This window comes from Haliaeetus leucocephalus, unplaced genomic scaffold (genome assembly GCF_000737465.1).
Source record: "Haliaeetus leucocephalus isolate CR32 unplaced genomic scaffold, Haliaeetus_leucocephalus-4.0 Scaffold577, whole genome shotgun sequence".
Classification (NCBI taxonomy): domain Eukaryota; kingdom Metazoa; phylum Chordata; class Aves; order Accipitriformes; family Accipitridae; genus Haliaeetus; species Haliaeetus leucocephalus.
Window position 1 is genome coordinate 3,974,748 of NW_010973013.1, and position 144,179 is coordinate 4,118,926.

The 144,179-nt window shown below is 41.6% G+C and overlaps 1 protein-coding gene across 1 annotated transcript; it reads right to left on the reverse strand.

The window, feature by feature from the left end:
* Positions 1-27,491: 27,491 nt before the first annotated feature.
* On the reverse strand, positions 27,492-108,228 carry FSHR (follicle stimulating hormone receptor). Its single transcript, XM_010577777.1, has 10 exons — positions 108,012-108,228; positions 76,522-76,593; positions 53,449-53,523; positions 52,983-53,057; positions 46,784-46,855; positions 43,922-43,999; positions 40,405-40,473; positions 40,215-40,289; positions 35,137-35,322; positions 27,492-29,062 (listed from the first exon to the last, which is right to left on the reverse strand). The coding sequence occupies exons 1-10, from the start codon at positions 108,194-108,196 to the stop codon at positions 27,835-27,837; spliced, it is 2,115 nt and encodes a 704-aa protein (XP_010576079.1). The 5' UTR covers positions 108,197-108,228; the 3' UTR covers positions 27,492-27,834.
* Between the last annotated feature and the right edge of the window lie 35,951 nt (positions 108,229-144,179).

Below are 144,179 nucleotides of genomic sequence, written 5' to 3' on the forward strand. Positions count from 1 at the left end.
CAGCTGGAACTGGAACTCTGCTCTATACCTACACGAAGTAAAAAAATCTCTGCAGAAGACAATATCAAGTCCAAATGAGACCGGTAAGCACCTCACACCTAATCACAAAAACAGTGTTTAGTGGAAAATGCCCCTCTCACAGCAGGACTGGTAAACGATGTGAAAACAGTGAAGCAGGGCAGGAGTCGCAGATACAGCTTTTCAAAAACCCCATTTCTGGTCAAGGCATTGAGGCACTGTGTGCTCAGGCCTCTCCTTGGGAGTTTGCATGAGGCTGAGCCTGAAAAGCAGTGATATGGCTCTTGGTCCACATCTGCATGAGAGGTAGAAATTGAACTGAAGGTGTGAAGACACAGGAAAATTCATAGCATGCCTGGATGCTCTCACTCAGGAGTTTTAAGTGGCTGTAGATCTCTGTAGTTTATGCCTTGGAGAATTAAATTATAGTGAATTAAAGCCTATGCTGCACAAACTCAGGTGATTCATGTTGGGAAGATTTAACCGATTAGCAGTCTGTTCCTTCCTCTAGCTGGAGACTTCTTCCAGCAGGGTCATAACTTGGCCTGCCTTCATCCTCCGCAGTGCTGCAGTTATCACTCTGTCTTACTAATTGCTTGCACAATCAATTGCAGTTTGGATTAACTCTCGAGGTGATGAACTGTGGCACTAGGAATTAGACCTTCCCTATCTCCTGCGCTCTTGCTTTGGTAATAGGAATAAGCAGGGAGGACAGGCAGGTGGAAAAGGCAGTGTCCTCTGTCACGCCAGCTAAATCTTGCAAAGCCTATGTGTTAGGACCCTGAAGCCATCTGAGCATCTTCTTGCAGACTGAATGTGCTTTGAATTACGTGCATCGCCTCCTGCCTGCAGCAGGTTTGCCTCGATCTTCCTGCGCATGTCTGTCTGTAAACAGACCCCTAAAAAGGGGCTTCTGCCCTCCGAGGCGAACAGGAGGGGGTGGATGGCTGACCGCTCCTGGCACCTAGGGTTACCCCAGGAACAGTCATGTGGGAACGAAAAGGCACTTCTGCTGTTTGCCTCGTTACGTTGCCTGGTTTTCTTGCTGCAGGCATAAGCTTGAGACTGCTGCTATAGGCAGGGATGCTGAGTGACAAAAGGTCTGTATTACCCACTTCAAGAAAAAATATGCCAGCGTGAGGTAGGCGTAGAAGGAGCTGAACCCCATAGGGATGTAAGTTCAGAAGTGGCTGAGCACTGTGTGTTGGAGGAAATGAAATAAAAGGGAAGAAGGGCATGAATAGACTTGTATGTGATGATCCGGAGTGGCTCCCCTGCCTGCAGTGGCAGGAGGAGGGGATGCTGTGGCTGCGGTCCCTTTCTGTGCCTGCTGAGGTTGCGCGTGGAGGGACCTGAGCTGGCCACGGCGGGAGGGCTGAGTGGCAGAAGGCAGGACAGCTATCCACCTCTTCTGCAGGTCAGGAACGGAAAAGCGACAGACTGAAAAGCAAAAAGCAACCATCCCGGCCACAAGCCTGCCCTGAGTTAATTCTTATTTGAATTATTAGTTCCAAAGCAACCCCTCCCTTTTTAATGCAACACTTTCCTGTGATGGAGAATTCAATATACCCTTGGTAAATCGGCCCAGTGATTAAGTACAAACATTGTTTAAAAACTGCCCTGGGTTTTGAGTCTCATTTTTTCTACCTTCAGGTTCCAGCCATTTGATCTTTGATGTGTTTGACTGCTAGGTCACGGACTGAGATCTGCTCAAGTTCTTTTTCCCCAGGTAGGAATTTTTAGGACCTATCCAAGTAACCCCTCAGACCTGATGGGATAAACAGCTTGAGCCCCTGGAATTGGTTGTTCTTAAATGTGCTTTCAAATCCCCCAATCATTCTCAGGAAATTTCTTGGAATCTTTTCTAAGTTTTCAGGGTTTTTTTTGAGTGACAGATGCAGCATTTCCATCACAGATGGGTAAGTCTCATATGCAGAGAAAATCTGAACTCCCTACTTCCATCAATACCCTTTAATTATGCACCTAATGACTACATTTGTCCAGGGCCACAGTGCTGTACTAAGAACTCACACTGAACTGATTATCTGCAAATCTGTCCTGCTGAAGATAATGTTTGTTTACTGTAGAGAGCCAGGGGAAGATTTATCCTGCTGCTGCCTTAAAATGCAAATACCTTTTCTAGGTGGCTCTGCTAAAACCTGCAAGATGCCATTTCCCTCAGTCAGAGAGCCAGGCTCTCTAGCCCAGCTCATATTCTGCAGCGACTTGCTCATGTTTTACCATGTGAAGACAAGGAGGCTGTTTTTTGCAAGTATGACATGTCCCACACTTGGTCTGTGGACACAAAAAAGAATTTAAAGAGACTCTTAAGTGCCAAGGGAACAGAGGGAGACACAACACAGCAACTGGCACCACTCTCACTTGATTTCCCACAATGGCTTTGTTACCAGGACTTGATGCACTTGTCAAATTTCCTCTCCCTTGCAGAAAAAAATGAGAAAAGTTGACAACAATACATTCCTGAGGGCTGCACACCCAGAGCTAATCTCTACAGCTCATCCCAAGGCTGCGCAGAACCGCCTGAGGAACACCAGTCTGTGAAAGCAAAATAGCCAGCACGCAGTTTATTTATAACAGCAGCGAGACCCAGCGGAGCAGTGCTTGGGGGAGGGTAGAGCTCTCCGTGTGGGTTTGTATATTAGAGGATGAATATTTAGTCTTTCAGGCCTCTGTTGATGCTGCAAGTTCGCATCATGATAAGGTGGCTGGCCCATAACCTGAAGGTATGAGGGGAGCGGCAGGTTGTATCCTGGTGGTCATAATGCCTAATATCCTAGGGAAATGAGGTGATTAATGGGGCTGGAGGCACTTCGTACGTGCTACAGCAGTGAATTGCAGAAATGGTAGTCAGCAAAACCAGCATGGTTAATAATTTCTGTGTAATGGGTGTGTATGTCACCATGCTGTATGGACATACAGAAGAGCTTTCTGCAGTGAATGTATTTGGGAGGAGGAGGGGACCTCTGGGCTTAAGCATCACCGAACGTAGACTGGAGTCAGGAAGATACAGGAGGAAGTGCATTTAAGAAGGATTTTGGGCATCATTCTCCGCACCGTTACTTTTAAGTGTCTCTTAAGTGAGAGAGGGAGCATTTTATAGCTGCGTGTGTTGGCACGGCGGAGCTGAGGGTGACAGCACACCGGAGGGGGTGACGGGGGGTGCACGGAGCGAGAGGGCTGGAAGGAGTTACCTGACTAAAGTGACCCCAAAGATTTTAAACCAGCATACAAATGAGAGTGAATTGAGAGACACTAACACTGCACATTTGCTCTAGTCATATTACTTAAACTCAAGGTTACAGCAACGTAAAGAACCAAAGCACCGAGGTACTTACTTAAAGAAAAGTAATTCTTTAACAGCCTTTCTACCAACACAAGAAGCTCAGGCAATAAACAAGAGGAATTACACATTCCCATTTGTGGAAAGAAATTGGATATCATCAGGAGCAGTGAGAGCTGCTTGGCAGACCACGACAGCTGGAGTGCCCAAATACTGGCCAGAGCCTCTGCAGGAACATTAAATTGGGCTGCAGGGCTGTATTTGTATTTTGAGTGCTTGTGGTAGGCTGCGAGGAGGTGTCCTCTGCATCAAAGAAGCCATTTGTACCCCAGGGCGATTTATTTCTAAAAGGCTAAGAGCTCTTACATGCTGATGGTCACTGGGCTACATACAGAAGGGCTGGGAGGTGGTGGCTGAATGGAGGAGAAAGAGTGAGGACGAAAGACCTTTGTAGGTCACCAGGAGCATCCCCTTATAATCTAAGTGAGGTAAGCAGAGGGACTAAGCAGACGAGGTCAAATTTTGGAGCACATGTACATTCTTTCACTCACACCATAACCTTAGAGTTCTAAAAATGGTAGGTAGTTTTCCGAGAACAAAAGAAAAACCGGTTTTACGTTATCATTAAGAAAACCCTGTATTAGATATTATTCTGCTGGATAAGGCGACTTGGTTACTTCAGAAGAAAGGAAAAAGCTTTGTTGAAATGTGAGTGATCAAACCCAATTGCATTTGCTGATCCTAACTGGAAGACAGATGTATCCAGCAATCATCTCTCTACCTTGCTTCCTCTCTGCTCTAAAAAGGGATAATTCTCAAAAGACAAAATCATAATGAGAAAAATTGAAACACCAGAGTACAAACGATAATAGAAAACTCTTCAAGAAAGGTTTATTAAACTTCAAGCCCCTGGAATTCAGCAATCGGGGAATAAAAACAGGCTACAACCTGCTGCAGATTAGAAGTGAGAGTATCGATTATATGTGAAACCAAATACATTTATACAGGTTCATGCACGTTCCCATATAGTAAATTGGAATGTGAGGCTCTTAAATTTAACAAAAAAAATTCAGAAAACTGATAAAAGAGGCTAAAGACAGTGCTGAACAGCCTAAACCTCTTCATTTTAAAGGGATTCCTTAAATGTATAAGGAACAGATGAAACCTTAGCATTGGAACATGGAGAGTCATAGAAAAGGATGATAAAATTATCAGTCTTGATACAAAAACCTAGAATTTTTCTCATAATGGTGCCGTTGGAGCCATGATAGTTTAAAGATTTAGGTAAAGTGAATTCTTCAGGAAGTGATAACATCTTTTATTAGACTTGCTATCAGTGTGATCAAAACTACCCATTAGTCTAATAAAGATACTACCTCTCCCCAAAGCTTTGCCTCAGAATTGTTCAATAATTGTTTGTTCTGTGGTCAGAAAGAAGCAGAATGATGGTTTTGTGTCTTAGCATGGTTACAAACACTTTGTCTTCTGTTCTTAATTAGGGAGGATGTTAAACAGCAACTATTGAAGTTAAACATTTAAAAATCTCAGGACTACAGTGCTTGTATCCAGAAGCATTGAAAGGATTGCCTGAGGAGATTTATGAACTGCTTGCACTAATTTCTAGCAAGTCTTGGAGCATGAGGGCTGAGGGATGCCAGAGCTAATATTATGCCACAATTTAAAAGGGTAAATTGAATGACCTAGCAAATTATAGACCAATTAATCTAGCAACTCTCTGGAGCAGGCATCATGTAAAAATAGAAGAGGATCCATAAGTAATGAATTAAAAATAATAGCAGAAATATTGCTGTAGGTTTATGAAACATCAGTTTGCTCAGCTTAATGATGTCAACACAGTATATTTTGATTTCTGAAAAATAATTGAAATCTGCCATCTTGATGAAAATATTGGCAATCTGCAAATATCGTGGTGGGCCCTTACTTGGTGGATCATATGCCAATTAATCTGCTAAATTGTAAAATGTAACTGTGAATGGAATACTGTTATCCAAAGGCGGATATGTCTGTTGGCTCTCCGCAAGAACTCATTCCAGTACTGGTTTAGCACTTTAGCAACTACCAATCTAGTACTATTCAGCAATTTTATGAATGATTTGGAATAATCAACGTCTGTAGAGCTTGCGGTGGTGGTGAAACTGGTGGAACGGTCGATAATATTGGAGGGAAGGCCAGCAGGCATGCGAGGCGATGTGTCTAGGGAGGCAGCGTGACGGGCGTCTCATTAACAGCGTTGCATCTTCCGATGCCGTAACGCAGAGATCTGCTCAGGGCTTGTAGTGGAAGGCGCGTTGAACGTGTGTGTTGGCCGGGCTGTTGAGGCAGAGGAGGTGGATGCAGTGCTTAGATGCAGAGGGTTGAGGCTGTCAGGAGCGGACGGGGATATGGCAGTAGCTCTCTGCGGAGCAGCAGCGATGTGGTTAACGCCGCACTGCACCCGGTCCTCACATCCCGACTGTGAAGCACTGAGAAGTTGGTGAGGGTTCAGAGAAGAGTGACTAGATTATGTGCAAGTCTGAAAACATGCCCTGAAGATAGTAAACCTGCAGTGCAAGTGAGCTTCTAACCAGAAGGGCCCAATCATTCACTGTGCAGACAGCTTTAACTGCCATATTAAACTTTTTTAAAAAGAGAGTTTACAGGTTTTTTTACTAGGCTGTGTCTAGTTTGTCCAAGGTAAAGAGGCAAATTGTTCATTGTATATGTCTATGTAGAAGAGAAGATGCTGGTAAAAGCCAGCCCTGTAATGCAACAGGAAAAAAAGAGTAAGAACAGAGTTGGGAGAGATATTCAGGATGGACATAAATACATAAATGCATGATTTTCTTTCCTTTTTTTTAAAAAAATAGAGAAATAATCACCCATGCAGGCATTTTATGTTGGGGTCACTACACTGCTTAGACTTTTAACCACGCTTAGTTATGTTTCCAGAGGATTCACTGCAAGTGCAATAAAGCTGTAAGTTGTAGCATACTCAGATGATGCTGAGGGATGTTGTCTGTGCCACGCAGACACCACTCAGAATTGCCTTCCTGGCCTTAAAATCTCAGAAGTGAGGAATGTCTCACTGGTTTAAATGAGCAGGGGCTTCAGCCTGAAGAGGTTAGTAAGCTCAGTTGGCAAAATGGTGGGAATCTGCTGGAAGGCTTGGGTTTAAGGGCAGTTTAGGGTGTCTGTACCGTGAAAGGCTAGGCTCTTCTGACAAAGCCGTTCATTTGTACTGCTGCTTACACTGACAGAATCACATTAATTGCTTTTTTTTTCCTTCTCCAGAATTTTAATGAACCTGTACAGATTTAACTTTGCCATTATGGGAAGGTGGTTCTTTCTTATGAACACAAGTGCTCAGCTTGGAAATCTCAAACCACCTTTACAATCTCCATCCCTGCAATAAAAGTCTCTGGATGGCAAAAACTGCAGAACACCCGTCTAGCTTTTATGAAATCAAACCCTTAGGCAAAACTCATTAAAAAAAAAAAAAAAAGGCAGTTGGAAAAGAATGATTTTATTTTAAAGTACTTTGTGTTTTGCTGTGTATTAAAATATATTTTGCTTTAATCTATTCCTATATTTGCAAGCAGGGTCTAAAAGGAGATAATATCATGCAAGGAGTGCAGTGACCCGATACATTTACTATTACCATATACTTGTAGAAGCCAAATGAAACAAGAGTGTTTTCAATTCCATGTAAATAAATATGTATTTTAATAACAGTTAATGTCAGTTCATAAAAGGAAGCACACTAGGAGAGTTCTTTAAGAGAAGATTACACTCTCGGTGCAAAATCCTTTCCTAGAAAGTGATTGAAAAGAAATATGAACTTACAAAATATCATCTCCAACACAGAAAAGTCTCAGTTCCATTTTGTTCTTTCTCCCTTAGGAAAGTGGAAAGGCATTATTAAGGCATATCAATCAATTTTGGTAGCACCTTTATTGCCTAATATCACTGTGTACATACTGATAATTTCTCCGCATATTGTTTACACAGTACATCTTACCAGTCCCTGCTTCCTCCACGTAGAAGTTATCACAAAGAAGTGCATGTCTTGAATAATGCATGTGCACAAAGCGCTCGGTGATACTTTGACATTATCCACCACCGGCAGAATCCGCAAGAAAGGTAAAGAAGAGAAGGTCCCTTTCGCTCGGGTAGTATAACCCCGTAACATTAGTCATAGTCAGTACTCCTCATTGGCTTTCCCTTCAAATTGTACAAGTATCTTTCAGGTGAAATGTGTCATGCAGTGGTGCACGAAGAAAAAACTACGGGTGTAACTAGAAATTAAAAACCCTGTACTTTATCACAAATCTGCTGTCAGGCTCTGGGTTTGGCCAGAGTTCAGTACTATTGGGATCTTGGGTCTCATGTCCACTCATCACAGACATAGAGTCAAGGTGGAAGCTATGAGTGGTTGTCCCAGCATCTCCTCTGTCTCTTACATATCCTTTAGCTCTTATGTCTCCTTCATCTCTTACATTTATTGCTTACTTTTAGCCTGAAATAGCACGTAGTGAGTCAATGCTGCCATACAAGAAGGTGGGACTGCAAGGAACCAGCTTTGTCTTCACGACCGGTCCCTCCCCATCACAGACCACCATGTTTTAGGCACTTTATTATAAAGAACCACTGAAAAATTCTTGCATGCGCTGTTCCTTTCCTCACCAGCTACAAAAAAAAACGTGGTAAAAGACCAAAACCTCCAAATACAGCATGCCACAGGACAGCTGAGGGCATTTCCAGTGTCCCAGGACTTGTAAAAGTGAGGTTTTAGTTGGAGAAAACTCGCAGACTGTCACGAAGTAGGCAACAGAAAAAGATGGAATGCAAAGAAACTGAAAACAGTCAGCCGGGAAACAATGATTATTGCAAATTGATCTGGAGAGAAACGGTTTCGACTCCAAACCAGATGATGAGTTTAACCCTGAACAAATGAAGGGAACACACCAGCTGAGCACCTGGGGTGGTTTAATATCACTGAGCGCACACTATACTATCTCCTGTGGCCAAGCTCTTCTGCTTCAGAAGAAGGCGGAAAAAGCCCAGCCCTTCAGAAGCCATGTTACGTATGTATAAGGAGGAAGAAAAAAGCAAAAGAACCCCCCCCATTGCCTGTCCTAGTACTCTCAGAGATTTGAGGCACGCCTAAGTGCAGAATAAATAAAGTGTGAGCAAGCACTATTAACAAGCAAGCTCCGATCAACTCCCTGCCCTGCAGGTATTGACGAATTGGAGGTCTCAGGACTGGTACAGCAATCCTATCTTTTAATCCCTTCTTTATACACTCCCTTCCATAAATTTATCATCCTAAATTTAAACCAATGGGAAGTCCAAGCTCCCACTATCTTCTATGTAGGCTGTTTCACAGTTTCATTTTTTGGTTAATCAGAACCAGTTTTCCAATTTCCAGTCTAAATTTGTCCGTGGTTCACTTGTATCTATTTGATTTTGTATCAGTATTATTCTTAACTTAAGCAGTTATTCTGTCCTTGATATGCAGTTTCAAATCCATTTATAAATAGTCATGATAATGGTGATGTCACCAAGAAAACTCTATGTTCAAAAAATAGAATTGGGACAGCCCACATCTTCTGGCAATGAGCAGTAACCGATGACTGACTGCAACTGTGACTAGTTCTGGAACTTACATTTTTTTGGCTAGTACTGCTGAAACACTCAAGCCACCTCACAATAGACCTCTTTCAAGTTACAAGTGAGAAGATATAAATGGGGCCAAAATTACCATTTCAGAGACCTGGACTCTCTTAGTACACGCAATGTAGTATCTGCATTAGCATTTTTGAGCAGAACCAGAGTGAGTTTTGAAATGAGTTTCCCGATCAACCCTCCCTCCTTACTCTACTTTTGGTTCCCACTGTGGAGTATTCTTAGACCTCATGGCCTTTTCAGATCAAACACGCACCTAACATAATCTGTCTGTGAATGTGGGTTCAGCTCTATGCGACCAAACTAGAAATAAATAAAAAGCAAGGGCTGTCCATGTGGGTGTTGTGAACCACACGCAAGTATCGTGGCAGATATCCCTCCCTCCAGCTCCCCTCCTCCTGGGCTGTGCTACAGGATAAGCCTTAGATGACCACGGCAAGGGATTTCGAGGATCTGTGCCCCACATTGGCCATCTGTAAGACAGGGCTAACGCGTGGTTTTTCTTGAGATGCTTGTTAGAATTATCGGTGACTTGTGCTGCGTGCTTACAACAGTGATCACAGCAATTTTCATAACCTCTTCCTTTTTGTGGCACCAGAAATTTCCCATTGCTGTTAATTAGTAACCAACTGAGCAAAGGAAGGGGGAAAAAAAAACACCTGGCAATGAATTTACTGAAAAACTATGGTTTTGAAGAACTAAAATCAATTAAACGTTTGGTTTGAATTTATTAACTGTTTTTGAAATGAAAGGTTTTGTTTCGGTATTTTATATTATTTTTTAAAATTTCCACAAGTTGTTATTTTTCGTTTAAAATTAATACAGATTTTGTTTTAAAATATAAGACCTGATTACATAACAGAAAACTATATCCAAAGCATTTGATTTTTAGGTCAAATATGACTTTTTTTACTTCATCCAGAATATATATTTTCTAGAGTTTATCATTTTTCAGGTAAAAGTGTAAATATTCTTACCTGACCTGAAACAAATTGCTTTTAAGTTTTCAGATCAATCACAAAATTGAGAAGGGAAAAAAAAAAAAAAAAAAAATCCATTCCTTCCCAAGCTATCCAAGAAAACACTGAAAACAAGCAAAATAAACTGAGCGGGATTACTTTTAGCAGAAAAATCCTTGCATAACCTCGATATTCAGCACAAGCCTCCTGTGGTTACACTACATCACTGGAGTGCGGCTTTGAATCCTAGATTTGAATCCTGTCTGCTTTGCCTCTGAGCTGGCAGAGCATCTCTGCTTGAGACTACGAGATATGCAGGCTCGGGGAAAGAAGGGTTTGCAGCTTAATGCAACTCTGGCTTGGGTGAGTATCTGTCCTTACAGGGCAGTCACCATAAACAACCAGGTCTCATACGCAGATGTGCTGAATGTATTCACACATTTAAAGCATTCCTCTTAGACTCAGTTAACAACGTTAATGAACCTTTTTAGCACAGTTTGACAACAGTTCGGATTTAAGCAGTTTTCTTTTTTTTTTTCTTTCTCTCTTCCTGTGTTGTGAAGCAAAGACAAATATATCAGAAATTTTTTTCTTTTTATAATTGTGGCTTGAAATAATTAAATTCAGTACCTCCCTTCTACCCAGCAGTGAGAAAGACTTTCCATCAGACTCAAAGGCATGTGAAACTCAACTGGATTCTGGTTCCTGACCAGCTCTGGCAGGATTTTCTTTGAGATCTATTAGAGACTGCAAATCTTCAGCAGAAATTGCAAATAGAATAATTTAGCTGCCTCCAGAGCAGCACAAATTCCTGGTGTCAGGATCTCATTGATTTGTTTCAAGATCATTAATAAAAGCCACATGGCAAGTATTCTGGGCCTTCATTTGTCTGAGCTCACATGCAGGAGTTGGTAGAAATAGTCTCGATGCCAGTCCCTGTTAGATATTTGTTATGTACCAGATTCTTTATTTCCTTGTGGTTTTTAGACCCGCAGTGAGCTGAATGTAGAAGGCTGCCCAGGTCTGTAAACTACAGTTCCCTAACCTGCCTACAGGAATGGACACACTGATTAACTGTAGGGATACAATTAATTAATACAAGATTCAAGGCCATAGAGCATCTGTTCCAATAAAGACAGGCCAGTCACTTCAGAAAAGCGATAATGCAATGTGTAACAATATTTTCAAAACAGACTAGTTTTTCCTGTGACCCTCCAATTAAACAGATGATAAAGAAGAAAGTTTTTTCAAAATCGACCGGGCTCAGTTTACCTGGAGGGAACAGTGCTGGGTGGAGCTGGACGGCTCTCGCTGCAATACTGCTTTGTGCCTGCATTAGTTATTTTTGTCCTCATCCTTGAGGCAACAAAACAACTGAGTAGCCTTGAGCTAGCCCTGAGAAGAATATAGTCTTCTAGCAACCTGGAAAGCACTATGTGCATACCTAATGGAGAACTGGATTGTTTTGTCCTGATTTACGCTGTGATTTAGGCGATGAGTTGCATAGTTTTGTTCCTTTGTGGGGTTAAGATTAACCCCCTACTCTGATCATGCTGCTAGTGTCATACTCTGTATGTTCGTATGATAAATAATATATATCACGAAAGCTTCAATGATAGACGATGTGAGGTAGGATGTCCTTTATTTTCAAGACTTCATTACTCTTACAAGGTCAGTGATGGGAAGGAAATATTAAGGAATAAAATCACATATGTTAAGCGCACATGAACAAAGCACACTTTATGCTGCAGATATTCCTTTTCTTATTATTTAACAAAATTCAGGCACTCCCGTTGGAAGGAGTCTCCAGTCCACTGTAGGAAATGGAGCAAACGGCAGTAATTCCATTTTGCATCCAGATTTTCCTATTACACACACACACACACACAAGTTCATTCTTCAGCAAACATCCATGCTCAATTAACAGTGCTTTAAAGAAGAAATAAATATTTTGCAGGGCAGAGCCTCTGCTCACAGTTCTGCAGACGATAGCTACAACTCTGATGGGAGCAACCAGCCCGTGGAGAGCCCCTTCTTCCCCAGAGACTGACTTCTCCCTTCTGCAGTCATATTTTGCTGCTGCTGGCAATCTGGCAGCACATTTTTCTTGGAGCCTCGTGGTTCATTGTTGTGGATCTGGTGTGTTTGGCAGAAGAAAACTATTCCCCTGGCACCTTTCCTTTCTGGGTGTCAAAATGCAGTGAAGGGTTGTGTAATTTGCTTTGCAGTGTATCTCCCTTTTGGAACACGTTATTACGTTTAAACTAGCAGTGTGGTGGGTGTTTGGGGTTCATGCTGAGCAGAATGCTTGCATACATTCCCTCCCTGAGATTTCACACAAATATGACAACCTTTCCAAGAATAGCTCCGGGAACATGGTGGTGTTTAAAGTTTCATTTTGCGGGGGTTTTGCTGCTGCTGGTTTAATTTTCAGACTTTTCTCAAATTTTTCAAAGAAAGCATCTCTTCATATCATTATCATTCATAAATAAAGTGTGACCATGCTAGGCTAATATATGACACTTTTAAATTCTTGGTCTTTCACTAGATAACGGTGGTATAGCTAGCAATTCAGAAATGCTATTGCTTTGATTAATACTTTTTTGAAATATAAACTTGTTTTCTTATTAAAGACGATTTAATACCAATTTCTCAGTGTAGTCACCATACAGTGCCTGATATCATTAAATCAGTCACAGGTAAATCTTCAGTGGGCACCACCACTGCAGCCCTTTTAAAGTGTCTGTACGCAAAACTCGTAACCTGGGCATCGACTTTTGTCCAAGGACGTACGGAAAATACTTATTTCCTTGGTCCTCCCAAGGCAACTCTAAGATCATCTTCCTCATGAAGAGGAAGTTAAGCTGTGGAGAATTTTGTTAGAGACACTGAGAACATCAGAGAGCCAGCCCCTATACAGGAGTTGTTGTCCCAGTATATCAGACTTGACTTCCCAGTGTACATCATTGTCTTTTTATTGATATACTTAGTCTTTTGGCTTATAAATGAAAAAAATCTGGAAATGCATAACAAACCCCCTTGAAAGTTTACTGGAAATCTTTACCAATGCACGGAGAGAGAAGTGAACGTGCATCTATTATAAGGATGGAAATAAATTAATCTGTTTTTCCTTCTAGGTGAAATGCTTATTTGAGGAGGGGAAAGAGCAACAAAATGACATATTTGCAGCAGTAGGTGACAGAAGATATATCAAGACAAATGTCTGCCTTTTTGTTGTGAGCGATTCTCTTCTGTCAGAATCCTGTAAGGATTCACTGCTGTGCGCAGCACTGTCTCCAACTTCTCACCTGGTATTAAATGCCATGCTAACTCCTGTCAGCTTCAACAGCACGGACAGTAGAAATGAAATCTGGGGATTTTTTTACATAGCACAGGAGAAACTACAGCCCCAGTCACGGTCAGTGATCTGACTTAGCCTGGTTATGGCTTTTTTTTTCCCCTATGCACCTTTCAGATGCTGTTGACATGCAGAAAGCAGCAAATGCTGATCACTATGCTTGTACGTGGGATAACTTCAGTATCACCTATCTGTGCTGAGGTCCATTCGATGGTCCAGCAGGGCTGGCAGTGGGTCATGGCCAGCCACGTGAGCATCCCCTGAGGTCCCCTCTCACCCTCCCGTGTCAAACTTGAATGTGCCCTGGGGGGAGCCTCACAGTCCTCTGCTCTCCTCAGACCTCCTGGAGATGCTGGGCACCTTGATGCTTTTATGCAGATGGGACACGACGTCTCCATCACGCTGAACTCCTGGCAGTTGTGCAAATTTCTGTGCTACAAGGTGTGATTGCTGCCTTGGCAGCAGAGGAGGTGGAGGCACCACAAAACTTCGCTCGCGCACCCCATCCTCTCTTGAACGAGCTATGTCCCATGGGTAGGGAGCAGAGGAACAACATGGACAAAGTTACAGGCACTGGGGTGGAAGGAGCCCCCTTCTCCCATCCCCACCTGCCAGCACCCTTGCAGATAAGTTTTCTGCCGTTGTCCTTAAGGAAGGAGTTACTTCTCAGTATAGGCATGATGTAATGCGCCTTTTTCCACTTCAGAAAGAAAACAGGCATTACAGTCTGTACTTTAATAATATCTATGCAGTTAAATAACTCACTCTGCAGCTGTGTGTGGGAGCATGTTGCAATGTCAGTCTCGGAGTATCTCATTTTTCAGGCGCAGCGGAGCTGAGGAGGAGATTCCCTGGCACAGGACTGACCTTGGATGGGGGAAGCAGCCAAGAGGCAGCGCCGTGCCGGAGGCTGCTCTGCCCGCCGTTTGCCATCTGGGAGCAATGGCCGAGCCAGGCAAAACCTCGCCCCCCGCAAAAGCATATTGTGAACGGCGGCAGAGCTGAGCATCGTGGCCCTGGCTCCCTGCGATGGCCCTGTCGCATGCGACTCATTCCTCTCTCCTTGGCCAGAAGCTGCAGCAGGAGGGAGGTGCTGTCACCTGCAGTTTGTGCCCTCTGCGGGGCGTTTTGGACATCTCCCAGTAACGAAGGGGGTTGCATCATGGTGGAAGGTGCCTCTTTCCACTACCTTGCAAGCCTGAGGTGCACGAGACATGGGCTGGAACCAGCATCTCTCTGGGTAATGGGCATCACCGATAAAGCAAAATTTCCCTGGATGTTCATCAGCTTGAAACACTCTCATTAGCGGCAGTGGCACGTTTTCCATATGGCAGGGCATGGGTGAGCTGCCCATGCACCCTGATGTTTCCATGCATGTTGAACATGCCCTTTGGGGTGCTGCTCACCCACCTCTTTGGGACTGTGCACCTCTGCCCTTTATGCACGGATTGCCCCAAGAGCCTGACATTGCCGCGGGGCATGTCAGTCATTTGTACGTCAGCTTTCCTGGCCGCAAGCTCTGCTGTATTCCCATAGGCAAAACATCTGATTTTTGAGACCATTCAAAAGTTTTCAGTCACTCAGAAACTTCTGTCAGCTCCTGCTGCTCAGCCCTGGTTTTCATGTCCTTCTCCGAGCCCAAGCCGCCAGCATAAAAGCCTATTGTATTGTCACAAAGCAAGACCAGAATTTATTAGTATTTTTATTATTTTGCTAGCACAAAGTGACTGCTGTGAAAGCCCATCACGATAAATTCCTCTGGGAAACGATGGCCCGAACCTGATCAAAGACGTTAGGGAAGCAGAGCGGTGAGCGAGCGCTTCCAGCTGGTGCACGTGTGCCAGGAGTGCCGGCATCCCTGAGGACTGATGTGGAGGAGAACAAGAGGTGCCCAGCAGTGTCCTGACAGCAGCCAGTACACACACATAGGTGTTACTATGGAAAAGGTTTTTTTGTTCTGGTTTTTTTTTTTTTTTTAATGCTGTACCCAAAAGCTTTGCAAGGTCAGAAGTTCTCTGGCATAGTAAGCACATTTTCCTGATGTGTGAAAGCATGGGATTTGCTAATCCATAGTATTTTTTCCAGTTGAACTGGTTAGTAAACAAAAACCTCCTTGAAGGTTCATGCTACTTTACTTTCCAAAAAGGAAAAATAAATCAGAGGTCGAAAAGGATCTCTGGCCTGAGCAGCTGCGTAACCAACTAGGTTTTACGTCACAACAATTTCTAATGTGTCAGGACCTTAAACCTCTGCCGAAAAATTTATACCTTTTGTCCAAAATGGCTCACAGGTCAAGAGAAGCTTGACCGAACTTACAGCGTGTATGTTGCAATGTGAAGACTATTGCTCTCTAAACTGAAAGTAACAAGTCAGTCCTGTGGTTTTTTGTTGTTTTTTTTTTAGTACTATGTGCACATTTTTGTTATGCTATGCTAAAATCTCACATTCTTCTACTAGATAAACCACAATAAGCTATGGGAGGAATAATTTTGGTCTAAGGGAGGAAGTTTGGAGGAAGAGGACAACAGTTTCTTCACCCTCAGTCGTGGCAAGAGAAAGGGTTAACCGAGCTGTCCAGAAAAAACTTGGTGAGGCTGCAGGCATGAAAAAGGAGAAAGCAATACTCACTGCTCCGAGAAGAAAGCCTGAAGTCCATTCCTGGCAGATGCATGGGTCAAGTCTAGAAAGCAGAGCAATCAGGTTATAAATAATGTTGAAAGATATGACAGAAACAGCTATTGAGCAGCAGTGGTAGCTAAAGCCATCCCATTCATATGCTAAGCACTGGATGCTGTAGAAATCCAGGAGAGCTGCTTTCTACTTTAAGAGGCAAGAGAAGCTTCTGAATTATTAATATGGATAGGTTGAGACTGGATATTCTATGCAACTGCATGTTAATCCCATTAAAGGGAATGGCTAGGAAACCGTGATAAAGCATCACAAGTACAAAAATAGCAGGTGGTCACAAAACCCTGGTGCAGGGAGAGCGTGGGTACGTTGCACAAGCTTGCCCTGTCCTCCGGCCCCACCAAACCCAGTTGGGAAGAGCTGGTGAGCAGCGGGGACGGCCCACGGCCAGGTCCCCATCTGCGGATGCTGTGCCCTTCCTCTCTGCCTGCAGGGCTTACCAGGCGGAGAGAAAAAATATGTGCAAAGAGCTAGGGAACGTGAAAAGGGGAAAAAAATGCACGTTCACAGCAATTGCCCAACAATTGGCATTTCTGCTTTCTGGAGCGGCTGCTCGGTGCTAGGAACTTGGCTGGGCCGCCTGTGGAGCGTGGGGTGAATGCATCCCCCTAGCCTGATTTTCGTGGCCGGAGGCTGCTTAGCAGTGCTTTTTTATCTGGCAGGGCTATTAAAGCACAGCAGCTTTCTTTACTCTGCTTTTGCTCATATTAACTGGTAAATGACTGCCAGTGTCCTGTAAATAATGTGACAATCAGTTTTCATAATTGCAAGCATCTCTACCTGTCCATCTCAGTCTACCTAAACCTAGCTCTTCTGAAGGGTTTGGTCTCTGGTTGCAAAAGTCCACCCCAAATCAGGACACAAATGCTCTCAGGAATCTTTTGGGCTTGGCCAAGGCTTCTCCTTCCATTTCTTCTTCGAAATCTCTCAAAAAAATTGTCCCACCCATCAGCCTCTTGACCAAGCTCAGGCTTCCTGCCTTGAGCCCCTCAAATCTCCCCTCTAAGCTGTTTGTGTGCTTGAGGAGTGCAGAATATTCCCATCAGAAGTGAAACATCTAGGTTGGTTCAAAGAAATGTAACAGGGAGGGAAAGGGCAGAAACAGAAAAGCACTTAAGCAAAAAGAGAGAAAGGCAACATGTATGCCCTGGGAGGTGGCGGAGAAAAACACAGAAGTGGATTGCAAAGGAGAAATGTGGTGCAGGTTGGTGAATAAGGAAGGAGGCACGACAAGAAGGAGCTGTAACGATAGCAGAGCCGTAGGCACTGCAAGTGCCGCCTGATCCTTGCAACTAGCTGGACTGGGTGCTTTCTCCTGCTCTGAACAAGTGGATGCTTTAGCTTTTAAAATGCTGCACATAGCAAATAGGTAAGCTTGGGGTGGGGGGAAGCAGAGGGTCTAGCTCTCCCACTCCCCAGAAAGCCAGGGTGAGCTCTTGAGTATCTGTCAGGCTCAACTTGCTCCTGCAGAGCCCACAGATCACCCTGTTGAGTCATTAATGGTGTTCAAGCACCATCTCATTTTTGTGTCCTGGCTCTTAACAGGTAGCAAGAGCAATGCAGTAGCAAAGTACAACGTGTTTATTTCCCCAGCTCCATCCTTGCTCATCATACACACTTGCACAAAAAAAAATTTGCATTAGAAGGCAGGACCTGCGTGAAATGGAGAGGAGGGCAGGGACTCCCCAGCCCGCTGTCTGCTCTCCATGCAGCCCCCACTATCTGTTTTGCTTTAACGCCCATGCAGTAGGTGGGACAATATACGCTCAATTATTTTTACATGTTTTTCTCTGCAAGTTACTCTGATGCGGCGCATGATCAAAAGCAATTCTACAAAAGCACTGAGGGCTTGCTCTCGTTTTGCAGCACCTACCACGTTGCCTGGGGAAAGCATGCCTTGCATATACATGTGTATGTCAGGCCATGCAGCTCCAATGACCTCCAAGGAGTGAAGAAGAGGCTTGAGTCAGTCCACAGACACTGCCGTGATTGTTGATTTTGACATTATCGCCCAGGGAGCAGCAAAAGATGGGGTCCTGGCATGCCTGTCGTCATGCAGACACAAGGTGGGAAGAGTTTAGTCTGCCGCTAGTGGAGATGTTGGGATGCTGCGCAGGCATGGGAAGACCGTGAAAGTGGCAAATGGGACGCTCATTGCAGACAGGCTTTCTGGTGGTAGGGAGGACTTGGTTAGACATGGATTGGTTCAGTGAAAACTGAAGGAAAAGTTGGAGATAAAACCTGGAGGTGATGAGGCAGTGAGACTTGCATTCAGCAGTGGTAAAAGTGGTGCTTGGTGATGAAACAAGGTGTGGTTTTTTTGTTTGGGGTTTTTTTTTTTTTTTTGTGTGTGTGTGTGTAAATTGATTGGGCTGTAATTCATCAGGGGAGCTCATTTGGTTTGTTTCTAGGTAAGAATACATATAAATCCCTGCCAGAAGCAATGGCCAGCCCAGCTGCTTGGCTCTTGAGAGGACAGAAGGTTTTGTGGACTCTCTCCTGCCCTCTCGCCGCCTTCCAGCCCTTCGACCACCCTCTGCAGAGGGGAGGGTGTTTGCTTGGAGAGGCTGGGAGCTGAGACACCCAACTTCGACACACTTTCCCTTTGCCCAGGCTTTCTTCCCTCTGTTTTTTTCCATGCAGCTAGAGCAGACAGGAGCTCAGGTGCTCCTCTAACCTATTTGCCTCCTTTCTGGGACTTTCAACTCAAAAAAGACTGTGCGGATCCCAGGTAATAGGCAGGAGTCGCCTATCTTTCAGAGAAGAATTTTACCATGCTTTTTTTTTTTTTTTTTTTTAAAATAACATGTTGCTCTGGTGCTATTTCATGATGCAGAGTCTCAGAGCCAAAAGGACACATAAACAAATGTGTGTTAGGAGTGGCTGGGGGCGATGGGGCAGGCTTGGGCAATTTTTCATAGGTGAAAGATAAGCATTCCCTCCTCAACATGCAATTCGCTGCAGTGCAGAGGGCCAGCACAAAACTTACACATCATGTCAGCCCCACTTTAAAGGACATTTATTGTGGAAACAGTCCTTGTGCTGGTTCTCTGAACAGGGTTGAACATTAGTCTTGGTGCAGGGCATTGCTTGCAGGAGGCCCAGCTTTGAAAAATTAAACATTGGGTTTTTTTATGAGCCTCCTCAGTGCAAGTCTTTTCACTCCCCTCATAAGAATTATTTGTATAGTCTTATTTTAAGTAAGAGGAACTTAATTCTCCCTGTCTTCCGCCTCCCTCCTTCCTCAACACTGTTTCTGCAGAGTTTGCCAACATTAAAAAAGGGATAAAGCCTTTGAAAGCCTCACGAGGACTCTCTCCTCAGCCACCTCTTTGCTGGCTGAAGAGCACAGGACGTGGAAGATTTTGCCCCAATACCATCTGGTTTCTGGGTGCAGCCTTAAGAAAATCGTTCTACTTCTGACATATGGCAAAAGCTCCCGTTAAGTGCATCTTGTTTTCCTGGACGCTATTCCTCCCTCTCTCCCTTCCTCCCTCCCTCATTTGTGATTCTCCTCACTCTGGTAGCAGTGAGTGCTTCTCCAGGCTTACCCCTCAAAAGCCTTTTTATTCTTGTGGTCTTTTGGGAGGGGGAGAAAACCATGAGGGTAAGAAGGGCACCGCTGGGGACTAGCCTTTGCATAAGCAAGTATGAATTAAAATAGGGCAGATGATCATCTTGCCTCATGCAAAACTATAACCCTTTCCCCTAAACAGTTTTCTGAGTCTAAAGGGATGCTAAAGCCTCAGGTCTTCAAAGGAGGTCTCCCCGTGAATGTCAATGAATCCTGGCTACCTAATTCCTTAGGTCCCTCTAAAGATCTCTGCCTACGTTCTTCACTATTGTCTACACGCAACTGTTAACTGGAGCTTTGCAAGAGCGAGGAAAGTGTGGCGATATTGCACTAACTCCATGAGCAAAGGAAGCGTGCTTTATGCAAGCAGGCTCAGCTCGCTCACAGCCTTAGGCATCGCCATCTGTGTCTGCTAGGCAAGACGACGCCAGACAGAGCACTGGTGTTGTCTCTCACCTTTTGAAAAAGTAACACGGGATCTTTAATTATGAAAGAAGTAGCCAGAAGCCACTTGGGCTATGATTCACTTGGGACCCTGTGCAGAAAGAAAATAAATGTATTTGTTAATGAATTATTCGTGAAGAGGAAAGAAACTAAAGGATTCCTGGATGGTTATTTTCCAGAAATTAGGTCAGACCTAATTAGTTGCATAATTAGTTGCCTGATTACCTAACTAGTTAACTGTTAGTGACCTTTTTTAGTTTGTGATGACAAATGCATACATGCATTTTCACGGAAGAGGTCTCATGGTGCTTTACAGACTGCAGCTCTGACACCCTGAGTTCTGGGACATGGCTTAGCAACGGTGATCCTGCCCCACGATACTGTATGTGATGCACAGAGGTTTACCTAACGCAACGAGGAGAGAGACCAAACTGTAATTACAGATGTTGTGATTTGGCTGCCCTTCAAGTGCCCTTTGAGGTCTTTGAGCAACGATGAGGCTGTTCTGAACACAGGTCGCCTGTTTCTTCCCCAATTTCACATGACTTCACAGATGGCCCTCCTCATGGACAAAAGCAGATCTGCTGGCACTGGTGAACATCAAAACAGGACTAGCACCTACAATCAGGGCAGTCAAAATGGGAGGTCTCTTCCGAGATCTGAGAATGACCTGATTAACACAGGCGCACGAGGGACAGCAAAACCGAGACCAAAGGCACTACCGAGTTGGTGCCTTCATTAATGGTAAGCTGTAGGACAGGCGCTAAAGCTGAGCACTCGTTACAACGGTGTTAAATGCGTGGAAAAATATTCTGTAGGCAGAGTGTTACCATGAGGTAAACAACACCTTTATGTGAAAAAATAGAATACCGACGCCTCGAAAGCTTTTTCAGTGACTAAAGCGTTTCAGTTGCGACTCTGGCGGAATCACGCGAAAAGATGCCACCATCCATGGGACGAAGGAAAACTGACACTAAAAGCGGTGGCGTGGGCAGCGGTGGTCGTTGAAGGAAGAGGGAACAAGTAGTCCAGGAGAAAGGTAACGCTGGGTAGCAGAAGAAGCTGAAGTTGCTGGACCACCCCCCCCGCCAGCTTGGTTAATTTAACATGGTTGAAAATGCACTTCCATAGATATGCCACCTCTAAAAAAAAGTCTAGTTCAACTCAACTTTTGCCTGGTCCAGAAAAGTTAGCTTTGCTGAGAAACAGAGCATATTACCATGGGTACAGCACTGAGCAAAACACTGTTTCCAGTGTTCTTGCTAACTCAGTATTCTGGCACGGCCTCATGCCAGATGATAGACAGACACAGAGACCCCAGGGTAGAATGAATCTTGTCTTAGTGCAGACCTTGGTGCAGGAATGAAACAAAAAGAAAGGCTTTGGGCTTTTCCTTGATGTGCATTCAGGCAGTTCTTGGAGCATGTGGGGATCATTTAAAAGCTTCCCTAATTTGGCTGTGTTTTTCTAACTTTTGATGTCCCCACTTTATCCAGACTGTGTTTCCTTCCCTCCTCCTGCCCCAGCCTTCCCTGAGGGCACTTAGGGATGCCTTATGCCACCACAGCATCTGTGGGACAAGGCAAAGATGCAGCTGGCAATGTGGGTAAGGAAAACTCTGAATCATCTATGTAAAAATAAAGTTTTTTTCCCCCAACAAGGTCCAGGGAATGTGCAGAAGGCAGGGAGAGGGATCTGTGCATTTCACCCTGATTTATTGAAGTCGGCTGGCTCCAACAGTGACTGTTTTGAAGCAGAATGTTTTAAGCTTGGGAAAGGGCCAGTTATCCTCACAACAGTCACTCAAACAAATAACCAAAATGGGAGATAGGAACTAGAAGGCAGCGTGCATCCCAGTACACGGAGAGCAACGAGCAGACTTCTGATCTTCCAACTGCTGATTTCTGAAGAAATATTTCTAAGGGACATGGATTCTGTTCATACACGAAAAAAGCAGGGCACTTCTAAGCACAGGCAGCACGAACCATCATCATGCAAAGGACCAAGATGGGCTAAAGCTGAAGCAAAGAAGAGGCAAGAGTACAGACTTCCAAGGGGCACATGCCTGTCAATACAGCACAGGCAGAAAAAGAAGAAGAAACTGGGAGCATTTAAAGCTAATTAGGCATTTAGGCATTGAAGCTCACAAGCAATACACAGAATTGCAACGCAAAGGTGACTGGTGATGGTGCAGTGTGGAGCCTGGATGGCCCCTAAGGGAGCTGCTATCCCTTTTTCCGGAGACAGCATATACATGCTATTTATATCAATCTTCTGCTTTTTTTCTTTAACACAGTTCTTTAACAATGAAATAAAAACTTGTGAACTTGAACTTCATTTTAAGTTTATTTCTCCACAGGATTTTCCCATGCAAATTTCTATCACTTGTTCCCTGGGAACTATATCTCAGCCAAAATAGCCCCTTTACTGCAGAATTTTAGCACTGGATATTTGGATGACTCAACAGAAAAGCCCATATTGCTCAATCCTGCCCTGCAATCTTCCACCCACTCATAAATACAGCGCATTCCCATCTGTGCACTGCTCTCATTGTGATCTTGCTAATTTTTCCTGTTCTTTTTTGGTGTGGGTACAACTTGGTGCAGTTGTCCAGGTTTGGTAACAAAGATCCAGGTAACACATGGCAAAGCCTGCATGAGACAGGAAAAAGAAAATACAATATTTTAGTTACAACAAGATTAAAAGTGAAGCATTCATCAGATGCATTGGACCTGGAAACATATTTTTGTCTCACCCAGCATCATTTCTCCTGGAAAACCAATGCTTTACAAAAGGTTTTGAATGAACTTGGGGAGGTGGAGGGCAAAGGGTCCTCTGCAGTTCCTTAATGCTTGAAATCCATTCCTGAGTACTTTCATCCCTAATTAAAGGTCACCTACTGGTTTGAGAACAACTGTTAATGAAGACTTTAATTATCCAGATGACAGCTATAAAATCCTACTCCTGTGCTTGAATATTTTAAAGCAACAAGGCCCAGATTTTCAAATATGTGCTTGTAACCAAGTACTTAGACCAAAAACTCACTCTGAAGAAGATTGTGTATGTGCACTTCACATTTGCATACACAATGAGAGATTACACATGCCCATATTAAAGATGCAAATCTGTGAGGAGGTTTGTACGTGCTTACTTGACCGTTTGAACCAGACCCACCTTTCTTTTCTGTTCTTTCATTCAGGGAGGGGGAGGGATGGTTAAATTATTCCTTGAGGATAAATCATTTTGCATTATTAACTCTTCTTAACAATAAAGCTGCATAAATTAACTGTAAGATTATCTGCTGTGTCCTCAGTGGAATGATTAGGAGGGAATCTACAGGAAAGAAATGTGGTCAAATGATTTGAAGACTTGCTAAATGGGATGCAAAGCCTCATCGTGCATTCTTAACAAGCTGAAACATAGACCTGCCTTCTAATGAGCAAACCCTGCTTGGCATATCTGTGCCACCCCCAGAGCAATGCTGTAAAGAAAATGGCTTATGGCTCATTTTCTCTACTGAGTCGGGCTTTTTTGCTTTTATCGATGCTTTTGACCAGCCGCTCCCATTACCTTTACCTGTGGTGGCAATTTTTGTGCTGCAGCCTTTATTCTGCCAAGCCAAAGTGGCCCCATTTCTCACTTACCACCACAAGACCAGATACGTGTTTCTCGGGGAGGTCGGGTATAGGTTCCGCACAAGGTACGTGCCTGAAGGAATGATGCTTCTATCAGGCAGACAAAGAAGTTTTTTATTGTGTCCTCACTGCCAGCACAGTCTCTTTATGTCACCATAAGGGCAAAGACAGTCATAACTCTTTAACTGGGCATTTTCTGGGGCTTGGTGGAGACTGAAATGCAAGGGCCACTGTCCTGGGTTCAGCTGGGACAGAGTTAATTTTCACAAGAAGCTGACCCAAACTAGCCAAGGGCATATTCAATACCATATGATGTCATGCTCAGTACATAGACTGGGAGAGCTGGCCAAGGGGGAAGGAGGGATTGCAGCTCGGGAACAGGCTGAGCATCGGGTTCCTGCTGGTGAGCAATTGCATTGTGCATCACTTGCTTTATATATTCTTTTATTAGTATTATTGTTATTATTATTTCTTCTCTCCTTGTGTTGTCCTGTTAAACTGTCCTTATCTCAACCCACAAGTTTTTACCTTTTTCTTCCAATTTTCGTCCCCACCCCAGCGGGATGGGGAGGAGTGAGTGAGCGGCCACGTGGTGCTGAGTTGCCGGCTGGGGTTAAACCATGACAACCACATAAGGGTAGGGAGGAAAACCAGAAGGTATTACAATATTGTTGACCGTCAGATGGTTTTTGGAGCGAGCTAGCAATGGGCTCCAAGTTAGAACAACTCTAAGGTTTTTCCTGTGAGTCAGAGCTAGGCTTTGACTCGGTTTCCTTGTTACCTGTGTGTGGCTTGTCTCTCGTGCACACACGTGTGCACACACAGACACACACTTACTTGTCTGAACAGAAGACTCAAGAAAGCAGAGCTCCAAGCCCTGGCTATAAAAAAGAGGGAAAGAAAATTAGAGTGCATCGCATAAAAAGGGCCTTTTATATATATTAAAAAGGAGGAAAAACACCTGTCAAAGTTCTGTCAATGGTTTATATCTTGTTTCATAAGAAATGGGAATTAATAGAAGAGATTGGTTAAAACCAAAACAGGTCAGTGCTACTAAGTTATCGGTTTAAGAGGTTTCAGACATACCTTTCTGTGCTTTGTTAGCTCTCCAGGAGGCTACAGGAGGGTTTTCTTTGCAGAGTCTCTCATCAGCTGAGTTTCATCCGTAGGTCACAGTGACCCGACTGTGGAGGCTGTGCCGCATAAATGGAGCTCTCCAGATAAGCAATAACATTTATTGCATACTTTGTCAGCATATCTCTGGCCATACACTTGTTCTCAAGGTACTTTGTTTTGATATTGGTTTTATTAAAATAGATTTCAGAAAGGAAAATGTAAAATAGTTTAAAGATTACACACATAAACATGTTGTTCAGTGCTGAGAAAATCCACACCGAACACCAGCAGCCTTTTTTTTTACATTACAAGCATGAATAAAATGTATCTTGCGGTTTTTTTTCTGACACTGCTTTCTTCAAAGAAAAAAATACTGCTTTAAAAAATTGCTATAAACGGACCAATGTCTGACAAAGGGAAAGATACAGGTCCTATAACGCCCCTCACAATTTGGAAGACGCTTAAAATTAAAAACTAAGGAATAGTGAAAGCCAAGGAGATCTGAGGACTACAAGAAGGAGGTCTTTGTCTTGGCAACCACACAGTCAGCCTCCCAGCTTTGGAGCTGCTGCCACAGCCTGAGCTGCTACCGGAGCTCCTGCGCACCAGCGTGGGTAGGATGACACATGTCTCAAGCATTTCTGTGCTGTCCTCCTGCTAGGGACGAGGCAAGGTGCCGGTTGTGCAGGCTCTATTTGCTCTTCAAGTATCATCCATCCCTTGTCTCCTCTGGAGGAAGAGCCACGGGCTAGATGGCTTCATCCCTTGGCCCCTGGTCGGACACTGGCTACAACACACAACCCTGCAAGGTCTCTCCTCAGGGGTGTTTATTTGTAAAGCATATTTAACTGCGTCCTGATTCTGAAAATGTCTGGGCAACGGTTTCGCATGAAGTAGATGAGTTGTACCAAGCTCACGTGCCTGACGTAGCTGTGAGAGGATTTACAAGACCGGCTTCCAGACTGCGCCTCTGCTTTCTTGAACTGCCAGGTCTCAGCCTATTGCCTCTGCAAATGGTCAGGGCCCAGGCAAGAAAGTGTGACACACTACAAGGATTTGCCCTATTTAGCAAGAAAAATGGGCTAGTGTTTGCCAAAGAACACCCCTCATTTTTGGCCCAAGAATGGATTCAGGGGCCTTTCTTCAACGCAACTAGAATATTTGTCATTTTGGAACATCGTCATTCAGACACTTCCATCAGGATGGATTTTAATGGCTGCGCACTGGTATACTGTATATGACATAAAGCATTTGTGAAGAAATAATTCCTCTGAGTAGTCAGAAGAGCTTCCCAGAGATGGACTGTTTCTCCTGTTTTGCTCTCTGATTCTTTTTTCTGGATCTTGGAGGGAGTGTGACTTGTGTTAAGTAATGAAATTTCCCCTGCCAAAATGACACTATCTTTGATCACCCCTGTTTTACGTACCAGGGAGCTGATACTTCCTTCCCTGGCTAGGACTGAATGAATAATCATCTCCTGTAGTTATTCACATCAGGTTCAGATGCTGAAATGTGAAGCTGATGACAGGGGAAATTATGGATAGAAGCATCAAGAATTGTTACTGAAATTTTAGGAGTTGTAGGCAGGAAATATTCGAAGATCATCACATTTAACCATGAAGACTCCAAAGATTTATAATCTCACGGGGAAAAACTGTGAATTGTCTGTGAGGTGGGAATGAAGCCTGGACTCCTATCCTGGTGTTTTCTTTATGTCCACATACCCACACATAGACACAAAACCAGCATGAGAAAACCCTACCGAAGCCTAAATCTTTGGTGCGATTGGGAATGATTAACCCTCAAAAGTTTGGTATTTAAATAATGTAAAAAGTCTGTATGTTCTTTGAGACATTATTCAAAAACTCTGTAAAATCAGGAAAACTTGATTAAGACCTTTGTCTTTTTTGTTATTTCAAAATATGCAACATATGGTTTCTTTCAGGCCTTTCAATCTGGACCATCATCTGATAATGTGCACATAAAGGATTTTTTTTTTTTTAGAAGAGAAAGGGAAAGAGAACTTTTAGGATTTCACAAAAACTTTTGTACCGGTTTTCAAATCTGAAAATTTCAAATCTGAAATCTCCATTTCATATCTGGATCCGCCAGCCCTTACATAGTCCAGACAATGCAACGGACTAGTACTGCCCTAATGACAAACCTGCCTCAGGTATTGTGTTGGAGCAGCCTGTTGGCCTATCTTGCCATACCCAAGAGCACCAGCCACACATAAATGATTTCAACCCAACTTTGTGAGACCAACGCGAGAAAACATCCTCCTTATTATGAAGGGTTTCTCCTGCTCTTGTTCTTGCTCTTTCTCACCTTGAAAACAACCCCCAAACCAAACCAAACTCCTCGATCCAAACGCAAATGAAATCTGGTTCCTTGAGCCTGCCAGTCTAAATCAACAAGTATCCTACCCAAAGTGACACTTTTGTGCCGAGTAAGGCAGGTCCATGCAGTGTGGACAGCAAACAGCGTAGCTGGAGATACCTCCTGCCCCTCTGCTGTGGTGAACAGAAATGGAAACAACGCAAGATATTCTCATTCCTAGTAAGTCTATGCTGAAGGAGGACTGTAAGTTGGCCTTCTGTCTTCTTTAACTGCAGGAGATATGATTAATGAAAAGAACTAATTATCTGTCATTGTTATAACATGCTTCACAGATAAAAAAATTAATGCTACATATTTTTTTCTTTCAACTGTGTATAACCACTACTTCATTCTCAGTAAGCAGCTAACATCTTGCCAGAATGAAGAGAATCTCTGCCTGTATGGTGGGAGATACCAGTTTATAATCTCATTTATTTCTTGAGACAATTCTACAAGGACACTTTAGCATATACTGAAGTTTTGTTCTTTGTCCTTCAAGAACTGATGAAGATGATGTGTCATCTCTGACAGTTGTTCATTGAACAAAAATAGCAAAGTGGAAATAATTTTTTTTTTCCCCTAAAAAATAAGTTTACATGCTATGCTGAAGTCATTATTCAAATTCACAGTTGAAAGTGATTATCACACTGCCTCAGACACAAATTCATGCAAGCATTTCAGTTCAAGTGATTCATAGGAACCAATGAATAAATAGTCCCATCACTGTTTTTTGAAGCAGAAGGGCAATGGCCATTTCTCGTGTGGAAATTATGAGCAGACGAGGAGGTCTCTGTTCTGTAAATCTGGGCTTGCATTTCGCAGCAACCAAACTTGCTCAACAGAATGAAGAAATCCCTGCGGAAAGTCTTGGTGAAAATGGCATAGAGGAAAGGGTTAGCACAGGAATTGATGGGGTAAAACAAAACCAGAAGGATCTTGGATTTGGACACCGTGATGAGAGGAACCTTGAGTGAGGCTGATATTGCAAAAAAAGATATTGGTGCCATGCAGAGGAAGTCCGTGAAGATCAGTATGGCCATGCGCTTGGCGATCTTGGTGTCACTGTTTGAAGAAATGACATTAGGGTTTCTCACAGTAAAGTAGATGCAGATGTAGCAGGCACATATGATCACAAATGCAAGTACATTCAACACTAAAAGAAATATAACATAAGCCTGAGAAAACGGTGTTTCTATATCCATGGGCAAACAGATGCTGACCTTCATGTAGCTGCTGACTCCAAATATGGGAAGAAGTGCCACTGTGAAAGCAAACACCCAGCCAAAAATCATTATAATCACAGCGTGACGGAATCGAACCTTGCGGTCCAGTTGCATGGCATAGGTGATGGTGTGCCACCTTTCCAGAGTTATCGCAGTCAACGTGTAGACTGAGAGCTCACTTGCAAACACTGTAAAAAATCCTGCAGCATTGCATCCTGCCCCAGTCTGCCAGTCTATGGCGTAGTTGTAATACTGGCTTTTGGTCTGGATATCTACAGATGCAATAAACAACAGGTAGATACCTATGCAGAGGTCTGCAAATGCAAGATTGCACATTAGAAAACGAGGTACGGTGAATTTGTATTGACTGCTTATTAAAATAACGAGGACAACAATGTTCCCAGTGATAGCTAAAATGTTGATAAACCATATCAGGACTCTCAGAATGTTGTATCCCATGATATCTTCACATGGATTGAAAGCATCGGGTTTAGGTGAGCATGCTACATTAACTACTTCATTGCATAAACCATAGTCAAATTCATTCTCTGCTGGGTCAAATCCTATGCCGTAGTTGGAAATATAATCTTCGGCTGCAGATCGTCTATATATCTTATCGCCAGGCTGCTCATCAAGGTCTTGCTTCACCTGAGATATGCTACATATCGGATGTAATTCGGTGCTGAAATCATAAAAAGAGTAGAGTTGGAAACTAGGAGACACAGCATGAGGCATACAACAAATAGGAAATCATTGAGTTTCCACTAAGAGCTCGGTTTTTCTGGTTAGCTGATTATTCAGACTACCCCAGAGCTTGAAATTAATAGGGTGACTGATCCCTATTTATAAAATATTACATGAAAGTGAAAATTATTTGGAAACATCATAAAATGTAATGGAAAGGAAAGCCTGATGTTTGCTTTACTAACACTTATGACAATTATCCGCCTGGACAGGCTCATTCTGTAAGAAGCCACCCTTATTTCAACCAAATTTCTCACGTCATAACCTGTCATTGATAAGCTAATTCTTACACTGGGGAAACACGTGATGATAAATTCCTACATAAGACTGAACTTTGAAGAATGGGTCAATTCAGCTGTGCCCATAAGGAGTCTGTATAATCACAGCAACACTACTGTGATTTAGTATTAGTATCCATTAGATCCATTGGTATTACTCTTGAATTCCCTTTTTCCTGAAGGTTTTGGCAGTCAGTGTGCCATATTCAGTCTTGTAAATCCTTCAGGGCACAGAACAACTCCAGTCTCTGCCATTTGTTTTCAGTATCCTGTATCATATTGGTATCTGGCCATTAACACAAATAAATAGCATAAATAAGTTCATGCAGGCTTCCAGATAATCTCTAGAAGCCAGGTACCAACACAGATATAACCACAAGACATGGTATAATATTTTGATTAAAAACTGCTTTTTCAAAGAAGGTGGTTTAGAAACCAAGAAAAGTGAAGCCAAGCCAAGCCACACCAAACCAACATTTCTATAGAAACAGTAGTTGCTTTTGTTTCTGCCAGAAAGTCTTTTTTAAACATTTTGAGAATTTTCAGGATAAAAGGTAAATAAAGGAAAAGAGTTTCAAGAAAAAATGACTTTGAAGGTAAAACTAGTATTTTTTGACAGTTTTGTGTTTGGCTTTATTTCCTAAAGTACTAACTCCATGCCTGTCTTCTCCCTGCCTAGACCAATGGAAGAAACAAATGTTTTGGCTGAGATGATAAAAAGATGATCACCTCCATCAAGCTAAGAAATATCAAGGCATATCAACAGGAAATAAAGGGTCAGACTTTAATAATTGCTTCTCCTAGGCCACCTTTGAAGTTTGCTGCCCAGAAACTTGCATCCACAGTTTTGCATAAAATGGATCCAGACCTAATCTGGATTAGTGAATAAACCAGTGGAAAATGTGTTGCAAAACCAACACATTTCAGCTCTGCCCACTTTCGTCTACAGCCTAGACAGCAATTTAGGTGTATAATTTCTAGGATAGGATACCAGCTTATCTTCCACCCTGACTTGCAGTACAGTTGAAAGAAGAGCTTTCTAGGCAAGTTAGGTTGAAATTTTAAAACAATTGGTAGCAGCTTAAAAGGGAGAATTCTTTTTTGTAACCTAATTTTACCCTTTGACTTTGTGCACTCACTACATTTTCCAAAAATGGAGTTTAAAAGGTTTGCAAGAAAGGAAAACTAATGAAGGCCGAGTACCAGAAGGTGAGGGACATTTCCTATGAGGTTCTGAACATCCTTTACTATTATCAATATTTTTTATCTTGCCTGTCAACTGAGGCAGAAAACTGATTTTCTGTGAGGTCAAATATGCACTATGGAGGTCACAACAGCAATAACAAGGCATTACATTTTGCTCCCCTGTGTTCTACTCGCATAAGGATGAGTGAGGGGTCCAGCGTATTGATCCATATATCAACAGTTCTCTAGCTGAAAGGGATTATATGCTTCCAAGGAGCAATAACGGGAAAGAAAGTCCCTCAGTTTTTAGTGCAACAGGCACTTGAGGGCACTGAAAGCTACTTCAGTTGGTGGTTCTTTGTAAAAGAACTGAGGGAAATGTTTTTATCCAATCATTTCTCATCTATGAGTTAAAAATAAACCTTTTTCCTAAATTATGGAGGCACTGCCTGGAGCTAAATCTATCCCCTGACAAGACTGCTATGTAAGGCTAACTAAATATTTCTGATTATTACAATTTATTCATTCCTGAATTATTTTGCACCCGGCGGTCCTAAATAAAACCAAGGTCCCGCGGTGTTAGCTGCTCTGTTTGCTCCGAGGATGGGTGGCGAGGAGTCTCCCGGCCGGTTACCCGTACCGTGAGCAGGTAAGATGGGCAGTTGCAAACTCCCGAGGGAAAGAAGAGCCGTCCTGTGGTACTGACTGCTTACCGGTTCTTTGCCCTGGGATATTTGCCCTTCGGGCTGTACAGTGCATTCAGAGCAACAAGGTGCTAAAACAGTTTTTGGCAAGGGATGGGTCCTTGCTTCCTTTTGAGATGGTAGGTATCGTAACACAGGTCATTTATTCAGTCTATTTGTAACACTCTGTTACTGTTTAATGTAGCTTTGCCCATGTAAACCCTCTGAAAAACAAGCTAGAGAAAGAACAACTTAAAGAATAACATTAAAACTGGCAGAGTGCTCCGACAAAAGTAGACAAAAATTACTACCTTTGTACAAGCGGTTATTTTATGCACTCTGTCTGGATCCGGTGACAGCAGGATCTTGTGCGCTGAGAAACACGCTTGGCAGAATAAACAGTCCCGACCTAGGTTCTGCATTAAGCCCTGTCTCAAACCAATCATCCTCATTGAAAAGTGACATCAAGTGAGTTGTGAGCAACTGATATTATGTTCTCATGAGACGAGGCCCAAACACAACTCCTGACGCTGCCATGCTTTTTAAAGTAGGATTTCAGGTGACAGCTCCTCCAAAGAATAATGATCAAGTGTAAGGACAGAGTCATATCAATGTCATTCTTTTAGGCAGAAGGGGATCTTTATGTCAAAGAAAGCCAAAAACTTGCTGAAGTTCATTATAGTCTATGTCAAGTTGAGGATTTTAACATCCAGTCTCTGCGCTATCCGCACTTCAAGGATATTATTTTCCAGTCACAGAAAAATGTGAGGGGAGTTCAACATACTTGCACTGGGCTTTTCCTAAGAGAGTGATTTACCTTCTGTTAGGCCAGCATCACAATAGTCCAGTATGATAAATCTACAGGTTAATATTTATCATATAATCCTTCTTGGAATGGCAAAAAAAAAAATCGAAATTGCCTGCATTTTAATTTGTGTCTCTGTCTGGCGGAGCTGTGCTTGATGCGACATCCTCCAAAATTTAGAAAGCACTGCTGCTGTAGCAGGTTAAAGCTTTTTGTTATCACAACAGAGCCTGTTCACTGGTGCAGTCAGATTTGGGAGAGGTGATCAAGCATGATCCACTACGGCAAATTATTTTATCTAAGGTTCTTGAGTGCTGCAAAAGTCTCAAAGAGGGGAAATCTTGCACAATCGGGGCAGCTGGAAAGGGGCCACACATCCCTGTCTTAATTCCTTCCCAGATTTTCCACATGAACACCAAATGCTGCCATGATCCTTAGAAATGCACCTCTGGGGGTGACGAGGCATCCTTTTTATCCTCCCTGGACTACCTGGAGATATTCTGAGACCCAAACGGCCATGGGAGAACGACCGTCTCCTGTGAAGGTGCACGGCGAGTCGGGTGACATCGCGGTTCTCACCACGACAAGTAACGCCCGCTGCACTGAACCGAGCACAGCTCTCCCCAGAGAAATAATACATGTTGTGTAATCAAGCACTGCAAACTATTAATAACTCTTAAACAACCTAAGCAGTCTTCAGTGCACACGCAGCTTGTGCCAGCTGTCAGGAAAACTGCTTTGAAATGAAAGCGGGTGTAGCTACTGTATGTGTGACTAATCTCTGCTGAAGCGTAGGGTAATACCTTCAGTATTCAAACTGAAATAAAATTCATCCATTTTCTCACTTTAAGCTGGAGAGAGGATATCAGTCTCCCACCAATTTCAGTACAAGACACAGGACTGTATGAAAGAAATTACCGTTTTTAATTACGTTTTAAAGCAGTTAACAGGAAGGGTTGATCTAAATAATTGGTTCTAATAATTTTGCATTTATGCTTAATATTTTGTAAAAGATACATCTGGTAACTATTAAAGACATATATAAACACATTCAACTTTGTTCTGTTGACCAGGGTGATACATGCACATTCACTGAAGTAATCATATATCATAAAGAAGAGCATCTCCAACTTGCATACTATTTCTTACCATTGCATGACACCTGATACTAAAGAGGACTGTGAAGTTGTGACCAGTCTTGCTCCAGAAGCAACCCCACCGCCATGTGATGCTCCAGCCCAGCTCGCTGGCCACCCGCACTTGCGTTACGTGAGCTCCGCACAGTTTGTTGGCATTTCTTTGCAAAATTACACTTGCCCAGGCTGTGGGAAAGGTTGTCTCTGTCCTCCTTGGCTTCTTACCTGCCAGGGCAGAGGCTTCCAAAAGTGAGGCTATACTAAGGGGGAAGTGAGTGCTGTTGGCTTCAATTCCCTGGGGCGAGCATGACGTGGATGTTATTTAAAGCCCAAGTGAGAGGGACTAGATACTGAGAGCTCACCACAAGGTTAGGGCCATTTCCTCCTGTAGCTTTTCTTCAATAGTAACTCTTACTTTGTTTTTGAAAAGTCCAGTTGCCTAATTTAAGGTATGGATTCTGGGATTTGGGTCCTAATTTGGCCCAAGCAACCAAGATTCAAAAATATGGATCACAGTGATATCAAGGTCCCTTTGCAGATTCAGGACTAAAGACGCTTCCATTGGACTCATTGGCAAATACCACTTTGCCTCCAGTGCTGGAAGGACCGGACGCATTTCTACTTAGCAAGCTACCAAGCACTCTGGCTGCATAAGCCTGCGGAAGTATGTGAAGATGTCTCCTGCTGATAAACCATCCTAATGAGAAGCCTAGCATTTTGGATCAAAAATGGGCAATAGCGGATGGATTCTGTCGGATACTTCCCTTATCACTGCAGTCTCTACCACCAGACTTGCGCTCCTTATACAGACAGTTTTGCAAACACATGTAGGTGATATTTATTAGCTATCGGCACAAGCAAGATCAGATATCTTTCATTGCCTGGTAACAATACAATGCTTAAAGTAAAAAAAATTACTATTATAAGTATTAAAATAGAAGCTACTACTAGTTTATGCTTACTCAGCATGGTTTTACTTTTCTTTGAAGTTTTAGGCAACTTCTGAAGACAATGTCTTGAATTATAATAACGATCTACAATTTTTTTTTTCTGCCATGGCAAGTTCCAAGCCTTTGAGGACATCCAGTAAAGGAAGAACTTCGGACAATAACAGGGGTTTCCGTAGGTACCAGTTCCTCATGTTTTCCGGTGGCACAAATTCAGAAGGTTCATTAGTTAACGTGTACATTTAAAGTCTATCTGAGCATCTGAAAATACTTAATGGGCATCATTGATACCTGAAGTCTCGCTGCAACTTGCTAATGGAAAATTAAAACAAGCATGGAAAATTACTTTGGGAGTCTAAAAAGACACCCCACCCTCCCACTCCCCCTCTGTTGATTTGGGTGAGAGGGGTCTGCTGTAGGTTAACCATTTCAGAAATCATGTCCAAAAACGTTGTTTATGTAGACTCAAGAGACAACGTATCTGTGGTGCTTGGTTGGACAGTGTTCCAACATCAGTGTAGCTTTCTGAGACAAGAACTTAAGATCACTCAGCAGTCCCATTACCTTCCTGAATCGACGGCCAAGTATTGACCAGCTTCTCTGCAAACACAGCTTTCCCTCCAGCTACCTCCCGAAAAGTTACCAAACTTTTCCCATTGAATGTCTTCAGCGTGGCTCCAGGCTCATCCAGGACAGCAGGTCCTGGTGGAAGATGGACCTGACAGGTGGGGGCTAGAGCTGCAGCTGGGGAAAACGCTGATGCTAACACAGCTATCAAAATTTATTACTCCCCTGTAATAGAGAGGCAGTGCACTGTATAGCATGCATAAACCTGTATGTATTGTGTATTTATTTATTTCTATCCATTTACTTACCTGCACTGGAGACACCTTTTCTATCCAGATTTTGAGGAAGTTTATTTAATTCACTATGAACTGCTGAGAAGCACCAAAAAGTAAAACAAATGAAATCACTTACTTTTGTCTTTTCCAGTTTGTAAACGCACAGCAATGGCTAGGGTAGGTGAAATTTGCCTCAATCAAAGACCTAAATTTGCTTAAATCAGGAAGCTTTTTTAAATTGTATGTAGACCTTGCTCTTAGCTTCTTAATGAGTTCTAATCCATGGCTTGGCAGGAAGCTGATTCTTGTCCTTGAAATATCCCTTTAAGAAAACATATGGAAATCTCAGTAAAAAGCAAATTTACTTCTGCTCGACAGTGGATATGTGTTTTAGACTGTCCTATTCAATCTCAGAGTAGTGTCTGAAAAGAGATCAGCTGGAAATCTACACTGAAAAGAGGATCCAGGGATAAATTAGGTGTTCCTCCAGGAAACTTGAGCTAATATCCATTGCAAACAAAAATCAAGTGATGTTAGCTTGGTCTGAGAAAAAAGAAAAAAAAAATAATCCCATAACCCTCTGGGTAAGCATTAACAGGGACATAAACCATTAGCGCCATATGATACTGGGTTTAGTAAATACCCAATAAATGCAACAATCATCCCAGAATACTGTTACAGGATAAAAAAGGCTGATGAACTCATAACAGAAGTTTGCTACATGAACATTACATCATGGGAAGGCTACTGCGGAAAAGGGAATAAACACAAAGAGAGAAGCTCACATGAGGGTACAGATGTGAGGAAAGGTTGGGGATATCAGGTTTTGTACTCATTAGGAAGAAAAAGAGATTAAAGACAGACAGGGGTGATGCGTTTCAAACTGTGAGGAACGAAACTAACAAAACATTTCCAGAGGTTTAAAAAACAAAGAGAGCACAGACCGAAGCGAAGAAAGGGGCAAGATTACAGGAGGTTAGGAGAGATGTATTTGTGTGGAAGGCAATTAACCGTGTGGGACAGGCTATCGAAGGCGAAGATGGAAGCAGCAGCTATAAATGTATTAAAGAAAGCATTAGCGGGGCTTTTAAAGGAAATACATTGTGCAAACACTAAATCTTGACTTGTGCCATGCAGGTGGGGAAAGGGAAGGAGGACCAAGGGTGCTCCATCTCCAGGCTAAGCGACACTCGGGAACACATCCCCATGGCACTAGCGTGTAACAGCTCGGGCAAAATGTCCCCCCATTTTCTTCACTAAGGCACAAACTGTGTCCCTCAGCTCCTGACAGCAGGAGAGCACACTCTTCTCTCTTAAGAGCAACAGTAAAAATGAAGTGCACAAAATTACCCTGTCCTCCCTTAGCCCCTGGGCTCTTATGGATTGAGACTGATCCAGGATGCAGTGCTGGCTGAGGCTGCTCTGCTCTTTATTCTCTGACAAAAGAAAGGAATTTTCCCTAATCAAGGAATTGGACTGACAATGTTCGTAATTTTCTCCATGCCCCCTCCAAGGTACAGTTTCCAATTCATCCATAACAGTATGATGTCAGGACAACATGTTATTTGATCTCTACTACCCAATATGCACAAATTGTTTTTATTATCGTATTAATGCAGCAGAGTGAGGCCACGTGAGGGGGAGACCAGGTTTTAGCAGCGTGTAATAAAGTTTAGACAGCTGCTATGTACCATACGCACATTTGCACCTCTGTTTTCCATTCTAAGAAACAAAATTAATACCAGGAACTGGCTGTTTGAACTCAAGGTCTTTAGCTTAGGGTGGCCAAGCCTAACAAATTCATAGGCAGCTAATAAAGCAGTTAGTAAAATCGGCAGTGGGTAAAGATGCTCTTTGTGTCCACGCTGTGCCCCCCAGCTGAGGCTTTTCATCCAGGTTCTGGAGGAATGTACCACCGTCAGCAACTGGACTGTGAACGGTGGCAGCAGAGGAGCAAACGCAGACCCCAGTCCGCTACCATGACTGCTACTGGGAGGGCAAGACAGACCAGTAGAGTCAGAAACTTCTGCAGGTCAGGGTGAGAGAAGCCACGCTGTGGTCCTGAGGTCCTTCGGGGCCTGACCCTTTTCTCGCAGGAGCTAAAAGCAGCAGCTGACGAGAAATTTTAGGCTATCGATTTCTGACTTAGACCCTCGAAGAGGTAATTAGGTTGCAACGAGCAACCTCGATTGTTTCGTGGACAGACTATTGCCCTTAGTATGCTGCCTAATGAAAACCGTCACCTAGAGTATGTGCTCATGACTCAACAACTAAACAGCAGTTTGCAGCCTAAATCCACAGACAGCAGCACTCATGGCATCATTAAGAGCCTGTGAAACTTCACAAGGGCTCATAATTCTGAACAAGAGCATGGAAAATGTTTTCTGGGGCTTGTTAGCTAAAAACCTTTACCGAGTCCAAACCGTTATTACACTGGGTGGAAATAACAAGTAATATGAATATCACCTAGACTTAAAAATAGCTAAAATGTTACCCGATCTCTGGGCTTCTCTAAATAATTTCATAAATACTAAATATTTTTCCATGAAAATAGTTTCTTCTTCTTTTAAATTTTTTTCTTTTTGTGCTCATTATTGTACATAAACAGAAGAGAGTTAGGGAAAGTGCTTTGCATATTCCTATGTGGGGTTTGTTGGTGTGTCTGTTACAGATAGTTATCAATACACCACTAACAAGTAAACACAGACATTGTGCGTGTGTTTTAGTATCTTACTCCACTGAGTCACCACACACAGACCTCAGTGCAGAGATTCTTTGGGATGTTGATCTCTAGTTAGAGGCTTGATAAATTAAATAACCATGATGAACAAGACAATAAAGTGGCTGTAGGAAATCAAACCAGAAAGCATCGGTGACTGCAATACGTGTTCTTGTATTATTACTACTTGGCTGCTAGTCATCAACTTTGACAGCAGCCAGTGCAGGAGGAGCAAAATGAATCTGACTTCTCTTCCAATCACTTCCCTTTCCCACTGGGAGTCTCTGTTGGATTAGCAAAAACACTGACCAGCTGATGAGGTTTGAAAGGCACGTACAGAAATAGCAAGAAACGGCTGGTGGAGCAGGGATCAGAGAGGTGTAGACTGATCGGTGAGAACATTTTTTTCCGTGCTTGTATCTAAACTGATCTCTGGCTGTACTTCAGGGACTCAGCTGTTGAGCTGGGGATCTACTGGAGCTCTCCCGTGGCCCCCGTAATGTGAGTTTCCCACTGAAGACAAATTTCAAGGATAGGATGGACCACATCAGAGTCAGGATTTAGCCAGAGAACTCCTAAGGACTTCAGTAAAAGTTGGTGTAAGCCACTACAGCTTTGGGAGCACCAGAAAATGGTTAAATGAAACAACAAGGCTGAAAATTGAAGCTATGAAACTCCAAGTTGGAAATACAGTGTATTTCTATATAGAAGGAGTATGTATAGGTGTGGGGGAGTAATTAGCCATTTGATTTACTTGCCTACTGTCAGTGCTGAAATCCTTTAACTCAAAACTTGATGTCTTTCCAAAAGAGATATTCTAATTCAGTTAAGAGCAGTAAGCCTGAGAGAGGAATTGATTCATGAAACTGTGTAGCCTGTAAAAGGGCTGAGATTGGTGCTTTCTGACATTACTATTTGTGTTTCTTTCACATTATTTTGATATGATGAGTTATAAAATAGAAGTTGGTATTAATTGATCGTAGAACACTGGTTCAGGGACATCAAGCATTAAAACATCCTGACATTCATTCTAATAAAACATCACAGTCTGCAACACAGATTTGATTGCAACAACGCTATTTGTCCCAGCAAAGAAATGATTATGGATCAATCATTTCCACAAGTGAAAACGCATTCCTGGTGTACACTACAGTGACAGATGAGTAAGAAGACTCTTCTTTCATGATCTCAGTCAGGGTAAAAAGGTAATTTCCCATCCATAGAGTAGTGGATGTATTGGTAATGGAACAGAAAACTTCTTACACAAATAACTTGGTGTTAGAAATTGAACAATCAAATGAATCTGAACTACAGCCAAATCAATTTGATAAACCTCCAGAATATGATTGTATCAGCTACAACTTGCAGAGAAAATGCATTTACTTTTTGCTACAGAAAACAATGCTTTTCCAAAGAGACGGCTATGATATTACTGCTGAAAAGATGCTCCACGGACAGTCTTTTCCAAAGAAGGAAGACGCTTTGAGGGAGTGACGGCAGTGAAGCAGAATGCAGTAGCCCATACGATAGCTCTTTATATCATAAGTGCACTGACCACCACAACGTGGAAAAAAGGCCTTCAGAAGAGCTCTGAGCTGAACTTAAGATTAACCAGACATTTTTCTCCCTCTTTTTTAGATTTCTAACCATTCTGACCTCTGTGTAAAATCTTCCAACAGCTCCAGTGACCCCTTTTCACCCTTTCTGGGTGACTCCTAGTTGTCTCCAGACATGCAGCATAGATGGGAAGACAGAAAGGCTCTGATGAATTGGTGAGACAAAAAAAAAAAAAAGACTCCCATGTCTCTGTTGCAGCTCTTATGTGTTGTGGCTTGTGCTCAGAAGTGCAAGCAGTTGTGCACACTCACAGGCATTTTCAGACCCATGGCAAACCGTGGCTTGAGGTAATGGAGACTGAGATCCATGAGCATCCTACTGCTGAATTGTCTACTGCTGGGATCTTGCTTTCCAGCTTATCGCCCACCAAAGACATCCTGCTGTAACTGTGTGAGCTATATCTCATCCCTATCTCTACAGGGGATGGGACAATCCATATCCCTGTAGGGCAGGGATTTTATCTTCAGAAATGCAGGGGCAGATCTTCAGTGGTAAGCAATTCAGATTTAAGCACCGAGGACCCACTCACCTATTCTCGATTTTGCTCAAACAAAAAGATAACAACATTTTTCTCTGGAAAAAAACAAAGCAGAACTACTTTCTTACACAGCTTAATCAACTGTGGAGAGGAATCTGGATCTAAATCCCTGGATCCAAACACTCCCAAAAACTTGAGGACAAAGTGAAAACATGGATCTAGACTGAAAATTCAGTTATGGCTCCCAGTTTGTTTTTTTTTTTATATTCAGAACTACACTTCCAGTTCCGAACTCCAAGATTTGTGAGATGTTGAAATCCAGACTGGCATTCATATGTTGTTCTCTTGTTCTTTTCTAGGGAGTTAATAATGAGAAAAATAATATCTGAGTATTACTTACAAAACAACGGGCCCATTGGCTCCTTGGAAGACCTCATTTGGCAATTTTTCTAGGTTGTGATTATCACTTAGATTTCTGAAAAACACAACAATATTTATGCTAAAACAATCTGAGATTAAAAAAATAGCTTGCAGCAGTTACTACCTTCTAATGATTGCTTTTCAGAATAGTAAACAATGGAAATAGTTACAGCTCATCCAGGTAGGTTCCATTAAACGCATGGTTCTCAATTTCCCGAATCCCATTTTTATTCAGCCATCTGCAACAGAGGAAAAAAAAAAAAAAAGAGTTGTGTTCTTATTCATGCTTCATAACTGAAATGTATGTAATTCAAATCAGTACAAAGGGATCTCAAACAAATAAAATTATTAAATGGATATTCAAATGGTGAAACTAGCTGGTGAGATCCCAATAGTTGGAGGAAAGCTTTGGAAAGTGCAGACATGAATAGGGCAGATAAGCGCTACTGTCAGAGACGATAGCTAAAGTAAGTTTCTGAGGCAAGGGCAGAGCTGATGAAGATGCTGGCGCTGCTCAAGGCTGCAGCGGAGTCAGTGAGGCTGTTCCAGGCTAATGCCAGGAGGGGTGAGACCAGGATCTTTCCTGCTGGTGCTGTCAGTGTCACTTAGTTTTACTTTTTTCAAGACGCTTTTGAAACCCTGGGCCATGGCTTAACCTGTACCAGTTTTTAGGAAAAAAGACCACCGTCTGCAGTGCTCCTACGTCCTCTGTGGGGCAGGCGGAGGAGGGAGGCTGACCGTCACCGGGGGGGCTGGTGGTGGTGCCAAACCGCCCGGGAAGCAGCTGGATTCCTCCTACATCTTCTGCCTCGACCGATTACGTTCCCTGTCTGCTCTGCTGCCCCAGTCCCACCTCCTCGGGTTCCCTCCTCCGAGAGGAGACACAGGTAGTGAACCTGGGAATCAAAGCTCCTGGGGCTTTCCGCCAAGTTTTTACTGTAGTGCATTAACTAATTAACGTTTAACGTCCTTCCCTCTCTTCCCTTCACGGTCCTAAAAATTTACATTTGGGTCAGTTATATTTATCATCTTTACGGTGCAATCCTTCATCTTGCTTTAAACGTCACTTTGCAACTCACGCCCTCTCCAACAGGCAATGACAGGTCTGATTGATGGCAAAAATGGCCTGATTTAATTAAACTGTCAGCAAACCTGGACGTTTGGTTTCTAATTCACACTGAAAGCTGAGCATGCAAGTGACCCTCTTATCTAAGGTCTGAGGTGGTGAGCTAAGGTCAGCATGAAAATCAGTTATGGGTCTGGCTGAAAGGATTACCCTTTTGACCGTGACAGGCAGACGTACACAGCTCCGTGTCTATAATGTCTGTCAGGTCGGATCAGGAGAACTGTCACCGTCCCCTTCACTTGCAAGCGCTATTAGACATGAGTGAGCAGGCACAGAGGAGAGACGTGTCCCTGCTTATAGCACGTAAAACATTTATTATGTTACATTGATCTTATCCATTCGTAGCTGCCAGGCTGATATAGATGCTTTTAATCACAGTATTAGCACTTACTGCGTTCTCTCACCGAACATGATGCTAACGCAATGAGATACTAAGGTCGTAAAATCAGAGTCACTGTTGCCATACAGTGTGGACTGGATGTGTATCACTCCTGTCACCTGGCTAATTGCATTCAAGTAGTAAAAAGAGAAAAAAAAAAAAATTACCTAAATCCCAAGACCTCATTATACTACATATGGACAAGTTTCTGCTGAGAAAAATTCTTCCCTCACTTCAACCAGCATCCTTACTGACTCCACTAACTCTTACATTAGCAACAAGTGACAATGGAGGCAGAGATCCAGAGCTTGGACATATGGGCTTTTACTCAGCATTTCATGGCTATAGTGGTATTTTTAAAACACATTTTAAAATTCACCCGGTGCAGGAGGCCACTGCCCCTGGGGTACTATTTACACCCTATTTCAGGGCAGAAAAGCTCTATCTTAGGCTCTAAGTGGCGTGCAGACCTGGAAGCAAGGTGAATTTCTTCCATAAATTTCTAGCACTTTTTTACCAAATGTATCCACAGTTCCAGTCTGTGCCGAGCCCACGCATAGCATAGGATCAGATGCAATCCAAATTACTGGCTTGAAGCTTGCCACAGCTAAACCTGCTAAAATTGTGTCTCCCTAGAATGTGGGGGTTCAGTGGGTCCTGGGTGTTTTTAATGCCATCTTGACATGCCTGGCTTCACAAAACGATGTTGCTATAACAGTAACGTTCTGTCGCATTGCATAGTGACTTCGGTTTTGTAGAGAAAACCAGCAGGTTAGGGTCTAAAATGAAGTAAGATCATCACAGCACAAGGAAAGCCTCATCAAGGACTCTCAAAGAGCACACGCAGGACCTCTGTCCCAGGGGAGAGCTGCAGCGGAGTCAGGACTTGCACAGCCCTTGCTGCTCCTGCACACACCGGTGGGCGCGGGGAAGCCCGCGGCCATGGGGCTGTTTTGGGAGGCAAGGCAAAGCAGCTGGAAGAGGACATGATCACCCCCCAGGCCAATTTTGCTAGCAAGCAACCAGGCTTAAGTCCTCAGAGAGGGCTATCCTTCGATACCCTGGCAGTAATCATATAAGCGATGGGATGTCCTGGGGAGAGAGGGGAAGCCAATTTCATGCTGCTCAAGTGGCACAGAGAGGTCAAATCACAGTAAAAATCTGGGATTTTTATCTCACTCCTTAGTGGTATTATAGAAACCAATACAGTACTTGTTGCGCAGTGCTCTGAAAATACAAAGTCCCACCTGAGCAGCAAATATTATCATCACAGGAGAAAAGATAAACCAGTGCATTTGGGGTATCATTACTTGAATATATATTTGAGAAACGTGTATGTGTGTTTAAAACTTCAGGGAACTTGCAGATACAGGTTGTGCATAACTGATGGGGAAAAAGGAGAGATAACAGCTAAGTGACTTGTTACTGGCCTCTCTTCAAATATTGATGGTCTGACCTTGCTCCCACCAAAATCAACGTGAGCCCAATCAGTCAATCAGATCTTGCTTGTCTACTTCAGTATGCAAGGTAAACTGCACACACAGTGGGAAATTTTTCCAGTCTGGCCACTGGCTAGGTGAAAGGAAGGCAGCTTGTTAGCAAGCAAACAGTACGTTTTGATATACCAACAGAAAGGATCAAGGAAGCCAAGTAGTTCATTAAAATACATGACTGTTCAAGTCAAATGTAGAGTCATCTAACCGTGCAGCTTGAACTGCATTGTGAACCGGCCTGTATCAATGCATTAACATTGTGTACAAATATACCGCATTTCCACAACATCTACATGTATTTTGCCCGAGTAATAAACATCTTTGAATGATTTGTCTGAATGTAAATATTTATGAGTCACGCCATCCTTTTGAACACAATTTGTATCACGTAGAACTGTTGTTGTAGGTGGAGTATGTTTAACTTTGGCATCAGTAATTACTAAATTTGCTCTGTGCTGTGCCTCTAAAGTAAAGAGCAGGACTAGAATACAACAAAAAACCACAAAAGCATTCATTTTTCATGGCAGGGAAACAGAATGCAGAGATTTCAGGGGTAGGGGAGAAATGTAAAACCTCAAATTGAATTTGGAAGCGTATGAAATAGTGCCCATCCCCTAGTTCCCTTGACCCTCTTCTGGAAAAGAAATGAACTAACAAGGAGAATAATAAATTTGCTATGTCTTACTCACAGAATCACACTTTCAGAACTCAGGCCCGTGAACGAATTTCTTTCAATGGTACGTATATTGATATTGTCTTGAATATCTCTGAAAAATAAAAAACAATAGAAGCTACATCTTTTTGTACCTCTGTGAGCCCTTCAATACGATACGCTATTTCAAACACAGTATTTTTCCTTATGTTCAATGTGAGGAAGTATTAGAAACAGAGGGTAACGACTTAAGTCATTAAGACATTTTGTCTGCAGAGCATAAACGTAAAAAAGGCTGGAGCAAAACATTTCCAACACCCCCATGCTTTCCTCCCAAATAGGCTGAAGCCATTAAAATGCATAAAAGCTCAGGTCTCATAACTCTGAGGCAGACGAAACAGTTCCTCCAGCAAACGTACTACCCAGAAACTGCAAGCTGAGGGGCTGCGAGGCCACCCCTTCTCGCAGCCTCCCAACCAGAAGAAGGAAAAGCCATTAGCCTTTTTGGCCTGATTCAGCAGGGTACCTACCAGCCCACGAGTCATTCCCCTGCTGATGTCAACAGGGCTGCTTATAAGCTTTGTATGTGCTTAAGAACTTAAGACGTGGGACCCCTGTCAATGCAGTTTGTTGAACTGACAAGTAGGCATTTCAGTCTTTCAGCAGTTTCGACTGATGCGGGAAAAGGAATGGCAGATATACGTTCTGTTGCTTGCTCAAAATAGACTGCAAAGTAGTTAAATAGTATTACTCATAATTTAGGCTGGGTATATGGTTGTTTTCATGCTGTTTCTGTTGGAAAGCACGGAATTAAATTAATTATCTGCAAAGCTTGAAATTAAGCGCGGTTCCAAAATTATGCTGACAGTTGAGTACGACCGCAACTCTGCATTAAGTGACACTTACACAGAGGCCTCATTCTGCAAACTGAGGTCAGTAGAGGTAGGAATAGGGAGGGAGCGCAGCACCCACACAAGTGAAGCGTATCCCTCTGCTAAGGACCTGCACGAGCCCTTTATAAACATCAGTGACCCATCAAGACCTATCTTTGGGACTTAAACATTGGCACAACTGAAGCCAACGGGAATTTCCTCACTGACCTCAGTGGGGCCAGGGTTTGAACCAAGGTCTAGTTTGGGACTCAAGCAGTATCAAGGCCTACTTATTCTCACAGGAAGGTGAGGAGTTTCACCTTGAAAAAAAATTAACTCTTGCTCAGCAGGACACAATAAATCAAGTCTAGTTAAGACTGATGATAAACATAAAGCTATACGGGAGGAACGCTCTGCAGCTCTGTATCCGTTGCATTTGCTTGATGGGTTCAGGGAGCCCTGAAGTGCAGTTCTCAGAATTACGTATGTCAAGTGTATTACAGAAATTTATTTCTTATCTTATATGTGTGTATACTATATTCAGGCATCCCCCTCTATGTTTTCTATGCATTTTTATTTATATTAATGGCCACTACTAAGACAATTGCAGGATCAATGCTTCCGCAGCTTGAAATCTTCTAATCAAAGATTTGAACATGCAGAACTTTGCCTGTGCATTAACAGTATATCTTGTCCAAAGGAAGAGAAGAAATAGTTGCTTATCTCCTGGGTTTTCTACTTTCAATTATACTAAGAACTGATTGAAAAAATTCATGTTATGGTCTTTTTCAGTGAAAAAAAATCAAGCTTTTTGTGATATGCATTTTTTTTACAGAAAAAAAAGGTGCTTTTACAGAAAACAAAAAGCTTGCTTTCACACTGTCCTGGTTTCAGCTGGGACAGAGTTAATTTTCTTCCTAGTAGCTGATATAGTGTTGTGTTTTGGATTTAGTATAAGAATGTTGATAACACACTGATGTTTTCAGTTGTTGCTAAGTAGTGTTTAGACTAAGTCAAGGATTTTTCAGCTTCTCATGCCCAGCCAGCGAGAAGGCTGGAGGGGCATAAGAAGTTGGGAGGGGACACAGCCAGGACAGCTGACCCAAACTGGCCGAAGGGATATTCCATACCATGTGACATCACGCCCAGTATATAAACTGGGGGGAGTTGGCCTGGGAGGTTGCTGCTCAGGAACTAACTGGGCATCAGTTGTGACTGGTGAGTAGTTGCATTGAACATCACTTGTTCTGTATACTCCAATTCTTTATTATTACTATTTATTATTATTAACCATTATTTTCTTCCTTTTCTGTCTTATTAAACTGTTTTTATCTCAACCCACAAGTTTTACTTTTTTTTCCATTCTCTCCCCCATCCTACTGGGTGGAGAGTAGTGAGCAAGCAGCTGCGTGGAACTTAGTTGCCAGCTGGGGTTAAACCATGACACGCACAAAATTTTACACAAATATTTTTTTCCCCATTAGGCACTGGAATTTTCCATAGAAAAAAAATATTTCATTCTCTGGACAGTTTTAGTCCCAGTGAAAAAAAGACCATGGTAGAGATATTTCTCTGTTTTTTTTTAATTTTTTTTTCTCTGTGATGTGACCGCCTCTCCACAGAAAACAGCTCCGAGATCAGCAACTCTTCCCATGGAGGCCAGAGAACTGTCACCAGGTGGCAAGAAATTTCCCCTGCCACCAGCCTGGTTTGGATTTCAACTGGTGAAAGGGGAGTAAAAGGCTGTTATCAGTCCTCTGGGCCATCCAGGCACACAATCATAGCACAGTTAAAAGAAGAGCGGTCTGTAAAAGTGCAAGTTATAATGCTTTGTAGAAGGAAGATCTAGAGAGAACTGAGACCTTTAGGGCCACATTATCATCAATGCCTACAAAATTACAACCCAAAACACTACCATGAAGTTAATAAGCGAACACAAGGGGATTCACGTCTTGAAAGGTTTTGTTGGAAGAGGAGAACATTCAAAGAGAGCTTTTAAAAAGTGAAAAGCAGACTTTAAAACTTACAGTAAAACTTTCTGGAAAGAGTGCACCTTATGGAGGGCAGGTAAAAACCGAAGGCCAGTATTTGATATTAACCTAAGGAGGAGAGCACAGATGAAGATTATTTGCTCTGCTCTGGGTACGTAGCAATAATTAACAAGGAAGAAAGAACACTGGGCTTGAAACGGTAGCCACAAAAGGCATAATTTAGCCACAAACAGGGTGTTTGCTCTTATGAAACTTGACATCATAAGGTAAAAAGGTTATTCTCTAAAGCACGAGCTGAATTCTGCCCCACTAAACTCAAGGGAGAAACCCTACCTTGGGTAGTTACACGGTCCCTCCTGATGATCTCAGAAAACTGTCGGTATTAATTTCCCAACCATATTCTAAGAAATCCACTGCGCTGACAGATAATTATTTTCATAGTAGCTCTTTTAAGACAAAAGTATCAACTCACCACAATTTTAACCTTCTACTCAACAGAGAATGCATTAATTTCACTGGAAATAACATTATTTCATGAAAGTAAGAGACAATTAGAACACTTTATTCCCCAGCACTTCCAATAGTGAGGAACTGAACACAGGGAAACATTTCAGCAGTTTGTGTGACTGGAAATGGGCCTGAGCTTCCATATTTAACCACCTCCACGCTCCCACCACGTGGAGCATCACTGGCCCCTACGGTGCGGTTCCTGTCCATGAAACACCATCCCAGAAATACTGACTCTGAAGGACAACCCCGTGCCCACAACCAGCTAGGAAACACGGTCACAGGTATCCACAGAGCTGCCCCACATCTAATTTAAGCAAATTTTGTTATCCAGAGCAGTAGCAAGGGCAGGACAAACATGATATTGCCATGCAGCAGGAGATGGCTGGTGGCTGCTGATGGCTGGAAGGAGGGAGGAAGACCTGGAAGAGGTTGGGCTTTGACCGGCTGGGAGTTTTTCCCAGTCACCAAGATGTCTCATTTTGAGTCTACCTAACAAAGAGAAAATTTGGGTTCTTGAATGTTTAGTTATATCTTTGTATTTTTAATACACGAGATGGTAGAGAAAGTAACCTTTCACTGAGAATACTGGCGCCTCAAGGAGTGTCTTAGTAGTATATAGAAAGTATTTTTTATCCTGGCACTTAAACAGAACAATATTCTTTCATTACTGAATGTAATTTTTTTCTTTTTTTTTTTGCAGATTCATTCCTGAATAGTTGAGTGGTGATGAAAAGCACTGGTTGAGACTGCAAAAAAGTAACAGCATTCATTTGATGTTTATTATGAAACCAGATTATTTCAGGAGAGTTGCAACCTTTCAGGTTTCATAATGTGAACTGAAACTGAACACCTCCATGTGACAACCAAATCCTACATTTGGGCACTCAGGGTGACACGTAAATCCGTAAAATAGTCATTCACTTGCGTAAGCACTGCTCTGAGCTACCTGAGGTGGTATCTGGATATCCTCAGATGTTGAAAAGCCAACTTGTTATCTGTCTCATAACAAAAAACAATGCATTATACGCAGGAAAAAATTGAAGAAGTATAGTGAATATTCAAGAAGCCAATTTAGGAAAGTTGCTGAAATGTCATGACTGTTCCATCTCAGGAGTCAGAGTGGTCTGACATTGCATTAGCTTAAAAATAACAGCTGTCACATGTGACCAAGAAAGCTCTACAAAAATACCTTTGAAAAAGCATTACATATCGTTAAATAGGAAGCATGATTAATGAAGCAGGTGGATTTCACAAGGCCCTTATTATTTAAAGTACTTCTCCACTTCCACTTTGTAAAAGGAGTTAGCCGAAAAAATTAGAAGCAATAGAAGAAGAATGAGTAACTCCCCCCTTACAGTATTTTAAAGGATACTCTCTAAATTATGGGAGATGCACAGGGTTTTAGTTGAAAGCTGCCTTTAATTTTAACTGAGTCATATGCTAAAAATCCATGCAATTGTTTTTAAGAGCCACTCGCTATATACGAATTATGGCATGCATTTCCTTTAGTAGGTAAATGAAGAAGAAAACTGCTGCCAATTAATGTGTGGTTAATGCAGGACAGAGGAGAAGACATGAGAAGCTTTCTTTTCTACAGTAGTTTCTTTCCCAAGAAAATCTCAATCCTCGTGTTGCAGTAATGAAAGATGATGGTATGCTATTCAAACACTGCTCCCAATGGCAACTTACTCCCAACATACCCAAATGCCACACTGGTTAGTAGGTCTTTCACCATACATGTGAGAAATAACGTGTTCAAAGCCTTTGGTGATGCCACAGCCCTGATCTTTCCAATAATCCCAGAGTGTTCAGGGCTCAATTTGTACTGGTGTCAACCAAACAGCATGAGATTAAGAAGAAAGCATCTTTGACAAATCATTATATATTAAAGTAAATCTACAGGTGGCACAAAGCACTGATTGCACAGAGGCACAGAGCGGTGATTGGGAGTAGGAGAGGATGTTCTTTTAATTAATTGCAGAAAAAGAACTAAAAAAATGTTTAGCTAGACTGCAGTCTAGATCTTCCCTCTCTTTTTATTCAACCAGCAAATCTCCAGAGGCCTTTAAGTGGATAATCTTGTTAGGATGTAGATAATCCAATTTACTGAATATCTTTCCTGCAGGACAGTTTTGTCAATATATTTACCATATAACGTATACATCCTAAGTAGCCTCACTTTAAACAAGTGTCCTCTTTAATCTGTGTTACAACTGAGTCCCCGCTTACCATGCATAAACAGCTCAGTAAGAACCTGTTTTTCAGACGGCTGATGGCTGCTTTCCAAAGCATTAATTATCTTTCTGAAAAGGCTTACTGGAGTCAGCACTTAAGAAAACATAGCACCATGATCAGTAGAGGAAAGGAAAAAAAAAAAAAAAAGAAACTAATTCCTGGAAGATTCTGGCTGCTTATATCTAGATATAGCAACATGCCTGCTCTTCTTTACACCAGATTGGTAGGAGCTACTCTGACAAAACTGGGGACGCAGTTTACCTCATCAACTTATTGTGGGTATTTACTAAATTGCAAACCCAAGGTAGGCAGAGATAAATACAACATCACTCAGGAAGCGTTATTTTTGTGTCCCTTAATCACGTTGGTTACTTTATACTGCATATGAGCCTGACTCCAGCAAGAGACTCCTCTGGCTCCTGTGTCCCAGCCTTGCAGGCTAAACCGAGCCTATAATCCACAACACCCACTTCTGGGGCAAAGTCTTTAACTGTGAGGCTGCCATGCAAAAGGAAGGAACGGAGCATCGCTTCTTTTTATTGAAAAGCCAACTCCATGCAAAGGGTCAGTGATCCTGTGGACTTCGCTGCATCTGCAGCAAATAGAGGTTTGGGTTTAGGAAGCATGCCAGGTACGTGCGTGTCAGGTCCTCCAAGAAATAAAATCAGGCAGGTACAAGCAGATGAAAGACTTTGGAGTTGGGCTCTGCTCTCCACAATGCAAACTATTTTGCAGATAAAATGCATGCTTTTGCGACCTAGATTTCCCCTCCTCTCCAGCAATCCAGCTGTATGCCCTCAAAATTGATCTGAAAGGAGTGTTACATTTAAATCTTTCTATTTTAAGCTGAGATTGCTTAATACAGGACGTCGACACATCCACTGTAAAAAAAGAACCAAAGGACACAGATTACACACGAGAACTAATTTTGGAAAGAAAATAGGTTTGAAAAGCCATCACTACATTATTAAACAGACAATGCCACAGCTCTCCCTAATGAGAGCCAGATAAATAATCTTGTACCCATGAAAAGGTCAATAAGTTACCATTTTGAAGCAGTCTGTCTCTTTGGCATATATCCAAGAAGACCAATTAACAATTCTCTTCACTGCTTCTAAAAGACTGGTGAGAAAGTTAAGGTTGCATTTTTCTTTGGAGGTTTAGAGTATTTCAGCATTGCATTTTTTTAGCACTGCATTCTTTTCAGCATTTTTCTCTCCTTATTGTTTTCGCCATACTAGTAATGATGATGCAGGAGACAAAGGCAGGGGGGTGAGTGGGAAATGTATTTGTACCCAAGCTGACAGACATAAAAGCATATGAATGTTCCACAGCTAGTGAAAATCATTGAGTTTCTGGAAAGGCCTCCCCTGGAAAAAAGAGAGACAGCAGGGAACAGTGGAGAGCATCAAAAATGTCAATAAAGCCCTTAATTAATGGGGTACATGATGTGGAGTCAGTAAGAAATGGGATACAGTAGGCTGGGGAATCTCTTCCAGTCCTATGTGCCCACAAGAGACAACACCTTAAAAAGTACACAAAATATACTTTCCTCTGATTTCAGCCAGTGAGTAGAAGTAGCTAAAGAGGAGTGGGGAATGGTCAGTTAGACAAGAAATCCTCTGTATTTTTAACCTGTTCCTTCTATAGGTCATAGTAGAGCTGCTGCAGCTGAATTTTTATACAGGTAGCGTGTCTGAATGTTTGAGCCAATGTGAATGGGAGCGTGGAATGACAAATGTTCAAAAGAGGGAGCGCCCACTAAAGTCAAGAGAAAAACTTCCACTACTTCAGATATTTAAAGTGGGGATTTACTTTTCACTCGTGACCCATAGTTTGTGTGTCCCTCATTTAAAAAATCACTGAAATTAGTGTGCTCATCACTGTGTTCACATTTCTTCTTGTTGTTCGTCAATTTTGTATGAGATAAATGTGCTCCCATTCTTTCTAACCATCTGTACACCTGACAACTGTACTCCCCATAGCACCTTGTTCTGGGGATTTTACATGGGATACACAAATACTGTGTTGTCATTCATAGGTAGCCAGAATTACTCAAAGACAGCAGTCACCACCAAAGCACCCAGCTTGAAAACAAAGGAAAAAGGCATATGATTTCTTCTCATGACCATGCAAATTTAAAGCTTAGTTTCCATACTGCCAAGAGAAAAATCTGTGTTTCGGTTATGGACATAAAGAAGTTAAAGTTTATCAAGTTGCCCGGTGAATTTTATAAAGCAGGTATTGGTAAAAATACTGGGGAGAATGACAATCCTATCACAACTCTAACCACATATTCCAGTTCAAAGAGGGTTTAAACTACAATGGTTTGTGTAGTGCTAAATACACCTTATCTCTTAAAGTCCAAACCTTAAACCTCCAGTCTTAAAGTTCAAATTCAAACCAATGCCTCTTGGCATTTTTGAGCTCAGAACCTGTCAGATGCTAGTGATTTTCAGAGACCTTAAACATTCATTAGCTTCCTGGGAGCTATGCTTATTAGACCACTTACCCGATTTCATCCCATCTTGAAGAAATGTCTAACCAGACAATTAAGCACTTACTCTTATGTACTCAAATGTAGAAATCATGATCAGGCTTCTTGTGTAAGTAAGGAAAACAAGGTTAGGTATACGTGCTCAGGTGGATGGACATACAAAAGTTAAGCTAATATCCTGCTGGGTCTATATGCTATTGTTCAGCGAAGAACACCATGGGAGCTTATTAAGCTATGGCCATTAAAAACAATTACTGTTAAACAGAGTTCATTGGACTTCATTGGGGTTTTATGCAGAGGAGAGATTATTAGTCATGGTAAGCTCACACGCTAAAAGCTGTGAAAATATTTTTGGGTAACAGTTTATTTTAAGGATGGATTCAATTATCACTGAATTTTGATGGCAATCCCATGGGAGCAGATGTGGCAACCACATTGTGCAAGCAGCATTCTTGATGAGGCTGGCTAATGAAATAAAGTTATACCATACACCAATATGTTTGTATTCTAAGGTTTTAATCATCTCACATCAAGCGTTACTGAAAACCATTGCTGTAGCACTGCCATTGCTAAAGACAAGAGAATTTGAGTGCTTAATACCATGTGTATGAAGTATAACAGAAGGCAGAGCCATAGCAAAGACAGATGAGAGAGATTTTGTCCCAAAGCTCTCGGGAAGAATTTCAACTGAAGTTGTTTTTATAGACAGAAAAAAGGCCCAGCTCCTTTTCTCATCACTCAGTTTCAACCTGTTGCTTAGAAAGGCTCAAGGATCTTATGTGTGTGAATACTCCGTGGAGGATATTATCTTCAGCTTTTCCGAGGACTGTGTGCAGGCCTGGGGATGAAAATGTGGATTGACAATGTGCAACAAGCAGGGGGAGAGAGGGCATTGTACTGTCTTATTACCAAGGTGCTCAGCACAGGTTGGACAGAAACACATCCGCATCGTTCAAAATGACTATAGTACTTGCAAAGAGCAAAAGATCTTACAAATATCTGAGGCTCGGAAGGTGTTGGAAGGCATCTTGATCAATGTACACAAGGTTGTTGGCCTTCTCAATTCTTCTGCAAAGAGAAAATGAAACATCAGAGGAAATATATCAATGTATTGGTCTTAAAATATCTGTGGTTGCCTCGTGATGTAGTCGTACTGTACGCTGAGATTTCTTTTTGACAGCAGAAGATCTGCACAATTTCAAAGAGCAGCCTACCACAGACCGGCAGACCCCACTACCTTTTGATATCAGCAATGGTTTGAGGATAAGTTTCAGGCTGACCAGGGAAAGAAAGGGACAGTTAGATAAGAAGATCGAAAAGACAAAGGGAGATTTCAAAAGTTCCTTTATCGCTATGAATTCTTCAGAGCTTACCTGAACCAAACTGCAACACCTTTGATATTTGCCTATAATGAATCTCTATAATTGTCTCCTTTGAATTTAGATTGCTCATTACTTACATTTCATGTAGTTTGGGAAGGCTGGAAAACACATTTGCTTCTATGACCTCCAAGGCATCATTCTGTGAGATCTCTCTGAAAAACAATTTGAAAGTCAAGATATTTCAAGCCATGGTGAAGCAAAGAATGGACAAGTGAAAAATTCACAACAAACTTCTTCCTAGATTACTGATAAGTTTTAAAAATAAGGTGGATATTGGACAAGAAAACAGACCCCACCAATGAGCTGCCGCCAAGCCAAACATCATCAGGAAGGAACAGACATCTTCTGAGGCTGAAGTTTGTATCTGTAACAGCAGTCTTGTGCCTCCTGCTGTCACCATTCCCTGGTTGTTAGAAGGCAGGGCCCATCCACCATTGGCTATTGGACCTCTGACATCACTAATTACCGATAGAGATTTAATGAAAGCTTTTAACTCGGTGAAGAAAAGAGGGGGTGAAAAGCAACTGATATAGAGAAGACAGCTAAAAAGTTCCTAAGAAATATGGCACGACTTCAGCAGCAGAACATGATGCTGTCTTGACCTGATGTAAATTACAGAGATTAAAATTAAGCCACCAGCAGACACATACTTATTAGCAGGAGCTGGAGACCACAGACATGAAGAAATCTTCCATATCTTGGAGAAAACCCTATTTGATCTTTCCTGTATACAATTAATGTCTACTTCCAGCCACAGAACTGCAGAATAAAAATGGCCAGTTTTCTGTTATCAACACACCAGACTGCATCTCCTTCTGGTCCAGAATATTTTTTATTTTTTTTTTCCTTCCTTAATCTGCAGGATGGCAAAGAGATGGCTCAGGCTCTGGTGTAATTTAGAGCTCAGGAGTTCTTCTGGTGAATCAAGGGGTAATTACTGCAGTGCAACCTGTCCTGATTACATCCCTTATGCTGGCAGTGACCAGGAAAGTTGAGCTATGCCAAAAGACTCCCCACTGCCATTTTTGGAAATGGTGCAAAAATGCTATTTCCCAGGCTGAGGTCAGCTGTAGGAAGTAAAATTTGTAATACAGGTTTAATTCAGTGATAGTGTGATAGCTTATTGGATTTTAATGGCAAGGTAACCGTGCACATCTTTGGAATGAAACCTTGGATAAATGGTCAGATTGAAAACTGGATGGCACTTGTTCCTGGATATCTTATTCTTTTGAAAATTTTTGGTTGCAAATAGACTCGAACAGGCCTGAGGTAAAACAATAGATTGTAATGATAGGTGCAGAATCACAAAAATAATCATAAAAATTATTACAAGTAATATAAAAAGTATTCCACTTCCTTCTGGCTAACAACTGAACCATACCTGACAAATTACCGGCCCATTTAAGACAAACAGAAGCCTTGCGAAAGAAGATAAGTTGCTCATCTGACCTTTTCTGCTTTAAAAAATGCCTCAGTGCTTTGGTATTTTTTATTTTAATAAGAAGCTCTCCCTCCTGTCTCCTCAAGGCTTTTACTGAAGAAACTCAGTTCTCCTCTTCTCTGGGAGCTCTATACTGACTGGAGAACAAGAAAATAAAAGTACATGAGGACTGACAATAGGTGCTTGGTAGGATGCGATAAGAACTCAGTTTGTTTAGCAGGGCTGAATCACCAGCTCACATGTGAACATGTTCCTCTTCATTATTTAGGTTTCAGCAGCAACAAAATGCTTCGACTGAGACTGGGATTCCTTCACACCGTGCAAGGTACACAGCCATTGCAAGGGATGTTTCAAAGACTTTTTATTATCTTCCTGTTTTCTGTAAAAATAATGCATTGTAAGATATACGGTAGAAGAAATCACCTACTATGCTGTATTTATATGACAGTACATTTCACTTGCTTAACTACAGTCGAAAAGATTTAACAACATGGGACATGTCTCAGACTTTTAAAATTCAGTTTGGTATTGCTCGGGCTCTTTTTGGGCAGTCAGCAGTATATTTGCCATTCCCCACAATCTAAAAATGAGTTGTCTAGGAAAAAAAAAAAAATTCACAGAAAAAGCAGAACATTTAATACCAACAAATCCATTTAGCCAGAAGAGATTTCATGCCACTAAACAGCTCAGGGAAAAATGTTGCAGATTTGTTGGCCTTCTACAGGCAAAAAAAAAGTTTATTAAGAAACCACAATACAGTAGTGACCTCACCTGACAGATAGGGCTGTGGAGGCTAATAATTTTTTATGATCCAATCTGCTATCTAACTTATGAACAACTTGGACGATATACCTCTTTTAATGGAATGCTTAAAATGGAATGTTTCTGCATCAGGAGAGTGTTTTGGCTTCCTAAGAGTGGGATGGGTTATGGGCTTTGTTTCAGTTCAAGAAATGGAAGATACAGATCTGATTAAAGCAGGGCACGAGCAGGCCACGACACTTTGGAAGGCTTGGAGAATGCATGGTTAAGGAAGGAATGAAAGAGAGGTAGGAAGATAGGAATCTCTAAACTGTTTTTAAAAGATTAAGTTTTAAAAAGAATTAAATAACACTCATATGAAGGGGGTGTTTCAGAGATTTGGGGAATGACTTGGCTTTCATTCTAATATTCCCATTGACATGTAGAAAGGTGACAGTAATTTTTTTTAACAGGTGAAGAAAATATGTCCATTTAAAATTATTTTTGCTGTCTTCCAGCTCAAGCAAACCACTGCTGCAGCCGTTGTGGTTATGAGACTCTCAAGTAGAGGGAACAAAAGGGAAACTCGCCAGTGGCAGAAGGCAGTAACCCTTCTGGTGTTGGGCTTGGTCCTTTGTGTTCAGGGGATTGGGGGGGGTGAGGGAAAAGGACAAGACCCCCTGTCCCCTGCAATGAATTGTGCATCCTCTGCTACGCTCTCTCCAGGAAGCCCTGTTGGTGATGACCTTAGTCATCCTCGTTCTTCACAGATGAATCCCGGTTTACAGCACTAAAGGGCTGTTTTCTGACAGAAGGCCGTTGCTATTCTTGTCCTTTGGGGTGCCCATATACCTGTTAAGGCTGTCATTCAGGTAAGAAGGATAAATGAAAAAAACCCATTCTGTTTAGGAGATCAGTCACACACTGTGAACAACAGGCAACACTAGTCTGGGTTTTGGGTGCATGATTTGCTTGAACAATTTATTCCTACCTGGCAAAAGAAATGCAGGCCCTGCTCATGGAAAACCCAAAGAACAGTATCTTGAAAACAGGTATCTCTGGCATTAAAAGTACAAACCACTGCTGCTCACATCAAACAGCCAACTCAGCAGACTCAGATCCTCTGAGGAGGAGAGCAAATAATACCTGCAGCAGCAGCTACAAACAGAAAAAGGGGATTGCTGGCTAGTATTTGTGCAAGGGATTTGTCTTACAATATAAATACACACAAACGGATGATTGCTCATAATGCATATCTTATTATATGTCATCACGAGAGAAGACGGGACTGTTATTACGTTGTTTGTTTGTAATGAATGATACTATTAGCTCTACTGCTAGCTATTGCAGGAAATCCAGACGGCAATCTGAGCATCATTTCTGATGCATGCAAGCCTTTGAATAGATGGTATGCGAAACAATCAGGGGCAATTTCTTAAAAAACCCCAGACCTCCGGAACCCCAAACCACCCAGTGGCTGCAAGGTCCTTAGGCATCTGCCTAAGCTTAATTTCCACCGCATGCACAGCTCTATTGAAATCAACAGTGGTCCTCAAAAGCATGAATTGTTTACTCAAGCACAGCCTAAAAGAGGAAAAACTATTCAGCAAAAATGTTTTACAAAGGCACAAAGGATAATTTTTAAAATTTTTCTCCAAACAGAATGTAAGATTTTAAGGTGTGGCAACATCGCACGACTAAGGATTTCTTCTAATTTGCCACTAACGCAGCAAACTGCAATCGTTATTACCAATTCACAAGCAACTGACTGCAGCGTAGCGTTTCCACATGCGATAGCCAGAGCCAGTGACAGTAGGGAGAGAGGCGGAAAACGAAGAGGAGGAGGAGGAAGGTGCTGCCTCCTGGCAGTACGGTCTTAGCTGAGTTTAACCTGCCTGCAAAGCTGCCCTTAGGCAGGGCTGGGGTCCATCCTCACGACATCTGTGACAGAGCCCAGCGTGAAGCATAGGAAGGAAGGATTCCTCTTCAAACCAGCTGCACTCAAAGTGCGACCCATAAAAATCAAGATACATTGAAACGGCCTTTTAAACAATTCTATTAGCAAGGAATTTATAGTTCGTGGCAGTTTCTTTGTAGTCCTCTAAAGAAAAAGTCTCTTAGACTAATCAGAGTCTTACAGCAAAAGCAAGACTGTATTAAACTTGCAAACTAACGGTCTTGCAGCCAAGTGGTCTCGTATTTCAAAATAATGAAAGAATAAAAGACCGGACATTTATATGTCTTTTATGATAAGAATTCCTTTCAGGATGAGAGCAGAGCACACAGCCAGGGATAGTGTCATTTTTGCCCTGCTAGGAAATGTGCCTATTTAAACCAAATGAGTGTGTATGTATGTGTGTATATATACAGATATAGAAGTTTAGCAGAGATGAGTAAGCGGAAACTTGTGTCAAAAGAAGAGCAAAGCATATGCATGGCAGAAGACCCTCTTAAAGGCGGATCACAGCATCAGCCCCTTACGTGGTGCCCAGGGACGTCCCCTCTGGAGAACAAAGATCTTGCAATACCAGCAGCAGGAATGACATAGGGTAACCGGTGCCCAGCTGGTGAGCTTGGCTCTATGATGACCACAGTAAATGTGGGATTTACGGATTTCTGCGTTTCATCTCCCTGCGGTGGACTGGCAGAGGGGGCTGCCCTGTGTGTCGAGGTTTTTCGGGCACTCGTTTGGTGTGTGCGGCGTGCCCACAGACGTGGCACGTGGTGTGAAGGGGGGGTTTCCCTGCTGCCCTCCCCTCTAGTGCTGGGTGCGACCCACTCCCTGCAGCTTTCCTTAAATTCCCTTCCAGAGCAGGTACGCACGCGGGCTATACACTTGATCTGTTCAGCTTATATTTCCTGTGAAACATCATAATTGGGCCTTTTGGCCTTTTATCCTCAGCCTTTGTGGCAGTTTTTTGTGGCATAAATATCTTGTGGATTCCTGTGAACAATATTTTTCACTCTACAGGTACCTGCAATTAGCAGTGATACTGGAGGTATCAGGTGCTGGTTCCCAGAGCAGGTGGCCTCACTGGTCTCTCTGCACTGCAACAAATCAATAGCTTTGTGTTGAATTAAGGGAAAAGGGAAGAAAAAAAAAAAGGCCAAAAATTTTTATCTTTCCCTCCCTTTCTTTAAATATAAATACTCTTTAGAGCAATTTGCCAGGTCATTTTTACTTGGTAGTTTGACGGATGCCACAATTTATGTCAAGCTCAAGAAGGAATTAGCAGTAGTGTGGTGTCACACAGGCAATCCTGCCCAGCATTCACTGGGTGAGCACCCCCGGGAACAGCCTGCGATGTGTTTGAACTGAAAAATTAAACACTTAGGTACCTCTGTCTCTATGTTGTAGATGGAGGAGCTCTTATTTCTTTCAGTCTGATCAAAAACAAGCCAGTCTGAAATCTCCTTTTGAAAACTTCCCTCTAAAGTGACAGCAAAATGCTACTATGTTGATTTAAACAGGTTACAGAAGAAAAGATATTTTTCTTAAAAGTATTAGAGACTTTTGACCTTTTAAAAATAGTTGACACTTGCTCCTGCCACTTTCCTTGTGAACATGAAAAACTTGTCTCCCTACCATGATATATTGAACACCAGGGAGTTACAGGCTAATATATCTTAGCAGTTATTGACATTTCAAAAATAAATTCAAGCACTGACTCTTCTCATAATCTCTTTACTTTGCTGAAGATATACATACACGCTGTACTGACCTAAGTAAGTGGGATACCCATTTAAGCAACTGAGTATTAATAGTGATTTCACACTTAGAGCAAAATAGTGTATACGTAAATCTTTGAAGGAGACTATCAGGAGGCACCAACACTGTGTCTTCCTGCTTTCTCCAAAGGGCATGACACCATATTCTCAAATAAATCAATGCAGGCATGGGAAAAATAAAATGCAAATTTCCACACAGCAGACGGAGGCAAAGGGGATTTTATTTCTATTGGTGCTTTAGCACCATGCCAGCAATCCAGATGAAAGTCTGTTGAGAGTTTGGTTGCATCAAATTAATTGTCCATGTAAGAGTTTTAAATTGGTCTCTCTAATCTGAAAAAGCATGCGATTAGTCTGCAGAATTGGAACTGATAACGACCGGATCCAACAGCAGAAGCCACATCATTATAAGAATTGATTTTATAATCAGTACAGTTTGGGGGGATAGATATCTCCTCATACTCTAGCACTAAGGGGGTGTATTATACTGGTTTTAGTTTACTGCCAGCAAAGCTGGAAATGCGTGAAGCTTTGTAAAGTCAAACAAGCAAGGACTGAGTCTTTGGAGGGAACGGCAGCTTTCCGCAGAAACGCTGGCCTCACGCAGGCAGCCCAGAGGGATGGGGTTTATAATTCGGTGCCCTCCAGCTGCTGGGGCAGATGTACCTACTGCCTCCTGCGTTTGGGCATCACTACTTTTTACCTTTGATTATGACCGCTTGTAGGGAAGGCAGAAAAAAACATCTTTAAAATAGACACCCACCCTAGCAACGGCATTTGTCGGGGACGATGGGCTCCACGCAATCTTGAGACTGCGCTGGGACCTCCTTGTTCAGAGATGCTGACACAAGCCGCGTGCCCACATCGTAACTCCTTCCGTGGAAATGGGCTAGCAGCATTTATTGCCACTTATCTTTTATTACTTCTCTCTTGGCTTTGATAGCCAGTTAATGATGAATAGTTTTATTAAGATGACCTGGGCAGATGAGGAGATTACATTTGGGATAATCACTCAGAAGAGTGGCTGAATGAGGAAAAGGGGAAAATCATTGCTGGGGAAAATCAATAGGCAGACTGTCCTGGACTGGGGGAACATGTGGCTTCCAGGACCCAAAGTCTAGTGACAGCTTTTCCAAACAGACCATCTTGAAACAGATGTTCCCAGACACTTCAACAGACAGTTCTGAAATGCTTTAAGGAAGTACACAGGCACAAGAGGCCTCTGGAGGACAGTTCACTACTAACTCCAATGCATTACAGGAATGGGAAGATCCAGAATAGCAAGTGCCTCAGATATGCACAGTTAAACTTTTTGGCTAGGAGGGAAAATTGTAAAAAATTCCTTCTTACTCCTCAGTTCTGGCATTAAAAATCTTCCCTGGCTTATGAGAGGACTCTGAGTATTCACCAGAGCAAATCATGCAGTATGTTACACCCACTTCAGTGAAAATAAATCTCCATGACTTGACCCATCATGAGAAAAATATTAGCATTGCCTAATGTTAAACACAATTACGAATACAGACATTATCTTACAGCTGCTAACACCATCCACTACATCTTTCAAATGTCCTCCTGAAGGGATTTAGGTTTCTCTTACTGAATGTTACAGTCTCCCTGTGAAATACCTTTCTCCGGCACAGAGTTTTCCTTCCGTCTTCTTTTCTGTTTGGATTCATTCTTCCCTTCCATAAAAACTACTTACCATTTTTGTGGTTTGTGTCTAACTGAGGCCTTGACCCTACCCAAAGTCTTATCCCTGAGTTTTGGCTCCAGGCTCAGCCAAGACCCTACTGCATAAATATTTACATGATTGGGGCCCTCAGATATAACCTACCTGGGAAAAAGATATTCTTTTATGCTTCCAAAGTTAAATCCAAACCTCTACCTTGTAACAAACTGCCAGAGAAAACACAAGCACCAGCAAGAAGCTACTAAGTCAAAAGCTTTACAAAACAAGCGTGCACTGAGGGTTATTTACCTGATTGTGACACTGCGCTATCATAAGCAGAAAAAATTAACATTAAGCCCAAATCTGCAGGTTCTATATCAGAGGATGCAGAGATGACATACTATACAAGCATGGGAATTGCATACAACCCCTAACCCTTTTGCCAAGTTGCCGACGGCAGCAGAGGACCCTGATTCATACATCTAGCGTCTTATCTGAAAAATAACTGAACAGCTTTCACTATGAAACCTTGGAAAATCACATGCTTCCACCTGAATTTCCCAGACACAAATAACCCTCTTCCTCAGCAAACACTGCAAGACTGCATAAAGATAAGAAAATCTCAATAGGGGGAAGGGAATGTGTCATAAAACTTAGGCCAAAATTCAATATATTAATGTTTCTATGTTTGTGTGTATATACACACAATATTCCAATAAAAGCAATAAAAATAACAGACCCATGGCCATAGGATGATGTTTACTCACCCAAATCCTCCAGCAGCAGCCTTTCTGCCCATCTAACCCCATTTACATGGAAGTTGCTGATGTACACCACGAAGGGTCTCTGCCACAACTACGCTGTGTAACTCAGGCTTGTAGAAATGCAGACAAACAAAGGCTTTCTGCTATCGTCTGCTGTTGTAGTGCTCTAACAATAAAGTCGTCAGACTGGACTCAGCCCTTTGATGGGGAGCCCTCAGTACCGATGCCCTCAGAGGAGTCTCCGTAGGCAAAACCCTTGTCCAAATGAAGCAAAACCCTTGAGAACCCAAAGGCAATTCCTGGCCACTGGGGAACAACCTGTTTCTGCTATGTAAGAGCACTTTGATCTCCCTGGGAGCCCTTCTCCTCCCCATTATCCTGGGTCATATCTAACTGGGGGCATAGAAGTTGGAGCTAGAGTAATGCAAACACCCTTATCTGAAGTGGTTCTTCTTCATCAAGGGAAAAGTAGGAGGAATCTTTCTCCCCAGCCACAGTGCTTAAAGAAGGAAGCTGAACAAGAAACGTGGTTTGAATAAAAAAAAAAAAAGATGTTTTCCTTAGAAGTTGCTGTGTCTATTCCTTTGCTGTACTGCATTGCATATACTTATGATGTTTTTCTGCCTGGTTTCCTGTATCAGTGTAAACAAACTGGAACTTACAGTGTTTTCACAGCACATAAGCCTGGCAAAACCTTTTTTGTTTCCAGTAAAACACTTTGAAAAAATATGAGGGTGGGGAAAAAAAAAATCCTGAAGAGATCCCAAACCACAAAAATTACCATTTGGAAAAGTCATGTTGATGAAATACACTTAACAAAAATAAAAAATTAAAATGAAATCCATCATTTCTGATTACTATCATTGCTTTAGTTGAGACTGAAGGAGATTTCAGACTGCAGCAGAAGGCATGGAAATCCATTGGTTTTAATATATTTGATCTGCATTTACATTAACATTCTACATCTTAGAGGAGTGCATATTTTCCTGTAATTTTAAATAAGCATTGTCTCTAGGAAGCACACAGCTCAATACACAAAAGGACACAGAAGTACACAAACTTGAAGGCAATCCCGTGAGAGCAATTTAGTTCTCGGATTTAAAGGAATATTTTGTGTATGTTAAATACTGAATTAAAAACTAAAAGGCAACTGCTATATTGTTTTTTCCATCGGACTGAAAACAAAATATGTATTTTTGGATTATTTTAAGAGGAAAATGAAGAAACAAATATAACAGCTTAAGGAACATGATCAGAGCTCCCTCTGAAAGATGTTCTATCTTGAAGTTACCCAAATCCCTAGGGATTTGGACTGGATCCCTGGACAGGAGTGCATTTTTCTTACATGCAGAAAGGTGCAGCAAACAGAAAGCAACCAGCAGTACCAGCACACACCTCATTCTTCTACACAAAGGTAATAGGGTTTCATTATATTCTGTCTATTAGTCTGAGGATGGCTCTGCCCGATGGCTCTGGTTAAGAGATTCCCCAGGCGAATCCCTTGTGCCCCATGCCTCTCTGGGAGCCTTCAGTGAGGACAGATTAGGCAGCAGATAAGTACAAGGGCTTTTAATTTTTTATTATTTTTTTTCCCTGGGGGCTAAATTACTGGTAACATGAAGTGGGTACTTCAAAATGGCAGGCTCAGGACTTGTCTCTACAGTGGCACCTATTTAACTCGAAGACCACACAAAGCCCCAAACAAGATGTTTCAGTTTCATTTGTAGAGTAATTTTACTCTGATTTAGTTGATCCTAATCAATTTAAATGTACTTCTATCTTTTGGTTTTGGCTTTTTTTTTTTTTTTGCTTTTAAGTGGCACGCACTTCTTAGTAATCAAATTTCTGTATATCTATATATCAAAAATATCTTATTTTCAGTTAAATGAATGCAACTGTGCAAGCATACAAGTCCCAAGAAGCCACAGAGAGAATACTCCATTTATGTATGAGACCTGTTAAAAGAGATTCATGCTATACGGTGGCTGCATTTCTGCTCACTTTTTTCTTTATGTGCTGCTAAAGTCAATTTCAGGACATTCATCCACTGAAGACTGAGAGGAGCAGAGAAACTCACAGTCACTTGGGTATGACCTGAACTCAGTACACTCCTATCTCCCATCCAGTCCTGTGACTCTCCTCGATACATTTTGCCTCATCATTCAAACTGTCCAGAAGGGTAGCAACAGGATGCATGCTCTCATATCCTCCTCCTCCTTAAAGACGTGCAGATGGAGACTCGTTAGGAGAGCTAAGATTTGTGTGTGACCTGACTAGTTAGTAAGGTGCCAAAGGAGAAGAAGAAAGACCCCCATTAAACAGGGAAGAATGCCTTTGATTTTCCTTTGGGTCACATTTAGTCAAAAATAAGGTGAAAAGACTCTATTAGATGTGACTGGCAAAATCTTCCATTTAATCCAACCTTCCCACAGTGCCCACGGTGGAGCGTGGTCACCCACTGACACCCCAGCTCTGCTGCAGAGCCGTTTCAAAGTCTGGCCAAAAGAGACTGCTGCTGAAAACCAGCTGCAGCGGCCTTAGCTTGCAATGAATCACCATCTCCTGAGGGCACAGGCTGAGATCACCATCTCATGGTATGCAAGCAACCTACCCATGGGAAAACAAACCATTCATCACACGCATGCGGACTGGACATGAACAAGTGACCTAGAAATTTGAGGGGTTCCAAGTCCTATTACCCTCTGCCTGAGTCATTCTCCTACCACATGAAGCTTGTTGTGATGTGTTTTTTGTGGGCTATGGGGTGGGGAGGGGGTGGAGAACAACCCAAAGTCTACTTTGTCATTTAGTCCTAAAATTATGAATAACTTACTCAAAAGACAAATAAAAGAACAAAATGACTATGAAAGAAGAAAATGTGGTAGCAAGGGAAAAACTTCCTTGTTGTGTATTGTATCTTCAGTTGAATTCCAGAATAAATCTGAATGAATTATATTTTTTAATTTGTTTAACAATGCTAATAGTCACCATGCACTAGTGGTTTTAGCAGTATTTTCTCTTTATATGTATGACTCAAGAATTACCATAGCAACTTGCTTCCTAATTAGCCTTCAGTTACTAACAATCAATACGATTAGACAAGGTCAGCACTGGAGTAAGCTCTATAGATTTTTAAAAAGGCTACTGAGAGTCAGTAACAGCAAGAAGAGGAGGAGCCGGCTCTTGGACCATCTTCCCAAAAGGATGGGCACTGTTCTGCTATTACTTGCTCTCCTATGAACAAAAGAAGTCGTGGCAAAGGAGAGCTTCGCCACTTAGCAGACTGCAGAAAGCTTTTAACCTGCCAGCGAATTCACAAAATATGGAGAACAGAAGCATCCTTCGATCTGCAGATAAAAAGATGCCTTACTGTCACATTGCTGGGACTGCACACCACCAAAATCAAGAATAAATATGTCATGGATTTTTATCAATGTAGCTACATCTGAAATCAATCTCCCTGTGTGGGAAGGATCCCTGAAATCTGGAATAAGGTGAGACTGGCCAGTTCACAGCAAGATGCTCCCTGGGATTTAAGCCTGTGCAGTGCTTGGCTGAGATCCCATTAGGAAGCCCTCCCTCTAGTGACCTGAGTGATTGCCCATCGCTGACACAATTTCCCCCTCATTTTTACAGCCTGTTTCAGTTGTTAACATGTTATCTCTTACCCTTGAAAGCACAGTGCCTGGCAGCACAGTAGGATGAAAACATAATGTGCTGTTCAGAGGTACTCTGGGTCCTGGGAACACAAAACAGGCTCCTTGGTACTGACAGATGAAAGCTCATGAAAAGCCACTTTACTTGTTAGCATGTTTAAGTCTGCTACCAAGAAACACAGGCAAAACCAAGCTTATTTTTAAATAAACAGCATGGGTTGTCAATTATGCCTAGGCACGCGGCTGTCGCAGTTGAACTGTCATCCATTGACTTCTGTAAAAATGTGCTGCCGCTCGGCGCTCTCTATTCCCCTCCGGAGGTAACTTTTCTGCTGTGGTTGTGCCTTCAGCCTCAGCTCATCCCGGCTCGCAGTGCTGGGTCCCCAAACAGAGGGTAGGGCTCAGGGAACAGAGGAGCCAAGACGTGGCACGTGAGGAAAACGTAATGACAAGACAGTCTGGGTAGTGCCGTACGATGGCACTTCAAGCCATGAGCTTTGAGGCAGTACGTCTTGACCTTCCTCTGCACAAAATGCCCCGAAGAAGAACGAAAGGGTTTTAAGCTCAATAAAGGCAGTTTTTATTAAAATATAAACTAGGGTAATTAACTTCAGAGCTGAAAAACCTTGAAGGATATTGGAAGAGAACTGAGAAGAGGTTATATCCCCCTCTACCCTGACATCCATTGCCTTTGGAGAAGGTTTGGAGTTCTTCAGTGGTTTATTCCAAGTGCCAGTAGGCTCTGCCCAGACCTCTTGCAAAACCCTGTTCATCACCCCCGGGGCTGCTCCCTGCTCCCCAGTGCAGTTTTTGGGTGGCATGTATCCATCTCTGGCTTGAAAACCTCATGCCACTTGTAGTACCTCAAAGCTGCTGCCCTCCAAACATGCCCATTAGCTCACAAAGGGACCCAACCCCCTTTCCCGCAGGGAGCTCTGCTGCTGCCTGTTTTCCTAAAGAGCATTAGCTAATTGGGAACAGAAATAATAAATAAGCAAATGCTTTTCCCCATATCGTGCTTGCCCCTTCTAACAGCACAGATGGGAAAAGCCAAAATCTTAAAAATCCAGCACAAGAAGTCTTAAAAATGTGGAAAATAAAGCTGAAAAACATATCATCATAAAATCTCATTCAAAATAAAAGATAAGATTGGCAAAAGGATTAGACATGTCTAATGAGCACCTTCACTTCATAATTACACTAGAAAGGATAAACACTTCCAGATAGAGATGTAAATCTTTCTGCTCTTGAGCAGACAAGACAGACAGAAGTAAATGATGCTTTCAAAAAACAAAGACTAGTTTAATTCTGTCCCCATGTGAAATTCCGCATTATTTCTTGTTTTAGTAAAGAAACTTCACTGCACAAAGACAACACAGAGAGACCATTCCAGGACTTTGCACTGAGCAGCTCATTATTTATTGGGTGCATTTCTCCTCCTCAGAGCAGAAAGCACCCTATAAGATAGGCAAAATATATTCTCCATCTGGACAAGCTATTCCATAATTATTCCAGAAACATTCTCTTGAACATCCTCCTTCAGCAATTGGCATCAGCAGCTCTCAGGGACGAGGTTCTGAACTGGGAAAGCCACCAGCCTGTCCCTGTCCTCAGCTCCTAATCCTCTGCTGACTGTATTGGAAAATGCACAGACACCAATAGTTTTTCAGCATTCTACATTTCTCTCACAATCATTTGTAATTTCCATCTGTGGTGTTGGCTCCCCAAGCATTCAAAATATTTTCTGGCGTAGTATCTGTCTACCATTCTAAATCCTATCAATTTAAATACTTTCCAGACTACTCTATGTATATATATACACATGCATGTATGCAAGTATATATGTACATATATATTCTACCATGCAATAAGTGTTTTACTCACAAAAGGTACACCACTCTTACTTATTTTTAAAGAATCAAGCACATATATGGGAGTCTTCATCAAGAACAGGTTCCAGCTCAAGAAATCAAAGCAGATATTCACAGTATTTTGCGAGCAAATTGTTCTTGGCTTGGTCACAAACCAAACAATGGGCACAACAAATCTCTGGTTTTACACCTGGGATGAATTGGGGCCAGCAATGTCTTTGATAGAAAAATCAAAATGCAGCTCACTAATAACGATAAAATGCTCAGCTGCCTCTCCACTGAGCAAAGCAGCCACCAAACTAATGATTAAATCCCCATCAATCATTTGGCATAATAGAAATAAAAGCCGTGCAATATAATGTTGTCAGAGAATCAACATGTCCTGCTTAGAAAATAAGTGTCTTGACTTCATCTCAACATTTGTTTTCCATAAATGCTGAGGTTTCTATCAGCATTTGTATAGCAATGGAAAATAATCCTTGATTGCAACATGCCAATTCCACTAACACTATTTCTAAAATAAACAGAAAAGCTAGATAAAATTAATATGGGAAGGTGTTTCTGAAATCAAATTACCATTTCCAATCTGGGCCAGCCTTCCTCTTTCTATCAAACAATATTCAGTAGCGGCAACAATACATATTGAAGAAAATCCCATTTAGAGCAACTCAGGCACAATTTCAAGTAGGTCACACCTTTTGCACCCACTCACTGGTACAGTTACATACACGCACAAGGTTAATAGAAAAAAATCCTATAAAAATCTATTTTCTAATAGCAGCACTTTTTAAAGCAAACCCAGAAACTAGATATATCTGGAAGGAGATGGCATTACGATGGCTCTTGGGATATGCCGTCACCCAAATTCCCACCGACTTGCACCGGCACAGCACCATGGTGCAGCAGGAGCCACGGACTCTCGACCAGCCCGTCTGTCACGCGGAGGAGATGGAGGAGCTACGTGTTTAAGCTGAACAGCCAAGTGAGGTGCAACCACTGTAATTCTGTTCTGAATGCATGTGTTTTCTCTCAGAACTGCTTTGTTATTCAAGTTCACACAAGAATGTAGATTTTTTTTCTTTCTTTTTGGTAGAAAGAAGCCCTTTTATAATAATCCTCTTACCACTCTCTAAAGAAATGTTTCTTGACTTTAATGTATGATGATCTTTAAGGTCCCTTCCAACCCAAGCCATTCTGTGATTCTATGATAATTCTGAGTTCTCATTTCATTTTCTGGTATACATATGTAAGTTTAATAAATGTATCGCTCAGCCAGCTTAAGAATTATTTTATGTTTCTTTGCAAATATGTATTTTTATATTTACAAAGTCACTTAGACTGTCACTGATTCTACTTTGAAAGTACAAGAATCTCATAATAAAATACAATTTGAAACTTTCTTTACTTCAAAATAGAGTGAAGCTCCTGGAAGGAAGAGGTGGAAACTGAAGAAGTGACACATTTTTAGGAAAAATATTTGACTCTGCCAGCAGCCATCTTACATTTTACAACACCAGTTCTGGCCCCTTTTGAAACAAAAAAAATCCACCCAAAAGCACCCGAGATGAATCTCAGAAAGTTGGCCAGTAAGCGGACATATCAGCCTCTTCAGTATGCATAAAGCATATCCTGCAGGACAAAAGAAATATTATAGTATTAGTTCTGCACCATGGGATGACTATCAGTTCTGAGGCTCCTTGCTACCTTTATCAGTTGCAATAATCAGCTTCATGCCCCTGATGCAAGGACCTAGAATAGGCTGCCTTGCCAAACTGAATGATTCAGAAAAACCTAGTATCTCTCTATGAGCAACCACAGAATGCTAAACCTGCAGTCCATCTGGCCCAGTATCTTGCTCTAGAGCTTGGAGGGGAGGCCCAGGAAATGGTGTAAGAGCAGGGCAAGACTACTGAGAAATAATAATTGAGAAAAAAAAATCTTAATTCCTAACATTTTCATTTGGAGAGGTTTTTTTGACCACTGGGCTGAGAATTTTCTTTAAGAACTGTGCATTTCACCCTCAAATCTCATTTTGAATGAATGAGGCTACTTCAGACGCACATTTAGATATGCAAAAGAGCTATCTTAATTTAGCCTGCACTTAATTTTATCTGATTTGTTTGCATAGAGGAAGGCAGAAGAACATTGGATCAAAGTTTCCTCCTAAAGTAGAATGGGAACTCACACAAGCATTTGCCCACATTTCGTCTTTATAAATTCAGGTATTCCGAACAGTATGTCGCTGGGGAGAGGCATTAAAGCATTTAGCGTACATTCAGGCAAGTGGATTTCCGTTTTTTTGCTTTACCTGTCTCTGTGTCTAGACAGCTGTAAAACAGGGACCAGAAATTATGTCCAAGATGATTCTTCCATTAAATACTTCAGTCTCTAATGCTGGCTTCATACCGATATAGTTAGCAAAAAAAGATGCTGCTAACAGTTCATTACCACAAAATTCTTTCTTGCTTAACAAAAGGAAATAATGACAAAATGTATTTTCTTTTTTTCTTCCCTTTCTAAATCTCTTTTATCAAAGAAAGCAAGCATCAAGATACCAAACCACACAGAAAGAATTATGGAATACTTTCTTTCTTGTACTCTAACATGTTTCAATTAAAATATGCAAATATTAGCATGATTTTCTGGGACTTTTTAAACAGAAAAGTTAGCAAATGTTGATATGGACACTATGAATTGATTTTACATTTCCTAGCTTCTTCTGTTAAGGGTTTTTTCTTTATTTGTAATTTTGTTCCGCCCAAGCATTAGGAAAAGATTGAGATCAGGTTATGCATTTACAGAAATATAACAAAGCTGTAATTAAAATCTCTGCTCTTTGACATCAGCAGTGAGTTACTGACATGGATAATAAAATTCTACTTCACTGTTTTGTAATTGTGCAAGGGATGACAACAATAACTGCAAGTGTAAGATCTCTTCCACAGATAAGCTTTGGCAGGGAAAAGCAGAACGCCAGGTGATGATGCAGCAAAAGGTTTATAGATTATAATAAAACCACCTAGTCTTTGTTCATTACTTATTATGTTTAGAACACAAGGCATAGCTTCTACCTTCAGGAAATCAACGGAATTAAGAACACACCAGGCTCCCTACGTGTTCATACCAAACAGTTAAGTTTGCTGTCCAAGGGGTGATATTTGCAAAGGCTGCAGAAGGGTCATCTGAAGCAATAGCCCTCCTTCGAGAAGAAAACGCACCCAAGCCGCTCTGCTGGCGGCCGTAGCGAGAGACAGCGGCAGAAGGCACTGTTCCGACCGGGTCCTCCACCGACGACATGTTACAGAACCCCGGGGAGAAGCTCGCAGAGCTGCTCGCCTTTCCAATCCCATTTGTAGGAACCCGTTTCAAAGGGCAGAGTGTAGCGATGGGCAAACGAAGACTGACGCCCTGGATGCTGTTGGGCTAAGGAACGCGTACAGCACGTGTAGCAGAGGATAAGCTTTCTGACGTGATTTTGCTGCTGAACCTGAAGTGCAAGCAACCCCTCCAGTATAGAAAAGAGACGGTTCGAAACCGTGGATCACCATCAAACATGGACAGTCAGCTGGCATGGGGGCAGCTGGGACGGGCTAGTCTACCCCCAGGAGCTAGGAAGCCTCCAGTGATCGCTCACTGCCTGACCACCAGCCTGTGGTGGCTGGGCAGCCTTTGGTGCCTGCTGACTTGTGCAGGATTAGACCAGGCAGACGGAGGGGAAAGCCCCGTATCATAACAGTGGCCCCATTAAAATATTTATTCTTTGGGATGTCAGCCTGAACTTTGAATTTCTTTGCTTCTACTGGTTACTCACCTTGATGTTTCTGAACTCTAGTCCTCTGTTCCCTGAGAGAAAATGCATATTTAGACTCATTTAAATGCATTAAGTAGCATACTTATTTTCATGCCCTGCCCTTAAGATGCAGAATGTTACACATAACTTCCTATAATGTAAATTAGAATTTAATATCCATGGAGTTGCACCTTGAGAATATACCCTGAAGTATTTATTACCAAAGCATGATCATTACCTGATTCAGCACATATTTTGATACGTAGAATGCACCGTGTCTTCCTTTCACCGTAGGGATGTAAATAAATATTTTTGTAAACATGCACTATTTAACTTATATGTCACAGCAAATCCTCCAAATCTGTATTTTGCTTCTTGCAAAAACATAAATAGCAGATTTATCCAAATGATGCAACAAAAGGTAGAAAGGAACTCCTGCTTAGAACCAATTTCCAAATGTCTTGGTTACACTGAATCCTAACCATTTTCTCAAAATAGCTTTAATGATCTTATTTAATCACAGCCTTTTGCATACCAAATGAGGCAGCACACGATACACTGCGCAAGAAAAGTTGGGGAAGCTGCAGAATACTGACCAGCCGCCTTGGCAGCAGAAGACACAGACTGCTCATCCTTAGGTGATCATGCGATTGCTACCTCCCCGCCTTCCTCTTCCACCTTTCTGGGCCGTATGCTGCCAGGTGTTACAGAATCACATGCTGGGGCTGAAGTAAACTGATTTCAGGAGCATGTGGGATGATGGACATCCCTTAGCCATTTGCTAGCCCAGGCAGCTTTGACGGTTATTGCTGAAGAAGGTCTGGATAGTGAATCTACCAATTTGCCAAGTTGTTAAAACTTGCTAAATAAAACGAAGACTTCCCACTGTGACAAGTTCTCCTGATGAGACTTTTACAGTCTAGCTAAGAACTTTTCTCCTTCCCCACTTGCAGGAAGAGAGATCTGCCTTGATTCAGCAACATACTTTAGCACGTGCCTCAAAATACTCTATTGAATGGCCTCTGCTGTCCTCAAGTATCTCATCTCAGTTTAAATAAAACATTAAAGGTAACTCAGTCTGATGTAATTAAGTCAAAGGGAAGTGTGACCTGCCTTTTAACCTACAGGGGCAAACAGGAGAGATTGTAGCATCATACATCAGGTTAGTTGTTGTATGTGGAATAGGCTGGTGCCCATGTACCTAGGTCACAGGCCAGCAACATTTGTTCATGTGAACCATCAATGGATCAACAGTCCCAGAAAAAAACTCACATAAAAGCTTGAATGCACTGAGTGGTTAAATAAATACATGATTCAGAGCTATTTTCTCTACAAATTCATGAGGAAGCTGTAGGTAGCTGGTGTATATATTCTTGCTGTCTTCCATAGACAGAAGACATCAGTTTCCAGGAGTGCCAACTCTGGCAGATTCCATCAACTCTAAATTTTTAACAGTTTCCAGAGTTTTCAGAGCTCATCAAGGATTTGGCTCTGCAAGCCCTCTTAACCATAGCACGGTTCATGTTCTTAAAATGTCCCTTTGCCAAAATCTGTTAAAGAAATCCCCTTCTTTCATTACTCCAAACTACAAAGCAGGGCCAATAAAGAAGATTTTTCTCTGTGACATCTTCTAGTTCAAGAAATACTTCATCCACATGGCTGAATTTCCTTGAGCCGCACACAGGTTAGATTTGAGAGGGAATGATGAAACAAGGCATTATGTTTTAGCTTAAACCTTCAAAAGAATAAATAACTGATGATGAATTTTCAAGGGCATTGTGCCTCAAGATACAAATGTGAAGCCTATTTGTCTTGCATAGGGTAAGGCAATCAGACCAAACTTCTTATAAATACGATGCCTGAATCAGGCCTCATTAGACCAACATGCACAAGTCTACTTTGCCACCTTGTAGTAACAGGAAGAAACTTAGCAAGAGAAAAAGGGAGGCTTCGATATTGCTTCAGACTGTCTCTCCTCCAAATTAAGCACTTGCAGTGTGGGCTGAAGATGACATAGCAGCTGCAGAGCATGTTGAATTGATTTTGCCAGGTATGTGCCTGCATGGGGCTGCTTTTTAATTTAGTAACTGGAGGGTTAATTAGTTCTGGGAGTGTAAACAGGTTGGTTAAGCAGGAGTCCAGATGAGCTGCCACGTTCCAGTTGGCTAAGACTTAGGAGCAGACTAAATGTGTATCAAGAATAACTAATCTGCTTCCCCGGCCACCTGTTTGCTAAATTAACATGAAGCCAGAGCTGTGCAGAAGTTGGTGAGCTGCTACCAATAAGCTGGTTAGGCTGTTCCTCAGATCTGTGGGTTTCTGAAGTAGTTTTCTATAAGAAAATTTAAGTTGCACCTTTAGTAAGAGAAATCTCAGATAATTAGAGTCTGTCAATTTATTTCATAACTTTAAACATCTTATCTAAGAAGAAAAGAAGATCTTTCTCCTAGAACATGCTTGGGAAAAGTTGTTTCTCTATATGACAGTCTGCAGAATGGGTATTTCATGGTTTTTCAGTAACTGAAAGAATTTAGATGGGTGAGAAGGAAATGACAAGCTAGAAATAGTTCAAATGGGCTCTCATTCTTTCAAAAAACTTAAAAATGGCAAAAGCATTCCAGTGACAATTTTTCCAAATAAAATTCCAGTTTGTGTTTTGCCAAAAAAAAAAAAAAAATTGGATGAAAACCAAAAGATTTTGACTTGGTAACTAAAACTGGAGCTTCCAAGGGAAGGCAGATAAGGTGCTCCATGCCAACATTTCCACATCACACTACTTTTTTGCATTATGAGTCATGGTCACTAGTGTCCATTCTGGAAAGTCCTTGGACAGTCCCACTGGAAAACAAACATCTTTCCTGGGTACGGTGACTGAAGCCTGACTGGAAGTATCTGGAAGTGTTTGACATTTGTGGCAAAATACATCTGTTCAAATCTCTCAGCTGTTCAGGTGTTTAGGAGGAAACTAAAATGCATATAGAAAGCAGGAACACTGAAAAATGTTATTGAAGGATTTTTCTTTGAAAACCAGAAATTTTTGGTCATTGTATTCAAAAGCCTTCATTCACTTTGAACGCAAATACAACAGGGTTAAGATTCTCACGGAGGACTCATCTCTGATTTAACTTGTATTCAACCAGCTCATCCCCAATGGATGATTCCAAAGACCACCATTCCCTGCAACTTCTGGGCTTTAAAACCTCCCCCGGTCTCAGAAACACAGTTAGAAGTGATCTAATATTGATAAAAATCATGTGTACAGGTATGTTGGACTGTATGAGATACTGCTTTTCTTCAGTAACACACTCAGGAAATACTGTCACTCTCTTAATTTTTAGTCTACTTAGTTCTAGGTGAGCACATACATCTACTACATTGAAGTATCTCATTTGTATACATCAGGCTATCCACATTTTACCATATGGAGGTATCACATTATTAATAGCTGTTTTCCTTAAATAGACTACAGTTTGCTTTAATCTTCCTTTCCGTGCATGATCTTGCAAGAGTAAAAAGGCTTTCATACAAAGGCTATGTTTTTATATGCAAATCTATCATTTGATTATACACTTTTTTGTCCCTACATTATCATGAATATTTCTGATGAATGTTTTATGGGCTAGGTTTAGGATTTGTGAGCTATTTCAAATTTTATCTGTTTGCCATATCATCTGCAAATACCGCATCTTTGTTGATGTTGATTGGTCTCATTTACATATTTATCACACTTTTATGCTCAAGGATGTTTTGCTATAAACTGTCTGTCCCCATTTCTCCTCCATGTACTACTAGTACATAGATATATTTTCAAATTGAGCTCATTTCCATATATAATTTTCTTGGTTAACAATAAATCACTACTTAGAGACATCCTAGTCAATGCGATAGCTACCTTCACACATATCTGACATATGGTTTCTGAGTAATTAAAGATAACGGGAGCAGTTTACAATGCACTTCATAGTCCAGATAGCTCAATGATTTTCCATAAGGACTAGGCTAACAGGAACACCGCAGGACTGTCAACCCAAAGCTGATCTTATTCCTAACTGGAATAGGAATCCAGTTTTTTTGGTAACTGGTAACTCCTGGCCACAAAAAATAAGACTTTCTTTTTCTTTTCTCAAGAAAAAGGACCATTTACAGTGGTGTTTGATGGGCTTATGAGGGTCCATAGCCATGAGTGGGGTGCAGCAGCTGGAGGTTTTTTAGTGTGTACCACGTGCCAGTAGAAGACTCCTGAACCTACAGTGATGCCCTGAAATGGATCTTGCACTTCAGAAAAGGCCAGGTGCCATGCGAGCTTTACTACTTGCTACTAACCAGCAGCTCTTCAATCATTCTTGCATGTTCACTGCTTGTTCTTCATCCATCCATCCATCCATCCGTCCGTCCACCCACCCACCATTCTCTATGTTCAAATTCTTTTCCCTGTCCCCTGCCATACCTTCTGGTGTGTTCACCTGCTTGCTAAATCCCTTACTTATGCAAGAGTACAAGAGAAAAGGTTAGAAATGATGCAGAGAAATGTCAGCAATCTATTCCTTTTTAGTTTTGCCATTACACACACAGCACTGAAAAAGGCACTGACTTTAAAGTGCATTTCCCCACTCCCACTCAGACTCCTCTTGGGTCAACAGCCCGTTTGTGACCCTCTCCTGTCAGGGGGCAATTGCTGGGTGTGTTTCTAAACAAAATGCTGTGATTTGCTCATATATGAAATAATTCGGAAAAATGGTATATGTCCCAAAATAGTTCACGTTGGACAGTAACATTTATAATTTCTGGTACTAGCACCAGTTAATCCACAGATTTTCTGTTGCTAAAGAATGGCAGGAAATATATTACTAAGAATTTTTTCTTCTAGTGGTGGAGGGCTGCAAATACATCCACAACAGTATACTAATGAAAATATGATACATCCGTTCGTCAAAGGTGCTCATAATTGTATCTCCAGGCTTATCACTAAAATTCACAGAGATTAGGTGCTTGCACCGTCTATGTGCTAAGATTTTTGGATCTATCACCTGTAAGAAACTTCTCTCACACATCCTGCCAGTTGGCTCTGAACACACACAGAACAATCCTATTTATTCACTAGTGAGAAGAGAATTGGCTGACCTGTTATGAACAGGAGTGCTTTCCTCCCCAATCTTTCCACTGTTTCATTCCAAAATTCCCCAAATAATCAGTTGCCCATGATCTTCTGCTATGGCACTGTATTTATTAAATGCGATGACACTCCATTCTCAACCAACCCTTTGACCAAGGACTGCCCACTTGCTGATATAAAAATGTATTTATGACAACAATGTTTTGGAACATGGTGTTAAAAAAAAAGTTTCTATTTTTTTTAAACAGAAAGATGAAAGTAGATGAAGCTCAGAGATAGGGGCTTGCTCAGAGGCCATAAAAGGAGTTGCAACCAGAAATTGCTGTTTGGAGCAAAATAGTTGTTTCCTCGTAAATATTGACATAATACATACATTTTCTCCAGGTCACCGAGTCCTGCGAAAGCTCCTTTTGGAATGACTCTCATCTTGGTGAGCACAAATCTCCTGAAAATAGAGAAAATGGGGTGATCATTCACTATTCACAACACAAGACTGCTTTGGTAGCCTTGTCAGCACAGGAGAGGCCTTTATCACAGGTACAAGGATAGTCTCCAGGCTGAAGGCTTTGGTGTCTAAACACAGCTGTAATGTTCAAAGGCTTCATGGGACTCCAACTGCCTTCCCGGCCCCAAATTACAGCGGTGTTGGGGTACCTCTGGAGCTCCTCAGGGGAAAAAAGCAACTGTCAGTAGTTACAATTTCCCTGTTTGCTTCAGTAAGAAATGCAGACCCGCTCGCCGCAGCTTTGCCGTGCGCTGGGAGGGGACCGTCTGTCTCATCTCGACCTGTCTTTTGAGAGATGCTCAAGCACAGGATGAAGCAGCCCTCTGGACCCAGACCGGGCTGAGTTGCTTACGCAAGGTTGTAAGGTGGTACGTGCACGCTCATGCAAGATAAGCCTTAACCTGCTGCACAGATAATTTAAGGAGTCAGCTACTATCTCCCATCAGTGCAACTTTAATATCCTTTACTGCTTCTCGCAGTCTCTCTTCTAATTAGTTCATGATGTGCCACAAAACTGGGCCTTTGGAATGTACAACTTGATCACACGTGCACCAAGACAACATTTTAATCATTTTTGGAAGGTCACAGAATATGCTTTATGAAGAAAAAATATTTAAAATGTCATATGAACCTTTTTGTAACCTGGGCTCATCCCCTTTTATCACAATAAACAAAGAGGACTACAAAACTTCTGATGGGCACTCAGCAAATGAAAGGTAGGGTTTCTACTACTCCTTGGAGAAATAAGGTGTTATCTGGGTAGTTGTTTTCTTTCATGCATTTAATCATTCATAGGTAGTGAGTGCAAACAATTGCATATATTAACATGACCTGCTCATCAAGATACATGCTTCACATGATATGCTTATGACTAGATGCCAGGTCAAGAAAGCATAGCTGAGACACGAGAAAGCCCACAGAGTTTTCGTAGAGATTTTCTGCTGAGAATAAAAGTCATATTCAAACTGCCACGTATTAAACACCAAGCAGATAAATAAGCAAGACATCAGATAATATTGGTTGCATTGAGCGACAGTTGTTAAAAAATGGTATTTTTCTTTAAAAAAAATCACTTGTGTTACATATGTGAATATCACCCCGTGATTCAGTTTCTTAGCCTATTTTCCCATGGAAATGGAAATGAATTGTTTTCTGAATTACTATGGATGTCTTCTTTTCAGTGAGCATGCCTCCTGGACTATCCCTCGTTTTTATTGTCTCAGAACTGGTTTTGCATGGCTGCTTGAGATTGCCTTTCAGCTCGCGTCTGTGCTGCCTTTTTGTAACCTCTGCAGGAGGACAGAAATGGGAACTCAGCCTGGTATTACCTGCGGTGTAGTCCTGCAATTTTTAACACAGTACCTCCAAACTAGAGACTTACTTTCTTACCGTTCGCATAAAGTATTCATGCAATCCTCATCTATTTTTTATTTCAGCTGATTAGTTTAGAATTTTCATGGGAGATTATCATGTTTTAATCAAAGTCTTAGGGAAAAAAGTAATATTCTGATAGAATACTACTGTGAAAGATTCCTATTTTTTAATTGTAAGTCTTTAGTAGAATCTACTCCCTCATTTAGATTCCTAAATATGAGTTAATATTTACTTAAGTGGGACAAAGTCAACGCACACCTCACCTAGCTCTAAAGATGTCACTGTGATTACACCAGGAGAGAACTTGGCCCCCCACATTTTTAAACACTGAAATTTATGGTATTCTGAGTCCCGAAAGATGATGAAGTCAATTTGGTATTCCATTATTCTTGTACTATCATTAATGTAAGTCAGAAAGAGCTCCAACACACTGTCACACAAGAATTACAGTATGAGATCATTATGCAAATGTTAGAAGGATTAACGAGCTTCCAGAAAAGGCCTAACCTGGATTAGGCAATTTGTAAAGACCTACTGAAAACACGGCCAGTGTAATGCATGCAAAGCTATGGCTGTGTTTTCAGAGTGCAGCTAGGTACAATGGATCCTTGCAGAACACCCAGCAGGCTTAGTGCTACAAAGCTGAACCATCAGGAAACTCTTTAACTTTGATCTACTTTGAAACCTTTCCTAAACTCTCCTTTATAGAAACGCATGCCTAATTTTGGAGACCTAGAAAGCAGGCTCTGTCTGAAAAGCCACGTATAATTTTTTTTATGGCAATGTTCTAAAATGAATCCTCTCTCTGCAGGCGCAGATCATCAGGACGTTTGCAATTTTTTAATTAAACACTGGCCTATGCCATGCTTCACCACAACAACAATTTACAGCCTGATCCTGAAACTAATTAAAAGAAGGGAACCTCATTCATAGATGAGGTTACCTGTATGAGGAAAGTCACGAGTGCATAGAAGTAAAAATCAAACCTTGAGTTTCTTTGTTGAATACCCTGCTATCCTGTGTTAATAAGGTGCCAGAATTCAGGAGCCACGTGTCTAATGCCCTGGAGCAGTTTAAGTGGAATTGAAGTTTAATAGCCAAAGTCTCACATTCCACTTTAAAAAATTAAGGTTAATTGTCTTTAAACATCTCTGAGTAGGCTAATAAAGTCAGCCTTAATGGTGTAACGAACACTGAAAATTAGAGTCAGCTACCTGTTGAATTATCAACTGTATAATGAATAGGAGTCTATTATAACTAGCCAAATGCTGTACTGTCAATAAATCTCACCAATTAGGCTCCAAGAATCAATCTGTACTTAACTTGAGATACTGGCTGTTCAGTACCAATTCTTTCCAAGGTACACGGGGAAAATAATTGAAAAGCATTTCCTTGGTTTTGTTGCTGGCATTATTTTAGGGTCAAAGAAATGAATACAGCCCACCTTCATTCAAGTATATTTCATGTCAAGACATGTAAACAAAAGCACTCTTTAAAAAAACATGTGCTTATTGGAGAGATGCGGTATTTGGTCCTAAAAAATTATGTTAGCACTTAGGCACCAGCAAGGAAAGCACTGAAAAGCCTGAACACTCAGTGCACGGTGTGGAATTGAAAACCCAGAGCCAGGTGCCCGCCATCAGGCGTGAGAAAGGGTAGGCAGAAAGTTGGGTGATCCAAAAATCTGTACGCAGAGTGAGCCCCCAGGAAACACTAAATCTCATCTCCCAGAGCTTTTAGCTCTGCGTCGGAGCTGCAGGTGTAGCACCGGCCTCAACACACGCAGGGACCCCCCTGGCTCGCAGCAGGCTTTGCCGGGATGGAGGAAGGCATCGCGGTCTCTCGACGCAGCCCTGGCAGCCGAAGCACAGACTCAGGGAATGGGAGGCCTGGCACCAAGTCCCCCCTCAGCCCGAGTGGTGTAAACTCCTGTATTTCATGCCCCAGGAGGATGGTCAGCGGTCAAGGGACCTCTCCCTGCCTAGGCTCAAGCATCGTGCAACCAGGGCTAGGCTCCTGTGCCACCAAAGAGGACAAGGGGGAACTTAACCCTACCATCCTCTCCAGAGGCATTACAGTTGGACTTGATTTCCCCGAGACAAATTAAAAAAAGATAATGACACTTTTTTTAAGTCCAAAGTCCAGTGATGCTAATGTTATTTGGGCTACAGGAGGTCCCAGAAGTCCTAGCAAGGACTCCAGTGTTGGAGCCAGCAGAAACTTAACAAATGAGAGAGCAGAAACAAGCCCAGCGAAGGAAACAAGCCCCAAATGGTAACATGGTTATCCTGCACCATGAGAAGGCAATATACATGGCTGGAAATAGAAGAACGGCAATATTAACTATTGCTATTCCCTACATACAGAAGTATAAGCTAGGTTTAAGTCTGGCCTGTTGGCCCATTGCTTCTATACACGCCTTGATATCCAGGAGAAATTTCTAAATTCTGATCTAAATACATCTGTTGAAAGTGATTCTTGGGAGTTTATTGATAGGAACTGAAGCTGTCTGCTGCAGTTGTATAATCACACTTATACTTTACATATTTATATATATATATGTGTGTGTTATGAATTATAACAGAAATACTTACTTATATATATACATAATATGGCTTAATAGTTAACTGATTTTTACCTACTTCTGTTTTCCTTACCAGTGAGAGTGTTGTCTGTTAAGCAGTAATGTCCTTTTACGTCTGGAAGAACAGATAAGCTTACAGTCAGACTGTATTTCTCTGGACTGAACATGCACAAGTCCCACAGGTTTTTCCATGTTTCATTTTTAAGTGTTTTATATGCCGCTTTATTATAGCATTTTAGTTTGTCTCATGAATGGGTGTGAGTAAATTCTTGTATTACAAAACTACTAAAAACCTGTTGCTAATTAAGGCTAGACCTGTCAGGACTAGGGCAGAACTACCTCCTACTGATTTGTTTATTTATACAGGGATGTCTAAACCTCGTTATTTAAAACAGTGGGGTCTCAGTTAATGTGAAGCCACCGACACAGGTGACTTACACCGCTTTATATCACCGTGAAGAGCAAACAACCCAAATACATCTCATTTCTGTATGGCTGTGTCTAGTATAAGAGAAATATCATAATGCCAACTTAATCTCAAAGCCTCGAGAGGACGATGCAAACAACAGAAATTAGCAGGTACGGGTAAAATGTTCCTGAATAACCCTCTAACATTTCCAGTTATGAAGAGATTGACTGAACTTTTCCTAAAATAGTCTTCTGCAGCTGACGCAGTTCAGGCAGACAGGACATAAGACAGAAAGGGAAAAAAATACCTCCAGAAAAATTAACATTCTTCCATCTAGCCCCACATGAATCCAGTGACAGAAATCAGACCGACCTCATCACGAAGGGATGGAGGACTGGACGTCATTATTCAAGTATCTGGTGCCCAAGGTATGGGTGATTAAAAAGACTTGGTAAATTACAAGTTAAAAAAAAAGTAGACCCAGAGGGGTCATTTCTGCTAAATGTCTCTTGAAAAAAAGTACATAGGAAACACATGAATTGTGCCCACTAAGCAAATCAATGTAAATACAGTGGGTTTGTAAGGTTAGCCATTTATGTGCAAAGTGATGTATTTTGCATATTCATCAAATGAGTTCTCAGACCCTGGGCCGACAAGCTTTTTCTTGAACAACTATGAAGATGCTCTTTGGCTGAAATTCATAAATTCTCCACCAGAACTTACTCCCACACCGCACTGGTGCCCACTCCTCCCAGCCCCCTTCCTTAGCATATCCCCCCCCCCTCCCCCCAGCAATAACCTTTCACAACAAAGGATTGCGCTGATTATCAGAAATTAGACTAGTTAAAAAAAAATAATTTCTGCTTCATAAAGCATGGTTGAATTTAGGTCTTTCAAAACACTTTTTAAAACTCATTTCTCAGATCTATTTAAGTCACACACAGTTAATCAGAAAGTGTGTGCATTGTAGAATTATCTTCCCTGGCTCATGTAAATTGCAAATTCATGATGTTAAAATGAACTATATCAAGCAGATACTATAAACTTTATAATTTAAGGACCAAAGGAAAATAAAATAAAAAGCCAAAAAGATTCGGTGACTGTAATGCTAAATCACCAAATTTGGTTCCAAAGAAATAAATGTGATAGGATTTTGAAGAACATTTTACTTTAATCTCTGAGCTAATAGACTGATGTTATCACCTTCTAATCCTCTGCAGCAATGTGTATTTTGTCAAACAAAGATTTACAGTGAAATTTAATTTACTCTCTGTGATTTTTTTGGGGTTGTTTCTTTGTTTTTGTGTCTAGCTTTGGAGATGTGCTGGAGGTTCCAGCACAAGCAACAGATGAGTCTTTGCTTTACATCAGGAAAAGACAAAACGATGCCATGACCTATTTAGCGTGCTCTGATTAAATGCAAAAATCATCAAAATCCTGTACCCTCTTTTTTTTCCGGTTTTGCTTGATTAGTCAATGCAACAGTGAAGGACTATTTTGCTTCTCATGCTATAATAGGAGACAAATAGATACTGCAGACTGTGTCCCAGATGGTGTAAATCAATTGAGCTGTGTCATTTTGGCCCTAAACATTTGTCCTAATTCTCACTGGAATGAATCATGAGATTCCTCTGAGCTAAATGTGTTTTAATTTAAATTTATGAGGAAGGTTTCTGAGCCCCCAGCTCACTGAAATGGGTTCACATTGCCATACGACTTCACTATGACTAGGGTCTGGTTCTAGTAAACACCTCACTAGGAAGGGGCATATGCAGATATACATGAACATGACAGTATTTTTCCTAATCAGCTGCCTAGGTGGAAGAGCTCTGCAACCTATTAAGGAGTTTGTAGCTGCTTTCAGACATAGCTATGGTTTCCCCTTCCTACCAGCAGGCAGAGAAGAGTCCAAAACTCATAAATCGGATGCTAAAACATCAGGCTTCAAAAACCATCAAGCTAAACGCAAAAAGATCAGGTTTATTTGCTTTCTGGTTTTAAAGTCTTTAGAGTGCATTCATATCATGCTGCAAAGCTATTTTCAACACTCATGAGGCTTTAATTTAAAAACAGAGAAAGATTTATATTAGTTGCCTCAATTCCAGGAGGTGCTGAGGTTGCGACTTCGTAAGGCTGACAGGATCATGAGGAATGGCATTGGCAGTGCCAAAACGCCGCTCCCACCGTCTTACGGGCTCCTCTTTTCGGAGAGCTACCCCATCGTCTTAACGGAAAACCAAAGCCAAGAAGAATATTTTTCCAATAATAACCATTCATGGATTCAGTTCAAAAAGGGGACTCTGATGGCACAGACACGCTTGAATAACGGCGGAAGAACTCTGCAATTCATTTTTTCAGCTGAGACATGATCCAAGCATTTGAGAGTCTGAGAGCCCCTACTTTACACACATGTAAATTGATTTACGAGAGAGAGGCTGTAATCCCTCGCTAATATGCACAATCTGGCTTGAAGCATCTAATCACTGCATTTACCTAATGCGCCTAAATCAGCTGCTCATCCCCTTCAAATGCTTGTGAAAGGACAAGCTATCTCAGCCGTGCAGCTGGTTTATTCCTTTTATGGGATAATAAACGCAGGTAAAGGTGAGTATTCCAAGGAAAACCTAGGCAATGTACATTTTATGGAGAAGACGGAAACCAAAGATCCCTTCCTGAGTTGCAGTCTGTACTGGCCCTGGCTAGGAGAGAGTTAATTTTCTTCATGGCATCTCATAGGGTGCTGTGGTTTAGATTTTTGACCCAAACCATACTGATACATGAACCTTCTAGCTTTCGCTGAACAGTGTTTGCACAGCATCAAGGCTGCCTCTGTTTCTCACTTTGCTGCCCGGGAGGTGGGCTATAGTCTGGGGGGGGGACACGAACGGGCAGGTGACCCGAACTAACGAGGGAGATATTCCGTACCGTGTAACGTCATGCTCAGCAATACAAGGGAAAATCAGTCTTCTGTCTGAAAAACGCAGGATAAATCTGGGAGGGTGCACGTCCTCCTTTTGGGTGTGCTACTTGGGAATCTCTGCAGGTCTGGGAGTGATGTCAGGGGCATCTCTGAGAAAGAAAATACTTTGCTTTGTGTGCTATTAAACAAAGCAATGTACAGACAAAGTAAATACAATTAGAACTGTGATGATAAAGTTATTAGCGATGCCCGTCTGCTTTGCAGGTCTGAATCTAAAAGGCAATATGTGCAGTAGCTTGTGAAAAATCACTCCTTCATCTTTACCAGTGGCCTCCCTTAAAAATCAATTTCCTTTTCTTTTATGAATTAGATTAAAAGGATAATGAATAGTACTGATGGCATTCCTATTCTAAATTTAGTGAATAGTTGCTCGGCGTGATAATGCCACCCAGGCACAAGAAGCTGAAGGGAAGCATTTGAAGATCAGACAGCTGACGTCCTGTTGGCATTTCACTTGTAGAGTGCCCGCAATACCATAACATGGATAACGAAATGCCCGTTTCCCCAGCAGAGCCGTGATGCTTCTCACACAGGCACACAGCAAAGTTGCTGTGGGATTTGTTTTACCCCCTGGACCTTGGTTAGGTCAGCTCATAAGTTGCACACAGTGCCCCTCAGCAGCTAACAGCTGATAAAGAGCGATAAGGAAGGACAGAAAATTGTTGTGAGGGAAAAAAAGAAAAAAAGCATCTAAAAGGTGGCAAAAATGGTCAAGCAAAATGCTTGTAAAACTTACTCACTCTCCCTCCCCCCTGCCTTAGTTTTCCAAACCCATGGTATGTTTAGTCTCAGCACTGATACCCTTTTCATTTCTGCACAAAGCATACGCTGTCCTCAGTAACACTGTACATCCCCCCCCGACGCTGCAGATAGCTTCATTCCGAGGTCACACGTGCAGGCAGTTAAAAATAAAACTCCAAGATGCTTTCAAATACCTCTGCTTGAATAGGGTGGGATGAATCTGGAGATGGGGGATTAAAAAAAAAAAAGGGGGAGGAAAAAAAAAAGGGACCATTGCAAAATTCCCAATCAGAAAAAGAGATGCAACACCAGGACTTTTACTCGATCTGAGATGTTTAATGGTCTATGCTTAGTGCAATTATTTCACCGTACTTAGGCTGGGTTGCTTTACGCTGAGATAAAGCTGGAGAGGAACAGAGTCACGACTATTCAGACCTGTGCGTGTCAGCTCATTTTGCAAAGCGCCTGACAAACAATATTCTTGAAGATTTAGGTGCAAGTCGCAGTAATGCACAAGATATCTAACAAAGACAAATGATATCTGCCCCAAGCAGACTTATTGCAGTGCAACCTCTGACACAAGGACGTTGGTCCCTTCGGTGGATCCGGGCGGCTGCAAATCAAAGGGCAAACTTTGCATCCAGCACCCTTGCAGCAGATAAAGCAGACAGCAAAGCAATGCCGTCTTAGCAGGAAGGATCTCCTCTTTTCTTTAAGCTTGCCGGGAGCATGAGCACAGCAAAGCAAAACTGGAGCTCTGGATTCCTCTACAGTATGTACACACAGAGAAAAAAGGTTTGCTACTGAGCACAAATTGCAACAACAAACAAGTCCTCTTTAGGCCTATGAGCAGAATCACAGTTACCATGTTTGCACCCAGGCAGAGTTTAACTGCTGGGAGTGGGTTACCCACAATAAAGGCCAGCAGTAAGCTTGAAAGCACAGTTAAAATTGCTTCTATTAATGTCAAGGGCATGCTGTGAAAAGTGTTTTGTGTAGGATAAATAACACAAGTGAATGAAGTTATCCAGTCTTGCTTACAGAGAGCCAGAAAATAGCCATTGCTTTATTTTTACAAATAGCTATACTTTTACTAGTATCGATTATCCTGTAAGACATTACACCGCTTTTAGAAGAGCACATCCTCGTTCCTCGCAGCTTACTCACATGGGCCTTTGAGAAATGTACAGCTTGTGATAAATGTGCAACTTCCTTAAAATCTGACCTTGATATCTGCAACCATCTTTATGGTGAGGAGCCATTAAAATTCATTCACTCTGAGCACACTCTCAGTGTTGCATCTATTTATATTAATATCTCTGCATAATTTCCTAACAAAAGGAGCATTGTACAAGTACTGGGTATTTTCTTCTTGCACAAAGAGCGTTGTACTTTGTGTTCTTTCCTGTGGGCAACTTGTCAAGGCAAATAGGGTTATGGAAAATGTCCACAGTCCAACCAAACAGGGGGCTTTTTAGGTATTGTCTTCAAAACTTTCTTCCCCTCTTTTGATTCAGAGCAAGAATAGCCATCCTGCTCACACACAGCCAGTCACTTCAACTCTTCTCCTGTCCCAACAATGTGTCAGAAAAGATCTTAATCCACAGCAGGGAGAGAACAGTGGCTTGTTCATCGGCTGAGGTCACAGCAAAAAGGTGACAAGTGTTCTTTGTGTGTAGTGTTTCTACCTCTAAGACCTCGTGACCTTCTATGTTGTCAGGCCCTCCATACGTGATGCTATTTTTATTGACTGAGACAGATTGTCCAGAGACAAAATTCCTTAAGTTCTGGGTTGGACGCCTTAGTGAAGGTAAAAGAGAAAGAGAAAGCTTTTCTGCAAAACGTCTTGCTGAACCATCGCTTTTTAGCAAAACACCAAATAACTTCCCTCTGTCACTTTATCTTGCTTGAGGAATTTATTAGAAAGAGCTAGTGTGCTTTTTACCTGCTTTCTCATCCATATCCTCATAGGTGCTATACCTACATTGCTTAATGGGACACAGCTGAAATATCACAGAGTATTAATAAAATAGAAAGAAAGAAAGATACTCACTGTTACATTCCTTAATGAGCACACACAGCCTAATAAGTAACAGGGTCCCCACCAAATATTTGGATTAATTTGGATATATCCAAAGGCTTGTTTGAAGGTGTAATGAGATATCTGATACTTCTTGATGCCAGAGCAGTCAGAAACCATTTAAGAAATAGCACTTGGAGACTTGATCGTACTCTTTTTTTCTGCTGGATCTGAGTACGAGCTTTGTAAAAGTAAATATTCTCTCTGCTATCTAATATGTGCTGTATTTTCCAAAGAGCAGCGTGAGTGCCAAACATAGCTAACACAACTGGCAGTCTTTGGAAAAACAGCATCTCCTGAAGAAGGGGTCCTGGATGCAAACGGCATGTACTCCGCTGCTCTCAGGACACCAGCTAGATTTATGTTGACCTAACTATACTGAAATTCAGAAATATGCTGGGCCTAGGCCATATGCTCCCACTTCTCCCCCACTGTGGCGAGTGGAGCATTATCTTCTTTTTACGTGCTGAAGTGCACATTTAAATTTTAAACACTTACATTTTGAAATAACACTAAAAGTGACAAACATGAAAAATCCCCACCTTTTGTTACTCTAGCACCATGCAAAGCAGCAAACCCTCCTGTTCATCCCCTCTGGTCATGCCTTCCTCTAATCTGAGTGTCTCCCCTGACTATTTCCAGGGGGACAGAAGCTGGCTCCTGGAATTGCTGCTGCCTCTGCAAGAGGATGAACCACAGAGCACACTGAGAATGGGAGCACCCATGAGATTAACATGAGTGACAGGCTCCTGCATACGTAAGAGAGCTCGTAGTCCTTGCACTGTAACGCACTATGCACATTTTATTGAAGTCCTATAAACATTCCCATTTACTGCCATTGCTCACCGCTCATTCCCACGTCACTGGTGCTCTTCCTAGCCGCACAGTTTCCATGCCAAGAACTTTTCTCAGCTCATCTGTTGGTGATTGCTGAGGGAAACATTCACAGGGATATGAATTGCAGGTGGATGGACTCTTTCAATTTCTTCCTGCACTCTCCTGAGAGCATCTCTCTTCCCTCACAGTTTTTCTCTGTTATTGAGATCTCTTCCCCATAGACATCACCAATTTGATAGAAAGGGAACAACAAAACAAGGAATCCTTATTACTTCTCCTTTTACTAAAAAAATTAAATAATTATGTTTTCCTGTTATTTTAGTGAGAATTAGCTTGCCCCTGCAAATGCTGAGTTTATCTACCTTCCACTAGCCGTGAATTTACTTTCACATGTTAAAATAATGTTCCGGAATAAATACAGCACGGCAGCTAGTGTATCAGTAGCCTTAAAAATACTAACTGTTCTATTTCGTTTAAGATTGACAGATCTCTTCCCAGTAACACACAGGGCAAAGCTTGCACTGGTGTCAAGTATGGATCTTTAATGCATTTGAAAGTGAGTATTATTGTTTCAGAAAGGTGCCAGCTTGACCACACTGGCAACTGAAACACTAGCTTACGTTCAGAATAGAGATGGGCTTAGTGTTTTCACCTTCAGAGTGCTTCTCGAACGTGAACCCTCTATGGAGCACTTAAAAATAATAAACACGTATGATCCTCTTAAAAAGGGTGACAGAACAGTGACATAGAGATGGGAGAAACTTGACCCGCTCATGGCACAGCTGCAGGTTATGGAAGATCTCTAAGAAAGAGCTGAGCGGTTATGTCTGGGAAAATATATCCTTTGCAACATCTAACCTCACTGGATGAAATCTAGACTTCTGTCCCCTTCCTACGCACCCTTCCATCAGCTGCCTTGAATTGACTGTGTCATCAGCTCTCTAGATGACTGTGATAGGCATCTTCTTGCGTAAAATTAGATAAAACCTGACTGGAAGAAACAAGGACAGATGTAAAACTCATCTGAGTGAAGGAAGGTCGTGAATGGCATCCCACGGAGACCTGCACGGGGCCTGCACACCATAGTCATAAGCGACGTGGAAGTGGAGTGAGGAGCAAGGTGACAAGCATGTATGATGACCAGGGCAGTAAGATAAGAGCTGGGTGAAGATTTGCAAAGCAGAAGTTCAGTCTTCACACAGCACGTAGTTCAACGATGCAACTCCTTGCTACAGGACACTGTGGATGGTAGGCACTCAAGAAAAAATGGATAAATGCATGAAAGCCAAATATATGAAGAGGGTCAACTACCAAAATATCACTCTCTTCAAGATGTCCCTGAGGCAGGCAAAGTTGGAGAGGTACACATCTCTCTGCTGAGACACACATCAGAGCAGCAAACAACCTGCACTGCAGCCAGCCTGGGACAGCTTTACCAAAATGGGGAGACATATCCAGATCAGCACAAGCAAACACCACCTATTTCGGCACTCTTTGAAACAGGTGCTCTATGTCTAGATTGAAGCACTGAAGTATTCGTCAATATTCATGGCTAGTGCAAGTTTTTGTACATTGCAGAAGAAGTGGTTGCTCCTTAGGTTAAAACAATTCAAGGATTAGTCCCCCTCCCTTTGCCAGAAGAATAAAGGGTAAAACTGAACCAGGAGTAATGTTTTCAGTGCCACATTCAGACTTCTATTTCATTGCACAGAATTAGCTCCATGAGACATTTCCAAAAATAAATGCGACAAGAACGCTTCAGCCTTCTTTAATAATAAAAATATTAAAAGAACATTTCAGCTCTCCACAAATTCTTTTGCTAGGTAATTTTGATAATCTTTGTAAAATCAGGGGAAATGCACTGCCACTGCAAAATCTCAGGTTGTCCCTTACTGTCCTCCTCACCCCCACTTTGGAGGGTGGACTATAAAGCAGACTCCGGGCTCATAATACTCTAAATGCTTAAATGTTTTGTGTTACTTGTTTGCTCCACTCTTTTTCTAAAACCTCCCTCCCCCTTCTCTACAGTAAAAAACCAAGTGGTTGACGTAGTCTTTGAATAGAGGGTGTAGTTCTGATCCCTTTCATCTCAAAAAGGGTATAGAAGAGGGCAATAGAAGACATGATATGGATTCCCTAAGAGGAAAAAAACAATTTGGCTGGGACTTCTCAGCATGGAAGGCTTAAAGTGTTGCTAGAGGTCGGCAAAATATCCCAGAGAGGGTGGACGAGGACTGATGCTTTATCAGCTCGTCCATTACAACAACTTAAGAGGTGAGGCCAGAAGCAGCGGGATTCAAAGCAAACAAGAGGACCTGGCTCTTCTCGCAGTGCACATGGACTGCCAGAGCTCCTTCATGCAGCTTGCCTGGGTGCAAGAAGCTGATGGGGGCTCACAGGTAGAACGTACAAATAATCTGAGGAGAGATAAATTAGGGTTACTAAACAAACAACAAGAATTTCAGACAATCCCCTGATCTGGAATTAGTTGGAGGCTGAAGGAGTACTGCGGTAATACATCTTAAATGCTTGCCCTATTCTTACTCTACCTTTAGCAGCTCTTAAGAATCCCTCTTGTACGCAGGATGCTTGATCGGCCTTACCATAGCCATGGCTTATATTGCTGGGAGAGAGCAGGCAAAGGAGGGGCTGCCTTCCTACAGAGGAAAAACTGATCGGCATCTGCCTCTGCGGGGCTGTACTCCTGCCTGGAGGCAAAGCAGGGGATTGTGGAAAGAGGATCTAGCATGCTCTTGGTTGGTGCTGATGGGCCAAATTTGAGCTGCTGACCACTCGCAGAAGATCTTTGCTGGGCTATACAACATGTCTGTGAAGCTTTAGGGCAAGATCACGGCATAAACAAGCTGAGGGGCTTCGCTTTCTTACCAATATCTGAACAGTTGCATGTTTGCTTAAAGGTTGGTTGTAGCAAGTATCCAATCAATACCTATGACTCTCGAGTCAAAACAAAGATATCTTCCTACATAAGGCATTTCTAACCTGCAAAGAAAGATTCAGTAGTACTGACTCCATTCTTCTGTGTCCATATTGATTCTGAAGTAAAGCATAAGGTTTTTAAAAGCAGACAAAGGCTTTGGAGGCTATTACCCTATGCCTGTTTCCTTCATGATGATATCTATGCTTATGTTCTGTCTGATTGATTCCAGCTGATAGTTATGACATATTGCAGAAGAAATCACAGGCTTTAGACTATGAGGATGACCAAGCAGACCTCAGGATAAATTAGGAACAGGCTATGAGGTTTTTTATTGCGGAAAGAATATGTTACAGCAGCAAACATGGAGAGATGCAGTAGAGACAAAATGCAGTCCCTGCACAAGCAGAACACCCAGAGAGCTTTTAACCAGATGAAGAATTTGAAGGCTGAAGGTTTAAACAATTGTGTTAAACTGAGGGAAAGAAGGCTGCAATAGTACCACCACCAGTAAATAAATACCACCAAGTCACTAAATGCTGATCCTTGGCCAGAGACTAAAACCCAGCTTGGTGCTAAAAGGTACCTAGCTCCTTAAGGCTTTTTTTTTAAATCTGTTTTTAATAGCAAGGGCTTTATTTGATTTCTCTAAGTCTGAATAAAGATATTTATTTTTAGAGAACTATCCCCCAGCCCTCAGACAAACCTGTGCTTCCCAGAAAGAAGTAGGGAAGGGATTTCCTCTGCTGGCCCTTAATTCAGGAACACGGTGAGTCCTGTTAACTCCAGTATGGCAAGATGAGTGCATTTAGGCAAATACTGAGATTTCTTTTCTAGCATAAAGGTAGTATTTTGATTTAAGACAACAGAGAACAATACACTGTGGGCCACCATCTGAGCAAAACCTGCACGAATGTGAGCCAGGTAAACTTTACTGAGCTTACTTCATATGTCAGAAAAAGGAATCTAGACCCCCCTGCTCTCACTGGAGGTGTGAAATTAAATGTCTTTTTTCTCAGAGAGAAACAGAGGACAAAAAAAAATGAAACACAGAACAGAACTCTGCTTGAAAACAGAGTGAAAATAAATCAGCAGTGAATGGATTAGCTTCAGATCAGACTGCCCGGAGCAGCCTGATCTGGAACAGCAGAGCACTCAGGGCTTGTGTTTTTTAAATTAGTTTTAATAAATAGAATCAATAGCTCAAATTATGAAGAAGGACAAAAGCACAGATCAAATCGATCAGGGCTGTAGCTTATCGTTATAAGCCAAGGGGTGTCTTCTCTTGTCTGAACGAGATAAGGTGGCACAAGAATCCACTTGCAGCTTTTCAGTATCTCTCCCAGAACAGCTGGACAGAGTTGGATACAGAGCCTGAAAATGCTCCTGGTTATCCAAACACAAACACAGCCTCCTTTTCTTTTTCCTTTCCTCAGAAGAAAAAAAAATTAAAAAATAAAATAAAAAAAAAATTAATAAATAAATCATGAAATAAATCCTTTGTCCTGAAGATAAACGCAGGAATTTACAGGGAGGACAGGACTAAATAGCCAAACAAGCACAAAGTATCCTGCATTATATATGAGATTTAATGCTCAGGTGAAGAGATTCTTAGTCAAATCACTGGAAAAGTACCTTTCCACACATGAGGTTAGGAAGGGGTGTCAGAGAGCGTTCAGGAGTTTTCTGTCCCCCAAACAGTCAGCCAAGGATTATGCACCAGAGGGGAGAGAGGGTCAGGTTTTTGGCAACGAGAGGGAGCATTTACACACAGGCACCTTGTTTTCCTCTTTGTGTTTGTTTTGTTTTGTTTTGTTTTATTTTTCCCAGAGGGACTTCGCTCGAGGGAAGCTGCAGTGTCTCACTCCAAGGTCAGGTCACCGAGGAGCCAAGCAAGAGCGTGCCAACGGCGGGGTCCCCGCTCCGCACGAGGTGCCTTCGCCTGGGCACGCAGCTCTGCACCGGCGCTGCTCCCAGCAAGAGCTGGTCTCCAGATCCCTTGTGACAACGTAAGGGTACAACACGCGGACGCTCCTGCTACGTGACACACCACCTACAAGGGCAGGGAAAAAATGGAGCATCCCGGCTGCCTCCTTACTCAGCGTAATAAGGGAATGACCCTACTTCAGATAAGCTGCTTTTGATTAATAGCGGCCGCCTCATCCAATAAAGCATATTGCAGCTCCAAACAGCTTCCCACGTCGCAGCGGGACCCCAGGTCACCAGCCCAGGGTGTGTATGTGGAGGGCTTGTACTATTCATCACCAGGACGTCACCACAAGGTCCCCTTCTCATCATGGGGGTTCTATCCCAAACACTCCAAGCATCAGCTCTGGAGCGCAAGTGCTGCACAGGAAACCAGAGCACTTTAAAAAACCTTTTTTTCCCCCCTCCAGTGTAACTTTCTTATTGAAACTAAGCCAAATACAAACTACCAGCCCTGAATTTATTTCATCAAATACAGTATAGCCGAAGAGGTTTTTGGCACACCACATGACACCCTAGAGGTGGGAGAACAATGCACGGTGCTGATAACCTCTGCTAACTCCCATTCATCCTCAGGTTGAAAAGCTGGCATCAGTTACATGGGCTTTGTGCCCACATATAGCACATAAGAGTCTTTTTCATTGTTGTGGTTGAATTATAGATAAACAGCAAAAGGGGACTAATAATCTTATAATAATAGAATATATGACAGATGTACTACTGAAAGTCATTCACATGCTCCAGTAATGAGGATGGTTCAAAGCCTATTTGGAATAGCCTTCCATCTTGCTAATAAATATTCAGACACTTTTTAATCTTCAAGGACATAATATCGAACATCTGACAGAAAATTCAGTGTAGATCCATAAGCGGTTTTTATTACATTTCAATCGGAAGTGGATTTTATAATGTTTTATAGCAAGCGGCGCCTTTGCCAGAAGACATAGAACTTTCTTGGCCAAAGTAGTCAGTGGTTAACTGCAAGTACGACAAAATAAACAAAATACCAATTATGATTCAAGTCTAGTGTAAGTTATTTTCTATTCGGAGAGTAAGAATTGATTTTCCCAGCAGTGTCACTTACACTGTAATGATTATTGCACGTAAGACAACTTAAGAAAATGATGGAAAAACAAATTAGATGGGCTGCAGATCATTGGCTTATCTTGACTGCTCACCTTGAAGAGAGGGTTAGGGAAACATAATATACAGTACCGAATGTCAGGGTGCTTGAAATCTCTGCTCTCCTTCCACCTCCCTGATATTTCGTATTAAAATTTCAAAACAGAAATAAACATTTCCAGCAGGGGTAAAGCATGAAGCAGCACATCTTGCCAGTCTAACGACATTTGCTTAATTAAAAACAATGATAACTTGCTGTGACAGAAGATAATTAAAGGGGTATAAATTGTATAAGAACTTGGCTTTGTCTAATGCTCTCATTTTATATCACTTCTATTCATGAGTCATATTAGAAAAACGTTGCCACGGCTCCTTGGCTTTTGTTAGCTGACACTTCAGTACTGATGACCAAGTGCTAAAGCAATGCAATGAAAGACCAGGCCCAATAGTACGGCACTATCTAATGGAAATCAATAAGAATTCTTCCAGTGATTTTTCAACATGTATTGAATAGACCTTTTATTACATGCATAAGCCTGAATAATGGGAACAGAGGTTAACCAATCAGCGATGCAATGATAATCTCTTTATGCGGAGATGATATCATCCCGATCAGAGTTTGTAACAAAAAAATGAATTGGCCTCACATTCTTCTCTGGCGACATCCAAAATCAGCCAATGTACTGTACGTTAAGTGCTGCACGTCTTATCTAGCTGATAGAATTCGCTGCAAGAGGCTTGGTTAACCTTGTTTGGTTTTGCTTTAGGGCCAGCAAAAATGACAGTCAGCATAACCACCGAACCTGAAATGTCATTGCAAAGTTTCACACATACCTTCCAGAATCGTTACGTTTTCCCTCAGATTTATTTCAAAGGTCTGGATCATTACTTTACATTACTCTAATTGCAGCTTCCTTGCAGGATCTCCTTTTTTTTTTTTTTTCCTCTGTTTTGCATAGTAAAAGGTCTCTTAAGTTTTAAAGATGAGTTGGCCTTGCGAAAAAGAAAGAATGCATGAATTTTGTAGTTCATTACTTTGTCGAGAAAATGCTTCACTAATTTATACCCCTTGATCTGTTGGGTTAGATGAAGGGCTTGTTATTTCAGCCCTTTTGATTATTTCATCTCACTAGCCAACCACTTTTTTTTTTTTTTTTAATGTAACATCCATATCTATTCTTGCAAATAGATTGTTCAAAGAGTAGGCATGATAGTGGTCATTTTCTCTCACTTTCTCAGATTAAGGCACGCTTTTGGCAATGAGAAAATGAACGCTTGCTCTGAATTTGACAGTTGTAAAGGATGTTTATTTCCTAGGGCTTTGTTTATAAGACTACAGTGTTTAAAAGATTATTTTATGCTGCTTTTGACAAAAGTTGCAGTTTGTGTAAGTGCTACTGTTATTGTCGTTCACCAAAACAATATTTAGGGCCCCTATACTGAGTTACAGAAGAGCAAATACCAGGCAATGAAAGTATAGAAAGCCACAACCAACATATTGTCTGCCTTTGTGTATGCTTTTTTGATTTTCCTACCTCCTTCACTCAAGGGTAATCCTCTGTAACACACAGATGTTGCAGGTGATTATCCCTTTATCTAGCGGTGAGTATCGCTATTTCAGCATTGAGATAGCAGGGAATGGTTAGTGATCAGTTTGACACCGTTTTTTTTTCCGGAAAGTTTTCCACCATCACCTCTTCAGTAAGATCAACGAGAGAGAACAACATTCAGATGACCATGCAAGCTAAGCATAATTTGGAAGCATGCTGTTAGGCTGGCTAGCAGTGGAAGCATGGTCACTGGGTTCTGTTACAGCAGCTGCTGAAATACAGATACTGATGTTGGGAAAGGACTTTCCAACTACGGGAATTCAACGCCATGGAAACTCCTACACTGATGCTATACTTGATCGTAAGGGTGAAATTTAGACCTCAATATAGTCTAGGTGCACCTTTTTCCTTCTTTGGAGCATTTTAAGAAAAGCAGTTGACATCATATTGAAGATTAAGGCTTCTGGGACTTGTGAGCTTCTAGGATCGAGAGCCAACCTGAATCAGTTGAGTTCAGACTAACAGAACCCCGAGTATTTCTATGCAACGTAGGCTGAAGCCCAAAGCTTTTGTCCATAAAAGTAGCATACTAGTGTAAGGTGTTTTACAGAAATGTATACACTCTTATATGATGAACACTGTAAAGATGTACTCTAGATGGCAAGTCAGGCACTGCTAATAAAAATAGCAGCCTGCTAACCCTTCAAAACAGAGGTTAACAAGCTTTCTGTGGAATGCAGAAAATCTTCAAGGAGACGCAAGCAGGAACTCCTGAAGCACCCCCTGCCTCATTCCCTATTTTAGCTGATAACCACCACTACGTGCATTCAGCCTGGAGGACACTAAAGAGATGAATCTACACCTAGAACCAAGGCCACCTCTTGGCAGCCTGACGTGGAAGGGGGAAAAAAAAAAAAAAAAAAAATTCTTTCAAAGCCGTGAACAAAGAGCCAGTCTCCCCGTTTTCTAGCGCCGCCGGAGAGTTTATTCCAGACAGCGTTCGTGCCTCTGACAGACAAACAAAACGGCAAAGCCCTAGCTGCTGCTGGTGGTCCACAGCCCTGAAGCTACAAGGCTGTCCCCATCAGAGCAGGGCATCGGTACGTCCAAGGGCAAGCCCTCCTCGACGGGCACTTCGTGGAGACTCACACCTCCGTGTCCAGCCCACGCAGTGCTCCTCTAAAGCCCTGCATGGACGTGCTCCAACTTCTAGGGTAAAGTGCTCAAAAACCAACCCAATTTCTGGGGTGTAGGTCCATGTAGTACGCTCAGCTGCACCGATACAACATGACAGTAATATGTACAGAAATGAAGGAAGCCAAAGTAATATTGTTTGCTACATGAATACTGTGTGTGTATATATATATATATAAAAAATCCTGTAGATGCATCATTCATGTATTCGTGAAGGGCTCTAGCTAAGGAGACATATACAGATAGCAGTTAAACTCATAAAGGGGTGAAAACCTGCCAATTAGTGCTCCATTTGCAGCCCTCCTGACCATAACAGAGCCAACAGTTAGCCATAACTGAAATGCTGACAAAAATCTCCACCTCAGCTCTCTTTAAATTACTGACTGTAACACTACTGTGAAATGCTGCTCTTCTAATACAGTGACAGAAACTGATACAAGAAAAGTACAGAAATGAAGAGAGCGGAAAAGGTGATGGTGCAGAGGTACCATGTCAGTAAAAATATATTTGAGGGAAAAAACCCTGAAACTGTATACGCATCACTTGAACGTTAAAAAATAGCAGAGCTATGACTTTGTACTGCCTTATATAGGAGACTCAAAGCAGCAGGCATGCATTTCATGCCGCTGAGCATAAACCCTTCCTGTGATGAGAAATAGTTATTAGAAAGGAATATGAATGTGCAAGGAGTAATTTTTTTTTTTTTTTCTTTGAACAAGGAAATATATTGCCATAGGAGTACAGGCTGGTGAATAAGGTCCTGAAGGGGCTATAGTCCCAGCTAAACGACTGATTTATTACCCTGTACTCTCGGGAAATTGCTTGTCCTTTACAAGCTATAGCTTTGCTGTTTCTGTAATGGATAAAATTATGTTTACATACTTAGCAGGAATGTTGTGAAATCTGTTAATATTTATAGAAAACTTTGTGAGCCCTAAGAAAAATCTCATCATTTCCATATGGCCTATTAAAACAATTAAAATCTCCCCTAATAATTTAAAATAAATTTAAACAGTTGGTTTCCTATTTCATTTGTGCTTTCAACACCCGTTTTATTTTTCCCTGGAGTGGTTTCCTGTCTACCACAACAGCACAAAGTCCTGAATCTGCAAATACGTACAGATGGGTAGTTTCACACCTGCGATTCGTCCCACTGGAAGGCAGCGGAGCTGCTTGGGCAAGCAATTAGGATGTGTACGAATGCCTGCAGAATCAAACCCTAGATTTTCTTGTAGGGTATTCCCTCACAGGGGCCACTAACGCCGATTTCAAAGGACTGAAGAATGAGGTCTGGGCTTCATCTTGCCATGGCAACAATATACTGCAGATAGGAAATTACAGCTCCTGGGATTCGGATACAGTGAGTATTTCCCCAAACCAGTAATTTCACCTAGAGAGAGTTGTTGTTCTGCTGGGGCATTTCTTGTTTTGCTGTCATATTCTGACACAGTCTGTACTTCTTTTATGACTCTCCACTTGCCAAAAAAAGAAAAGCAAAAATTTCCATAGCAGCAGCTCTGTTGGCCAAAGAAAACTTTGGGGACAAGGCAGGGTTTTAGCATCAACCTGCTGTCTTCTCATAGCAGGGGAGTTTATAGCTCCTTTTCTTATACCTTGCTTGTTCAGAAATTCCTGTCTGTCTATAAATATTCCTGTTGGGAGACTGGACTCTGAGGAAAGCCTCTTCAGAATTGATCACTTCCCAGTAGTTAACAAGAAGGAAAAAATGGATTTGGCTGATCTGTGCTCCTTTTCTGCAGCTGTGGACAGACTGGAGACGCCAGAGAAAGCAGCACGGGCAGTGCTTCCACTGCTGGAGACAGGTTTGCTTTCTTACCTCCGCGCATATCCGTGGCTTTCACAGACATGAGTGCTTCCCGTTGAATAGGATGCCCTTCGATAAAGGCTCCTTCCTCGAAAACGCTTATCGGGCTACTGAAGGCAATAGCCTAATATATGTAGATCGCGGGATGGTACAAGAGAAAAAAGAAATCCAAGCTTACCCTGAAGTTAGCACTGAAACCTAAACCTCTCAAAGCCAAGGGTGGGCAAGAGTGTTACACCAGGGATCATTCCTAAGCACGAGGCATAGCACAGAATATGAAACCGTTAAAAGGCTTTCCGAAGGTGTGTAAAAGAAAACCATTATAATCCTTAGCCTGCCCATGTGACAACCCTTTTCAGCGAAGATGACCAACTCCAAATAAATAAGTATCACTTCTTTCCATCCCGTGCTCCTGGTGTTGGGAAAAAGGGACAGACAGATCCAATACACCCTCCTTCTATTGCTGCTCTCTCCCACCTGAGCCTTGGCCACTTCATCAGTTACAGCTACGTACACGTGCTACTGTTTTCTCATCTTCTTTGCCTGGAGTCAAACCAATAGAGGAAGAGGTTAAACACACAGATACCCTGCGCACATGTACGCTATTCCCTTTACTTCTTTGGGTGAGATCTGTTTTTGGGGTAAGGATGAGCAGGAGTTGCTTTGGGAGTATCCCACTGCATCCCACAGTTTTATGTTCAGAATACAAATACAGGACACCAGAAACTCTCCTGAGAAAACAAGCACCACCTTCTTTCCTGGTCTTCACACAGTCAATCCAGCTCTTAACTGCACACTACTATTTCAACTTAAACAAAAATCTGCTGACCAGCATCTGAAAGTATATTCCCTCCTTGCTCCACTCTCAACAAAGGATGAATCAAACATTGAAAACTTGGAAGTTTTCCTCACTGCATATTTATGCATGTAGTGTTTTTTGAAAACCACTGAAGATTCACAGATTTCTTACAAACAAATATTTACAAATTAATTCCAATTAACTGACTGTATTTGGACAAGGATTCATATCAGAAAGTACAGCCTCATGTGCCTTATGGGGAAACTCTATGTCAGTGGAACTGTTACCAGAGCAATGCTCCACAGGCGTTCACAAACCAGGATTTCCAGGCAAATATGCCAAAATGCTGACTAGTAACCACATACGTGAGTAGATAAGAGAGCAGACAGAGGTGAAAGCTTCAGCCCGCAGCTCACCCAGAGGGCACGTGTTTAAAATTGAGGCTGCTTGGTCTATAGCAAGTTCCGAATATGTTACAGTCAAGGATATAGCATTATTTAGCTAGTCCAGGCAAAGACAGAGGCTCAGAAAGCTCAATATACTTATGAAAAACAAAGACTGGTTCATCTGAGTTGGGTTGAAGGCTGTTTGCATTTCATTCAGAAACATAGCTCCCTCTGCATGTAATAGCAGTCTGTAAATTCTCCTCTAGCTAAGCAGGAGCAAATGCGTCTGAGTGGCTTGATAAGGTAATGGGAGATAAGAGGCATCCATACCTTCTAGGCTGAGCTCCTGAAACACCTAAGGATACTTGGAGGAAAACATTAAGCAAAAGCAAACAAATCACAAGCTTTTCTGACCCTAGACCCCCAAAATCAAGGAAGTAAATTTCTGCTTTTACCTGAGTAAAGGCAGAAATTTGGCTCCTTATTACAATGTATGCAAGACAATTAGAAGAAATAATTTTCTATACTCTTATATGAAATCCAGGCTTGACTCTGACCTATAATTTGAAATAAGCTTCATTTTAATGACTTAAATTTCACTGCTAATAAGAGCAGTCCAATCAAACTACAGGCAAAGAGTGTGAAATAATTTACAGGTTTTCTCTGAAAAGGTCAAGGTCTTAAACAAAGAAAAGTGACTTTTCCTACCAAAGTGCTTGCCCCTCGCTGTGTAAAACTAATAGACTGCTATGAAAAATTATACCTGTCTTTTGTGCCCAAAGCATCTTGTTTACCACACACACAGAGTAATTACCAATCAGCTGCTGCCAAAATGAACAACACATGGCTGACAGAGGTCCCCATCGCCAGACAGTGAAAATGAACTTCGTTCTTTCCACTGAAGTTAATGAAGCTATGACAATTTAAATTAGCTGTGAACCTACCCCAATTATCTTTTAGCTTGCCTGCACAAGGACACTCAGGAAAGTTAAGCAGAACTAACTAAAATGCCATCAAGTTAGAGGAGTGAAGCATGTTGAACTTTGCATGGATTTCTTTTGCTCCTCAGTTGGGTGTCTAACGAGTTTGTTTATTTTTCTTTGGTAGATAATTCGGTTTGGCTTTGCAGGACCCCCTCCTGCATACAAACTGCTGGCAGTTAGAGCAGCTATCCCCTTTGGGACATATATTCACTTGGCATCTCTCTTCTGTGCAAGTGTTCTCTCGGTTCTTGTGGCATTCCTCAAAATTCCACTCTTTTCTTTCGCCCTCATTAAGCTCTCCACATACCCAGTATTTTCACTGACCCCCTTGGCATCTGCAAAGGAAACCCTCGAGCTGCACAACAGACTTTCTCCTGCTGCCTTATCAGGTGACACATTTGGTGTGCGATACTATTCCAGAGGAATTGAATTTCAAGCTTTTAAAGACACCTTCCATTGGAGATCTCTTCTCTGTTACACCTCAGAAATGCTGCTGGGAAGATCAAGTATTTGAGAAGCTATTTTCAAATCTGTTTTTATTTATTTATTTATTTATTTATTTATTTTTTTTAATTTCAAGAGGCATGGCCTGGGTTTTGAGGGAGATAATAGGCTTTATTCTTCAGGACTGCAATGCTGATATGACTTTGCTAAGGGCCAGATCCAGAAAATGATTAACTCAAATTCCCAAGCTGTCATTTATAAACCTATTGCATGGACAAATGCAGATACAGAGATTACGGATGAGCCGTCCTGGCTTGGCGGCTCTTACAGTACAGCAGCTTGTACCCTGCTGGGTCAGAGCACGAGGGCACGGGCGTACGTACACCTTTCTGCATCCCCCTCTGTGTAAATACGTTGAGCTCCCTACGTAAGGGATAGGAGGGCAACTCAGCGAAGCTGAGACAGAAACACATAAGCACTTTAATGTCTTTCAAACTCATAAAAGCACCCTTCAAAACTTTTCCCTAGAGCTCTGACTACGCTCTGCTTTCCCAGCTAACGACAGTCACCCTTGAGTATCAATAGGGTTCGCTGTGCTAAAGCGCCTTGGCCTCCCTGGGTGGGATGAGAGATGAAGTTAATACATTTTAATATTAGAAAAGAGGAGACAATGAAGTCTAAAATACAGCATTTTAATTCTGTGCAGTGAAAAGTGATGAGTTGTGAGAAGCTGTGCTAAGGGGAGTAAATGAAGCTAGGAAATCATCCATACTGTTGAAGAGTTTAGCGTGGCACACCATTCAGAGCAAAGGAAATTAACTGCTGCATGACACCAGTGAATGCATGATTCCTCACATCTGTTTTGTGATTCACGTTCTTGTTGGAGAAGTAAAAGATAGACCTCTATCCTACTTTGTAACATCCCCTAGGCTTACCAACTTCTCCATTTTAAGCACATTTTAGTTTAAAACTACTTATTTCTGATCTTACTAGGGCTTTTCTCTCTTGCTGTGCCTCTATGCTAAACCTTGGTATTTACCAGCTCGCATCTCATGAATAACATTACTGTCAAACTCTCCTAGGTTATAATTATATGAAACAAGATTTGAATGGGGAGACACCCAAGATGAAGACACCATATTCGAGACAAGAAAATGTAACACCTACAAATGACTAGTTTAATCTTCCGAACACTTTAGAAAAACATTGATGATAATCTCATTCAATAGGCAAGTTTTGATGCTTTGGAGGAACTGAAGCAGAATATACCTAAAATGTCTAACAGGGAGGCTTTATTTCAGGACGTGGAGCTGACCGGCCCCAGGGATCCATTCTGCCTGGTATCAGATGTGCGGGGATGTGACACGGGCCCTCTGGTTTTGTGTGTGTGCGAGACAGAGGCTGCCAGAAAAGCCACAAGTTGTACATGGGGACAATCTCTGTGGCTGACCCCAGCGAAGAGCATCAGCTGGCACAGACCTTGGTACCCTCTCAATGCTGCATGTGAACAAAATCAAGTCTGGGCTTTCACTGTGTTTCCCTGCAAAAAGCTTAGTGATTGAAGAAGTCGTATATTTGCCATTAAATTTTATGTAAAAGCACTTTCATTTCAAAGATACATTAGATATACATGCACGCATCTATACATCTTCAGACTCGATCATACGTCTCTCATAGATGCATGGAGCTGCAGTCAGGTGAAAGTCACGTCTATGTATTTACTGCCATAGTATCATGAGTAAGCCGGCAGAGAGTACTGTGCTGCAAAACGACTCCTAGTGTGTGCAGCATACCTCCTTGCGTTGAAAAGCTCTGGAAGCTTTGGAAACTGGATGTTTCTGTAGAGATATATGCTTGGTAATTTATACCAGCTGAGGATCTGCCCCGCAGAGTTTATTATCCTTTAGTGTCACTTTCTTCCTGTTCTTTTTTCTCTCTTATGCTCTGCCTATTTCTTTTTATCCTCCCAATGAAAATGTCAAATACAGAATCCAGCATAAGTGTTGGACCACTCCACCGATATACAGCCAGTGATCGTACAGCAACCTCTATAGCTTTCTGCTTCAAAGTATGAACTGATCATAAATGCAGGAAGAGAAGAATGTAGCACTAACTGCAGACTTTTTTCTACCCTAACAGAAGCAAAGCTGGTTTAAATTAAAAAAAAAAAAAAAAAAAAAAGAAAAAGCTTTCAATAGCACGTAACTTTCTCAATATGCTCTGCTGTGAAAATATTCTCATCCCCTTCTGATAATATGTGGGTTTATCGATTAACTATATGATTAACCACCATAACACAGGGACTTGAAAGCTTCATGGGTCTTCATTTTGTTAGCTTACTTTATCCCCTCCACACCCTGTCTTTCTTAGGTTAAGGTCAGTCCACCAGTATAAATACCTGAGCAAGAACTGTAATTATTTGCAGGTTTCAATGTAATTTCAACTTTAAGTGTGAAAGCATTAAAAAAAAAAGATCCTAACTGCAGCTTCTGTCGCAGGGAAGCACATCTGACTCACTCAGTACGTAACACAGAACTCGCTGTTTCAAGGCAGCCACCGTTTTAGTGGTCAGACATCTACTCAGCCTTGACTTGATAGTCCAAAATAAATATCCTTGAGCAACTTGTACAAAAACACCTATGCAGAAAACAAGTAAAAAAATCCCACTGTTTATAGTTTGCAGATGCTTGGAAGAAAATACTCTATATAACATACCTCTAAACTGCACTGACAATGGCTGAACTGGCTAGTGAAGCCAGAGAATGTTTTTTAAAATGCAAAACAACGCATGAGGAAGCCCTAGGCCTTATCTATTTTACCTGCAGTTTCCTCTTAGGTAGCACTTTGACAGATGGGTGCCAAATGACGGACCATCTCTGTCGTCAATTATTTCAGTCATCTCAGTCACTTCTTTCTAAAACTGGCACCACTCTCCCACTGAAGCCTCCGTCGTGCTAAAATGTTAAACAATTCCTTTTAATCAGCTGAGTCACATATCTAAGTTTGCAAGCATTCCTTGAGAAACTTCCATTCTCGAGAGATGTTTCTTATATCGTCTCCATGGTATAGAAACAGTCAGGCAGAAGGAACCGACTGGTCAACACCTACATGCTGCTGTTGGCTGCTGCAGTTGTATGCCAGCTAAGAAGGGCTAAACATCAAGGGAGTAAAGTTTAGGAGCAGGAGAAAATTAGGAAAATAACCCAGTTGGAGGCAGTTTCTCTTTATAACAAATACAACACGACCAAATTTGATTTCCTGATACCTTTTTATCACAGTATCTGTTTCAGGATGCAGGTAAAACATTGATATTAACATTTATCTCACAGAACTCTGCAGGATTGCAAGCAGAATTGGACCAAGTAGCCTTTTTTACCCCCCTTCTTAAGCTGCCTTGTACTGTTGCTTTACTTTGTCAAATAGAGGTATAGTCTACTGCTCAAATGGTTGCACCAAGCTGCTGGGCTAGAGCTCTCTATTTCCCTGGGATACCTAAGAGTGATTTCAAGCACTGCTGAGATGAGAAACCCAAAAGCAAAGAAGGGTGATGTTAGAGAATAAGTGAGCTTTTCCTAGCACTTCAAGTTGTATTCCCAGTTGATATTCATATGTTTCTGCTTAAAGTAGTTTGCTAAATCTTAAGAAGGATCTCTCCTATTCTGAGAACAAGTTATTTTTGTTTGCATTACTTTCTCAAAGCAAGACCTGTAACGGCTAAATGAAGTCTTAGTGAATACTAACAATGGATTACAAGGCTTGACACTGAATTTTAAAACTGCTTTAAACCTTCAAGGAGTAAACTGCCTCGGGTGCCCACTGAGTTGCTCCCCCTCTCTCACTTTGCGAAGCAATTAATAGTTAATAGTTTGACACAGATGAACCTACGTTTCCCATCTGAACTTTTGGCCTCTGGTTTCTCACGGATTACCTCCAGAGTTGTAATTCAGAGCCGTCTACATTTCTCACAGGTGTTTTGGTATCTATTAAAAAAATGCTAAAAATTCTTCTGTCCAACTCCTCTTCCAGGCAAAGATTACAAAGCAAAACAGTTAATAACCACAGTCTCCCCTGCAAACACTCGGAGCATGCCAGCTGCAGAGTGTTTGCAAATCTTCAAGAAGCAACGTGCAAACCAAGCTGTAACTACCCTCTCATGAGATTTTGGCCTGTAAAAGAAAAAGCAGATGTGGCAGCAAGAAGAGTAATGAAAACCCTTGGTTTCTGATCCCTGCTCTGTTTCTGCATGGTAAGTACAAACCAAAATCCCTTACCGTAAGAGGCTGCCAGCCTTCCCCTTTGCAACACCCTTGCTAAAGCAGACGCTAGTCCAACCAGGAGCAAAATCCCGGTTCTCGCACCATGCCCGCAGAGCTCACGTTCACTGTGGAGTGTAAGCTCTCACTGTTGGGAAACCAATCACAAAGAAACCCATCATGGCAGCATGTGACAGTGGCCAACCCACCAAAAAAAAAAAAAAAAAAGAAAAATCAGACATGGCGAAGAGCAGAGATAATGGTTGTCGAGGGCAATATTTTTACCTTTATTCTGAGCTTTCTTACCAAGTAACAGAGCTGGCTGCCACATGCTAATGTCTTGACTTAAGAAACAGCTGTAGTGGAACAGAAACACACAGCAACAGGAGAAGTGCTTGAGGCTTATCAGGCTCCTGTTCTCTCTCCAAAGCTTTCATGGGCATGTTATTCAACACAGGACAAGGTGTAACAGTTTTAAACCGAGAGAAGGTAGATTTAGATTAGATATTAAGAAGAAATTCTTTACCGTGAGGGTGGAACAGGTTGCCCAGAGAGGCTATGGATGCCCCATCCCTGGCAGCGTTCAAGGCCAGGTCGGATGGGGCTTTGAGCAACCTGGTCTAGTGGAAGGTGTCCCTGCCCATGGCAGGGGGGTTGGAACTTTAAGGTCCCTTCCAACCCAAACCATTCTATAATTCTATGATCTAAAAAGCACTAGGGAAGGGCTCTAGGATCACTTAGGAAAGCTATCAAGACCACATAAGAGAAGGTGAAGAGCTCTAAGTGTACTGAAGAAACCCTCCTCCCTTACGTCAAACAAAAATAGACCGCATCCAGCACTCCCAGAATGAGCTCTTAAGTGAAAAAAGTACCTTGCAGGAGCTGTACTTAGCAAGAACTCTCTTCTTGCATCCTGTACAAGGTCCTTAGACACCATAGCCATCTACACTCAAGTTGCTACACTGATTTTAGAACCCTTTTGACTCATTGAGGCTTTTTGAAGAAACATAAAGCAAGCTTTTTCTGTTACCAAGAGTGCATTTGCAACAGCACCTCAAGCAGTAAATTCTATTTCAGTCACCTGAATCACCCCACTGAGCACTCAGTGGAGAGATGCACAGGAAGGCACCTTTCTAGAGTCCCCCTTTGACCTTGAAGGAAAAAAATCTAAGGTTTATCTTAATGCTCTTCAGCTAATGTATCTGGCTTTAGTAACGGTAACATTTGGTATATTCAAAGCAACTCTAAATGGTTTTCATGGACAAATTTTTAAGCCACGCTGAAATTAGTCCCAGAGCTATAGAATTGAACGGGACCAGAATTACCTCCTGAGGAATCAAAAGTAGGTATAAGCGAGAAGAGAGCCAAGAGATTCTAACTCCAATATTTGCCAGAAGAAAGGATTTGTTTGCTGTTTTCAGTCGCACTAACGTTGTAGTCTGCCTGTTTCAGAGAATACACTCTCGTGCTGAGGAACCCGCAAATTAGCATCCTCAACAAACCCTTGAGAAGTTAACAAGGATCTTCTGTGAACAAATCCCATTTTACTAACAGGTGCTTTTTGGTGATATAAAACTCTACTTCTTTGCGGAAATAATTATAAAATGCTTTTGCTTAATCCCTAGAAGGCAGACCTTAACTGTGTAATCTAAAGAAACAATCAAAGCAAAATTAAACAAAATTAGCAGTATATGCCTGGAGCACAGTTCACTCAGGATTTAGATGACCTAAATCACAGATGGATTATTTTTCCCCTCTAGTTGCGAGAATGATTTAAACTTTTACTGACCTTTTGTGGTTAATTCAGACATTTTTCTCAAGTTTTCACCGCAGTCTAGTTATTCAGTGAGCATAACAACTCTTCCTTCTGAACGAAACAAAACTTCTGCCCTAGGAAAACTGTGGGACAGTAACCACGGATATATTGTGGTGTGTAAAATCAAGATAGGGGCATATTTTTGCCAATCAGTGATATATCATTCTTCACTGTATCCTCCCTCCAAACTTGCCACTCTACTTATTAATCAAAGGGTTTATCCAGGGCTACTCCTTTTGTTTTTGCTTCAGGTCGTAATGATGTCAGGCGGCTGTGGGTGTAGGCAAGGGGTGATATAATTTGCTTTAAAAAAAATTAAAACAAAACCAATCGCTTGCACATTTACATACTTGCGTAAGCTTTTTTGCTCGCCTGTGCTACTGACAGAAAACAGCTGTCATACAGTATTGCTCACGTTACTTTATGGAAAACAAAGAGAAGCTTTAAAATAGATAAAACCCTTCCTGGAGTAACGCAGTACGGTATCTTTGCGTTGTTCACTCTCTCCAACTGCAGTTGTGCTTCTCCTCTGATAGAGGAGGATCACTCTCTGAACGTTTATCAGAGTTCTTTCTGTAATGCCTTTGTGATTTCAAAAAGAAAACATTAAGTTGCTTCTTGGCAAACAAGCACAAACCTTTGGAAAGCTCCCTCAGTACAGACACAAACGCTCACCATCAAGTTGTTTGGGGCAGACAAGTTGCACTACACGTTTCGGCAATGCTAAAGCAAGCTGTAAAGAAGGCTTAGACTTTATGCTTCAAATTACTGTCATAGCACCAAGGAAGCTTGTTTAAAATTTAGTCTGCGCTTTGCATTATGAGGTACCATATCTTTCCTTAACAGAGATCTTAAAACGAGCACGAGCAGAGTGACGGAGAGGAGCTTCAAGATGTAATTAAGCAAGTGTCGGAGAAAGGGCTGTGCTTTCCAAACAGCTGGCGTAAGTCTCCCGAGCGACTCTCTACAAACCCGACCCTTGGCTTGCCAAGCAGCCGTTTGTTTTTTTGAGAGCCAGCAGCAAGGCTGCTGCTCGCAACCGTTCCCTCTCCCTACTCACAGTTCGGTGGCGTTGGCGGGGATGTCCCGGGGAACCTGGACCACCTTGCTCTCCTGACAGATGAAGACCCTGCCCACGCAGCGGCAGGCATGGTGCTGGCATCCTGAGCAGCCCACCAGGAAAACCAGCAAACAGGTGAGGACCGGAGACATCTCTGCCTTCCCATCCGTGCCCGTCTCCTTCATCTCAAAGGAAGGAATGCGGGGACCTCCCAGCCCAACTCCCTGAAGGGAGGATCCGCCCCAAAAGCTGGGACGAACCACGTGGCTCTTGAGGGATAACTTCTCAGCAAGTTTTGGTTCATGGCCTCAGACCCTTTATGGCCCTAGAGCAGGGTTGGAGACCAGCAATGCTGACTTACCGTGACAAAAGTATTTTATGTTTAAAGTGGTGTTGAAATCACGGGCCCCAGCTGAACTAACCAGGATGCTTTTAATGCACTGGGTGTCTGCGCTGGGAAAAAGTCCTTCCTTCTCAGCTACGCTGTTTTGCATGTCTTGTTTGGTAAGACCAAGGGACAACAAAACACTTTTACTTTCTACAGCCCAGGCACTTTTGTCCCTGAAGGAGAGGCACTATTTATGCTCCCCTTCATGGATCCAAGAGCCCCTGCTTTTGTGTTGCTCCTAGGCAAAATAAATGTGTTATTTTTTTGTAAGGTATAGAATCTATTTGATAGGTTAAAAGCTATACAGTCCTAAGGCCAGAGCTAAATAACGTGTCTTTATTTTCAACTATGATTAGTCTTCATGCACTTGCTGATTCATCTCCTCTTTTCCTTGGCACCTTTATAGGAACCCAAACAGGAGAAAATGCCACAATCCCGATAGTCCCTGCGGACTGGTAAACTAATTTCATCATCTGGAAAAAACCCAGAAATATACAGAATGACTATTTGTGACACAACAAGAAGAAAACAGCTTCAAGAATATCACCATAAGGCCTGGACGCTGAATCCAATCTTTAAGTCCTTATTTGCTTTGTTTGCTTTTTGACTGAGCTAAAATATTTTTCTTGTTACAAATATTAATGCTTGAGGAAGGTACCTTGTGAACACTTTCCTGTCACTGAGTCATGCTGCACCAGGGTATCATCTGGAAACAGGGTTTGTCTACAAGACAGCCAAAATGAGAATTTTGAGATACATAGGTGGGGGGGTTTGTTGTTTTTTGAGGTTTATTTGTTTGTTTTTCTTTTAAACTGTAAGTAGCTGTTTCAGACACACAGAGCTTTTAAATCACGTGCATTTTAAGTGAGTGCTGGAGCTGGATTGCCATGGGTAATTCTGCTGAACCTGACTCCCATTCAATCCTTCACATTGCTCGGAAGGATTTTAATCTTGTTAAAAGTTAGCTGTTAGGCTGTTTTTCTGTTTTTTTTAAAATTTTTTTTTCTTCTCGCATAATCAAAAAGCATAAGCAAATGTAATGAGACACAAGACAGCATCTTTTCTCTGAAGTGTACTGGCTGAAAGATTCCACCATTCTCACCTTTAAAATAACCCTCAAACTGTAGATGTTTCTGAAGGGAGCTAGTTACAATTTTTAAAACTAATTTAACTAATTCTTTAAGTTACCCTAAGTGTTACCCTAATTTTAGCAGATATCACCAAATAGTTGTTACTTTTTCCCCACTCATTTAAGCCTACTCAAGATGAGAACAGTGATATTTACACAAAAAGTGTAAAAAAAAAAATCATGACAATCTCTTTCTAACAACAGTAGGCTTGTAATGAATTGTAAGAATACTCATTTAGCTGTATGTGTAAAACAGAGTCCATTTTGCTAAGGTGTCTGAATCAGTTTCATGAGAATGACAGTGACTGCCAGAAAAAAAAAATAATTCTAAAACAGTAGTGACTTTTCCCTCATATATCCATATATCTGTCTGTCTATCTAATCTATCTGTATCTCCTTTCCTCTGGAAGATCTTAGACCTACAAGATCTTCTGAAATGAGTACAGATGAAAACTGCAGAAGTCCATCTTACAGTCAAACAAATTCCCATTTAGTAAAAAATTACTGTAGCCCACTGCAAGTTGGACTAACTAGGCACTTCAGGATTTAAACAAATCTAGGAAGACAGTTTTCTGGTTTTGTCTTTTCAGTAGCATGTCTCTAGTTTCTACAGCTGTAGATTGAAAGTAGGCTGACCTGCCACCCCCCCAAAAACCCCAAACCCAAACGGTGAAGCTTGAGAAATATATAGGGCACAAGAGAATTTGGTTACAAATGAATGTAAGCCATAACTCTTCATCCTGAAATACATCAATATAAATGGTCATGTTATAGTGATGAAATGGATAATAATATTTATGACATAGTTTAAAAAGCGGTAACATTCTCTGAATGTCAAAATAATTTGCACAGATAGGAAGACATTGCAATTTGATTAACTTTGGGTTTCATATATCAAACCACAAAATTTGTTTCAGATAATAGTAAGAATTCTATATGCAAAAGTCAGGAGATGAAAAAATATCACTAGGGCTACAAGAGATCTTTCCAATTACTAGTGACTTTCAAAACTAGAGCAAGTGTGCTTTATTTTAACATGACTAGTAAAACACAGACATTTTAAAACATCAAGTCAGGTCCAGCAGCACATCATGAGCATAATGAAGAAAAATTGGAAGGAGGTTGGCTCCTGCCCGTTTTTTTCTGGAGGCCATTTTATGAGTATAGTACACATTGCTCCACTTTCATTTACAACAGTTAAGAGTGAGCTGATGATTATTAAATAGTTTAAAAAACCCCAAACCCCAAGATTCTCTTGAAATACCATGGTGACAAGACTTTGAGGGAAATATCCAGTTATCATTAAATTCAATAAAATCATACTAGTATGCAAAATGGAACTTACATTTCATTCATATGAGAGCAAGCACTAATTCAGGACCACGCTAAAACTATCAGAGGATAAATGAAGATTCAGAAGGGTTTCCAAGTTGTTTTATACATATGATCCAAGGTCTTGAAGAATAGACTCTGGTGTCTATTAATTTTTTGAACTGGGCATCTCTGTCTTGATTTCTCTTCATGACTGTCAAATGACAGATGGCTGCATCACGACAGTCCCCTGGATGGATTAATCAGCTGATGATCCTCTCTCTACCAGTTCAAGGAGCACAATTGTCTTCTCTCAGGAAGAAACTCCAGGTAAAGGAAAAAAATGCCAAGACAGATACCTCCTGGTCTCTTTCTGGGGAGGTTGAACTCACGAGTCCTTCCTGAGCACTATGTTGGAACTACAGCCATGCCTGAAAACCCAAAGGACCCATTGCAGGGGATCCGGGAGAGCTACTTAAAGCTAGTCATAAATACACCCCACATCTTTGTGCCATCACAGGGTTTCATACTTTTTCCTCGGTACCTTGTTCAAAGCAATGCAGGGGACAAACTCATGCCTCCATAGACTGGGCCCAGCTACACACTCTGCCACCTTCAGAGAATCATGTGCTAAGAACAAGGACCTATCTCATGGAGATGGCTGACTGCAATGCACTGTCATTCAGACACATACTGTTGAAAGTATAAATGCAGAAATGATGGTGCTTTCAGATATTTATAAGAGCCTTATCTTTGCATTCATTTGCAGAAGAACAATGCTCCAGCTGGCAAATTGGTCTTGAGAGTGTAAACTGTTTTCCTGAGTAAGGAAACAGAAATTTCCCCAAATTGAAGCACTGTAGCAGCAGACATGCAATTAAGTGAATTATGACAGAAACTCAATGATGATGATATAGATTATGAAATTAGATGGCTTCTGGGATAGACAATTAATTCAAGGTTATATGGTCACCAAGGGATCTTTTTTTAAGACAGTAGTAAAGGAGTCTGGTTGATAGGACTGGCCTCTAACGTCAGCATTGGCCTCTAAAATTAGCATCGGTCTAATTTTGCAAGCACTGAGCCAGAGGAACCAAGGGGTTTTGCAGATCCCACCCTCTGACCAAGCAGTGGTGCCTGTTTTGATGTGGTGCTGTCACCTGGATTGATGAGGATACAGCGGGAAGTAAAAATAAGCCACACCAGCTCTCTCCATCTTGCCCTCGCTAAACTTGCTCCAAATAGACTGAAACGACTCTAAGTCCTTCCACCACGGTGCAGACGTGGTCAGCTCAGCATCTAAATCCAGCTGTCAGAGGTGCGGGAACAGCTCTTTTCCATAAGGCAGGAAGCTTTCTGGGTGTTGAAGTGTATCAACCTACAGGCAAGCAAGTTCGCAGCAGTTTCTGCTTGTGTTTCTCTCTTTTGAAACACAACATGACACCTAATTAAGTAAATGCGCTTTCTGCTGATGTTTCCCAGCCTTAGAATAGCGTTTCATTCCCGAATGCCACTGTAACACTGGCTTTGCTTAACCGTTAAGCGTTCTATAAAAGCGTGTAGGCAAATAAATCGCCTGTATGAACAGATGACATACAAACCACACCTAAATGAAGTTTGTCCTTCAAAGAGTGGAGAGTTCTCACTCTTTTGATGTTTTCCAGCACATAGGTTCTCCTTACGGGTTTACAGGCAGCAGTAGCATCTATTGCCCTGACTACCATGCTCTGATCAGAAAAAGGTGTTTTCTATCCAGAAAAGCTTGCAATGTGAGACATGAGAGACAGACACCTAAGAGGAAATTAATAAAAGGGAGTTTGACACATCACTGATTTACCTTTTATGAATGACCAACCTGGGTTTTAAAACAGTAGATCACCGAGGCCAACAGACCATTTACCTGATAAAAATATATTGTTTTAGGCTTCTTTCCAGAAATAGTCTTTGTGAACACGTTGGTTTTTTTTAGCATCGTCTTTTTTCATGAATGGGGATTATTTTTTAAATACATTTGAATGGGCAGACTTTATCTGTGCCCTCAGTGTTGAGAACATAAAACATTAAACTAGCTTAATAAAAGCAGTAGCTTATTGCTCTCTCAGTTCTTTTAGCCAGCTGCTCGCATGCAACCTTAACCCTAAAAAAAAGAAAAGTGAACTGGAGATAGTAAATTAGCCACCAGAGGGAGTGCATTCACTCGAGAAAACACACTAGTGTAAGGAAAGGATTAGAAACTGTATGGAATTATGCTCACGCAGATTTCCTCTGACTGTCTGGCTTTTGACTTCAAAACTTGGCCGTGATTAGTTCCCTTATTAAACAGCACCTCTGCAGACCGCAGAGCAGCACGCCACATGGCATTGCGCTTAATGCAGCAATAACCGACCGCACCGCGTCTCTTGCATCCCTCCTGTTATCCATCCCCTGCTCCTTAAAACCTAATTAGCATCTGATGTAAATGGCCCTGCCTATCTGTTTGACTAGGGAAGGACACTGCCCAGTGCGGAGGGGCCTCAGACACTTCTAACATTTTTGCTGACGCTTCTCAGCAGTGAGCATGTGTTACGATCTGGGGGAGCAGGGGAATTATGACTTATTTTATTTCACTCTGCCCCAATACTTTTGTGGCTTTGATGGCTGACAAGCTCCCACCCAGCCCTTCATCTATATAATTTTTCAGAGGCAATCTGAGGATATAAGCACCTCATGTATTTTTGGACTACTGGAGACATATGCAAGAGACAACACTGAAGTCAGAGAATAGTCTTTGCCACCCCATCTAGTACTGCTCCCCAGGTTTGGGTCTGTTCATCCCCAGTCGATAATAAAAGACGCAGCCCATCTGCTAGGTTTCTATCACATGTCTGTCGAAGCACAGTTATACAAGTACTTTTTCTTTGCACTGTCCGTGAGTGGGTTTGACTAGACCAAAATGATGCACAAGAGACACCGAAGCCTGCCTAGAATCGCACTTTGCATCATATATTCTTCCCCGACGCCTTTCCCAGCCAGCAAAGTGTATCTGAAGACCAGAGATGTGAGGCAAGAGAAACCTTGCCTGACTGCAGCGTCAAGTAGACCAGCCTACGGACAACAATAACCATACATTGTTCACGCTGGCACCAGTAGAACCTCATGAAAGCCAACAGGGACAAATGCAAAGCCCCAAACCTGAGGAGGACGAACCCACTGCAGTGATACAGGCTGAGCACTGCTTGGCTGGGGAGCAGCTCTGCCAGTAGATTGAGAGAAGTGATTATTGCCCTTTACTGAGCACTTGTTAGGCCACATCAACGGTACTGCATCCCGTCTGGGACACCCAGTAGAAGAATGACATCATGTAACTGGGGGGAGTTCAGGGAAGGCCACCAAGATAGTCAGGGCAGAAGGTCCTGCCCCATGAGCTGACGCTGCGAGACCAGGGCTTGTTCAGCCTGGGGAAGGGATGGGGACCTAACAGCAGTGCCCAGCGCCTACGAGGAGGTGATCAAGAGGTGGACCCAGGCTCACTGCGGAGGTGTGGGGTGGGAGAACAAGAAGCAACAGGCATGCGTTGAAACAAGAGACATACAGATTGGCTACAAAGAGATAATTTTTCATCTTGAGGTCAGTCAAGCAGTGGCACAGGTTGCTAGAGAGGTTGTGCTGTCTCATTCCATGGAAGTTTAAAAGACCAGACTGAATAAGCCGCTGAGCAACCCAGTCTGACCTCACAGCTGACCTCACTTTGGGCAGGAGGTGGGACCAGAGACCTCCTGAGGTCCCTTTTCCACCTGAATTCTTTTGTGATTCTACTTATGGCTCAGAAAAAAATCTCCCTAGGATGTTCAAAATAGAGACTGACTATTCATGCTTTTCCTCAAGTCTACACTGTCAGTTGCTTTTGAGCATGGTTACAATACACTACTCAGCTATTAGCCTTGAATCCATAAATAAAGGAGAAATGTTCGTCAGCATGAAAAAATAGGCAACGCTTCCTGTCCACCATTTCCAAGTTCATGAGCCTGCCATACAGGACGCTATGCAGTTTAGCAGCAAACCTAAGCCTCTTACTCATTGAGATTCAAAAGGCCATTAATACTTTCAAGTACAATTTATTATGAAATAAAATGAATTAAAGAAACTTTACCCTAATGATGCCTCCACAACACCTCACGTAATTATCATCTCCTATTAAAGAAAGAGAGCAGCCTGACAGAGCACGCATGAGGAATTTCAAGGATTGAAGTACAGAGATATCTGTAAAAAGAAAACTTGCTTAACTCCTCTAGTACTTACAAGCTGCCCACAGACAGTGCTAACAACCTGTTGTTTGGCCAGAGCAACTAAGTTTGCCGAAATTCATTCAGACTGGATGAGCATTTCAGGCATTGAAATACATTAAAGAGGTCTGAAATGGAAATATCTTTACAGCATACCATAGGTCACTTAACTTTCTACTTCTTATGTCTTTATTTTCAAGGTACTCTGCAATGCATAAAACTATATCTTCTCTTTTCTTGACCTCGTACAGCTTAGGAGAAACCAACTCTGCATGAGAAAAGGAAGAGCTCAGCCCTGATTGATACATGAAAGACACTAAATATCCTTCCGGGAAATTCATTTCATTCTGACACTTAATACAAAAAAGAAAAAAAAAAGAGGAGAGGTAAGAATGACAAATTAACATTTGTTAAGGCCTCTAAAGAAGATGCAAATGACTAACTAATCCCTGTAGCAGATTGAAGAAAAAGGAGGGAAAAAAAAAGAAAGCATTGTGCAATTAGTGTACGTTATTAATATTGATAGAGGAAAGCTAAAAAAGTGACTCGATTATTTTGCAGGAGTTACAGTGTGTTGTATACTTCTTACCTTCATGACAGGTAGGCTAAATAAGCTGCCTGAGGTGATAATTAGGAGCCAAAGAGTCACCAAGTCTTTTTTTAACACTATACAGTGAAAATTAATATTGCACCTTTGTTTTAAAGCATCCCTAGAAGGGCATCCAAGGTTTTTCCTACTCTTGCTGAAGCTTTCACAGCAAATAAAAAAAAATTATTTTACTGCATTCAGTGACTGATGTGGAACTACATTAAAACCTAAATATTGATCCTATGTCTGGCAGCCATTTTCCTCTTCCACTCTTCCCTGCTCTTCCCGCTGGGACTCCTCAGCTGCTGCTGCACTGTACCATTTTCCACAAATACATCCACTGAAGTTAATAAGATTATTTATGGAACAAGGTTCTGCCAAACATGACTAAAAAATTCAGAATCTGCCCCTTAGCGTATAAAATAATGAAAAATGACACATGCACTTAAATGTAAGCAAATGAACATTGAAAGGAAAGCTGGGCACGCCTAAGTCTTTATGCAACTGGAGTCCTGGCAAAATAAGAGAGGAGCAGTTTCCAGCTGCTTCAGCAAGCTTGAATTGGTGCTATAAGACTGTCCAGTGATATAGTCCTCCTTGGAATAGTTTTTTTTTGACACTTTTTCTGCCAGGAAGCAGGTTATTGCATGGAAGGTGACAGAGAAGAGCCTCCGATTCTCGATCTGCCTGCAGGTGCTCTCGGGGCACAGGGAGCAGGTCAGTCATAGCTCTCTGCAAAAGGAGGGGAATAAGGTCCTGCCATTGCTCTTAAGGCAAAGAAAGAAATGGCAGGTAGACTAATGAAATTCTGCAGATGATGAAAAAGAAGCTTCTCCATCTCTCTCAGGTACTTTATAGCCCTCATTACCATGTTATCAAAGCGCCTCACAATTCTAAAGCCCATTTTTGTCCCCACTTCTATAGCACAGAAAGACCTCTAGCATCATTTTACAGATGATGCTGGTTAAGCGTCGGGGAAACTAACGGTGCATCCACAGCGTGGTGGTGGATGGATCCAGCAAGGTGCAGAGCCGAGATCCCCGGAGGCGGATCCCAGGTCTGCGCACACATAGGACTCCTGACCTCCCTCCAGCCCACTCGCAGCCAATTCTGGCATCTGCACACATCCAGCTGCGACGTGGCAATGGAGAAGCAATGCTGCTGCCTGCGCCCTGGGGAACTCACTGGCATCCATCGGGGGAAGGCTGGTGAAGGACAGAGACGCACTGAGGTTCCCCCTCACATCCCAGTCAACACCTCAGCTTCCCATTGCCTCTAAAACTCCATCACACCTGACACTTCATAGGACTTACTTGCTATTCAAAGTATTCAAACAAATTTTACAAGCCACAGTTGAAATCCCAACAGATGTGTAACTACCCAAATAGACACCTGGCCAGCGTACCGGAACATCCTGACCTGTGTAGGAAAAAAAAGCGCTAACAGATTTGTGTTAATCTGGCCACCTGCACACCCTGACAGGCTACATGTCTTCCACTCAGAAAGGCTCTTCTGGCTCCTGCCACCCTTGTGACAATGCTGGTATATGCTTCACTGACGGGTTAGAGGAGAAAAGTGTTAGACATCCAGAAAAGATTTAAATTTATTGAATGCTGCAAACTCAAAGCAGAAAGAAAGGCCATACTCCATCAACATATTTCATTTTTCTTACCTCTACTACAATTTTCCTTATCCTTTTGACCTTATCCACATGACATGTTTTATTTAGCATGATATAATTTATCAAACGACACATCCTGTTGTGTTACATATGTCTGAGATGGAGAAAAACAAGTACCTTTTGGACTAAGCTGACAATAATTTAGGCACAACAACCCAACCCCAAACTGCCTGTGGAAGGCTGCAAGATTATTTTACCTTTCCTGATCACCTTTCTCTGCTGTTTTTAAGACGGACTGCAAACGCAAAGCACAATCTATTAAATACTGCCAAACCAAGTGATGAAGACCACACCTTGCCTAATTATTGCTGGCCCAGATGAAGTTCAAAATGCCTGGAGACCAAAGGGCTCACAAGTGAGGTTTTGTACTTAAAAGTATCTACGTGGTATTTTACAAGCCTGTTCTGCACATGCTCCAAACTGAGCAGAAATCTTATTAGGACTCATTAGTTCACACTCAGTACTAACCGATCGTACTCCTGATTGGCCTGGTACGTGGGTAAAGTGACCTTGCCTTTGCTTGCAAAATAACCTGTGGTGTGTCCTTGGAGAGAGAGCACTGCATTGCCAGCCTCAGGGAGGTTACTGTTTCTTGTCTAAATACAAAGCAAAAGAAAATTGCTTTGCACCCTCCCAAACCACAGCAGCTTTGGGAAACGGAAGGAAGGCTCCTGGCCGCACGTGGATGCCCTCTTACAGAAGGCTGAAAATTTCCTTATAGATTCCCCAGCCCAGCACAATCTGTTCAACTTGGGCTTGCAGTGCTGTCCTCAGGAGCCGGTTATGCCTATTTGCTACTCTGCATGAGCAAAGCAGTTTCCGTCTACTCAGGATATGGGGCTACCGTTGGGACCAATTTAAGCTGTCCATCCCTTCCACGCATGGCCATGGAACCGTAAGGCTCAGTGAAGATTTATTCCCAAACTGTATGACATTCACCAAACTCTCACGGTTTTCTATTTTTGTGCCGTCTCCCACAGCCCCTATAAACATTTCACCGTCTATGCAAAAAACATGAAGCAACCCCGATTCCAACAACGATCCATTGAGTTAATGTTGACGTGCTGTTTATATCAGCTGAAGATGAACGTGACAATAAAAGAAACAGAAGAGTACCAATAAGATACAGCTAACATTATAGAATATGAAGGGATATAAGCGAGAAGGAGCCAGGCCATATTTCCCTTGACTTCAGTGCAGCTATTCCAGAGCACCACTGCTGAAGATTTGGCCTGCAGCAGTCTGGATAAACAGCTTGCCTCTGGATCAGAGCAGCAACAGTGAGACATCAAAAAGGCAACAAATCTCAGAGAAGGGTGGTACGGATGTGCTGCTCGGCTCTAATATAATCAGCTTTTATGGAGAGCTTTCCATCGTTTGCTCTTAAGGCCTAATTGCAAGGCATTACTGGCCAAACAGTGTATGAAGTAGCACGTAATAATGATCACCTACAGGAACCTCAGGTAGTGCGGCACACAAGATGAGCTGCTATTCTTACCTCACTTATTACCCAGCAGCTGATTCAAGGAGTAGTTACAGTTGAGCCATTAAGCCACTGGTCACCTTAATATATCTCAATTCAAATTCATTATAAGAGTGATTTTACCAAATGCTAGCACTGACACTGAACTGTGGGAAGAGGACTGAATTTTGAATGAGGAAGAAAATGACTAAAAAAGGCTCTCTGGGGGAAAAAAACCACTTTAAGAAGTTAAAATCTTTAGCCTCTGCTTGGCTGTTATGCCACCCAGCCATACTGGCCCAAGAGCAGGCACATCTATGCCTAAAGAAAAAAAGATGAATAACAATCAAGGTACATGAGCCGCTATAAAGGTCCATCAATTTTTGGGGAAAGAGAAACCCAGCCCAAATGTACCCTTGGCCAGATCTAAAGCTAGCATCAGCTGACAGAGCACCAGAAAGTCATCCAGCTTTTGGGCAGAAAGTATGCCAGCTCCAGCAGGAAAAAGTTCCCAAGGCTGATCATGGCCAATATTCACACTTCCACATCCTACTACAAACTCTGGCTTTTGTCACTGACAGACCACAGCTGTTGTAGGGAGCAGTCTCCAACATGTGTAGGAGAAGGTGACATTTCTGCCATGTATGAAGGTGACAGCACCAAAGTTAAGCCTTGCATCTGTAAATAGCTTCTGTTTCATCCCTTTTCTTCTTCTTTGTCTCCATCTGATCTGTCAGAGGGCAACGTGGCACATTTCTGGCAGCAGGACAAGGCAGAGGAGTAAATACTGTTTGCTCCTGCTTAGTCTTCAGATCCCACGATGAGATTAGAGTGCCAGATTCATAAAAAAAAAAAAAATCAAGCATTTCTCAGATATAAAACTCTGAATTGACCCCATTCTGCAAAAAGCTTGAAACAATAGATCCCACAGTCCCGATTGTACTTAGCTTCTCAGCTCAACCTAATTCTGAAGCCAAATGCCACCTTCAAAGGGAACCGACTATGCAAAGGTCCAGCATTCAACTTTTCTTCCATTTATTTTTAAGTGCTTCTTCCCATGAAGAGGATGGGGAGAGGCTTGTAGAGGATGATTAGCTCCCTGAACATCATTAGAACAGGCAGAAGGGGAAATGATCACACTGGACCACTTCCACGGACCCTCTAGCGATAAGGATATCCCTTAGGAAGCATCTCTTACTGACTGCCCTACAAGGCTGGTGACATTGACTGCTCTGTGCTGGGAGGAATCAGAGACGCAGTGAGGGCAGATAATACAATTGCACTGGTTAACCTCAGCTCCAGATGTGCAGTAACTTATTGCAAAAAACAAATAGCCATCACGCAGGAGGTCTAAGAGAACTTAAGAATCAGGTAGTTGAGTTACTAATGGCAATATATAAGCATATTAACCACTTAAAATGTCCTCCAATCTAAAGAATGGGTGTCACGTCAATCAATAAGAAAAGGTCCCAGGGAGACCTGGGGAGTCGCAGGCCTGTAATCACGATGGCAACACTGGGCAAATTAGCAGAAGCTGTAATAAAGGATGCAGCTACAGAGCATGGAAAAATATCAGGGTTGTGAGGGACTGCAAAGGGAAATCCTGCCTTACAGATCCTTGCAGAAAAGGGGGATCTAGTTGATATAGTCTATTTGTATTTCCAAAAGGCTTTTGACAAAACCGTTCACCGAAGGCTTTTAAGGAAGCCGAATAGCTGTGGGAAAAACAGGACAATTCTGACCTGGACAAGAAACTAGCTAGGACACAGAGGTCAAAGTGAAGAGACTTGAAAAAAGACCTGATTTAGAAGAATTTGGTACAAGTCTACAAAATAAGGAGTGGCATGGAAGTGGTGGACGAGAATCAACTTTTTCACCATTTCTTTCATTCCAAGAACTAAGGGGCATCAAACGAAGCCAGGTTGGTTTTTAACACAACAGATAACAGACCTGTGTAATTCCTTCTTAAAGCATATTGTGGGTGCAAGAGTGGACACTGATTCAAGGAAAGATTAGATGATTACCTGGAAGAGAGAGGATTTAGGGTTGCTAAATAAACAAGCAACAAGAGACTTAGGAAATCCCCAGAGCTGTATGAAGTTGGAGGCTGAGAGAATATTAGGGAAAGGTATCACATAAGTTTGCCTGCTCTTCCTTTTCTTTAGGTGTCCATTTATGACCACTCCTGAAGGCAGAATAGAGGCCACCCTACAGTGGCCAATCCTGACTTAAAGAGAATTAGCTTTCTACAATAGCTGAGGACCTTCTACTACGTTAATTGGAATACTTATTTATGCTGATCTCTTAAGTTTTCTCCCTGACATGCTCACTGTCTTGTATAGAAGTTATAGCACTGAAATATGCTGGTACTGATAATTCTAGAAATGGGAGAAACTTTCTAGTACTTAGCTCTTGAGTCATATATCCCTACTGCCTCCAGATTCACGTAAGGACAGTGGTTCATTACTAAGAGATGAAATCATTGCTTGCCAAGTACACATCTAATTTTATGCATTTGAATTGTTTCATGCATACCAAAATGACAACTCGTGCTTAAACTTGGACACTTGAGAATATTCCTTGTTTAGGGGCTTCCAGTGGCAAGGGATGGCTTCCCCTATTTTGAAGAAATGCATCAAAGTAATATCTTTTTCTTTCTCCTTTGTTAAGCTGATCTACTTCTGAGCACCTGTAACTGAAAGACCACATCTGGTCTCTTAGTGCATGGAGTAAACAAGGGAAAAAAGATGTTTCTCTGATCATTTGCTTCAAGTTTGCTTGCAGAAGAAGGAAGCAAGACCACCTGAACCAAGACGTGGAACAACTACAGCCCTGCCTTAAGCAATATTACTAGCAAATTATCACGAACATAGAAATCATCAGAGCAAACTTCAGCTATGAAACACATCATAATATGTGTCCCCTGCCCTAGGTTCTCTCACAGAAACACAGTGCCATAGGACATGGCATGCTCTTTTGATGGTTTCTTTTTTCAGACTAGTAGAAGAATTAATTTGCAAATTGTCTTTGCTTTGGAGGCTTTAACAAAATTTCTCTGTTCAGTGAAATATTGAGATAAAATGCAAAAAAAAAAAAAAAAAAAAAAAAAAACAAAAAAAAAAAAAAAAAGCTTTTTTTTGGCAGAACTAGTTTGTCCTAAAAGCTATATGTAGTCATGAAAAGGAGAGAGATGTTTTTCAGAACTGCAGAGTTCCCTGAAAGAAAAAAGCTTAGCAAGTAAAATGTTCAGAGGCAAATGCCTCGATTTGGAACTTCTGATGTACTTTAACTTTATGCTTTTTATCCTTTGATAATCATTCAGTGAATTTTAGTGGTTCTGCAAAATAATGCACTGATAGCAGTCTGCATAGAGACAGTATATGAACTACTACATTTCCCTATAGAGCTCTGCAATTGCCTCCGAGTCCTGCTATGTACCTAATGTCCATGCCATTTGCGAAGCCTAAAGAGGGACCAACTACTGTGCTAGACTATGGATTTTTTGTTCATTAATATTTACCCTGGGTTTTTTTGGTTTTGTTTTAGCCTAATTTTTACTTAGTCCATTGAGTCTATGAGACATTTTGTCAATAAATGATGATGGCATTTTGCATATGTGGCACTCCTTGCCCTTGTGTGTCTAACAACTGTATTAGCAGAACGCTATCTGGCCTCAGCCTCTGGGAAGCTCTGTGAAAACAAGTTTGCATATAAAACCCTACCCTTTCTTAGGATGTTTCAACTTCTAGAAGAGTCCCTGGACTTGGGTACATCAAGCATTTACTAGCAAGGTGGTTTCATTCCCTGAAACCAAGGTGCTCAAAACTTGCCATTGGGAATGAGAAGTTCCAGTTGAGTGCAGCTGTACATCCTCCTGAAGGTACTGCATTAAATCATTTTGCATAAGATTACACTTATTTTTCCTAGGACTGTAATGCCCACTGCCACAACCTGGCTCGCTTACATTAAAGCATGCCAGATACCACAAGCAATATCACTGCTGATGGGAGATATCAGCAAAAATGCTGGTCCAGACCACACGGTACATTGCTTGGTAAGCATCTGTCTTGTTGTTTTCAGTTATGTTTTATGATCTTGTAAGGAGACAGGACTTGAAGAGGCTTTTTGAAGGGAGGGGAGTTGATGCCTTCCGTGAGGAAGATCTGGGTATGCTCCGGGAGCGAAGGCTGCGACCACGCAGGGTAAGGCGGCAGCAGCAGAGAAGCAGCACAGCCCAGGGCTGGAGGTCTGCAGCAGGAGATGGGAAGCAACCAGTCCAGCTCCGGAGGGGACAGAAAGACCCCCAGGAAACAGAAGAGGCTGGGGAGAGTTTGCTGCCATTTATAAAGTAACAGAAACCAAGCCTAGAAATACAGATTGATTTGTAAGGGCATTTGATATGGAAGAACTATGTGTAAAACTTTATACATTTCTGTCTACCGTATTTACTTTGATGTTTGTCTATTACAAAAAAACCCAAACCCGTATTTTAATTTATAACAAAGTCTTCCTTTTACATCTTCAATTTGTTTTGTTTTCAGCTCCTTTGAGTCCTTCTCATTACCACAGATACTCAAAGCCCTGGCCAGCTGGGGTTCCCACCTCCCAGAGGCTGCAGGATCTCTGTGTCAGGAGGTAATACACCGATGCATGCACAGCCTCTGGCTTTGTCACCTCTCCATCATCTGCTTAGGGAAAGTCTGGAGTTAAGCAGCACAAAAAGGATCAGAGCTCCATGTTGCCAGCTCCATTCTGGGGCATTTTACTCCTGAGCTTTGCTCAGTCAACATTTTGCTGCTATGTGGTTGCCCCTCCAGAGCTACCTTAGACATCTGTCAGCTTATGGACTTGGTCTGAACAGGAATCAAAACACAGTTTCTGCATGTTGGAGGCAGGGCTTGACGGAGAATCACATAACAGGGGAATATGATCAAAAAATGGCCACGTTTGATAGAGAGGCAGAAAGAAAAGGAAGGATGGTGGCAAAGAGTTAATGTTCCAACTCCTCAAAATAAATACATCATCAGGGTTAGCAGTTTCTAATGAATTCGGTGATTCTATTTAGCAGTGGAAATGCTGTTTGCTGCTTGGCATTTCGGTGCTTACATAATTTATAGTCTATTATTTGATAATGTATTGAAGCAGGTTGTTGTCTTTGGCACCATCAAAGCTGTCTGCTAATTCACTGCTTGACCTTCTCTGTATGCACGTAAAATGGAAAAGAAGTGGTGCAGGGCACGCTGCGGTGGTTCCAGAAATGGCTTAGTGTTCAGACAGTTTGATTTGGATCAACTTCACCACCAAACTATAGTTTTATTTATCTATGCTTGGAAAAAAGTAACAAACAGGTGGTAAAGCAGTATTTTAAAAGAATGACACATTTCTGTTCTGTTTGGGTTCTCAGCCAAATATCATTTTATAACCTAGGTAGCAAAAACGTCCAGACATTAGGGTGTAACATCATGATTCTACCCCTCATCTATGAGCCACCTATGTAGCCAAAGGTGTCCTGTCCTGGGTGTTCAAAGGTGTTTGTCCCTGAGAACAAGAGGAGATATGCTAATAGCCAACGCACAACATGGGAGAAAGGACTCTGCCTGTATATAGGAACATTTACAGAAGTATTTCAGCTTCTAGATGCCGAACATAGTTTGCATCCATTTTTCAGAGAAGTTAAAAATGTTAGATGAAAGGGATCTACAAATGATCCAGCAGTCACCAAAGCACCGTGAAAAACAGACAGGGACATCAATTCCGGAGAACGCTTTGCTTCATGCATTTCCTCTAATGAGGAGAACGGAAAGTATTGCTAGGACGTGACAAACAGAAGAAAGCCGAAAGGCTGTCCATTGATGGGGCTTCCCCAGTACTGACAAGCTTCTTGGCATGCCCTGCAGTAAGCAGCCAGGGGGCAATTTGCGGGTGCCACCAAGTCATGGTTCTTCAAACAAGAAGAATTGACTTTTAAGCACCAGCAGATTCCCACTGACTTCAGTTTGGACTGCAAGACTAAGGACTCTATCTTCAGATATAGCGAAAAAAATATTAATTAATGCCTACGTTACTCTGCTGGTACAGGCTTACAGAAGGGAGCATGCAGAATTTTGCATGAGGTCACAGAGCTGTCACCCATCCCTCCCAGGCTTCACCCTACAGTCCACACTACACCCGCTGCTGTTCAACTGCCCCAAATTGAAAGCACATTCCAATATTTCTTTTCCCTTTTCATTTCAATTTTGTGTCTAATCTGGTAGAAAAATAAGTAGAGCAATGTACTGAGAGAGGCAAGGAAAATTTAAATAACTTGTTAGTGCCAAAGTCATTGAAAGGGTTGTTTAATCAGAGATGCCTGTTAGGGGCATAAGATGGAGAAGGCTACAATGTGGCAGAGTTTTCTTGATGGTCTTTTCCCCAAGCCTGACTTTTCTTTTCCTCCACGAGTCACTTTCATGTTCTAGAGAAACAGTTGTGAGCCACAAATACGTGTTAACTGGAATTGATCAAGGACAAAATGAATAATTTACTTTCTGAAGAAGAGATCATCTATATTGCTATGGACTTTTTAGCAAAGAATTTTTTTTCCCTGATGTTACAGCCATCCTGTTTCAGCTGCATTTACATGTAGCAAGAGTGCTGCTTTGTTTCTAAACTGGCATGTCCCAGTAGAATTCCCCACCTTTTTTTTTGTTTCAACGCTTCTGATCTTAAAGAGCATGAATTATTCACAAAGAATTCTATACGTCTTCAAAACATTTCTGTTAAATAAAACTGCATATTTAATTTTTCCCCCCGTTGATTATCCACAATGAGGAATAATGATTTGAATTGTTGAAGATGATGAATCCCAAGCAGCTCTCTACATATGGCTACACCCACCCCCCTGTTTTTTGTCAGACCTGTTTCCAGGTCTGACAGTTTGCGCTACTTTGTCACAACAACTTATATTTTTGTAGATTGCTATATTACATCTATTTCTATGATAGCAGTTTTTTCAAAAGTTTTTTTAATACTCAAAACCAAAAAAAACCAGAGTAAAAGGTTGAATAAGATATGAGAATTCTCCAGGCAATCAAAAAAAAGTTGCAAATAACTAAACACAGGCAACTTAACTGAACACTATATATATATACACACAAAAGTATAGTTAAAAAGTCAACATGAACGCTACCATTTTTGTTGACTCTCTTTAAAGTTCTCATTTTAAGATATACATAAACTCTACAACTGCAATGAAAAAAACCCTCACGCATGGTATAACCAAATTCACCATTTAGTTAACAAAAAAAAGGCTGAAATTCTTAAATATTTGGTTTCTTTTATCAGTGTTCACACCATCATACTGTGTTTTTGTTTCTCCCTTTCCCTCCTGTTTAGATTAGGTCTCTGAGTAAGATGCAGAATAATAAATCTGTCACAGACCTTCTGCATAACTCCCGTACCATGTGCATCTTAACTTCCATGCCTTAAAATGGGGAGAAAAGTACTTCTCATTTACAGGATTAGTGCAAAACCCATTTTTTTGTTTGTGTGGCACTCATTTACTGAGGCCCTGAGATCAGTGAGTATTGCGTTGCATACATAACATAAATATTATAGTTGTGTATTAACTGCTTCCTTGAAACTTGTGGCTTACAAGTTCAATAAGTCAAAGTTCTTTGAACATTTTTGGGCTTGTGGATCTAACAAGCGTTGTTACATTCTCCGGTATATCAAAAATGCATTTTAAAAATACCGTTTTAGACTTTCAGCATTCACCTTTGAAGCTGAGGAGAGCAGTACTGATGTGCAAAAAAAGAAACAAGGTCAAACGAGCAGTCATCATTTTTTACACAACCTGTGTGTGCCGCAAAATTTCTCCATGGGGCAAGATCAGTCCCCTGAGTTCTATCAAGCTCCAACCCCATCCAAAAAACATGTTCCCTCCTCAGTCTGGGCTGACTTTTTTTCAGTCTGGGCACATTTTATACAAAGCTGGAGGTGCCAGTATTGAGACTTTACTCCAGCTGCCAAAGAATGCCACCACCTAATCCAAACCAGGTACAATAGGTAAGGCAGACAATGATGTTGAGGAATCACCTTATGGAGGAGACCAAGCAAGAAGTGGGTGTCCATGTCTTGGACTAGGTCACTGAAGTTCTGCAGCAGCTCTAGGGACTGAACTCAGGCTTCCTACATCCCAGTCCAGCATCCAGACTCCCTCTCACCGAACAGATTTTAAAATTCTATTCCTGTTAAAAAGGTGGTGGTGGGGGTTTCTTCAGTGGGTGCGAGAAGAAAGAGAACATTTTCCCAGAACAGAAAAATGATACACGATAGTCATACAATTCTAGGAGCACACTTGCACTGGTGGGATATTCATCAGGATGACTGTCTGTCTGGCATAGACTCAGACTGTTGTCCGGGCGCAGAGTGAACAGCCTTTCCTAGAAAGAGTAAGCATGCTGTTTGCAAAAGTACTAAATACTCATGGAAAATAGAGCTTAAACTACCGTCTCTGCCCTAGAGATATTCTCCCTGTTAAGACCTGAAGCGCACAAAATGCAAAGAGGAGGAAGAAAGAATGTGAGGGAAGAACCATGACATCAACCTATGCATCGTAGGTGGAGTCTGTGCTGCATTTGCAGCACCTCTGAAGTAAGCTGCTAAATAAAGAGCAACTTAGATTTACCAGCATGAAACCCTCTTGTTTTATGAGCCAACATGTGGTATGCGAAATGTGGCGGAGGCAGTCTAGTGAGATACACAGCAAGGCAGAGAAGGTGATTAGCATAGAGTGACTCAGACCATTGGCCATACTGAATTTCTAAGAAAGAATCTGGCACAAACATACATTCAGGGAAAACAAAGTCTGTATACAGAACTAGTGATGGCTGCTGAAAGAGAAAGAACTGAAAGGCAGGGGGTGGGGCGGGGAGGTCCAGCCATCATGTTGGGAAGAAAAAAAGGAAAAGTAAGATTAACACCGTTGCCAGAAACAATAACTGAAACACCAGACGTCCAACAGAAGTGTTGAATAAGCATTGTGATCCCAAACAAATTAAGCCAGAAGAGACCTACCGCGTACTTACACGAAAATAAGTAGCAAGAATTTTAAACTGCAGAAATGAAAACTTTCTCATTTACCTGTGGTTTTGGAGATGACTCCCTAGCAACCTAGGATCCCAGCTACAGGAGGGTTTGCTGAGAGAGCAATGCTTTCCCTCTGGAGAGATGCCTCCAAATACTGCCACCCAAGTGATTAGAGAAAACAGCAAAACCACAGTTTGGGGGAAAAAAAACAACACAAAAAACAATCCCCACACAAAGAAATAGGTTTAGGCTAAAGACAGCCATGAAGAATGAGAGAGGGAGAGGTGCAAGGAGGATGTGAGATAGAGCCATCTGTAATCCCCAATGCCGCAGCTCTTTCGGGAAGAAAGGAGCGAGCAGAGCATACGCAGACCAAGGATGTAGAGGGCTTTAGTTCAGAGGATGATGTCTGCAGTGCAATTTCAGTAAAAGCAAGGACTCTCAAAGTGTATGCACAGCCAAAGTCAGTCACCTATCATTCAGCTGCCGTATTTGCGGCTATACTATTAAATGAATGACTGCTTTGATTCCAGCTAGATTGTGGTGCCAGATGCAGTATCATTAAAACAACAATGATAAGCAGCAATCTTAGACTGGGCAAGTGTGACCAACTGCAGGTGATGGAAAATAAGTCTTCTGAGGCCAGCTGGCAGGAGCAGGCTGTGGCTGAGCGCTGCACAAAATAAAATACGATCTTGTTTAGAGTTTACATTAGCTTACAGAAGTATAGTATAAAGCAAGCAGCTTGCTACAGAGGTGTCAATGACTGGGAGACACTGTGCGCAGAGCTCAGGTCTGGTCCAAATAGGTGCTCGAAACAGTGGCAAAAGGTAAACTGCAATGGGACCGGTCTATATGAGGCAGCTATGGACTCTGGGCAGCAGTGGAGACTTTAGGTCTCTAGTCTCCCTTGGCTAAATATTTAAGTGAATGTCGCCAGTGGCAGGAAGACATGGGAGAACTTTAGCTTGGATATAGGAATTACTACGAAAAGATGTGAATCCAGAGGACCAACAAGACACTGCAGAAGGACTAGGCAGGAAACAACTCCCCCCAAATTTACAAAGATTTCTATGGGGAAAAAAGGTGTAGCACAGTAAAGAGAATGTCACAGCTGTTCGCTGCAGAAGAGTTTCCTGGAGGCACCAGGAAAGGCATCAGAGCCATTCCTAGGCTGACTTACTACAATTGCGGCACCTTTACAAACAGATTTCTTCACAAACAACCCGTTTAGTTTTACAAGCCTACAGACCGTTTGACACGTAAATAGTGTGGGAGTGCTCACTGCTGATACTGCATATCCATCTTGCATGAGGGCGGCATCATTTTGCACCGTATCTTTCACTGGTACTAAATCCCTTTTATAATGGAAGAGGATGTAATCTTAGTAGGATTCCAGAGATCTAGAAGTTTTATTGTTATCTTTATTGACAATTCATAATAAAGTATCTTCTAGCATTTATTGGCTTTTTGACTGCCTCACTTTTACGTTATAATTGCAGAAATTTTTTGTTCTTTTCATTTTATAAAGTTATTTTCAGATTTATTTCTTAGTTGATTAATAACCACAGGGACCACATGCATTAGAAACAAATAAACTTCAGGTCTTTCACAGAATAATTAATAATAAGGGAACCATTAATTAAATCACAAATGCACGTGGGTCCTAGTATGGAAGCATAGAAGTATGGTGAAAGTACTTCACCGATTTACTTAGGTTAAAGAGGACGCAAAACCTAAAAATAATGATAAAGACAGTATGTGTAACCATAAACTAGTAAGTACAAGCATAAATAATGATACCAGTTTGCTACAGCATCTTTGCAATTTCTGCAGTATTCAGTATTCAGCCCATTCTGGTTTCACTATTGGGATAGTTCATAAACTTGCAGGTGTCTTTCAAGGCAGCCAGATAAGCACCTTCAATCAGAATACTCACGAGTTTTCTTTGTGAATATATGTGTTTGAATTAAAATCCTTTTTACTTCGGCTTTACATCACATTTTATGTTTGCACACTACAGGTTTGTTTTAACAAGTTTACCAAATCGCAGACTCCTGTACTGAATCATTACATCATCACAACGAAGCGGTGCTGGGTGGGTATCATGCCATCTCTTTTGTGTGACAGGAGAGATTTCAGAGAAACATGAAGCTGAGAGTCTTGCAGAAATCTGCTTTTAACTCTGCACTAACTTTGAACTCCTCCTCGTGGTGTAACATGCGGTTCTCATTACCATGCAGTAACTTGTTTCTAGTAGTTACAATAGAAACATCTTTAAAATTCAGTTCCCAAGAGCTATCCTTCCTAGCTGAACATAGCAACCCCCAATAACTGAGCATTAGCACAATGCAGAATTCAAATATGTATGAAACAACAATGTGAAACAAATATATGTGAAAACAAATTATATTCTATTACCCGTGGAGGTGTTCTGCATGGAAATGCATGGACTTCTCCTGAGTCATGACTACTAAGGATGTCATTGACAAATCCATTTACTCGCGTGCTGTTCCTTGGAGCTGAATATGTCTCGTTAACAATTAGAGGAAAGTAGGGAAAGAATAATCCATGTTATCAATTAAAACAAAAAAATCAAACTCTTTGACTTTCCTCAACCATTATGCTTCTTTCCTACCATGAATGCATTTAATTGGTTATCTGAAAATTTCTCTTATTACAGAAATAGGAAGAGGGTCAGATGGAACGAAGGGGTTACAATCAACTTTCTTTTGCGCTAATGCAACTCATGATCATTAAAAAAAAAAGCGCTAAAGGTTTTGTCATCAAATCAACCTGCTGGATATCTGGGCCACATCTGCATTGCATTTCCCAACCCACAACCACAGCATGTCACAGTCTGGACATGACTAGTTTTCCTAATCAAGCCTGCTTGTCCTTCACTGTGTTTGCAAATAGTTGGCAGGTACCTTAGAAAAAAATAAATTAGAAGAGGAATTGCGGTTGATCTGTGAGCCTTTTGCTTTGACTGTCTGCTACTCAATGCTGTTGGAGTGGTGTGACAAAATGGCCACGAGGAAAAAGAAAACACAACCTGGATGAATTGAGACAGATAATGTAGCTCCCTGTATAAATAAACATTTGGCATGAGAGCCCCTGTGTTTTATAAGACTTGTAAATGTTTCAACAGGACAAGGCTATGCAAGGAATGACATAATAACACAAATACTGTAATTCATGCTGATTATTTAGGAAAAAACACACTGAAAAATCAGATGTCAGAAAAAAAAGAAGAAAACAAGTATTTTTGTTTCCTGGTTAATGCAAAGACAGATAATATACTGATGCATTTCTTTATATTGACAGAACCTTCTACAGATCACAACCTTTTATCAGACGAGATATACGTTCCCTTCCTGGGGACAACAAAATAGTTGTCAGTCTGGTTCTTTCGGCAATTGAACATCGGGGAAATGCTTTCTGTAACTGCAGGTTGTAAGCAGACCCTCGTGGCCTCCTGGACTCCTTTGCCCTTCAGAACTGCTTTCCAAGGGACTCTGTCAACCAGGCTCCTACACAGACCAAAGTCTGCCCTCCAGAAGTCCAGGGTAGCAGTTCAGCTAAACGATCTCCGTACTTCTCTGAGAATCGAAAACTCTTATCATTTTGTGATCGTTATGCCCAAGACGGCCTCCAACCATCACATCACCTGCAAGTCCTTCTCTGTTCACAAACAACAGAAGGGCTAGTCAGTGTAAGAATAACCTAGTAATAATTAGGTTAATAGCAACCAAAGTGTAATAATAAATAACCTAGTCAGTGTAAGCATTGCTTTAGACTTTGTGAGAAGATGTTATTTAGCAATGTGCTGCGTGTCCTCTAGGGCAGGTGTCAAAGACAAAGGAAGAATACTTGTGTGAGTCATAAAAACTGGATGTGCTTGCACTCTTCCTCTCCCAGCTTCTTCTCTCCTCACTGCCCTTATACAGATCTTCGTCCTAGTCCATGGAGACGTGCTTTCTCTGAGGAGCAGAGGACGCTTCAGTAGGCAGCATCCCTGCTGGCCCAAGCCCCGAGGCACTGCTGACTGCCTGCTGTGTCACAAGTCACTCCACACTAAATTTCAGATGCTGTCCACTCCCCCCCCCCCCCTTTTTAAAAAAAAACCTCTGTCCGTCTGCTGATGGCGCTTGCATTTTTTTCTTTCCGCCCCCCCCTGTTTTAGAGCATGCCTTCTAATTGTACTTGCCATAACGAGCCAAATCTGCCTGGTTTTCTCTGAGCCACGTGCAGCAATATTGCATGATGCATTGCAGGTACTGCCAGGGTGTGTTACAGCTTTCAAGCTGGATGACAGGAACTGTGCGGTCTCAGTCTTTCATTTTTCGTTTCCTGCAGCCATAAGCCAGGCTAGAAGGACTTTGGGAAGCAGACTTTGGGGTTGACTTCCAATATTTGTGCTATTAACAAATTAGGACACCTTCAAAAATTCTACAGCAGCTTTGAAAGGAAACAGGTTGCTGTAGAAATGTTTATAGAGATGGCAAAGATATGCTGCAGAGCCAGTTGTACCAAGAAATAAATATTGATTGGGCTGGAGTTTATGTACTTAACTATTTCACTGCACGGATTTTATAGATGACATTTTAAAAAGGTTAATATATTCATTCTTTCCTGAGTCAGGGAGGACTACAGACTATCATGTAGTGGGGTATCCTCATATATACTGAATGAAACTAATTTTGACAGACAACTTTAAAACTATTTAAAATGTTAACATCTATGTAAAACCACACATTTTAAATCAATAAGTTGTGTCATATTCTTGTTTATCTTAAGGCGATGATAACAGGAATATTGAAGTGTGATCTCTAGAAGTTTTAAAATGAAGAGTAGGAAAGCAAATTTCCTAGCAACTTGCCTCTTTGCCTCATTCAAGCAATCCTTTCAAGTAGGTGTTCACAGACACACACAGCACATAGTGATGAATGCTTTCCAACGGTACAGTACCTAAGTACTATTATAGTACGATCCCATAATTTAGCTATTGAAAGTACAAAAAGTGATTGCTTCACTTTTAAAAAAAGCATTACACAACCCCTCAGACAGAGTTAGGAGCCTATAAAGAATTATCAGCTGAATGTTATTTTTAAAGTTTATCTACCATGCATCACCCATTTTCTTATTATTCTCTGCAGTTTGAGCAAGGTATGAAACAGCATGTCCTGAAAAATGCTCTATAGATTCTCTTGTCCCCCACAGGCAGACTGTCTATTAAACAGTCTGTGTCTCTACCAACTGAAGTACCACGTAGCCTAGCCAAACTTAGAGATGGCCAGACCGATTCAGATTAAAATTAAATTCCATCTTAACTTTGCTCCGGAGCTGAGGAAACCGAATGACATTTGTCAGTCTCTGGTGAGGACTCTGAAGCGCTGTGCTCACCTCAACACTTGCAGAATTGACTCGAAAACGAACTACCTTGCCAAAGGCTGTCAGCATTGCATTTTAGGTAAGGCTGGGATGAGGGAACACCTGAGCCTGCTCTCCCACAGGTTTTGGTCCAAGTTTAAGGCAGTGGAAGAGAGGGCTGGTCCCTTCTCTCCTTTCAAAAGCAGGAGCGAGAGCAGCATGACACCAGGAGGGAGCATCAACTGATGCACGATGCTCAGGTACCCCACTGCCGGCAGGGAAGGAGGCTCCGTCTCCAGGCCATGCTCCCAGCCCCGTTCCGACCCTTTTGAAGCTGACTCGATAAACTCAGATGAAGTATGAACCAGCCAAAACAGGGCCCAAAGATGCAAATTTCTAGGTGAGAGCATGCCCGGTGATAAAAGGCACACGCTCTGCTTTGCAAGGCAAGGCACCAGTGTGCCCAGAAGTTCCTGGAAAAGGCCATGAGGTTGAACTTACAGACGTGTGCAGAGTTTGGAGGGGGGGATATAATCAGCTAAATGCATCAGTGTTATAGGGAAGAAACCTGTTCTCACTGATGATAACACAAATAATCCCTTGCTTTTAATCCAAATTCGGAGAACACTCAACTTTTTCGCAAAAGATCTGTGAATTCTACCTTTTACAAACTTTAACTGCTTGTGCAGATCTCACAGGCAGATGATTCGATACGGGACAGTAGTTTGCTTTACTGCCTGTTTTCTGAGCAATTGCTGAGGTTTTCCAGAACCAAATTGAAGATGGTTATCTCAAACGATCTCTTAATAACCCTTATACAGCAAATATCCCCCAATGTTCCGAAAGTCATCATTTCAGAAGCTTTTGCTCCAGATATTGCTTTTGGAATAAGTATCAACAGTTTATGCCTCCTGCAAAGTCAGTGCAGGGTCTCTATCATAGCTCACTTTCATCAAAAAAAGGAGCATTTCTCGACACATTCTGGTGTCTGCTACATAACTCATATTGACTGCTTGCATTTTCTATATTCTAATCTAAATATGACATAAAAAATAATTTGTAGTCAAGCATTTCATTTCTACCATCCCTTAGTGACATTCAGCTTTTCTAGTTCTAACTGCCCATATGTCCAGTGAGACCAATCATTCTCTAGTGACAGATCCGTTTTTAGAAAGAAATGAGAAAATCTTTCATATGCCAAGCGATACCAGCCACATCAAAAAAGTTTCATCTCCACGACGATCTTTCTGTCTTTAGCAGGCAAGTGCTCAAGGAAACGGATCCCATGTTAAATCACTACCTTGGACTGAGCTGGGTCCAGAAGCAAATCAAAACTGAATCTTATTTTCAGGGGAGGCTTGGTGTGCTGCACAGGAGCTGACACTGGGAACCCCTGCAACCCCATGTGCCCACCTGGGTGACCTCTCCAGATTAGTGGTACAGAAAAGCACACACTGGCCATGATTTTCAAACTTCTATCAGCGAAAGAAAGATTAGCAGTGTCACAGTTGACGTATATCTTTAGAACTTCCTATTTTGCTTAACACAGCTGTTAAAGGCAAGGCCCTGTATGTTGAAGTAACTTAAGCTGTACTGCTAAGCATTAGTCAGCGTAGATGTGATATGTGTTACCTGCTTCCTCAGCCAGAGGTCTTCCTTTTAACCTCTGGGACTATACTGGGAAAAAACCACCACAGGTCCCTCTTCTTCTCTTTGCACATATGTGGAAAAGACCTGGTCTTGCTGACAGCAAACTTCCTACAGTGCAAGCGTGACACAAACAAATCAAGTCCAACCAAGTAGAGACTTGGGGCACATGAATGGTAAGAAGGCTCGGTACAGAGGATCCACAGCCATCTGGTTTTCCAGCTCTGTCTTCTTAATACCCACCTGGGTAATATGTTACCTGAACTATGTTAAAAAATTATGCCCCGTGAATTCCTCAGGGTATTTTAAGAGTCTTGTGGCATGTGTGTGGATGGGTGCGGCAGAGGAAAGAATCCAGTGCTCTAAACTTTTTCTTTAGCCAAAAAGAAGAAAAAATTAAAAAAAAAAAAAAAAAATTGATGATGGCTGCCAGCTGAGTTGGGTTTTAGCAGTGTCATCGACTGCTTATTCGTGAGCAGCCCAAGAGCCTGAACTCAGTTCTGATTCATCAAATGCTTAAGTTCACTTTTTCTTTGACCTGCAAGCCAAATTATAGACTTTATTAGCCTAGAGGCATTACTAGCAAGGAGAACAACCAGGAATGCTACCACTACCCTTGAAGTTTTGAAAAAATACACCACCTATAGAAACTTATTTAGAAGAAGAAACTTCTTCAGACGTAGTCAAAAAGAAGATAAAAGTTCTACCTTTTATAACTGAGAACGAATCTGGCTCTGTAAGACAAGTGATGTATCGCAACAGCAGGTGCAGCAGAAAATAAAACTAAGGGAAAAACATGATTGGACAAAACAAGATCTCAACAACTGTATGTATTAGTTGCTGGTGGATGCTGAATCCTGCCATATCACTGAATGTTTAAGAATAAGTCCATATACACACTCTGTAATTGAATGTCAAGAAAAATGAAAATATATTGTTTTATTGCTACTGTTCATTGATTTATCGAAGTGATTTATTGTCATTGGACATGAGGATCAACAAATCATTTTGCTGACACCATCAGCTGCCTTAACTAGGTTGTCAGTTCACGACATTAAAGGTAATGGATGGTGATTATTTTACTGTAATGGGTTTAATCAGTACTTTGAATGACTTAGCAGTCATGTCATAGTATAGCCAACTCATCATTCATCAAGGCGGCATTTTGTTTACCAACATCATCTATAATTCATTTGATTGTTGACAATCATCAACAAATACCTCTCAGGCTAAGTTTTATCAGAAATGAAAATCTGCACAGCTGCAGCACACTAACCCCACAGTTTACAACCAAAGGAGAAACACTGGAAGTTGCTCGTTCCTTCCCTCCGAGAAGAGGAACTGTCAGCCCAAAGAGGCACTGTCAGCCAGGGCTACGTTCCCATGGGCTGCTTTTCAGTCCAGCGCTAGGATTTACAGCTGGGTGAAATACACAGTGCTTGTTCTGTGGTATGTGAATGCTCTGAGCAACCCTTGAATTCAGTGTTAAACAGAAATTTGGGCTTATTTTAAAAAAAGAAGTGCAACCAACCTGCTCTATATTCCCAATAGGGCAACATGTGTAAGCATAAGCTGTCTGATTTTCTCTCCCTGAATGGAGGTGAATCCTACACTTACTTGTATTATAATTAAATTAATTGTTGAGACTCCAGATTCATAAAAGTGCCTGGTAACTTTATGGAAAAGGGTACAGTACTAGAAACATTGTGGTGGTATAGTCTTAAGAAAAGCCTTTAAATCATTATTTGTATTATGTTTTTTATGGGTAAGGGACAAGATGCAAATTGCTAAAAAAGTTTCATATTAAGCTGACATGTTAACAGCTTAATTACCCGCAAAGGTAGGTTATTAATACAAATTGATGGAAACTTTCTAGAGCTTCAGTAGCTTTTGTACTAGCTTTTCGTGCAAATTTTTCTCCGACGTTTACATCACAGATCTTAACATTGATATTCTTCTACTGATCTACTGGTGCATGGACAGAGAGCCACTTTAGATGTAGCGAAACAAGAGTATCGCTGTTCTGCCTTTCAGACCTGAGAATGACCCTGGCTGACTAAAACACAAGTGGTGGCTGTTCCAGATACTTCAACGTAAAAGGAAATAATTTCAAAGTTTTGCAAGAATCTTTTACATTTCAAAACCATATTTGATTATTGTATATAAATACGTAAGAGACCTGCAGAAATGGAGTTTAAAGGAAAGACATTTGAAAAGAATACTAAAAGTAAGAATAACCCCATCCCCTCCCTTACTCCATACTCAAAGCTTGGCCTACAAATCTTAAAACTATGAGAAATGAATGCATTTTGCAAATAGGTGGACCAAATTTTGAAGGTGCAATTCGGATACAGTAGCTTATAAGGAATATAAGTTATCTTCAAGGTCAACAGCAAACAAAAATCAGTGTTCCAGTCCAAAGACTAGACTAGAAGTGGCTGATGTAGCAAAAAAAAAAAAAGTGTTTAAAACACTATAGAAAATACTAAATTACACCCTGCTTGTTCAGGAGAAAATGTAAGACCAGATGTGTAAGCACTCATACCCAGTTTGTAATCAAATTCATGAAAAGTTACAGTGAAATAATGACAGCAACACATAGCATTAGGAATAAGGTATCATGCATATTAATAATACCCTGGTAATAACCTAGACTGGCATATCCATGAATTAGAGATGGTCTACAGTAGGTAAATTACTTTTATTACAGTTAAAAGGAGATTAAATAACATATTAGAGATTTCTCCCAACCCTAATAGTCTTTCACATGTAAAAGTGAAACTGAAGAGAATAGGAAGAACTGATAAAGACTGATACATAGCCTAACAAATATCATTACTATAAAATGGAAAGATATCAATGCCAATGCAAAACCAAGACTACAGAAACAGTACTTGTTTAGTCAGGATCATTTAACCATTTTAAAAGCAATTGATATTAGTGTCAGACAAAGTACAAGTTAAACCTCTGAAAAGCTTTGGAAAACTCCAAATTCACAGCCATTAAATATTGAGTATTTTCACAGAAAAAAGATCTTGAAAACTGAAATGCTACACTTATTAGCATCATGGCAGTTATGTATGATTTCATTAGCAGAAAGTCCTAATTCAGTCAGACCGTATGCTTTTACAAGTTTTACAAAATTGTGGCCTAAATACCTTGTTCAACATTGCAAGATTCTGAAACTAGATGTCTTCATGGAAAGGCTTTTTCCACAAAGTTTAGTTTGCACGAATAACATCCTATATATTTCTTCATGAACTTAGCAACTCCTGTGTTTACTGACCCTGAGGCACATTTAGTTATGCAGACACAGTCCCTGTATTTAGTGTATGCAACTGAAGCTTAAACTTGAAGTTTAAATGCTGGGAGGGCCAGGTTTGGACTGACTTGGCAGGCAGCAGGGTACCTCATCGGAAAGATGTTATGACATTCACTAGGATATCCTATCTAAAAAGCAGTTGCTAGCTCTTACAATAGACGAAACAAACCTTAAATACATGAACAAAGAGTATCCCATTTAGAGAAGCCCAATATGTGGCCTATTCTTAAATATTTTCTTGATGAAATCTGGTTTGGGGAAGAGTTTTTTTTAAATTTTTTTCATAAACTGACTGTAGGTCCAAACTTAAATCTGCTTCCTGCCAACAAAACCTTTTGCTATAGAAACATTACCCTTCATCCCTTCAACCACCTTCATTACCCTTGCACGCTCTGACCAAGATATTCGTAAAGGCTCCCCTTCTCAAGACTGAAGAACAAGCCATCTGTACAGTCAGACGGCACGTACCTACAGCTTTCCCTCTCCTCACTTCTGTCGTGGTTTAACCCCAGCCAGCAACTAAGCACTACGCAGCCGCTCACTCACTCCCCCCCCATCCAGTGGGATGGGGGAGAAAATCGGGAAAAGAAGTAAAACTCGTGGGTTGAGATAAGAACGGTTTAATAGAACAGAAAAGAAGAAACTAATAATGATAACACTAATAAAATGACAACAGTAGTAATAAAAGGATTGGAATGTACAAATGATGCGCAGGGCAATTGCTCACCACCCGCCGACCGACACCCAGCCAGTCCCCGAGCGGTGATTCCCTGCCCCCCACTTCCCAGTTCCTAAACTAGATGGGACGTCCCATGGTATGGAATACACTGTTGGCCAGTTTGGGTCAGGTGCCCTGGTTGTGTCCTGTGCCAACTTCTCGTGCCCTGGCTGGGCATGAGAAGCTGAAAAATCCTTGACTCTAGTCTAAACACTACTGAGCAACAACTGAAAACATCAGTGTTATCAACATTCTTCACACACTGAACTCAAAACATAGCACTGTACCAGCTGCTAGGAAGAAAGTTAACTACATCCCAGCTGAAACCAGGACAACTTCTAAGATGGTGAACCAGCATGCAGAGTCTCCTTTTAAAGAGGCATTTTCTTCACAAGATGTTTTACTGATGTCAGTAGCAGCACTGGGCATATTAATAGCAACACAGATGAGGCACATTAATAATGTGTGCCTTCCCAGGGCTGCTTTCATGGTATACTGATTTCAGAACATACACGGGTGTTTGGTAGAAACCACGTACAGGCACACAAAGTGAACGACAAACACTACGTTTGGGTTTGAAATTAACCTTCCTCTATGGTGACATAGGACACCTGAGGTAGCAAAAGGCTCTGCTGCAGTAATGCCTGCACTGCAGGCAGGAGAGGAGGGAGCAAAGCTACCAAGCTTCAACCTACCCATCTCCAGTAGTGCTAGCACCGAAGATACAGCAGCACTGACTTCAGCCAGCAACGCATTAGCAACATACCAAAGCCCACGCTGCTGCGTCTTCATTTATCCTCACGTTTCATCGAGTCTCCAGAGAGTAGTGGGAGAGGTGAAATCCCTCAGCAGGGGATTGATTCAAGTGCCTTGCGGAGATAATTCACATGTCAATATTGTTAACTATTTCATTTTTTCTTCTGAAGGAAGGGAAGGAGGATAACAAATCACATTGGAAGCTACATTCAAGCTTCCAGCAAACTCAACAAATCAAGAACTGGAAGCTACATTCAGCTGAGAAAAATGGGAAAGGGCATGTTAGGAAGGCAAATCTGAAAATCATAATATGGACAGGCAAAAAAGATTTTAAGGATCAATTCACAAAAAGCAAAGATTTTTTTTTTCAAAATAATATTTCAATAGTAGTGTGTCTGCTAAAGAGTTTCTAGAAGCAACAATTGGTCAAAAGGATTGTGCTTTATTAGAGAACTGAAATCATTCAGGTCAGGGTTTGTTAGGAAATAATTAAGAGAGGTAGCACATAATTTCTTTACAGGAGAAAAATCAGAGTGACTGCCTCAAACCGAAATGTAAACAAGGAAGGTTTAAGATCAGAAAAGAGTAAGTAGTAATATTCCATTAAGAGTCCTAAAAGAAATCACACATGGAAGTACTCCTCACTTAAACAGGCTTCAGTAGAGACACACGTATTTCTGAGTTTTTCTTTAAGGGATTAATGGAAAATTGGGGAAAGTTCAGACCAGCAAATCTGACTTTTTATACCAAGTGAATTGATAAAAACTGTAATAAAGAAAGAAGTAGCAGACAAACAAATAAATATAACATGGAAAAGCCAAGACACAAAGTCATGTCTCATGAGGGTATTCAGGCTTTCTGAAAGAGATGATAAATGGGGATGAGGCTGTTCCAATTGATCTTCTATACTTGGATTTCCAATAAGGTTTTGACAAGGTTTCTCACCAAAGGCTCTTAAAAAAATTAAACTGTATGGAACTACAAGGAAGGTCCTTTACAGGATAAATGACTTACTAGAATGTAGAATGTAAAGCATAAGAATAAATAGTAATTTTTCATAACATAGGGAAGTTAAACTGTGGGTCCATATGAATCCTCTTTAACATATTTAAAGCTCAAGAAAGGAATGAATAATGAGGTGACAAAGTTTCTTCATGATTCAAAATTATTCAGGGTACTAAAAATGAAAACTGTGACAAGTAGCAGAATGATCTCACAATACTGAATGATGAGACAATCAATCAATGTCAGATGAAATTTAAAGCATAGTATTTGGGGGAAAACGGTCTAAATATATATAGATTTATTAATGTACTCTAAATTATCTCTCAACACTCAGGAAAGATCTGGGATTCGTTATGGATAGTTCTTTGAAAACATCAGTTCACGGCTCAAGGGCAGTGAGCAAGGAAAACAGAATGGTAAGAATCATTAAAGGAGGATGAAAAACAACAGCAAAACCACCATTATGCCACTTGATAAACCCGTGGTGTTCCCACAGCTTGAATAGTGCATGACTTTCTAGGCACCCCACCTCTAAAAGGGTAGGGCAGCAGAAGAAAACAGATAAAGACAACCAAATGATCCAAGGAACAATACAGCATCCAAAGAAAGATCGTGCAGACTGACTTGGAAAACAACGACCAAGGAAAGATAAGATGGAATCATGTAAAAATAAGGAATGTCTTTGCAAAGGAGTTTAGACAACAAGTTATTCATTATGCCCCAGTTTGATTTGATGCTTCTTAATTTCTATATTATCAGGCAGCAGTTTTAAAACTAGGAAAAGAAAACAGGTTTATCTTTTTGACCACAATCTATAACTAAAATGTCAAAACTCATTGCCAAGGACACTGTGGAAGCCAGCTGTATAAACAGGTCTAAAAAAAACAACCCCAACATGTAAAAAATAGATAAATTAATGGAAGGAATGACCTATAACAGCCAGAAAGATGTGACTGCAACAGCAGGCTTGATCTGTAAGCCAATAGCCCCAGACCACCAGAAGTTGGGAAAGTGCTGCAAGAAGTGTAATCATGTACTTGCTCTGCTTTTATGTTGTTTTCACAAGTATCTGCTCCTGGCCAGGATCAGAAACAAGACACAGGGCTACATGGACCACTGATCGCTCCCAATAGGAGACATTCTTGGGTTCCTTGTCTGCAAAGTGGTTGGCAATGAGCAACACCAAGAGAACAGACATGGACTTACTAAAAGAGTAATTGGGTCCTGGGTTTTGGAACTTTATTTTCTTTCTACTAAGTTTGCTTGGTTTTGTCTCCTGTCTATTGAGACATATTTCTTTCATTTTATACTCTGGATCTATAAAATATAACACTGTACTTTGCCAATTTCATCCATGTTGTGATGGCTTCCCTGTTGCATTTAGACCTCATACTTCTCAGAAGTTGCAGCTTCTTATGCTAAGTCTGAATTTGGCTGAGTATGCTCTGGGCAGCTGGATACAGTCTTGAGGAAAAAGGTGCCCTAGTAACTAGAGTTTTTAATGGGCCATCTCTCAGGATTACAGAAATCTACTCAAAATTACTCAGAGTTTGGTGAGGACTGGGGTTCTGAAATTTCTGACATTCCCATCCTACCATGGCATTGTAAACCACCTGCTTCCTCTGTAATAAGCCTGAACCACTTTGCTCTCACTTAGATCTTTCCTTTCCCAGTTATCAAAGACTGTATTATGAGCTGCCCAGTCTCTTCAAATTATGATTGCACAATGCAAGAAGTATAGGGATTAAAATCCTGACTGGAATCTCTAAATGTAACTAAAATAATAATTCAGGTTTGACGAGAAGAAGATATCGAAGTGGTACTCACCTACAAGATTCTCTGCACGTTGCTATATTTACCTGAAGCTACCCATAAAATATATATATAAAGTATGAAAAGAAACAGAATAAATATTCTTTTGCATCCTTTGGTGTCTTCCACAAGCAACAAGGTTCTTAACCCTGGTGTCGAGATATGCCTGAAAATTGAATCCTAAGTTTGACTCTGTTCCTCTGTATCAATATATATCATCTTGCACTCTTTACTCGACTACATTAATGTGAAGAAACCACGGAGGTCCAGCAGGACCCCAAAAATGTCCGTTACAGTGTAACACATCCTAATGTACATGGGGGGGGGGGGCAGATAATCTTCAGTTATCCCAGTCCCTTTGAAAACTGCACTGCACTCTAGAATATTGGTTTAGTGCCTAGTTCGATGGTAATTTTTCCTCCCCAGAGAACTTCATCCATTCAAGTTCAGTGAAGGCTCAAACAGAATGAGGACAAATTGAGCTGAAAAAGCAAAGGATACGTGTAAAGCAGCTGAAGAAAGCTCCAGCTCCATCCTTCATGGAAATTGCTCTTTTTCCCCATTTACCTGAATTTGGTGACAGTGACGGCACCAAGTTTGTAAGCAGCTCTGTCTGGCTTAATAAGTATTCACTGGCAAAAAGAAACACATTCTTCCTCTGGTTTTTATTGCCTGCAAAATGTCATGAGAGTTTCAAATTCAAGCAATCAATGTGAAGGAGAATAGACCATAAAAGCAAGGATTATTGCCTCAGAAATAGCTCTGCTTTCCCTACCTTTCAATAATGAGGCAAGAACTTTATGGAAGATACCACAGTGATCAGAATGGTATAAAGGAGAAAGAAACACATACATGATTTGATACCAGGAAAAAATTATTAGATTTTACACAGTGTGCAAAAGAGAGCTAGAAAGAGGGGCTTCTCTTTGCAAATTGCACTCTTAAGCCTACATATGCAAAGAATGTAGGATCTGTCTTTTAAAATCTGATCTTAACGCTTCCATTCTGCACTGAGAAAATTAAATGCAACTACTAAAGTGCAAGAAGTCAAATATATTCCTGCAAAAATGCAGTGTGTAAATTGCATGCAAATGAGTTGTCATTTTCTAAGAGCACATCTCCTTCCATTGGAAAAAGAAAACTTAACTCTAAAGCATGCTGTTCACATGCTGTTTATAAGCTATTAAGGTAAACCAAAATACATGCTCTGCAAATTCTATTTTCACCTGTTTCTTGCTGATGAAATACAGCCAAAGACCTACTTTTAAAACACACACAAAGTTAATTTATTCTTCAGTATGAAGCAGAGAGAAATTCTGGGGTGTCTTTGATCATGAAGACATAACTTGTTATGAAATATATGCCAGATGCTTAGATTCAGAGGGACTGAGGGGGTTTTTTTGTCAAACTCTGCCACTAAACTACATTTTATTTATATCGAACATTTTTAAATATCTGTTATCAAATTCCTTTGGAAATAATTTCAAATGTATTGGGGCTAGCTCAGATATTTTCTTTTTACTTTTACGTTATTACGCATATGTCAAAATTATATCAAACTCAGCTCCACTACTGATATGAATTTCTCATCTTATCTACTTTAGAAATGCTTAAATAGCAGGTATTTAAAATCTAAAACTTATA

Bases quoted from the DNA above. Each gene is read 5' to 3' on its own strand.
- FSHR (XM_010577777.1), bottom strand. From the start codon at position 108,196: ATGAAGGAGACGGGCACGGATGGGAAGGCAGAGATGTCTCCGGTCCTC. The intron at 76,594-108,011 runs GTGAGTAGGGAG...CTCTATTTTCAG, and splicing joins CCCGCCAACGCCACCGAACT to GAGATTTGTGCTCACCAAGA. The intron at 40,474-43,921 runs GTGAGTAAGACA...CCTCTGTTGCAG, and splicing joins AGTTCTGAAAGTGTGATTCT to ATGGCTGAATAAAAATGGGA.